The 144,179-nt window shown below is 45.0% G+C and overlaps 4 protein-coding genes across 8 annotated transcripts; all 4 read left to right on the top strand.

Annotated features, from left to right (window-relative positions):
• Positions 1 to 24,399: 24,399 nt before the first annotated feature.
• Positions 24,400 to 39,009, top strand: LOC119465070 (snake venom metalloproteinase lebetase-4-like). Its single transcript, XM_049655464.1, has 10 exons — positions 24,400 to 24,463; positions 27,031 to 27,146; positions 27,324 to 27,395; positions 27,477 to 27,610; positions 28,227 to 28,276; positions 31,003 to 31,111; positions 35,321 to 35,473; positions 36,803 to 36,953; positions 38,313 to 38,426; positions 38,905 to 39,009. Exons 1-10 carry the CDS (start codon positions 24,400 to 24,402, stop codon positions 38,971 to 38,973), a joined length of 1,032 nt encoding a protein of 343 aa, XP_049511421.1. The 3' UTR covers positions 38,974 to 39,009.
• Positions 39,010 to 51,579: 12,570 nt separating this feature from the next.
• LOC119464021 (venom metalloproteinase antarease-like TtrivMP_A) lies at positions 51,580 to 78,662 on the top strand. 2 transcript variants are annotated; one of them, XM_037724840.2, is made up of 14 exons: positions 51,582 to 51,752; positions 52,465 to 52,637; positions 57,233 to 57,322; positions 59,394 to 59,517; positions 60,440 to 60,493; positions 60,572 to 60,687; positions 60,841 to 60,912; positions 61,001 to 61,134; positions 61,219 to 61,268; positions 64,261 to 64,369; positions 68,480 to 68,632; positions 69,708 to 69,858; positions 74,576 to 74,689; positions 78,566 to 78,662. In XM_037724840.2, exons 1-14 carry the CDS (start codon positions 51,656 to 51,658, stop codon positions 78,632 to 78,634), a joined length of 1,506 nt encoding a protein of 501 aa, XP_037580768.1. In that variant the 5' UTR covers positions 51,582 to 51,655; the 3' UTR covers positions 78,635 to 78,662. The 2 variants fall into 2 exon arrangements, with proteins under 2 accessions (XP_049511768.1, XP_037580768.1); XM_049655811.1 differs by lacking the exon at positions 69,708 to 69,858 and having other exon boundaries at positions 51,580 to 51,752.
• Positions 78,663 to 82,104: 3,442 nt separating this feature from the next.
• Positions 82,105 to 82,575, top strand: LOC119464020 (uncharacterized). The gene has a single exon (XM_037724839.1). The coding sequence runs from the start codon at positions 82,105 to 82,107 to the stop codon at positions 82,573 to 82,575; it is 471 nt and encodes a 156-aa protein (XP_037580767.1).
• A 13,855-nt stretch (positions 82,576 to 96,430) lies between these two features.
• On the top strand, positions 96,431 to 143,580 carry LOC119464565 (venom metalloproteinase antarease TserMP_A-like). Of its 4 annotated transcripts, none has more exons than XM_049655754.1 (14): positions 96,431 to 96,584; positions 105,709 to 105,872; positions 105,967 to 106,056; positions 106,872 to 106,998; positions 107,058 to 107,111; positions 107,195 to 107,328; positions 110,843 to 110,914; positions 119,809 to 119,852; positions 123,016 to 123,065; positions 124,758 to 124,866; positions 129,946 to 130,113; positions 133,626 to 133,770; positions 137,962 to 138,084; positions 143,445 to 143,580. In XM_049655754.1, the coding sequence occupies exons 1-14, from the start codon at positions 96,503 to 96,505 to the stop codon at positions 143,505 to 143,507; spliced, it is 1,425 nt and encodes a 474-aa protein (XP_049511711.1). In that variant the 5' UTR covers positions 96,431 to 96,502; the 3' UTR covers positions 143,508 to 143,580. The 4 variants fall into 4 exon arrangements, with proteins under 4 accessions (XP_049511711.1, XP_037581510.1, XP_049511710.1 ...); XM_037725582.2 differs by having other exon boundaries at positions 96,432 to 96,584; positions 119,809 to 119,951; XM_049655755.1 differs by having other exon boundaries at positions 96,570 to 96,638; positions 119,809 to 119,951.
• Positions 143,581 to 144,179: the final 599 nt, after the last annotated feature.

Here is a 144,179-nt window from a genome sequence, read left to right as displayed (position 1 = left end):
ACATTTTCCACAGGTAGGTGGCTCGTCACCAGTCAACAGGTAGGAGTGTGTGCCATATGTGTGGCCTATTCGAAGTCTACAGATCATGACCTCTGTTCGCCGAGTTTTTGATATAGGTGGCCAGTTTCCTAGTTGTGGCTTAATGACATGCAGCTTGTTTGATGTTTCATTGTCCCATGAGCGTTGCCAATAGTTCCTTAGGCTTTTTCTTAGAAAAGGATTTAAGTCTAAGGCAGGGACAGCTACAGAGGAGGAATTCATGTCTTTTGCTGCTATGGACGTGGCTGCTTCGTCAGCGAGCATATTTCCCTCGATGTATCTGTGTCCAGGGACCCAACATATTATTATATGTTGATTACACAAGTATGTTACACACAGGAGTGAGTAAAGGTCATTCAATACAGGATTTTTACTTTTATGAAAGGAACTTAAGTATCTTACAACACTTAGGGAGTCTGTGTATATAACGGCTTTTTGTAGCTTTGTTTTTTTAATATGTTTAACGTCCGACCAAACTGCGTGTGCTTCAGCAGTAAAGATGCTCGTTTCCGTGTGCAGAACATCTGATTCGGAGAAAGAAGGTCCGAGTGCTGCGTAAGACACACCAGCATGTGATCTTGATGCGTCGGTGTAGTACTCCGGGCATGAGTATTTCGCCTGAAGTTCTAGAAAGTGCATCTTAATATGTGCTTCTGGGGCGTGCTTGGTGACCTCAGTAAACGATGTGTCGCATTCTATGGGCTGCCACTGCCACGGCGGTAACAACGTTGCTGGGGGCATGAGACGTTGTTCAAGGAGTTGTACACCTACTTCTTTGCTGAGGCTCCGCACACGCAACGAGAAAGGCTCTCTCGCTGCAGGTCGATTCTGAAAGAGTGTGGTACTAGTCGTGTCATTTATGGTCGAATATGCCGGATGTTCAGAGTTGGCATTTACCTTTAGAAAATATGTGAAGCTGGAGTATGTCCTTTGTAGGTGGAGTGACCACTCATTTGCCTCTACGTAGAGGCTTGCCACAGGACTTGTCCTAAAAGCACCTGTGGCCAAGCGGATGCCCAGATGGTGCACGGGATCCAGCATTTTTAGCGCGCTGGGCGTAGCAGACTGGTAGACTATAGCCCCATAGTCTAATCGTGTATGTATAAGGCTCTTATATAGGTTCATGAGGCATTTCCTATCACTACCCCACGTTGTGTGCGACAAAAGTTTAAGAATGTTCATTGTCTTTAAGCATTTGTTCTTAAGATACTTTATGTGTGGGATGAATGTAAGCTTGGTGTCTAGTATTACGCCTAAAAATTTGTACTCGGTACTTACAGGTATCCGCTGTCCATACAGTTCTACGTCAGGATCAGCGTTCAATCCTCTGTTTCGTGTAAAAAGAACACAACAGGTTTTATTCGGGTTGAGCTTAAAGCCATTTTCATCAGCCCATTTGGAGACTTTGTTGAGACCGAGCTGAACCTGTCGCTCACAGATAGCCAGGTTGCACGACCGAAATCCTATCTGTACGTCATCTACGTATACCGAATAAAACATACTGCGTGGAATGAATGATTGCAAGGAATTCATCTTTACAATGAAAAGCGTACAACTAAGTACTCCACCCTGTGGAACCCCGGTTTCCTGAGTAAAAGGTCTGGACAGAGTACTGCCAATTCTAACTCGAAAAGTACGGTTAGACAGGTAACTTTCTATAACACTAAGCATGCTTCCCCGAATACCCATCTCGGACATATCCCGCAATATTCCAAAGCGCCACGTTGTGTCGTAGGCCCTTTCCATGTCGAGGAATACGGATAAGAAAAACTGCTTATGGACAAAAGCGTTTCGGATATTTGCCTCGATACGTACTAGATGGTCGGTTGTTGACCGGCCTTCTCTAAAGCCACACTGGTATGGATCGAGCAGTTTGTTTGATTCGAGGAAATGCAGGAGACGGCAGTTAATCATTTTTTCAAATAGCTTACACAGGCAACTCGTGAGTGCTATTGGTCGATAGCTTGTCACTAAAGAAGGGTCCTTCCCCTGCTTCAGAACCGGGACGACAATTGCTTCTTTCCATGTAGAAGGAATGTACCCAGCAGCCCATAGTTTATTAAAAAGTGTGAGTAGAGTCATTTGGGTGTCTGTGTGGAGATATTTGACCATATCATAGACGACTTTGTCAGGACCCGGAGCAGAGCTCTGACATTTCTTTAAGGAGGCTCTTAACTCGGCAATGGTAAAAGGGCTATTGTAGGGTTCGATCCGTCTGCACTTGCGATCTAATGGCATGCGTTCTATTTGTTCTTTGTGTTTAAGGAATGACTGCGTATAATTCATTGAGCTAGATACGTACTCGAAGTGCTCCCCGAGAGCGTTAGCCTGGTCTTCCAGGCTATTTCCATAGTCATTTACCAGAGGCAAAGAGTGGGTTGATTGCCCCTTAAGCTTTTTTAGTCCACTCCACACTTTTGTTTCCTGTGTATAGGAATTAATTCCCGAGACAAACTTCTCCCAGCTGGCCCTCTTTGCTTGTCGCCGCGTCCTTCGCCCCTGTGATTTAATCTGTTTAAATTCGATTAGGTTTTCCGCAGTAGGACATTTCCGTAGTTTGCCCCAGGCTTTATTTTGTCTCCTTCGTGCCTGTCTGCAATCGTCATTCCACCAGGGAACCCGTCTTTTGGATGTAGTCCCATTTGTCTGAGGAATGAACTTCTCAGCTGCGTCAATGATAAAAGCGGTAAAATATGATACGGCATCATCTATACTAAAGTTACTTATAAAATCTTGTGATAGGTAGGTGGATTCCTTAAAACATTTCCAATCTGCTGAGGCTAGTTTCCAGCGAGAGACATGTGGAGGGGGGTCACGTTGCGTTACCAAGTTTAGACTTACTGGGAAGTGGTCACTTCCATATGGATTTTTGATGACATGCCATTCTAAATCAGAGAAAAGGGAGGCAGAGCCAATCGATAGGTCTATTGATGAGTATGAATTGTGATGGAGATTATAATAGGTTGGCTCCTTCTTATTGAAGAGGCACGCACTGGAGTTTAAAAGGAAGCTTTCTATGAGTCGACCTCGTGCGTCGCATCGCGAGTCGCCCCACAGCGTGTTGTGGGCATTAAAATCTCCCACGAGCATGTAAGGCTCGGGAAGCTGATCAACAAGGTTATGAAGGTCTGTTTTTTGAAGATGATGGTTCGGGGGTATATAAATGGAACATACCGTGACCAATTTATCAAAAAGGATAGCCCGTACAGACACTGCCTCAAGGGGCGTCCGAAGGGCGACGTGTCGACAAGCTACGGACTTGTCGGCAACTATTGCTACACCGCCAGAGGCGTTGGCCTCGTTACGGTCTTTTCGGAAGATGGTGTAATTCTGAAGAAAGTTCGTGTTTGTAGGCTTCAGAAGTGTCTCTTGAACACACAGCAACTTTGGATTATGTTTGTGTAGGAGTTCTCTTATATCGTCGAGGTTGTGAATAAGTCCTCTAACATTCCATTGTAGTATTTGTGTCTCCATAATGAAGAAAGTGTTTTTGTGCTGTGTGTTCGGAAGATAGACTAGCTCACGGTGCCTTTTCCAGGCGCCGTGACGCGAGGTTTCTCTTTTCTGGAGCGGTCCAGAGATTCCCGCCGCTCCTTCGGCGCTGGAGGCGCCGTCTGGCCGGTTGTTGTGTCCATCGCCTCTTGCGAGGCGCTGGACACGCGCTCTTGCGAGCGGTTGGTTTGACGTGACTGCCTCGTCTCGTGGGACGAGACCCTTGAAGCCACCAGCCCGGAGGTCGATGGCCCCTTGTTCTGAGATGGCGGAGCAGCGCTAGCTGCAGCCGCCGAGGGAGCGGATGGCGTCGCTGGTGGCTCACTGCGTGTGGGCCGGCCAGCCGCCGGAAACCGTTGTGTCGCTGCCCCCTGACGCGCCACATCGGCAAAGGTATTCTTTGGCAGGTATGAAGCCCGCCTACGTGCCTCCTTAAATGATATGTTATCTTTTACTTTGATTGCTACTATTTCTTTTTCTCTTTTCCAGGTTGGGCACGACCGCGAGTATGCGGCGTGCTCTCCATCACAGTTTACGCAGTGTAGGTCATTCTTGCAAGTTTCAGATGCATGTTCATGTGCGCTGCATTTAGCACAGGTCACTCGACCTCGGCAGTTCTGGGAACTATGGCCAAATCTTTGACATTTGAAGCATCTCAGCGGGTTTGGCACGTACGGCCTGACACGGATTTTTATATAGCCTTTTTCGATACTTTCAGGACACATACTTGAGCCGAAGGTTAGAATAAGATGCTTTGTTGGGATTTCTTTACCATCCCGCCTCAACTTGATCCTTTTGACATCGATTACGTTCTGGTCGCTCCAGCCCTCTAGAAGTTCTGTCTCAGTGAGTTCCATCAAGTCATCGTCTGAAACGACACCACGGGTGGTGTTCAATGTGCGGTGCGGGGTAATTGTCAGTGGAATGTCCCCAAACGAGACTAGATTTGGCAGCTTTTCGTGTTGCTTCTTATCACGGAGTTCCAAAAGGAGGTCACCGCTGGCCAATTTCGTGACTTTATAACCTGGGCCAAGAGCATCTGTGAGACATTTCGCCACAAGGAACGGCGAGATGATTCTGACTGTTTTTTCCTGTTTTTCACTATGGATAACATGATAGCGGGGGAAAACTTCTGTTTGGGTACCAAAAAATTTGAACACTTCTTCGGTGCGCCCCCTTTTATGGGGGCGATCAGGGAGTGGTGGAAAGTTCCAAGCCATATGTGAGTGTGTATGCTTTCGGCAGTAACGCCAGCCACCCACCATGGAGCCCAACAAGGGGACGCCGCAAACATGTAAAACAAGCCCTGCAAACGCCAGCTGTACGTTACTGCTATAACCTAATATGATATAACCTAGTTTGGTTACGTCACACATGGTTAACCCTCGCTGCCTAGAAGATAGGAAATAAATAGAAGAGAGGAGAAGACAGGAAAGATTGAAAGTGAGAGAAAAAGACGAAGATTGAAGAGGAGGATAGGAAAAGGCAACTACCGATTTCCCCCGGGTGGGTCAGTCCGGGGGTGCCGTCTATGTGAAGCCGAGGCCAAAGGGGTGTGTTGCCTCTGCCGGGGGGCCATAAAGGTCCGAACACCCGGCATCGGCTCAACCCCCAGGATCCCCCTTTCCCCAGACACGGCTCAGCCGTGCACGGGTACACGCGGTTGGGTCCAACCCTCATGTGCTCGGGTCCGTGGTGGCGCAACTCACCAAACGCCTGCTTGCGCAGACGCCCCTGCGGGGATCGAGTAATCCTTGGTTGAAGATTATGGTCATTACTGATTATTATTTTACCATGCATTGAGAAAGCCCATCTCAACAATACACAGAAATTTTTCTCAAATGACCCTTCATATTTCACATTTGAAAATTATTGTTTATGCACGGAAATTATCCAGCATCACCCAAGGAGCGTTCCACAGCGAGATTTTTAGAACCAGGTTAAGGAGTAACTGAGGAAAAATCAAGTGAAGCGACATATAATGCGTCCACCGAAGCATCCCCCGGCAAATGCCGTCTCTCTTTGTCTCGACGAGCACATTTAATCGTCATTCAACTGAGCCTATCTGGGTGTTTCTCTCCAAATAATTTCACCCCCATAACTGTCACCTTCATTCTCTTGCACGCTTTCCTTTATTATTTCTCGGCAAATTTCCAGAAATGGTTCTACGCACTCTGCGCGTTTCACGTAAAATGTTGAGTTTTTCACGCTGTTCCAGGCTAAGCGTGCACTGCAGGTACCGTTCCTGGGAAGCATAAGCGCCATTTTATGCGGCGTCGTGTCCTTCGCGACGTCAATGGCTTCTTAGAGAAGAGCGCGCACGGATTTCATCGGCTTTTCCGCTGTTTGTACGGTGCGCATGGGTTAAATACTTTGCAGACGCAATCGCCACCGCTTGATTTACATAGGCCTTTGGGTGGTAACTTCTGAAGAACGCGAAGGAATCGCAGAAGAGTATATTTTTTATAGCGATAGCATCGCCGTGATGGTCCGCATCAAGTCCAAGCGCGATGCGAGTAAAAGCGTGTGTATGGCAGTCGAGCACGGTGGCTTGATCTCGCGTGCGCAAGGGTGGAAGGCAAGGAGGAAGCGTGCTGTCTTTCACCACGCGCAAGGAACCGCGAGGAGGGAAAGATGTTCTGCTGCGGCGGTAGCTGAGAGCGTCCGCGCGAGCCCCTATCTTTAAGGTGGCGGCTATTCTACTTGGGATATGAAGTTGTCGTATAAACCATAAAAACCTTAATTCTGGTAGATTCCAACTGTATATAATATAAAGAAATTGATTGATGAGATTTAGAAATAAATGTGCAAGGACAAGCATGAGATACGCGGTTTTTGCGAACTGTGTCTCACTTGTGACCATATTTAGAAGAAACTACCGCACTTGCTGCATTGCGGCTTGCTCTGTAGCTTTAGGACATATTTTTCTAGTTCCTAGACGTAGAAACATAATTTTGAATTTTTAGTTTTTGGATAATCTGCTTTTGAAAATTGCCAAATATCGCAATCTTCTGTTGTAAACAGCCCGGCAACTACATGCTCAAGGAAGTTAATTTTGGATAAAGTAGAGCTCAAGAAATTTACATTTAGGACGCAAAATTTCATTCATGTAACTTTATTAGTTTTGCAAATAATGCGGCCGAAATTAGGCAATATTTAGAATTCTGCTTTTATTTTTGCCCATTTTTGCAGGAAGGTACTTAAGCTACGAAGCTGCGGTTTAAAACTAATAAAGGTACATGAATGAAATTTTACGTCCTAAATGGAAATTCCTTGAACTCTACTTTATCCAAAATTTTGCTTCTTTGAGCATGTAGTTGCCGGGCTGTTTACAACAGAAGATTGCGATATTTGGCAATACTCAAATGCAAGTTATCCAAAAAGTACAAAAAAGTAAAAATTCAAAATTATTTTGCTACGCCTAGGAACTAGATAAATATGTCCTAAAGCTACAGAGCAAGCCGCAATGCAGTATGTGCGGTAGTTTATTCTAAATATGGCCACAATTGAGACACAGTTCGCAAAAACCATGTATCTCATGCTTGTTCTTGAACATTTATTTCAAAATCACATTAATCAATTTCTTTAGATTATATATAGTTGGAATCTACCAGAATTAAGGTTTTTATGGTATATACGACAACTTCATATCTTAAGTAGAAAAGCCGCCACGATTGCTCCAAAAGTACGGAAAACGGGGGGCTCGTGCCGCCGGCGTGAGACCGCCACCTTAAAGCGATCTGCGATGTTAAAGCGATCTGCGAGTTCACGCCGACGGCCGATAGCTTCGTGGGCGCTGTTTCGAGCCGCTTAGTTCGCATTGAAGCGCGAGGCAGCAATAAGGTCAATTCGCTCGGTGTTGCCATCGCGCTTACTCACTCCAGCGTTTTGACAGCGAGTGTCCGCGAACATCGAGTGAGAAGTGATTATGTTTGCCCGTGCGCGCGTGAAACCATGCTTGCTAATTTTGTTAGCGAGCGAATGTTGACAAGTGTTAACGGCTGATAAAACTACTCTCGTTATTTCGTATAGCTGTCTACTAATTTGAACTCACACTCGATGCTTCGCCTTTTGGGGGAAACTGCGACTTTTTTCTTGATTTCCCTTGAAGTGGCGCATTTGCTACTTTGTGATGAATATTTCTCATTTTAGACGGTTATTTTTGGTCATCGTTTTCGACACACTTTTATGCAGTGTGATTAGGAATCTTCAGTGCGATTAGCAATGTTAATGTAGTTCAAGCACTTTCTGCTGTCTGTGTAACCTTTTCCATGTGCGACAGCACGCTTGGGCTGGATGACCCAACGCTGGTCACCAACTTCGCGGCAAGTTAGCGTCCGTAAGGGATGGCGAACAAGTCTCGGAGCTTTTGCTTAAGTGTATCTCAACTGGTGAGCTCATCTTCGTGGGTCCGAAGCCAAACTCGAGGTTTGCCACCGAGGTAAAAGACTACATTGGCGAGCACGATAGTAGGGTCTCACCGGTTATTTGTGCTAACGCGTTCGTGCAGGCTGATCCAGTCCTCGACGTATTCCCCATCTTTTCCCGAGAATACGCCAGGATCACGGGGAGCGGGGAGAGCGATGTAGGTCGTCGAAGTGGCAGCAGGTGTCGGTGCCGCCTGAGTCGAGCTGTCGTCGCCGGGAGCCATGACAGAAGGCTCGACGTACCGTCCACTGCGAAGCTCGGTGACGAGGCACAGGGAACGTCCGCCTCCACCATATATGTTACTTAGGAAGACGCAGAGGAGAAGCTATGTACGAGTATATTTACAAACAAATACGGCCGCACTTGTCCGAGAGGCAACAGCCCGCGCTAGCCTCTCATTGTCGTTGTCGTCTTCACACTTTTGGCCTCTTCGTCATGGTAAATACTGATACGTAGCAATATGATCCACCGCCTGTTCGTAGCGAGTCGTTCTGCTCTCAGGCGACGTGCCGGCGCCGGTGGGGCCGTCATTCTGTATGCTGACAGTTTAACGGAATCGCAAAAATGAGGCGGTTTGCTTGTTTATGAGGTCACAACTTCCTTTCAGTGTCTATATATGTCGACATGAATGTATCACATGATGTTAATCACAAGGCATGACTTGTATGTCATGAGTCATGGCATAAACTGACACGAAAAAGACATAACGTGCATTGTGATAAATGCATGGTATGACATGAATGACATGAAATGGTGCGCATGACATGCATGTAACAAATAATGTCGTCACATTTTTTGACATGTAGAACAATAGTATAAGGTTCATGCACTCCATCACATGAATGGCACGCATGAACGATACGCATGATATGACATGAATTTTAGAGAAACTGAAGGAATGTTTTAATGGCGTTAGCGTGCTAAGAATACTTCTCGTACTTTCCGGATCTTCAATGAACCTCTCATGCGAACTTGGGTAACTAGGTATGTGCCACTGCGAATGTGCCAATCTACAATGATGGATGAATGGATGGAAGGATGGATGGATGTAAAACTTTAATAAACGTCCTGAGGTACGCGACTCATCGCGCAGCGGGCCGCTCCCACGTTGGGACAGTGAGGCCATGCCCGACCGCCGCATCGTGGGCCCTCTGGACAGCCCATTGTTGCGCCCCGGCATCGGGGCTCTTCATAGCAGAGAGCCACTTGTGCTCATTTGTTTGTTCCGTGCCTCGTAACGAGGGGCAACGCCAGATCATATGGTCTAAGCTAGCGAAGTCATTGCAGTGCCTGCAAGATCTACTTGCATAAGTGTCGGGATAAAGCTTGTGTAATAAAGCCGGGCTGGGATACGAGCCTGTGTGCAATAATCTGAGGGTCAATGCCTGCGCTCTATTTCACTTCTTGTGAGGAACGGGAAAGTCTCTCCTGCCGAGATAAAAGTGATGAGTAATTTCATTGTGTATTGTCGGTTGATCTCTGTTCTCCACCACTCCTGGCCGGCCGGGGAGTTCTCCATGGTCGCGGAAAGCGAGACCTCGCGCCTTGGAGTGGGCCAGCTCATTGAGATTTGTGGGGCCTCCCATGATGGATCCCATGTGAGCGGGGAACCACGTGAGTGTGCGTGGCAATACTTTTGCCGTCGAGGATGCGACAGGCTTCTTTACACACGGCGCCAACGCTGAAGGCGCGGATGGCTGCCCTGGAGTCGCTGAAGATGTTGGCATGTTTCTCGTCCAGGAGGGCCAAGGCAATGGACACTTGCTCGGCCGCACATGACGACGTGCTTCGAACCAAAGCTGCGTTAAGGGTCGAACCCTTGTGGTTGATGCACACTACTGCGAAATTTTTGCTGTTGCCATATTGGGCTGCGTCAAGTCAACGAAGCAGCTGCCGCCAGGGAGTTCTGTCGCCCGGCGTAGGAGCGCCACGGCCCTGGCCTTCCTTCTTTCCACGTTGCGCTGGGGATGCATATTGGGCGGGGCGGGGGATATGATGATGTGGTCTTTCTGCTCTTTCGGAAGGCCCTGGTAGGAGTCTTTGACTTTAGCCGGGGGGACGCCCATCTCTGTTAGGAGTCGTCTGCCCACCGTGGTGCCGGAGAGTCTGAGAATCTGTGCCCTTTCTTGTGCTTCTGCAATTTCTTCCCGTGTATTATGAATGCCCAACTGCAGAAGTCGGGCGGTGCATGTGTAGTTTGGTAGTCCGAGCGCGCTCCTGATCTCCCTCCTTATCATAGCATTTAGCTTGTCTCGCTCGTCCCTCTTCCAGACGTGCATGGCCGCTACGTACGTGAAATGGCATAACAAGAAAGCGTGGACTAGCCTTATCAGATTCTCTTCACTCAGGCCTCTTCTTCTGTTAGCTACCCACTTGATTAGACCGATGACGCTATCCGTCTTCTTTGCTAGTTTGTGAATGGTGATGCTATTTGTGCCCGCCCCTTCGAGTGTCATACAGTGATGATCATAAAATATATCTATTGAGGGATGGCTCGAAGGCCTATTATGTAGACTAGGAAGGGTCGACACTGTACAATAAAGAAAAGGATTCTTGAAATTTCTCCAAAGCAGGGTGGTACCTAACCTACGTCACAAGGGTTCCTCAAGGATAGCAACTCGACCCTTTAGCGAGCTGCGGAATAAATGCTTTGGGCATGTGCCGCTGCTCAATAAAACTATGACCGACTTAGTTTACTGAGTATGTGCGACTGGTGTGCGGCAAGTGAGGGAAAGCTTCTGAGCGTTTGCTTCTGAACGTTTCTGAATTCTGAATGCTTCTCGTATTAGCGGTTCGTGCGTGAGCGTCTCGGCAGTGCCACTTAAATGCCACAGCCTGTCCAGGAAGAAACGCGAGGAAGGAGCTCGGTTGCCGCTTGACGCGTTTCTCAGCGTTCTCGCCATGCCTTTTGGAGGCCCGGTACCGGTTACGCAGCGACCCCGCCAGATAACCCCGAGTGTTTTTAGGGAAGCGCGAAAGTGGATTCCCGCTGTAGTACATGCCTCATACATAAATGGTTTCTACGGTGGTCGTACGCTGTGTCGCTATGTTGATTTCATGGCAAACGCATTACCGTCAACAGTCATCGTGAGATAGGTATTACCGAACGTCGTCAAGACGGAGGTTCTCATTGCGAACCCCGCCAGATTTCGGGACCGTGGGTGTGGCGGCCTGGCTGCTCTCTTGCTGAATAGGACACCAAGTCACAGTGCAGTACGCGCGCACCGCGCGCCCCTGGTTTCCTTGCGCCACCACCAACCAGATGGCGCTCGCGTCTTCGCATCCGCGGCGGCACCGGCCGTGCGGGGGACCAAAAAATAAAGAACCAAGAAGCCTGCCTTCGCGCATCCACAGCTGCACGGCAATTGTCCAGGAACACGCTACATGGTCAGTGTCTCAGGTGACACCACGGATATCACGGTTATCAGGGCGGTCGAAGACTAACTGCGCGCATTTCAACAACACTACGTAGTCAGTTTGAAAATATATGATAATCATAATCTTCATCAGCCTATGTTTGTGTCAGCTGCAGGACGAAGACCTCTCCCTGCGATCATCAATTACCCCGGTCTTGCGCTAGCTGATTCCAAATTGCGCTAGTGGTCGCGATTAGTCGCTGGCGTCGGTAACTCCGCGGCCGCCGCGGCGTGCCGCCGCGAATCCACTGGCTAAGCGCACTGCGGCTCTCTGAGGACCACCGCGTTTGGCTTACGTTTAGCGCGGCGTAAGCACCAAAATCGGAAACTTGAACTGCGCGCCACGGTGACGTTTTGAAGGTGGAGCGTTGTGGCCCCACCCCACTCCGCCGTGGCCTTCGCAGCGCAAGGCAATAAACGAGCAAGGGGGAGCACAGCTTAGGCTGTGTTTGATTGCCAATAAGTCCGCTTCTGCTGAACGCATTGAAGTACTTTTTGCGGTAAAGTATTTCTGAAATAGCCCATTTTCAGCTCAAATGTCTTTCTTCATTTCGGTAAAAAGTGGTTCAGGGCCCCTTTACTCTAAGCTTCTGAAAAAATATACTGCATTGCAACAGTGACAATCGCGGTTATATTGTGCATTCGCAGCTGTTTACATTGTTGTATGTAACTGTAATGCCTAAATGGCGCTGTGAGTATGAAAGTAAGTAAATAAATAAATAAATAAATAAATAAATAAATAAAAGCTTACTAACGAAAACAACATGGCGGCCACATTTTCCTACTGTCTATGACTGCACGCTGGGGTTTTACAGTGCATGTGCGCACTGAAATGTCCAGTACCTAACGCACTCACAAGCCTGGAAAGGTGAAAACGGGAAAGGTGAAAACATAAAAACAGGGTAATAAGTTTTTCTCAGCAAGACGTGAAGGATCACAAAACTTTTGACACCGTCAATCAAGAGACGCATTCATCATATATAGCTGTTCACCGTTTTGACGCTGCAAGCAGAGTTGTTTATGCGTCACCCAATAAAAAGGACAACTTGTGCCATGCCCTTACAACACGCATGGTTCTTTTTTTTCTTCTTTCAAGCATAGTGTGCCCAAAGAAGGCCACTCATAGCGGCGCCGGGTGTCACCATTCTGACTTTAGGCAGTCCCGATGACCACACTGCTACTTCAACCGTAACATTTTCTACTGTGGTTGCATCTTGGCTCTATCCAGAGCTCATTTTATCACAACGTGCGGTTGGTCTAGTTAACGTGATGTAGTGCTGTTTTACAGCGCAAGACGAGGTAACAGCAGCCGTCAACAAGGCTCTGCTTTGTCTTGTCTGCCTTGCAGTGTCGTCTTCAGTCATTTGCAGTGTCGTCTGCACTCATTTTGCCACTATAACAGCAGGTCATTGCAGTGACCATAAAAGCAACGTTGGAGGCACTCCACAGTACGCTTAGTATTTACGACATGTTCTCGACTGCTTTGTTTTGAACTGCTTTGTTTTGAACTGATTTGTTCTGAGCTGCTTTGTTCTGAGCTGCTTTGTTCTGGACTGCTCTGCTCTGAGTCTTCTGAACGGCTGAAGCACGATTCGGGAGTCGGTTTGATCTGATGCGCAGTTTTACTGTCGTGGAATGTAACCCACAAGTTGTAGAAATGAGGGAAGCGAAGTGTGGTCTACGACTTTACCGTGCACCTACTGATATCTTGCATTTTGACTAGAATATCACTTTCACCATGAATATTTTCATGCCCCCTCAAAATTAAAGAGGGTATAAACATCGCCGTACCTGAGCAGACAAAATGTGTTATGGCAATTGAAGTTTTCGACTGACGCACAAGGGGGTTGGTATCGTTACGCAAACCAGCAAATTAGTTTTAGTGTGCTCTTTATTTTCCTAAACGATTGCAAATGAGGCTTGCGTATCGTGATTTACCTGCCATCATTGGTATTCTGCAAGAAAGTGCGTACGCTAAATATACGAATTGTAGGCACCTAAGCAGCTAATGTGGTTGACATAATGCTTGTACGGTATACTACGTACTTTGACATGCGCTTTTATTTAATAGCGCTAAGAGAACATTTATTGTCTGCTCTTATTTGTAGCCAATCGCGTATCTCATGATGATATCATTTTTGTTACTACCGGCTTGTTGCTAACTTGGTGGCTGCCAGCTAAAACCATTTCACTTTTGACACGTAGGATGTGGTAAGCTAACACGTGGCTATGGAGATTCTTTTGTTGTGTTGTTACTTAAATGTAGATAAAAGTCAAAATAATTCATGTATTTCCGTTACTGGGGTCACATAAGGCGCAATTGAAGTGGAAGAAGCGATTAAAAAAGCTATAGCGTAATGATATTCCGGCGTTGTGAGGAACGGCCTCAATAAGAACTATAAGTCATAACCAACAAAAACCAATGGAAGCTTTTCGCGTTTACAACGCTTTTCTAAATGTTCGTTTGTCCTTCTCCAGCTGGACGGTGAATTACTAGAAGGAAATCTTTACCATGAAACTGGTTCTTTCTCCTCTCTAATGGTGTCACAGGAAAACGGACTGCAAGTGGTGAGGCTTTCTCCTGCCATTAGTGTGTAATTACGCCGGAGCAGAATATATTGACATGACGCTCTGTATCCAACATTGTCTGGTATCTCGTCTTGCGGAAACCAATGCATTCTTTAGAAGCTCCGCATAACATTGAACACAATTATTTGCCGAATTCGAACAAACGGCAAACACCACCAGGACCGAAACACTAAAGTGAGAGGACGTGAACCTGGTATGCATTTCGTGTCGACGTCCGCCCTATCAATTTGTGTTTCCGGGCTGTTCGTGTTGCGCCGCTTGTTCAACTTCGACATCAACAAAGAGCTAAGTGAAAACCAGGTTCCGCTACCCTGTGTATACACGTGTAAACACAGGGTGTTTCACGTAATTTGGTCCAAACTTTAAAGATATGCAAATGGCCACGTAGCTGAACCGAACCAAGGTAATGTTGTTTGCCGTCACTTGGAGATGCTCATATTATTTTTTAATTCCACCTAATGAAATAATTATACTTCATTAACAACCCACTTCTTCATTATTAACAGTCACACGGCAGTTTTGCATGTATTCGCGGGCTTCTTTCACGATCGGAAAAGCACTTGAATGAAGCACGTATTGAGCAACGGAAAGCTGTATTGGGAACTTTTCATGTTTCTCTGCAATTTTCCCATTGACACTTTTAATCCAATGATACTATTTGGGAAGTCGAATAATTCATTAGGACAAATTATCTAATTAGGCGGAACGCGAAAGTAATCTGACTATATCCAAGCGACACCAAACAAGATTACCTTGGTTCTGTCCAGCTACGTAGCATTTGCATATTTTTAAAGGTTAGCGCAAGTTAAGTGAAACACACTGTATATAGATACAAGCTTAACAAATATGAAAGAAGGCAAAGTTGCACCTTGACTATTTAAATCCATTTATAAAATTTATCGATGCTCATATTTCGTAGTAAACTCATTAAAATGGCTACATGACGGAGAGATGGAGTTAATAAATTTTATTTGGTCTATGTCTGGAGTATGGGTCCTCAGTCCCGGAATGAAGCGGCCTTCTCCATGGAAGGAGAGACATTATTCCCTTAAGCGAAACGTACAGTGCATTGCATGATTATTCTTAATTCGAATTTATGAAAATATGTTAGTAGAAAAAAAAACTTCACCGACTAGTATGTTACCGTGTAAGGCAAACACAAATATGATGCTATCCAGGAAATTATAGGCAATTGAGTTGAGAGTCAAATGTATTGTCTTTTTTCTGGCTGAAGTTTCTCGACATTTTTCCCTACAGATCTGCGAAAGTGACCCTTTCTTGTGCTGGCAAATTTAAAAAAAGATGCTGATTATGCAATTGAGGCGTACAAGTTCGTTCCAGATAATTAAAATGAAGACAAAGAAAAATAAACTTCAGCTACACTGACTTCCGTTCCTCATTTCGAACAGCAGCCATAAATTGCAATGAGTACAAATGCTATAGAGGCAATGTTAGTGGGATATACAGATATATCCTATTTTTCCTATGTCTGCAATAAAATCATCCAATATCCAAGAAAAGACAAAGAACGGAGAAATTTAGTCAGTTTCCTATTCTTGTTCGCATGAAGGGGTAAAGCCGGTAATAGCATTGACGATAGGTGCTTCGCTACTTCCCAGTTAAGTACCGAGTTTGACAATTTTAACGGAAGCATTGTGAGAGCTACTCGGGCAAATAATTATTCTGTAAATGTTGCGTGGCCTATTATCTGGAGGCCGCAATATTCTCAAGGACGCCAAGTCCTGGCAGCTTGTTATATACATTGCTGTGAACAAGTAGAACTTGGAAAAAATTCCCAATATCTGACGAATAAGAAGGATGAATGAGCACTAATGGAGCTAAAGTGTTAGTTTGAAATGTTAGTTGTGAATCGAAGGTTAGTTTTGATTTCATCAAGCTTCCGTATTTGGGAGTAAAGTTGACAGTTCAGGCTGAATATGCTCATCACTGGGCTATCAGCAATGGTGCCAATCTGTGGTGACAATACAAGCCTAAGAACCCTCGTTTAATACGGGCAGAAAGAAGATGGTTAGTATTGTATATCACATTGAAATGGAAAATCTTAAGCAACCCGAGTGTTTCACGAAGGTTCGATTGAAACCCCTACGGATTTCTCAGGAGCGAAGCTTCGTAGTAGAGGAACCTGGACTGAAATTCTTTCCTCAACTGCGAAGCTGTCTTTTTGAGGCGCCCGCCGGGGGTTGTTTTGTGGCTTCGTGGTACATTCGGGTGACTGACAAAAATGTTTCGCTTTCATGGCCTTTCCTCCACCTGAAACGAGAAAACGTCTGGTGGGTTTGCTGTTATAAGCAGTGAGCACGCGCCTACATCACCGGAGATATTATTTGTAGTGGCGCACAGCAAGAACGTCCGGTGACATTGTAAGGGATATGTGTTGCCCTTGTGTCTCTTTTATGCTAGTTTCACTTTTGTGTAAAGGAAAGAGGAAGATCACATTGATTTTGCAAGGAGAATATTCAAACGCCTGAACGGATTCGCTTTCTGTGCACACCGTCTGGAACCATTACAAGTGTAGAAAGTAACAAGTGAAGAGGCATCCAAGGTAATGTAAAAAAGGGCGGATTTTGAGGTTTTCCATATTTTCATCCTTGTTGGAGCGGAGCGAATTCCAGGCATTCAAAGGATCGTCCTCCACCAAAAGAGTGAAAAAAATTAAACGTTTCAATAATAGTGATACTTCATTAAAATTATCAAATGGCCTGTGTTAGATGTCACTTAAGAAACGATTATTTTGCAACGAGAAATGTTAAAAGTGCAGACGACATTGGCATATGTGCCATTGTTTGTAAAGTTTTGATTTATCAGCGAAGTTTCGTAAAAGCTTCTGTACAACTGCATCAAAATAAATTTGGAACCAAATGAATTTGATCATGTCGTTTAAAGAAACGGAAATTATTTGATCGCAGGACTTGTGAAGGAGAATACACGAGCTTTCTATGAGCTCTCACTAGGTGAAGTAAATATTTTGAGCATGGGAAACACTGCACCGAATCCTCTCTATTTTCAGGAAGGCGTTTTAGGGCCGAAGTTAAGAATAAAGCCATTGGTGGATGAGGCAAAAACAGCCAAAGGAGTCATTGCTCATATTCTTTATGAAATTGCTGCCAATACAGAAAGTGGAAATGGTGAGCAAACAATCCAAACGATGCAACGGTATTGCGATGTACCGGTAAGCTGCGAAAGTATTGAAACTTGCAAAGAAACAATATGATCGAGTTGGTGAGAAGCAGCTGTTTTGCTATAGAACAATTATAGCTCATATAAGACACAATTTGCTTCACATCTTGTAAGTGCATTTCACCTTTTCACATTATAAGCCATGCTCTAAAAGCGCAGTGTCTAAGGCAGAGTGGTCTGCACGTTACATTATACTGTTTTGTGCTGCGATTGTACAACATAGAGCGCCTGTGGGACGAATTGGCAGGCAAGTTTACAGATTCTTTGGTGGCAAGCACTCTCGAATTAGAGGAAATGGTGCCGCAGGTAAGCTTTCATGAAATAGACTTCGCCCTGCCGCTGCTGCCATGTGCTGCATGGCTGGGGCACCGACTGATAAAGAGGTCGTGGTTCAGCGTCCGAGTGTTCAGAGTGGGGGAATAGACGACACTGGCATGTGCTTACGACGCCTACTCAGGCGGACATGTTATGAAAGAAAAAAATTAGGTAGCTTGTACTAGTGGCGCAAGGCTGAAGACACAGCGGAGCTGATCGGTTCCTAGCTGGTCCTGGCTATACGAAGTGATGCTAAGTTACACGAAGTAATGCCAAGTGATGCTAACTTATACGAAGTGTAGAAGCATTGGCTCGTGGTCGGTGGCATCGGGGAACGCCTGGCAAAGCTCTTGCAGTCCGAGCACACCTAGGGGAAGTGGGGCGAAAGATATGCATAGTGTACGAGCAGCGCGCAGCAGACGACACGCCGGGATGGCGTCACGGCGCATGCGCAGTAGCGCGCAGCTGGTGCGATCTCGGCCGAGCCGCCGCCAGAGGCGCCTGCTGTATACTCACGGACACCGCGAACGTTCAGCGCTAATGCGGGGAAACGGGGAAGCGCGGATCGCGTCGACAGCACCTCTGCGCGGTGGCTCATTGGTGCTGCTAGAATTTGTTTCTCGCTCTTGCTCCATTTTCTTTCTGTCTCTCGAGCATAGCGCGCGACGCTCCGCGAGGTGGTTGCTAAGCAACGCAGTGGCACGCGGCCCACAAAACGGCCGGCTTAAACAGCTTCGCTGTTAAAATAGAAGAACGAAGGCCACTAGATTAGCCGGTGCCAGTCACTAACCGCGTTTGCTTCTGGTAGCAGTCAGCACACTTTAGGCAAGTTACAAGTACAAAACTGCCGCGATTCACTGCTCTAAACACTGGCATCGTAGAAGCGCTGAAATAGGCTTCAGACCATAGCCCAGTCCGTCTTCGAGAGCAACTGTGGGTACGGTACAACGGGGACCAATATTATCCAGATTGAGGGAGAAGCATCTAAGAACGAAATACCGGGAAACGACACGGACGTAGAGGCGGAAGATTACAACACATTCTTCTCGGTGGTAACCCCACCAAGTGAGAGCCCACTGCCTAAGGACTGGTGCCCGGTCACAAGCATATGTTTCAGAATTTGCTGACACGGGTGAGTTGGAAGGAACTGCTCCAGTCAAGCGAGCGAGCGGCGCCTATGTTCTACCTGGTCGGGCCAGTCTCAACGCTTCTTATCCAAATTCTGGATTGAAAAGCCGTATAACTACAGTCTGTATAAGCGTAAACTAAGATTTCGTGCGCAAGCTGCACGAACTCTTCGGGAAGGCCGGAACGAAGGTCGGAAGAAGGTACACGGAATAAAGGCATTCGGCCCGGTAAATACTTTCAACATCCTGCAGCCCAAGAAGCCTACCGTGGTCAAGGAAGAGATGACGAAGTGAACCGCTGCAAAAAAAGCGTCATCAAATTGCATCAGGTCATCGTGCAAGAAACATGTGACCAGGATACCCTCGGTTGCATGATGAAGCACTGCGGCGATGAAATGGACATCACTTTATGTATTCTTGATTCAATATCCGCGTAACTTCGCGAATGCTGGGAAAGAAGCTCATTTCGCACCTAATTGGCCGACAGCTGCTTTTATTATTTCGCAACGCCGTCTTGTCCAAGAATGCACCATGAACGTATGTAAACATATACTGCTAGTCGTCACTGACCGAGAGTGTCAGCGAAGGCTATGAGGAAAGTGGAGAGGAAGAAAGGGCGTGGGTGTATCGAACATGTAGAAGTGAAAACACTGGCGAAAGAAATATGCGTGCGCAGCGGTTAGATGTTGAGGACGAACATCGACCAAATTTGAAAGATGGTTACGGACGTGGTTGTTAAGCATAGTGTCTAAGACAAAGCGGTCGCCATGCTACATTGAAATTGAACCTTTGAGTCTCAGTAACTATTCCAGTACACAGCTAATTATCTTGGTATATCCGCAAAGACCAACATATTGAACTTCTAATTGCGTTCTCTAGGAAATATAACAAAAAATCGATTAGCCACGAATGAGGCAATGCGCTGTGCGACGTTCAACGGCAGCCATAGGAATAATGAGCAAGATGCGTTGTAGGGCTAGTTGGTGGGTAGAAATAATTTTTCTGGCGCTGCTTTCCATCATATCAAAGAAATGTTGCTGTTTCATAATTTTGCACGTCTTGAAGGCATATTTTTGAATTTTTGATGTGTTAAATATACAGAGACAACAAAAAGCTAAACATTTTTGTTGTTTGCACGCTTCGACATTGTTTGGTTAAATTTGGGATTTTATTGACCTGTTGCATGTGGAAGTTTTTTTTTACTAAATGAGGAACTGCCGCTTTACTACGCTGTATTTGTAATTTTGGGGCAGTAATAAATAAATTATTTATATATCCGCGGCAGTTCCTCAGGAATGACCATTTAGAATGTTTGTCCAATAATTTGAATATTGTGCTATGCTAAATCAAAGCATTGCAATCAAATGCAAATCCATGCATGCTGTCAGAAAAATTATTTTTAAATGTATAACAAAAATATGTGATCCTAAATCTACTCGTGGATTAAGGGGGTATATACCGTGTGCTTTTGCCAAGACTGCCAAATCGTAAAAGTAAAGCACTCAGGATAAAAATACGATTTCAGTAAGGCCAAGTATTTGGAACCGCGTACATCTGGAAACGGGTCAAATGATGTAATTGAGTAAATATTTAAATTTATTAAGTCATCTAATTAGCTAGCGCCGTTAAGCGGCAGCTCACAATGTTAACTTTTTACTGACGAGGTGATCTAATATGAGCTTTGAAATCCCAGAAGAAGTCCTTCCCCTAGGCACTGAACGAGGAGAAAGTGTCTCATTTTATCGCTGGGAAACTCAAACTGAGTGCTAGACGAGCGGAGGGAGCTACGTGTACAAGAAACGTCACCTGCAGGTGCCTTGTGACGTCTCCCGGTCTGAGGCATGCCAGAGGAACCATCTCTCTTAGTTCGACGTGTTGATTACCACTCATGGCGCGCCCTTTGCTTTCCTCGGCAGTGCAGAACTTTGGCCATCGCATATCACTCGCAAGTATATGTAAACCGACACGCTCTCAAATGGCGCAATTATCAATTCATAGATCAGGAGGCAGGGGAAAAGAAAGAGCAGACAAATAGAAGATATCCTACTTTAGCAACCAAAACAAACAAAGAAGTTCACCGATGAATACGATACTCCCAAATGCCAAATGAGAGCGCAGCTGTATACGATGTTTTCAGCTCGCATGGACAATCTCTCGTGCGGAACGTTGCAAACTGAGCAAAGTGTGGCGCGAAAGTTTCGCTTTTTTTTCCTCTCCCCATGCGCTCCGCGCAAGGCCTTGCTCCGCATTTGCTCTCATCTTTCGCTGGGCTCATTCGCTTTGTTACGAGGTAGGACGCCGACGGATGCCGCGGGAACGGACGCGTAAGAGCTTCGCTGTAAAAGTTAGTGACGTTTCGCTTTGTGAACGCGGGTGACACGCTAGCGTATGAGTGCTATAGCGCACACGAAGCCATCTGCCCACGTTGCGCATCACACATCTTTTTCAAGGTAGGGCTCCCGCGGTCGCGCGCGGCGATGCCCCACTCAGCAGCCGCCTGAGTAGAACCACCCTTCTCTCTCCTCCCCCCGTGCCTTGCATGAGACGGAAGACGGCGCTTCCTCCCCGCTTTCTTCCCTTGCGCGCGCAAGATTGAGGCGTCATCGTCGGCAAACCGTCTCACACTTTCACTCGCACAAGCAGCATACGGCACGCGGGGATGATGTCATCACGCTATGAACCCGGTACGTCCAAAGCGCACACAGAACCCGTAGCAACTGCCAGCGGAAGTCAAACCAGCGAGCCTCCGACTACCCTACTCTTCCGCGACGCTTCGCCACCTTTCTCCTTCCCTGCTTCGCTCAACGACACCTAGACTTTCCCTTTCCTCTAGGTAGCGTTGCGTTGCACCTCCATACTTTCCCCGGTTCGTGATTCTCCTCTCCATCTCTAGGCACTCTCCTACTCCTACGCTCGCTTCCCTCGCGGCGACAAACATAATTTCGCCTATTTTACAGACGGGGCAAGGTCTAAGCAAGCGTTGCCCAGTATTTTATGTGACACCATCCGTTTGGTGTATCGATCACGTGGAAATGGAACTGCCCGCCTTGAACTGGAAGCACCACGTTGAAATAAAAAAGATGGTTTGTCTCACGTGACACCGACCGGGACACGTCAGAAGAGGTAAACAGACGTGAACTTGTCTTGGTGCAGGGCCTAGGAGAAGGGATTCCTGAAATCTGATAGGAAATGACCTCGATAGTACATACAAATTTTACATAGCAACCACGTAACTGCGATAAAAATTTGAGCATTCTGTGTCTTCAACTAATTAGCGAGAAAATTAGAAACCTCATTCTGTTTTCGGATGCCCACGGTTCCCGATAACCTGTGTTCGAAATTAACGTTTTAATCTTGAGTGCTCTCTTTGTAGAAATTCTTGGCAGCCTTCGCAACAACACCACGTACTGATACTTTCTTCTGCAACCGTAGCCCTTAGCTTGCCATAAAAAATGTACTGTACATACATATTGACATTAATTAACATTTCAGAAGGCATTTTGATGACTACACCATTGAATGCTTCTGAACGAGAAGAAGAACAAGGTACGTTTTTGGTGTGATAAGTAAGGAATGAACTGTATTCTTATACTGTAATATAAAATCATGAAGGGGGCTAACAGATTGAGAAGCACACGGTGGTATGAAGGTTATAAACAGGGATAATGTGCCTTGGAAAGGCTGGCCAACGTTTCGATAGATGGACCCATCTTCGTCAAAGGTGGCCTTGTCATCCTCAGCAGGTTAGTTTTATCATGTTAGTAGAGTGACGTCACGTGCAGTCGTTGTTGGTGGCTGCTGGCTCTAAATGGAGAGACTGAAAAGCAAGTGAGTGCTGTCGCTTGATGTCTCTACGCGTGGTTTCTAAGACGAGGGGACAAGAGAGACAGTGGGAAGGCGGTAGAAAGAAATAAGAAACAAAGAGAAAAAAAAATAAGACATAGAACGGTGTTGAAGGATCGTGACCTTAGGGAGCCTTTAGAGAACTGAACAGAAGCCGTAGATGTCGTATGTGGCGTGCGTGCGTGGTTTTAGAAGGGCCAGTCAGTGCGTGAATAACGAAAAAAACAAGAATTGAAAGAATGACTTGAGTAGCGTAGCACCAATGCGCCGGGTAATTTTGAATGTTTTAAGGTGGCGACGTGAAGTCTGGGGGCAATGGATGGAGTAGTTGGAAGGTCTTTCAAGGAACGTTAGCCTCAGTAGTTCGACGTAGGCGTCGTGACGGAGGTATACAGAAGTGCCGCGACTCTGGTGTCGAGGACCATAAAAGGTATTCTAGCGTGTGGGACTCTGAAATTTATCGGTGAGGGTCTGTGAAAAAAGGTAAAAAAGAAAGAAAAAGAATGAAAGAAAAGAAAAAAGCAGAAGAACAAATAGGAGGGTGACAACAGAAAAGGCGGTAGTGTACATGTGGACATGGGAAAAGAGTCGCAGGGTTTATATGTGTAAAAGCATGCAAGAAAATAATAAATTGAGTGGTAGGGGAGAGGCCGGGAAGAGCTGAAGACGAAGAAATATGCGAGATTAAGAATCGAGGTTAGGTGTTGGCACAATATATAATTGCGATCGGAATTATATGGACATGACAGCCCTGTACATCAACATTCTAATTCCTGATGGTTTAACTTCAATAAAAGAAACGTTGTCCAAACACAATGCACCACACTCTATTGAAGTCAACTTGCCTCTTGAAATATTTCCAACATATAACTACTCCGAATTTGAGGACAATTTCTACCCACAAAAAACATGGGACAAGTACGGGTACACCTATTGCACCAACCTACGCGCACATATTTACAGGGACTCTGTAAACAAATTTGCTATCTCGCTACATAGACAAGCCCCACAAATACCTACGATACATAGACGGCATACTTATCATGTGAGACAGGGTCAGGACAGTCTAGATAAATTTGTAACATTCCTAAATTCATTACACCCCACAATAAAATTCACACCGAGGTCACCAAGTGAGCACATAAAGATTCTGGACACAACGATGTACACGTATATTGAGAATGGGACAACGCTGTATAGGAAACCGTTTTACAAACAACAGTACCTAGAATGTACAAGCCACTATCCCAGACATTGAAAACAAGGTATTTTTAAATGTCAAGCCACACGACTACATCGCATTTGCGTTGAAAGCAAAGACTACATAGGTAGACTCAATCACCTTAAAGTTTATCAGACAGGACCACCAGAAAACTGCCCCTAAAAAGCCTACACCAATACAAACAAACTTAGCGAGTCAAGGACCTCAAAACCCGCCCTAAGATCACTCGAACAACCACGATTTTTCTCGCTACTAAATTCTCCAACGCCCTACATAACGTGAACAACATACTGAATAATTCTTCCAAGTTCTTAGCAGCAATCATAAACTTAATAGACTCTGTGATGGTATTCGGTGCAGGATCACTCCAGAAAGAAATAGAAGCAGCACGCAGAAGCACAAACACACATCAGACTTGTATTGGACACACGTTATACATTGAAACAGCACATACGCGACAGTTCCCCAAAATACGTTCTAGAAGATATGCAGCTAATATAGGTTAGTCAAATGTAGTCGGCCGACAGTTCATGTAGAAGTAGGTGTCGCCATGTCAGAGACGTCGGGGAACCGGTGTTGGACAGCAGTGTCAGACAGCAGTGTCGGACAACAGGGTCAGACAGCAGGGTTGGACAGCAGGGTCGAACTGCAGGGTCGGATCGCCTCGTGGAGCACAGGTGGCCCTGCGCCACAGTCGATATACCGGAGCCTCCGCGTGCCCGGTTACCCGATGGCGGGGTTTGCGCCCCGGAAAGCACTGCGGCAGCCCACAGCAGCAGACCACAGCTGGCGAGGTAGCCCTGTGGTGGCTCAACCGAACGCTTGATCAGCCAGGCTCAGGACTGCCAGCCCTCCTGGACCAGTTGCCCAGCGGAAAAAATGGACGAGGTAGCCCCTCAGCTGGTGACAGCTTTGATTGGGGTGCAGACGTAGTGACGCGGGCGGCGATAGCTCCTATGGGCCGGATGCCCAGCCAGGACGCTCTGCCGTCGAACGCTGAACCTCGCGTACTGCTCACGCCACGGGCTACGCTCTCTCGAGTCACGCTCCAATCGGTGTCGATGATGATGATGATGATGATGATGATGACCTTAAAGTACATACCCACTCATGGGTATTGGCCAAGACTCGGTGTCCTCTTCGCCACCGCGTGGCACACTGTCTTCATATGTTTATGTTTGCGTGCAATATATTATCACAGACTCTTTCCCTGCGCGCACAGAGCAGCCTACAGACGAGACAGGAACTTCAAGGACATTCTTTTACATGCCAAACTAAGGACAAAGACGAAGCCAACATATGGTCCCTGTGGCAGCCCCCAGGTACTCTACATTCAAACATACAATCCACTACTAGAATAAAAAGTACAGCGTCGGATTACCTTCACAAGATAACTTCGAGTTTCATCTGCACATCAAGCAACGTGGTCTACGCTCTAGATTGTGCTGCTTGTAACAAACAATGCATAGGTGAGACTGGACAACAAATTCATACTAGACTGAACGGACATCGCGAAGATGCAAACCACAATATACATTAAACAGTTGCCATCCACATCAATGGTTGCAAGTCACATTATCGAATATGTAGTCATCAATTCGATAATGCAACGTTCACCTCGAGAGAGGAGATATACGGAGTCATGCCTAAATACACAAATTTAAACGGGGGAATTTCTAATCGCTAAAAGCTGTAACTTAAACCTGAAATTCTCATATCGTTAACAAAGACACAATTTGCTATCGATTGGCATAGCAAATTAGTAGACAGCTATACGAAGTAAGTTTCATTGGCCATATAAACTTGCAAACATTCGCTTACTAACTCAATTAACAAGCATGGTGACACGCGTGCTCAGGTATAAATGAACACATCTCGCTCGATGACCGCGGAAACTCGCTGTCAAAACGCTGGAGTGAGGAAGCGCTTCAGCAGTAGCGAACGAATTGACCTTTGTCTGTCTCTCGTGTCAACGCAAACTAAACGTCGAAAGCACAGCGCGTACGCAGCTACCGGCACTGGGCTACTTTGTCCACATCGCATATCGCTTTGAAGATGAGGCCCGCTCGGCCACGCGCTTTGTCAACGTCGCAGATCACTGTCAAGATACGGCGCCCGCGTGGCCGCGCTGTAAGCAGCAACCGCCGGGGTAGAACGCCCCCCCCCCCCTCCTCTCTCGCCTCCTCCCCGTGCCTCGCACGCGACAGATGACGGCGCGCTTCCGCCCCGCCTTTCTCTCTCGCGCGCGCGAGAGTGAGCCGCGATCCTCGGCAGACCTTCGCAAGCTTTCACTCGTACATACAGCGCACGGCGCGCGGCGACGTTGTTATCGTGTTTGAACTTTGTGCAGAACATCACGGCAACGACGACGGCAGGAGTGAGCTTGGAGTGTCCATGTAATTGCTATCACAGTAATATATTGTGCGACCAGCTAACCTCGATTCCTTATCTCGAATATTTCTCCGTTCCTAACTCATGCCTGCCTCTTCCCTACCACTAAATTTAATATTCTCTTTCGCGCTTTTACCCATATATCAACCGTACGAGCCATTTTCCCATGTACACCTACCCCCTGCCGCTGTTTGTGTTGTCACCCTCCTGTTTGTCCTTCCGTTTTTTTCCTTTTTATTGTTGTTATTTTTGAAAACCCTCACAAACAAATTCCAAATTCACAGACAGAAAAATACCCATTTCGATGCCATGACCACACAGGATCGCCCCACTTCTGTATGCCGCCGTGACGATGCCTACACCGCACTACTGAGGCTAACCTCTCTTGGTGGGCCTTTCACCTACCCTACCATTAGCCCCCGTCGCCATCTTAGCACCTCCGAAAGTACCCGACGCATTCTTGCTACGCTACTCAAGTCATTCTTTCAATTTATGTCTTTTTGTTACTCACGCACTGAACCGCGGTATGTCTCTTGTAAAACCCCGAACTCAAACCACCTAAACACACCTACGGCTTCTGTTCAGTTCTCTAAAGACTCCCTAAGGTCTCGATCCCTAACACCCTCCTAAATCTTTATTTTTCGTTTTTTTTTTACTTTTTGATTCTGCAGCTATTTCACTCTGCCGCTCTTTTCCCCTCTTCTTAAAAAGCACCCCTAGGCCCGTCCAGCGCCAACGCTCATTTTCTTGTCAGTCGCTCCCTTTACAGCCAGCCGCCACCGACTACGACCGCCCGTGACGTGACTCTACTAACCTATTAAATCTAACCTATCGAGAATGACCAGGCCGCCTTTGACGAAGATAGGTCCTCCTATTTAAATGTTGGCCAGCATTTCTGAGGCACATTATCCTTATACCACAGTGTTCATATAAGGTAGGTAATCTCACACGGATGTCCGTTTGTTTCAAGGTGACGCAAGAGACGTGGTTCATCCTGAGGTCCTGATTGCTGTGGACAGCGCATTTATGGGCCAGTTTAAGGATCACTTGACACTCCTGAGGTACCTCGTCGTTTCCATGAACTCGGTAAGCAGCGCGTCTTAAGCTTTGTCATTTGGTGCATGTGTGTTGCTTGTGTGATTTACACTTCGATAAAACAGAGTATCTCGCAAATCTCACTAGATTATTACAGAACACATTTGTTTCTGATAGCATGCTTACACCTTCTTTCAATTTTTGTTTCTATAAAATCTCTCTGGGCAGGTGAACGTTAGGTACTTGACCATCAGAAATCCCGGAGTGCAACTGAAGCTTTGTGCGGTAGAAGTCTTCAATGTAAGTGTTATGTTACCTTGATAAAACAGTTAACTGTTCGTCATGTTCAAACTGATATATCGTTTTTCTTTCTCCTTCTAGGAATACTACGAAAGTTTCTTATATAAAGTGGACAATTATGTCGCGGGACGCATGTCACTGAATCGACTAATAGACTATGTGCAACAGTATTACTCCAAATATGCTGAATATGATGCTGTATATTTCATCACAGGGTAAGTAAGCTCCTGAAGCATGCAGACATGTAAACAGTTTTCTTACAATATTACTACCGCGACAACATGTAGCCGTGGCCATCATTCGATTTCTTCCGGTGGTCCGCTGAAAGAGAACGTCTTAAGTGATTTCTTCGAAGGCGGATTCATTAATGCGAAAGCATAACATAGCTCGTGATGCGGAAAACGTGACGGCGTGGCCGGACATGCCAAAAAAAGATCCGATAGACGAACAAGTCATGTGGACTCAGAGGCAGAGCGCACCGGTGGTTAGTCGATATATAGCCGCGGGCGTTGCGACGCAGTCGGTGCGGTGATTTCGGTGAGTTCTGTCGTGCGCTCCGAAGGACGAACCTTCGACTTCGACTTCTCAGTTAGTATAGCTGCGCCCGGATCATTTGCACGTCCACGCGTGTACGCGAACAAGGCCGTCACAATGATTTCGCATTCTTCAACGCAGGGATACCTAAGGGTCCTTCATTTTTTTTCTTTGCAGATCACTCTAGGGAGAATATTTTTGAATTCCGTACGTTAAAAGAAACGCGGAAGAATTACCATGCCCCTTTATCGTTACCGTTCGCCGAATTACTGTTCGCCTCTTCTATCTTGTTTCCAGCCTTGATATCGCGCGCTTCACGGGATACTATTGGGATGCTACTCAGCAGGGTAAGTGCTTTTCACTACGTTGCTCTAATGTTCCGACCGATTTAAGAAATAATTGTTTATTGATTTCTGGGCATTCATTGTCTTCGAATACATGTTGTCAAGGTTAATTTTAACAAAGGCATAGAATGTTGACGCTGGACTATAGGTGGATGGGATTATTGGAGGTCGTTAGACATATTGTGGAGCAATTCAGACAATCACTCTGCTAGAGCACTTAAAAGCTTAAATCTAGGTTTCAGTTCCCTGCCCATCCCTTCCGTCACACCGACGACAACGGAACCTCATCCTATATCGTCGTCGTTATCTTGTCATCTGCTGACTTCCTCAGGCTCAGTTTTACGCTCTCCACAGGGAGAAGAAAAATGTTTTGCAGCAATTGCCATAATGATCACTGCAATGCTCTCGCTGCACACAATTATTTATTTGTACACATTGCACTTACGTTTAACCTTTTCCACCCCCCCCCCCCCCCTCTAGTAACTTAGGGTACTCAAATAAATAAAATAAAATAAAGAAAAATTCAAGTTCACAGGCTTTCGCTATGACGCGGGAAAAGTATTGCGTCGTAGGTAGGAAGTTAAATAGCACTGAATGCCTAATTTACAAGAATGTTCCACATTTCTTGTATTGGCATTCTTAGGGTACTTCACGCAGTTACCGGATGCTGTGTTTCTATCAATGTATTTAACCGTTTCCCCGTCGACCTGGATGACTGGGTAGTGCGCGATTGAATAGGAAGCACATCGGACTGCTACGCTGATGTAGCAGGGTTCCAAACCAACGATGGGACCAACTTTGGTTACTGAGTACGTGGCAATGTGTGTAAACGTGCCTCTCTTCAACGAACCTCTTTCACGCCGACATGGAGCACTGGGTACGTGCAACTCACTCTGGGCTGGTCTTCAAGTGCCAGCTTGTGAAGAGTGGCTGGTCTTCAAGTGCCAGTGTGGCATATAGTGAAGTGCCAGCTTCACTATATGTCACACTTATCTTTGCCATAATGAGCCACAAGTAACATTCTCAGTACATGTCACTCTGAGGCAGATGATGTTGCGAACTGGGCATAGAACTACAACTCTGTGATTTCTATGAATCAGAGTGAGGAGTCCCAATATTTCGCGAATGAACCCATTTTATGTAACCTTAACAAGACTTCGGGTTCTTCATTTTCGAACTCAAATACGGCCGAGCAGTTGGAATTCGCGCAAATATACGTGTCTATTTCATACAATAGATGGCACACCTGCAGCCGCGGTAAAGGGCTTTACACATGCCTCTACAATAGATGTGTCGTATTTGTGTACTAGCATTGACAAGATTTGCTAGCTCTTTGCTTATCTGACATTACCAGCACGGCCATTTGTGTGCGCATCGGACACATATCAAGAGACATCACCTGCTCAAAATTTCCGCGCTTCATCTAGTTGAACAAGGTCGCATGTAGGCCACTAGTGGTATCAGTACCTTGCAGCTCACGATAACAGGAAAAAGTAAGGCACCCCCCCACATGCACATGCAGCGCTGACTTTAACTCGATGTCTAGGCAAATATTGGCTTTTTATGCAGTATTATGGGCATGATTACTATAAAAATATTGCGTAAGGACCCTATTTCTTTTCCCGAAGAGATTTTTACACAAATAATACTGCACTGTTTCATTTCAAACGTTTTTATACCTTCCTGCATTTTTTACCGTATGCTTGGGTACAAATGTAGATAATTAAGGACAGAAAGAGTGGCAATCACGCTCGTCGCAAAGAAGATGAACACTACCGGATATAGCAGTTTTGACAATATGGCGGCTGAAATTATTACGCGTACTTAGTCTAACATTCACTTATTTACCTGACTGTCGACGAATATCTGTTCTTAATCATGAACCAACCCGCCGGACAAGTCCAATCATGTGAACAAGCGGTGTGCCCTAACGTGCAGATGAGCAGCCTTGCATTCAACTCTGTCACGAAAGCGGTGGCCGACTTCCCTGTGGTGATATGTCTGCTCTAGCTGATTCCCTCACGCTATTAAGGATTTACTTGCATCCACTGAAAGTTCCCCTCAAAATGCTAGGTATCGTTAAGGAAGCGTGCATACAACCAAGTAGCGGTGCCCTATGGTAAGCCCCGCCTGTGCGCTTGTCGCATGACAGCGGCCCACGGCAACCTCTACCTCTAGTGATAACAATTTTCTATCACTAAGCTGCTGTGTAGCCTGCGGCAGCAATTTACGATACTACTAATCTCCCCCCTGCAGTTAGTATGTGCTGATTACGATGCTCATTGAATACGTTTCTTGATTGATATACTCGCTCGTGTACCTTTTGGTGATCTAGCGGGGAACACCCACATTGGCACAATAGCTGCTAAAGCACCCAGAACACTTGGGCTCTTCAGACGTCACTTACATCAAGCTTACCGAGACACTAAGCTTATGGTGCACACCTATGTGGCCTGTGCTAATATAGAGTATGCGTCAATAACTTCGAACCCACTTGAAAATAAATTTTTTTTATTGGTTTGCAATTGTTGTCCCCAAGGTTTATGTGCACCGCGCTATCACTGCTGTTATACTCGAACTTTTCCCTGTATAAAAACTAGATGCGGAAAATTGAGACGCGTAGATATAAGTCCTTCGTTCCACATGGAGTCTTGGCGTACAATTGGACGCCATTTAAAATGTTCGCATATTTTTGAGATAAAAAGACCTAACTTTCATCTTTTTACCAGGTATGGCTTATGTAGGAGGCGCTTGCACTGCTCGAAAGGTTGCTCTTGGTGAAGACAAAGCCATGACATACAAGGGCGTTCGGATATCCTCCCATGAATTTGGACACCTGTAAGAGTTATTCCGTCTTCTAGATACACGTGCGAGACACGCACAGCCTTAGACATACCCTTACATAATACGTCGAAGCGAAAAGAAATCTGTAGAGTATACCATTACTAAAAGCGATCCACGCAGCCCTCCCTACGGTACTCTCTACGTGCATGCGGAAACAACCATCCGGCGATTTCTAAGATCAGCTGAAGCAGTCTGCAGAATAACCAGTATCTAACCTGATACAGTGTTATTTTCAGAACTCGCGAAATCCGAAATGAAAGTCTTAGTTTAACGGAGGTTCACGCGAACTATCTACATATCGTTGCGAAAAAACCCCTGACGCTATCCCTTCTCGAGCGTTCAGCTGTCACGTTTTCCTGAAAGCAGACTTCACATCAACTCGAAAATGTATCTGCCTCTACCACAATCAGAAGAGACCAACACTGCCCTCTGCCTAACAGAACTTTCCTAAAACTCAAAGTTCCGAAGTATCCTCAGAGAAATGAATTGTAATGACTGCAACTTGCGAAACGTGCCTCAACAGAAAAACACTACTGTCAGTTATTCCCATAGAATGAAAAGAAATGTTGGCGTTTTATAGGAAACAGTAGCCACTCATAACTAAAAACTTGTGAATTCATGTGGTCACTGTTTCCTGCTGTGTTAACGGATGTGTCTATACCTCTGTTGCTCACATATTCTAGCCAAATTTAACTGCACAGAAGACTTTGCGATAAAGTTAGGTTTCGTTGATTTCGAGCAGAATGTCTTGCCCTACTAATGTTTTCGATCTCCCAACTGATTTATATTTTATTATGGTTTTATAACATCATACGTAAGCGTGCAACTGGCAATTGTCTCATTATGGAAAACCTCACTTTTCAGAATATTTCTTTACGCTCGGCTATTCCAATAGTCCCACAGTTCGCAGTGTCCACCAGGGCTCCTTGAAATCGAAGGTCAAAATAATTTAGAATAGGAAGCCTATCCTGCAAAATATTGCACATGGATGTCTAACACTATTTTTATAGTCACTTCCGTGCTCAGCATATCCCGCGGTTTAGCTTTCATAAATGCCTGTGGTCATTTGGAACAATTTACATGATAAGCTGTAAAACGTTGCAATGGGGCAGATAATTTGTTTAAAAAAAGATTAGTGCAAACTTAAGTGTCGCCCGATAATCTGTCATTCATATGTCAACAAAAATGACGTTAGCATGAGGTAGCTTGCACAATAAAATGCATATAGCATTCAATACTTTTCAATAATAAGATAGAACGGATAACTTGATGCATTCACCCCCGAAGTAAAGTCCGATACTTGCGGAGGTGGCTCAGATTCTTGCCTTCAGTGTTCATGACAATAAACACGTAATTTGGTTTCGAGTATTCTGTCATCGCATATGACGAAAACACACATGAACTGTGTTTCGATTATGGCGAGTTGACACGAAAAATTGAGAATGCAGCAGCAACATGTCATCATACCACACATGCCGACAACTTCGCCTCCGTGTTTAGGTAAATAATCTTTACGAGAAAATGAGAAGAAATGTCTACTTTCCGCAAGCACTTGAGAATGACCGCTTTACTTGGAAATGCTACCTTTAGCACAGAACCTTGAAATTTATTGTTGATATTTGGCATTCATACCACATAATTTCGGAACGTGTGCCTACAGAAAACGCGAACATGTGCGTCACTGTTTTCAGCTCTGGAATATATAGTCTGCGTACACTTGAGTCACCGCAAAACTGTGAATAAATTATGCCCCGAATTACTCTGAATAAATAAAGTTTGTACGTTGAGGTGGAAGAAGTAGATTAAGCGAATTCGCCCAAGGCAGAAAACTTGCTTCTTGTTTGCTGAATATTTTTTTCCCAAAAAATCGCATCTTTAGGCTCTAACAGCTTCCACGAAGTGAAATGCACTCTGCTTCTCAAAGCTGAAATTCTAGGTCCAAAAGTTATTCTCAAATGACACACCTATCTTTTCGTACTTTATCGTAACTGCATGACGGATGCTGCCTCGTAAAAAGGTCAGATTTGTTTCTATAACTCTCCTCCTTCTCCCTAATTTCGTCTTTGACTAATTGGCTATACGCTGCACTGCTGTAGACGAGGTAACTCGAACATTATCTCACTATGTGCATTTAATACTACGGAGCATGGTACAATGTCAAGGCTGCGTTGTCAGTCTTCGAGTGAGAAGCTTCCATTATAGCTTCCAGTTGTAATTTCTCTCATACCTGCCAGCAAACATGGTTTGAGATCAACGTACTTGTCTTCCTGTGGTCCAGCGGCCACGCGTGAAACAGCGAGTGGTCGGCAATGATGGACATCTGCTACACAGAAGTGCAGTTGAGTAACTTGAATATGTAGATTCCAGCCCAACGGGGTTAATATTCTCGTCACCACGTGGCTTACTAGGAAGAGACACCCGGACGAAGTCCCATAATTGAGCTTGAATGAGGGCTCGGCATGCACTGTGGTAGCCACGGGCTTACACAAAAGAATATGCGAGCAAAAAATTACGTAATCCATCATAACTTCTTTTTTTTGTCAACAAAACACTGCGTTTGAACATTTATTATTGCTGTTTACCTCATTTTCCATCCTGAACGCAAATCAGGAAGAAAGCGGAGACGTGTATGATAAGTACGAACTGCATTTGGATTATGGACATTCAAAGCTTGCCGTACAAGCGTTATTCACAGCTGGCAGGTTTTTCGTCGCGCCGAGCAATAGTTGAGTACAGGAAATAAAATTAATGACTCATTAGGGTTTGGGTGCGAGCTAGTTGGTACGGATCATTCACATTTAAAACAGCGCCTAAAGACATGGACGATAGAGAACACAGGACGAGCGCTGACTGCCAATAACACCTTTATTGAAGCCTGCGCAAATATATAGAATTCGCAACGGGCAGAAAGGAAAAAAAAGGGGGAAAGGGAAGCCGAGTCATCGTCAGTCAACTCCTGCTGCGAATGCGTCAAAAACACTAAAAAATACAAATTTACCAATACGCATGGTGGACACAGGCCAAACTGAATAACTCCGGAGGACCTTAAGTTCCTTATCGCAAAGAGCTATAGATGGGGCACCTACACAGGTGGCTCCTAACTGACACATTGAAAAGGCCTCAAAAATTTCTCTGGCCATCTCATTGCTGTACCTTCTTAACACACGTGTGTTATCTAGGAGTGGTGAACATCCACACCTTGCACAATGAACAGCCAGATTACTGCCAGTCTTAATCTTGACGCAGTACGCATGCTCACGCAAACGATCATTAATACAACGTCCCGTTCGCCCTATGTAAGTGCAGCCACAAGAGGTGGGAATTGAATACACTACATTGGTATTGCAATCTACAGGCTTGGCGACATGCCGCTTATTGCTACAGTCCAGGTGTTCTCCGGCTCTCGTTGACTTTTTTGCACAGCCTTCCTAACTTGTTAGGCGCGGTAAACATCACGTTTACACCAGCCCGGCCTGCGGCTTTCTTGATGCGATGGGACACACCATGTATATACGGGATCGCAACAGTCTTGGTTAGGTCCTCAACCACTGCGCGCTGTTTCATGGGGGAACGAACCTCTTGCAATAAAGCTTCCGTCAAGGATGACAGCAGTTGTGCAGGGTAGCCACTTGCCTTAAGCCGCTGGACTTGATTGGAGAAGCTGCTGGACATCAAGTGAGGGCAAGAGCGAACGACAGCATTTCTAAGGGCCCCTAGGGCGATGGAGCGCTTCACCACTTTTGAATGGTTGGATGTGTAGGGGAGGAGGTGCTTTTTTGAACGCGGGGCATACATCCAACAAATATGCCCCTCTTGGAGGTGTAGTGCAACGTCAAGGAAGCGGATTTTGCCGTTTTCAGGCAAAAGTCAGGCAGACTGACGATGACTCGCCTTCCCTTTCCCCTATTTTTTCTCTTTCTGCCCGTTGCGAATTATATATATTTGCGCAGGCTTCAATTAAGGTGTTGTTGGCAGTCAGCGCTCGTCCTGTGCTCGCTCTTGTGCGTGTTTTTCAGGCGCTGTTTTAAATATAAATAAAATTACTATTCTCGTTTTCATTATTTCATTATTAGTAGACAATGTGAATGTCGAAAATGAACATATTGTACGCTTACTGAAAGAAAACACCAAGAAAGCATAAAGTCAACAAGCTAATACAGAGGAACTGGTGACAGGTACGTGGAAACTGCTTTGATGTGTTAGGTTCGGCTGCCCCCACGATGGCCAGAAGTACATGGGCTACAACTCGGAGCGGTGCCCCTGGAATGATGGCTTCATCATGTCCTACGTCGAGAATGACAGCAGAAGCAGTAAGTTCTCGCCCTGCTGCAACGACATGATACGCCGATGCGTCAAGTAAGTGCGGGCCTCTTGAGATAGCCGTACGAGTGTTTTCTTTTCTAGTGTGGTGCAACATCTTACCTAATTTAGTCTGGCGAATTTCACTGATTAGTTTGAACGGGCCGCATAGCTCGTAATCGCGTTGTGGCCTTGCTGCGGGATGAGAGAGACGCGATGGCGCACTGAGATTTGTCCCAGTGTGTGCTTTTAGACAGTGCGTTAGGCGCTTTGTCAGCAGCCTGTGGTAGCACATGGGACAAATTCATGCCGTCGTCTATTTCATGTTCCTCTCCGTAATCATTTACAGCCCTTCAGATGCTAGCCGTGCTGAAAAGCTAAGGTAGGGGGAGCAAGCATTTTATTTTCCTTTCAAGTAATCACCCTGCCTGTAGCTTTATGATAATAGGCACTCTTGAAATGAGCGCTTCCCTTTCTTTTAGACGATGAATTAGATAGTAAGTCATTGGTTTGGTGTTATTTTTTAGACGCCTCAGAATCGTAAAAGCACACTAAAGTCAGAACATAAGTCAAGCTAAAGTGCTACAAGAATGTTCGAAAATGTTTAATTCATGAATAGTATCGAAAACAGAGCTTGGTAAGCGAGAAATGTAGGTAATATTAACTAACACTTGAGACAATAGCCGGGAATACTGGTACCATCAGATCGCCCTGTTATATTTCTGTCACAAGTACTCAAGCTATTAGAATAGAGGTCAATAGATCGGAAAGAAATCCTACTTGCCCACTTCTATTCGATTCTTAGAGAAATTAACTTATTGACGTTAGTGTTCACAACAGCGTGTGTTGTCAAAAGGTTTCATTGTCATGCGACAACGCACCGCCAGCTCTCTCATGTTTTCTCACTTTCGCAGTATAGCTAGAGTGCCTAGAATCAACTTACTAGTAAGTATATTCTAGGCACTGCAGTATTGCGCAGTGCTGCAATGATTTTTCTGGCTCGCAAAACTCATACTAGCTCTAAGTAGGAGAAAAGGTCTCGTCTATCTCATGTCTTGGGATGCTGTCGGCTCTGTGTTGGCTCGGTTTCTTGCGGTGCTTGTGCATTTTATGCAAGATAAAAAAAAATAAACGTAGCGTAAAACTCAGGCGCCGTTTTACCGACTGCAGCCAAGGGCGGTCACGCCATGTGCACTGTCACACCGCTTCTCCCGTGGCGGGTGATTTGATTCGCGCTTGGAGAATGCGGCCCCTTCTGGCGTGATATGTTCTGTACAACTAAGTCTCTTTGCGGGCAAAAAATAACCCCTGAGAGGTTTCTTGATTGACATTTTATCAGTCAGCGTTGACTTAATATGTGCCTTTAACGTGAGCTCCTTTATTCAGTTCTGTAGAAGGGAGATGTTTGCGCACAAGAAACGCAAGGAGGAAAATTAAAAAATCTAACTTCACGAAGGATCTTCCTGGAGACGATGTGGGGAGAGACCAGTTCTGCCAGCTTTCCTTCCCCGAGGTTCAGAATACGTACGTGTTACCAGTGAGTAGAACAATATTTGCAATATATGAGTGTTTTCTTTCACACTTAAAAATCTCTAATAATCTCATGGCCACAATTCGTTTTTTTTTTCCGGAAAGGAAGTCTGCGTAATAGGCTTTTTTTTTGTAGGCACGAAAATTACCTGGAATTCGGTTTTCAATGATCGAAGCTGTAATAACCATCTCGAAGCATAATATATACTTTATTCGTCAGCAATATATTAGTTAACAAATTCGCAGCTTCGCCCGAAAGGTGAAGCAACGATTGCAATAGCAAATTATTGGACAGCTCTACGAAGTAAGGATATTACTTTTATTGTCCGTATAAACCAGTGAACGTTCGCTTACTAACTAAATTAACAAGCACGGTGTCACGCGCGCATAGGTAAACATGAACACATCTCGCTCGATGACCGCGGAAACTCGCTGTGAGAACGCCGGAGTGAGAAAGCGCGGTGCAGCAGCAAGCAAATTGACATTCGTGCTGTCTCTCGCTTCAACGCGAACATCGGAAGCCTACGAAGCTACCGCATACGAAGCTATATACTGGCACTCGGCGGGGCTTACGCTGTCCACGCCTCAGATCGCTTTCAAGGTACGGCACCCGCGCGGCAGCGCCGTAAGCATCAGCCGTAGCAGCAGAAGAACCCCTCCTCTCTCGCCTCCTCCCCCCACCACCCGGTGCCCCGTGGCCGTCCCGTTAGGTCCAACCGGTTCTGATCGCTTATTCGCTCGGACCAGGAACTCCAGCCTTCAACGTCAGTGTTGGCAGTACTACAGGAGGTTCCCAGTGCTAGCGCTTGGTTACATAGGTGAGTCTGCTGCACCGTAGGCGGACAGTCGGCGTGTGCACCGTGAGTGATCGTGGTATGGTCAACGCGGCGTCCGGTCCGGAGCTCCGTTTTTGATTTCATCGCACCTTCACCAAATACATGCCTAATATCGAATTTAAAAGAACTTAATTTAAAAGTACACCTTTGATGTCGAATTTATTGCAGAGCCCCCGCTCCGGCATCTCTCGCAAGCCGTGCGCTCCTTTAGGACGCTAAATATTATAATTATACTTTTTTCTAATATAATTTTACATTTTGTATTGTGACAAACTTTAAGAGGTATCCTATGTATAACATATAAGACAAGTTCACCGTGTAAAAAAATTAATAGTCTAGGCCTGCAATGTCCGGTTGTTGTTCATATGGATTGAAGCAAGTGTATCGATTCTTACATTATGCCAATCTGTAACTGGAATGCTGGCACTGTGGTGTCATGATATATTTGGAGTGTGAATATATTCTATGACGTATCAGCCTATTCAGAGGAAGAAACGATCAGCATTGGACCCAGTTAACGCTTTCCACAGGATAACGGTATAGGAAGGTGCCACGTCCGGTGCTTCATGCCTGATGACATTACGAGCGTTGGATATAAGAAAGTCTTCCTCCCAGACAACTCTCCGTGCAACGAAAGCGGCGGTGTACGTATAAGTATCCTTGCGCTTGTTTTATGTCATAATATGCTAAATCAGGCACAAACGAGGTAAACAGATGTAGTGCGCCTAACTACTAAAGCGCTTCATGAAGCCTTTAAAGCAATTGGCATTATCACAAAGCCAGTCAGAATTTGCTGTAAACTAGTGACTTAGGGCATTGATATATTTCTTCTGTGCAAAAAGTCAGATAACATTGCTGCTCATTAGCAACAATTAGCGTTCCTTTATTGTGAACGGTAGTCTGCTTTAACCACCCTGTTTTGTTCGTCACTGTGAATGGCTCTAACAACAGGATTTTTGTCTGCTCGAATGTTCATCATACATTCTGTTAATAATGTTTTGAAATGCAGCGAAAAATTCCTGAAAACATTTTTTTGTTATTTTCAGCCTGCTTCCTGTCATACTGAATTTTGCTTCCTGTCATACTGTATGCACTGTAATGGTTACGTATGTTTCCTTTCAGAGTGTCTGCATAAACGGCGACTGCGTAAACAAGAAGCCTAAATATGTATTTTATCAGCCAACAAAATAATCGTGTAAATAAAATATGAAGTTGCAAGAAAAGCCACCTATAAATCATGGTCATCAATATGTACTGAGATCAGCTTTATTACAAAGCTAGCAATTTTTTAATAGATAAACCTCCATTGTGAAAATAAAGTTTTTCATTCATTCATTCTATAAGGCAGTTTTCATCAAGCCAGAGTTACCGCGGTTTGTTAACATCATTAGTAGTGCGGCTCACGCATTCATAACTCAATCATTCAAGAGGTTCCAGCGTGTCCAATCCCCCTACGGAGTACGAGCCATGTTCTGAGGCGACAACAATGAGCCGGATCTAGCGTTGGGAATGGTTGCACCAAGCTAGATTATTCCATGACTGCCTGAACTATGCTGGTGGAAGATGTGACAGCCAGTATGCATAACAGCACGCACTGAAATACTGAACGAAAATGAATGACCTCATGACAGAAGGGCTTTCAAGTGAAATGTGTGTAACCCACGCTGCCTGTGCGGCCTACGTTGCTTTTCGTATACGACGTTCTTGGTGTCTTGTGAGAGCTGTTCAACACAGGTTGCTAGTAGCTAAGGGGAAATGTAAATTCTAGAACCATGGATTAGTGGCTTCCCACAAAATGAAACATACATTTTCATTTTTCTTACGAAGAATCAAAATTTGATAACAATATGTCAAGCATGATGTTTCGAACTCTGCAACTCAGTACATGTACTAGTAAAGGTATTGCGCTTCTGTAAACTGCCATGAATCCTGACATCTAGCGCAGACAAATCTGATGTATTGTACACCGCTCTCACAGACACCACTAATTTGTGGCTAGCACAATTTGCAAAACATTCGTAACAATTGTGGTATTATCACACCAGCTGTTAAGTAATAGATCAGATTTGTCTGCTTCAGGTGCTCTAACGATGCAGTTTAAAGAATTGTGAAATCTCCTTTTAGTGTCCAGTTGAAAACTTGTCAAATTTGTGATTCATTTTTCTTGAACAACCATTTCAGGCTATTTCGGTAAAATATTGAACGTCCTAAGGCATCATGCACTTGCTAAATTTTGGCGTGCTTCCTTTAAACGCACGTGTAATTCAAACGGGTTAAGTGGTTGTCTAATAACACCATTTCGGTGTTTACACGTGCTTGTATAAAGAAATCGGAGTTGAGCATGATGCAAAGGTTGCTCTTAACCATGAAATACCAAACGCATAATAACTGCTACTGTGATTTGATAGCTGAACGTTCCGGCATTACACTTTATTACCCAATGTATCATATATACTACGGTGAGTTAGATGCCCCATAGTGCTGATTGACGCACGGGAAACATAACCTATTATGACCCATGATAAAACTGTCCATGCGATTTTCATAAATTTTTGCAAATAGTGAAAGGATAACACAATTATCACATCTTCAAAAAAATGTCGACAAACATTTATTGGTTAACAAGTTACAATGTTGTATTACAACTAGTACGCTGAGCGCATTGCGTTTCAATGGCCAATGCACTTTTCATTGCGCTGCAATCTGCTTGTGTGAAATTCTTTGCTGCATCATTTTTTAGGCCCAAAGTGGACGGGCACTTCTTACATCTCAATGATGTTCGGGTGGGACAAAATCGGCATCGCAGATGCTCTCCGACTTCTTAGGGGTAGCGACCATGACCATCCGCCATGATCGCCGAAACACACACATTGTGACACCCAGCAAGCAGGGCAAGGGCAACGCCGACAACGCGAGTGCGGCTGAGGTGTCCGCATTAATGATAGCGCAATGAAACCATTTTGGGGGAAAGTTGTTTCAGGCTTTGCTAAGCTATGCTAACCATAGACGTTATTCACGGTGAAGGTCTATTGTAGCATCCTTGGTAAGGTGTAGTGCGTTATCTGTGGCGGACACCTCTGCAAACCATTTATTATCAAAATAATTACTACAATATACGGTTTAAACGAAAACAAATGTTCGCTTTTTTTGCAGAAATGTGCGCTACTTGGCGAGAAGTAAAGGTGAAAAACTCCTTCTAAGTTTTCTTGCAGTGGAACTGTGTTAGGGATCGAGGGGCGCAGCCCATGGGTACCTGGTGCACTGGCTATCGATAGTGGCGCATGCGCGCTGAGACATGCATCCACATAAAAGGCGAAGCCTGCGCGTTTCAGGAGTTGTTGTCTCGCCGGTTGCGTGGCACTCGAGTTGTGAAAGTGAACGCTCTTGTTCGAATTGACGACTCGCGTCTGTCTTTCCGCACGGCTGCGGTCGGGCACAGCAAGCGAAACCTACGGGATTTACGTAGTTAATTTGAGTGACGCCTTCTAGTGTCTCAAGTCCATCGTCAGTGTTGTCCTAAGATTCACGGAAGACTGAAATAACTCTTGGATGTTGCAGCATGACGTACGCAACTGACACTGGAGGTGTCATTGTGATGGTATGCCTTGCCGGGGTGTTTTTGAACACATCGGGCAATAGTGTAGAATTCGGGAGTGCAATGCTTGCGGCCTGAAGCTTAATCACGGCTCCGAGTCAACGCCCATGTAGTCAAAATGGCTTCCTCTCGGCTCACGGCTTTGAAGGGAAGTCCGGCGCATGAACACAAAACACTTGCGCTAGACGCGACGTGGAAGCGGCGGATATACAAACTAAACCAATCACCGGGTAAGGGAACTAAAGAGGTAACTCTTTACAAGAACGAACTTTGTGTCCTGAAAGCAAAGTAAAGCATTAGAGAACACAATCGTAGAAACAACTATCAGTGGTCTTTGAATTTAATCTTACAACCTGAATGTGTTGGATTGTTACACGTGCAAAATTATGCGTTTGCAAAATACTTGGTTTTTCAAGAAAAGCAAACAGCAACAATATACTACTTCGAAGCATGGACATTGGCGCACTTGAGCACTTGGATGATGTTTTGATCAACCCTGTAGAGGGGTGGCGATTGCGCTAGTATACACATCTGTTAGCTTGAGGAAGGGAGAAACGTGGTTGATGGAAATGTTTACTCTACAACGTCTTTACGTCTGATAAAGAACTATCAGAATTTGTTTCGTTCTCAGCACCGCATTGACGTTTGTGCCGCGCATGCTCAGACCTCGAATTCTCATTTTAATATTTCACCTTTTCTTGAAAGGCGTCAATTGACAGTGAGCACTTATGATGTTCAGCCTTGCCAGTGTCCTTCTCGCGCTCTTGTAATCTTAGTTTATAGCATATGAACCAACTAGCCCAGCAGCAAGCCTTTCTAGGCTCTCAATGATGATCTCAGCGTTGCCAACATCGGCCGCTAGGGACGCGAATAAGGTTAGACGATTTTAAAAAACAAGGACCCACCTGTAAAGGTTCGTCTGAGTGCTGCGCACAAAGATTTGCTGAGCTTTATAAAGGCCGCGGATATTTATGCTTCTGATCTCGATTGCAAACATAACCAGTTGTATGCAGAACATACGCACTCGGAGATTTTCATATCTGCGACACTCGCGGCTCGTGATAAGCGATGGTAAATGTAGCAGCGGACGTTTATCGCATCCCTCCCATTTTGCTTCAACCGTTCGCTAGTCTGTGATTACACGCTTTTGTTGTCAACTGTGCAAAAAATCCGCGCAAGGTGCTTGTAATACGTGTAAATACACCTTCGCTTGACTATGTCTGCCCCGTGGCAGTATGTTTGTCCGTGTACGTTAGTTGTTTTGCTGCATAAGGAACCTGATACAACTAACGCAGTTATCTGGTGTACAACATCGGAACTTTCTCTTCCTTGGAAAAATAAAATTATTCTTCTTAGCAGTGCCTTTGTAGCACCGCACCTATTTCTTACGGGCCGAAACTTCCGTCTAATCGCTCGCAATGTATGCTTTCAGTTACTGCGAAGAAAAACATCGTTTTTTTCAAAACTTACACAAAGTCGGAAAGGTGATAACACTAAGGTGGTGAGAATAAACGGAGATCTGACGCTCAAACACGAGATAAATCCCTATTTTAAGCAAGAACTTCTTGCTTAGGACTTACGAAGATAACATTATGCAACACAGCTGTATAAGCTTATGAACGTTAATCTGTTCTAACAGATAATCGAGCTCATAAATGACGTTACGTTTCAATTCCCTAAAAAGCAAAACTGGATCAGTGGCGAAAAATAATTAGGCAGATGAAACGTCCTTATTGGAATCTTTGTGGAGCGAAGCTTCTATGAAGGCGTGAAATATTTTGCCTACGACAGATAATATTCAGCGCAGTGCTTTGCAGCATAAGTATTAGGTGCCCGCCAGGCAAGACAGCGCGACTCCAAGACCTCCACTACGTTACCCAAATGACTGTGCATGACGCTATCCGCGATTGGCCAATTTTAATATCACTATAGACCCACCAATTAAAGTAGAGCAATCCTGGAGATTGTGCAACAGTAAATCGGGTTATCTAGAGGGCCGGGCCACCTTATTAGGCCAGAAGGCGACAAAGCAGACGTGCTAATTCCCGGTAGAGAAACCACGAAAAAGTCAACATTATTAAAAGAATTTTGCGCTGAGGATTTGGTAGAGCTTGTGGTTTTTTGGCATGGTTTCGTAGAGAACAGAACTGCTCAACTAGTATATCTGAATGGGTAGAATTTCAGCCCATCCGTTTGTGAGTACTCCTGTGTTTGCGAGCTATTCGACTAGAAAGCAGGCCCACCAGTTGTCTTAAGCTCGCGCTCCTGTGCGATCAACCCCTTTTATTTAGGTCGGACGCAGCGGACGCAACGCCAAGACAGCGCGCCTTCAAATGTAGAAGCCGAGGCATCATACGGCTGTCCAGTTCAGCGAGCATGGGTTTCCGGGAACCCCTTCCAAAGGCACAGTGCTTCACCGTAAACGAGTCAGGAGGAAGCTGCATTAATGACCTCATCGACGCCATTGAAGAAGCCGTCGAACCGGGAGGTCATGAGACCCACGAGCATCAGTGAAATGGAACTATATTTTGGAACAATATTATGGGGTCGGAAGCTTTATATTTCGCGGCTCTTCGTCGTACCATTGTTGTGACAGTGAGTGTTCCCCGCGATCGAGTCAGTTGCGTTCATGTTTGATCTGGTTTGTGTTTGCGTATACTTGTAATTTAATTACTAAATAAAGGTTGACTGTAATTTCTACGTCCGAAAAAACTACGCGACTTACTTAATTAGTTGTCTACTTAGACTCTAATACATTGCTATCGCTAATTATGCTTTGTTACTTGGGCGAAACTGAGGCTTTTTGTGATGTCTGATCCTTTCGCTTAGGTTTTCCATTTTGTAGCGTTAGCTACACTGGCCTAGCAAAGCCCGTTTCACGCAGCACATCAAGAGCCGTGCTGCGCTTGCGCAAGGATCAGTGATGTCACACGGCTTGCGCACCGGAGCCACCGGAGCCGGCACCTCTCGCGCACTCCGCCGCCGCCGCGCGCGACTCACCGCCGCCGGTCTGCGCATTCCAGAGGAGTGACGTCGTAGCCGTGGTAGACGCACTGGCGCCGGCGCGCGCTCGCTGTGCAGTCGCCGTCTGACACTGCGCTGGAGCCGCTGCGCTTCTGACTGGCGTTTGCAAGTGTGGTATAGCCATGGAGAAGGTGAGCGCAAATGCTGCTCAACAGCGCAGAAGAACGGAGAAGCTTGACTCATCGGATCCCGAAGTAGTTAACTGGCAATTAGCGGTTGAGTGTAGGAGGAATGAACAGAAGAAGGCTATATACATGTGCCACATAATACGTATACCGCATGTGTGTCATTGGAGCAGCAGTAAGCATGACAATCAAGCTAATCCTTGACAATCTAGACAACCAGGAAAGCTAAGAATAATCAGCTGAACCTTTGCTAACGCTACGTATATCCTGGCATAGCCGAGCTAAGCCACTGCAACTTTTTTTCCAATGTTCGTCGCTGGACAGTCGGCACAGTTGATCTTGTAAATGACGCCTTGAGCCATGTGTCTTGGCAGACGGTTTTTCGGCTTCGTAAGGAGGCAATTCCGTGGGTTTGTTGGCTTGTGCGCGACGTTGCGGTCCTCTTTGTTCAATATTTGGATGACAGCATCACTAGAACCGTCAACTCATGGGAAGAGATACTCGTTTCTGAACCCAGAGGCAAGACTAATGATCAAGTTTCGCCAGTTTGGTGCTTACTTCCAACATGATTTGAATTCGCAAGTTCAGGTAGCGGGCTGTATGGTTTGGTTTACCGTAGACCAAAATTTTTAGTCTTCTGATCGGTGTACATCTACATCGTAGAATGGGGAGATCCATCTTTTTCACGATTATATATATGCAAACTCTATGTCAGCTATTATGGAGTTTGGGTAGTTGAGAGTTTTTTAAACTTGTGGCGTACTTAAAATGCAGAAGCAGCCATCCACATAGCTGAGCAAAACATTTTCTTTAGCTTCAAACGTGTAGAAGGATTTACCTCGATATTTACCATCGTAATGTTCGCTATCGTTACTGAAATCGAGGCCCCCATGGCTGCTCCCTTTACCTGCTTGTCGTACTCACCTCTGAAGAAAATATATATTTGATAACCAGAGTTTGAGGAGGCGACAGATCTCGTCTACACTCGGGGGGTTCTCTCGATAAGCGTACCGGTGCGTTTAAGCGTTTCACGAATAACGGCCAACGCCACATGCACGCGTACTTAATTACACAGGGGGGCTACTACACCAAAGGAGACCAGGCATTCATTGTCTTCTAGTCATGCCCTCGAAGTCAGCTCTATGAAGTCCTCGGAGTCGCGCACGTGAGGCTTTGTCTTTCCGGTGAGTGGTGAAGTAATCCAGTTAGGTACATGAACACTAATTGCAATAAAATATTTCGCACCCAACCAATTTTCAAAACCTTCACCAGAAATTCATACGCCGAAGCCGATCGGCGCCGACCTGATGCGGCCTTTCAAAAATCCGTGAATCCGGAGTTCCCTTACGTCCGATTGTGGACTTCTGCTGCTGTCCATTGTAATCAGTGCTCACATTTGTACTCCGTATTAGACATGGAACAACGAGTATTCTGACTCTTCACCCCATGCCCACAAACTAGGTCAGCGGCCTCAAGAATTCCAGCAGTACATGGACAAGACTAAACCCGGACGACTTCACCCCTACTCGCACTCACCAGCCCGTCGACGATTCATTTCGCCGGACCGCTGTTCGTCCAATGCAGCCACCCGTGGGAGATCCTCATGTACTCGTAGGGGAAACTGAGAGCGGCAGCCCTGGCAAGTGAGGTTGGTGAACATATTTCGGAGCTTCTCCCAAACCATGTTTCGGACGGTTTTGCGGAGGTTCTCGGACATTGTTGCGGCCGCGTCCATCGCTAAAGACTGCATTGGGCACTCGTACTGGCTGGTCCGCATGACCGGGGCCTTCTGGATCGTTGATGCTTTGGAACAAAGCCGGCAACTATGGTTGCAGAATTGTGGAGTGGCTAAAAATGATTTTTTTGGCGCCCGTCACTAGGAAGTCGCACCATCTTTTCTTGAAGCATGTTGAGGTCTGAGCGACCGAATAGCACCTTCATCGCTTCAGAAAAATTAAACCCACTACCGTTTGGTTGCGCTCTTCGCGATTCCCACATTAGCTCTGCTCGTGTCTTGCGTTCCGACGTTTATGAAATTACGGAGAGCTGTGGTCTTGACTGTGTCCTATGTAGTAAATCACGGCTCGCGGTTCTTACACCATGTGGTGCCCAAACCCTCCAGTGATGCGAAGACGTGACGTGGCCTGGCAGCGGTGTCCCATAGTCAGCTACTTGCTGGAATTTTTCAAGCCAGTCGTCCACACCTTCATACGGCGTTATATGAAAGCGTTGATGAATGCTCACGCGGCTGCTGCAAGATGACCGCAGTCGCGTTCGGAGCAGCAGCCATTTTGTTACTACGTAGTCGTAGTAAAGAGGCCGTACTCGAGGTAGTCCTTGTTGGCGTCGACTCCAGCGCTGAACTGGCATTAACTCCATGGGTTTTCTCGTGGTGGGCTGCTACAGTGGTATCCTCGGCGTGTCTTTTACATAGGCGCTGTGTCAGGACCTCTATGATATGTCACGCGTAGCGCGACGATACTTTAACGGTGGCAGCAATTCCGCATCCATCAAAAGAAGGTTTATTAGGGTGAGCTTGTACGCTGTAAGGAAACTGCAAAGCAATTTTATAAAGGTGCACGTGGGTGCACGTTCGTGATTACGAGTATGTGCTTGCGTTGTAGTGCACGTTAAAAAACCCAGGTGGTCAAAATTAATCCGGAGACTTCCACTACGGCGTGCCTCATAATCAGAACTGGTGTGGCACGCAAAACCACAGAAAGAAGAAGAAGCCGAGTATGTTGCGCTGAGTGTTACAAAAAAAAAAAAAGATCCCGAAGAAGGCAAGACGGACACGCACGGACGAAGCACAAACTACCAAATCTTTATTTTTGTTAGAGAACACGCTAATATACAAAGTGGGAAAAATGGAGGGAGGGGGGAAGGATACTAATAATTCATGTGACAATGCGACAGCCAGAATCACATAGGAACCGTTCCGTCCAGCGAACTCGATTTTGGCTTCTGTAAGCGTGATAGCGCGAGTGCTTACGCACCGATCTCTTTGTTTTTGAATCTGCGAAAGCTTCCCATATTTGTATTTCCGCTGTTGTTTTCGCTCTTCCGATAACCGAAACGACCTCGTTTATCGGAAAAGCGCCATAATAAAGAAATAGTGCGCTTAACGGTGACATATATTTGTTGCAGTGGTTATATTAGGCAACCTTTGTTCCTTTATTGCGTAATTACGTAGCGAACACAGCCGTCAAGCAGCACACTGTTAGCGGTAGCATAGGTGGACAGTACGTGCGTTTCGGAACGCTATGAACGTTGATGTTTGCCAACACAGGTGCCTCACACTGTCAGCGCACACCCTTTGCATCAGCCTCTGTGTTACAGCCTCCTATCACCAACCACCGATCATAAAAACAAGAGAAAGAGTCCATGAAAGCTACACGCTTTCAAAAATATTGGTCTTTAGCTGCGCGGGGACGCATCTGGAAGCGTTGGTACGGCTTGCGGCCGTCACAGATGATCGGTGGGACAACGTCATTGTTGCCCTTTTCCGCAGAACTTTATCTGTTCTAGTCGGAAAAGGTGGTCCCGTGTCTCTCGCGCATGAACTTATGTGTGAAGCTGCAGGTCGCCTGACGCTGGTCTGCAGGGTCTTCTCTACGCTGCTCGAACGGCAGATAAGGCTTCGACTTTTTTTCGTAAACTGTAGTGAGAGCACTTGAACTTAACGTGACAGATCAAAACGTGTCATGTCCGACGACAGGCAATTGGAATCGTTATAGATAGAGCAAATGTTATTGCTGCTATGTGCTTCCACGTTCTCTGACAAGAACAATTATGACCCATCAGCCTCGTGGCCTATACATTTAAACTGGTGAATGTAACGCCATGACAGTCCTTCAGTGGTCAATGTAGTTTTTCGTTTACAGTTTTCTATTTTGATACTAGTGGATGAGAAATGGCTACTTCGATTGATCTATGTGACGAGGTTATCTGCTATACTAAAATTTTAGTGCCACGATCGCTCCGGCAAGGCATTATTGAAGTGTTTACTTCACGTACCTAGTATAAAACTTCTGGAGTCACTGTCCCTGCAGCCACCTATGAGAGCGCGCAAACCCGTGGCGGCCGTATTGCTAGACGCAAAACGGTGCGTCCCGAGCAGAGGCGGCCGCGGAGTACGCGAGGCATTAGGTTGCATTTGTCGTTCCACGATGTGATTGGTAATGAACCTCTACAAGTGTACCAGAGAGCTTTCCGTGAAAGCGCGCGTTCCTCGCCTGCTTTCACGGGGAGCGAACGCACTGTAGAGAGCAAACGCGACTTCTTCCGTCGCGCGAAAGGCCGTGGGGGGTCGGGATAGAGGGAGGTAGGAGAGGCGACGTTTAGCGGTGGCACAAAATGCGTATCTTGCGATCGGACACGAGGGGGGCTGGCGACTTAATCTCCAACGCGAAAGGCGGACAGCGCGAAGGAAGCGCGGGAGGGAGGGGCTGCGGCTTCTGCTCGGCGAGCAACTTGTATTTTGCCCGGCGTCGGGCGGTCGCGCGCACCGTATCTTGAAAGCGATCTGCAGCACGGCTCCTACCTTTGTATGCGCTGTGCTTTCGTCGGTCGGTCAGCTTCGATTGAAGCGATAGACCGCGTGAACCTTCGCTTGCTGCAGATAGCACGTTTGCTCACGCCAGCGTTTTGACCGCGGTTGTGTGCGGTCATCAAGTGTGATCACTTGATGGTAGGTACCAAAATTGGCATAGTATGACAAGAGTGTATGACGAACATAAATTTTGTTTCAAACTTTTAATATTTCAGTCAGAGAAGATTTAACATAAAAGGCATGCGCTGCCGGTGTTTTGTTTCATGACATTTGTTTATAGGCTGTCATTCTCAAAGTTCTGGGGAGCAGTATAACCTTGGACATGTAACAGCACCAGCACCGCGCAGAACTGTTGTCGACGGCGGCGGCATTTTGCCCACGTTCGCACCGAACGCGCGCGGCGTTGGTGACGTATTTATGAAGAACGTGCCAACCTTTGCCGTACACCCTAAGGCAGTAGTGTGCGTAGCGACCATAAATTCATAGTCCCTGTTGTCACTAAATAAATGAAAACCACGGATAACATATATTCCTCATCCTTCATTAGTTCAAGTAATCAATTACACCATCACATCTTAATAGTCATAGTTCAAAATAGATAATTGCCGCCCTATTGCAGCTTCGCTGGTCTTCCATATCCACCCCAGTTTCAGGGCTGACATTTTTTTAACTCGTGAATGAGAAACGGCCTACACAGCCTCACAACTTACGACGCCTAATATGTGCTTTTTAATTATTGTGACTGGTGCTGCCTGTCAAAGCGGTAATGGACAATCTTTTGGTGCTGCCCACGAAGCGACCTATTGTCCACGGATCCTGACGAATCCCGGCGCTGACTATCGACGGCTCAGCAAAGTAACTGTCACTTAAATCAAGTTGTTTCTCTCTCTCTCTCTCTTCGAGGTGACAGCAAGCACCGCATTCTGTGGAAGCAGTAACGACCGTCAAGGTCCCGGCTTTTCACATTGCTAGAAACTCACCGTCATGGAGAGCCCACAATTTGATACAAGGGTCCAACGTGGACAACTTTCATGGGCAAACATCGTTCATATCCGGCTAACATCATGCAAACATTGTTATGAGACAAGTGGCACCGTCAACGCCCACAATTAAAGCACGCAACTTGACTTACGACAAATATTTAATTCATCATGAACAAACCTCGTTTCCAACAGTTTTGTACACTTGGTGCTGTGGACACAAATGTAATTATCACTACGAAAAACAAGGGCTGGCACTCTCAACGATGGTGGGAGTTAAGACGAATGCACGAAGTCTTACTCCACATCTGCCTTCTGCAGTTTGACCAGCAGCATAGAGCTATTATTGCTCAGAAAAGTCAAAGAATCTCACTGACACAAGTTACCTTCCATCTTTTCTCAAGCTTCTGGTTTCAGCGTACGAAATCCGGGATAAGTGCAGATAAAGTAGTGCTATGCAGTCGCGCTGCAGCGTGCATTTTTTGGTCTTCCGAGTCAGTGAACATGCGTGCGCAAATCGCACAATAAGTTATTAGAGACAAGTACACTTATTACCGTAGTCATGTATGGCATTTCTTAACACGATCTGTTAGAGGGAGGCCCGCTTTCCATCCACATGAGAAAAGGGACTGGTAACTCCGATCAGAACAGACCCGTAATACACACAACTAAATAAGGCACGTAAGGAGGTTTATAGCTTTTAAATTTTTTTTCGGAAACACCTAAAAGTATGGGTGTGCGAATATTCGAAACTATCGAATAAAGAATCGAATGGTGTTCTATTTGATTCCACCTTCGAATCGAACAGTCACTATTCGTTAATGTGTATATTTTTCCAATACGTTTCGAATATTTCAAAATGTCAAGTGCACCTAAGTGACTACTAGATTTCAGCAAAAGCACGGTGAATTTTCACCCCCGCGGGCATCGAACGGACATAAAGCATGAGCACTTGCATACTGGATCAAGATACGTCCTTTAAGTAGCCATACTTTTCAGGCTGTGCAGCGATCATTCGCGCTCTTTGAAAAGCCCTGTGCACGCAAAGATACTACTTATTTACCCCTAATGCTTCATTTGTGCTTTTATTAAGCAACGTTTTATATCATACGATTTATTGACTGAAACTTGCTAATTTTAATACTGGGATGTGACCATCGTTTTATAACAATTGTGATAAAGGCTATTTATTCATAACTAAAAAAATATTCGAAAAGGCATTCGATTCGATGCGCTTCTGGTACTATTTGATTCGTATTTGATTTCGTCTCAATATCGCTATTCGCACATCCCTACCTAAGAGCCACCGACTTTCAAGTCCAGCAGTAAGTCCTTTCCCTCGCCCTGGGTCGCAGGCAGTGATATGCCCTATACGGTTCATGACGTACGTGCGCAGGCCTATTTCACCTGCAGCAATGGTTCAAAACTTACTAAACGTAAGAAAAGGTGCAGTTCAGCACCATTTAAAGGGCAGGATGTATGTATACTAAGAAACATTTGGATGATCTTAAGACATAATGAAATTGCCTCTACCGCTCAATGACCAGCTGGCTTCAAGCTCACTTCACAACTGCAACGCTCTGGTAGGCCTCACATAATGCTCATATTTATATCTATACTACGCAGCACGACGACTGTATTACAAATATTACTTTGCATTTCCTTGCATTCCTATGAAACTGAATGTGCCACACGTGAGTAGATATTACAAGCTTTGCGTGAAACCTACCACTTTGCCATCTTACCTACTGAAAATAAATATTGAGGGTTTGAAGCGTTTGCTACAGTAGCGACTAATTTGCGTGGTTTCGAGTACCGAGGAATGGACCACTCATAACAATCGGACTAGTTTTTTGCAGTATGGATCCCATTATCCCAAAGTCAGTAATGACTGAAATGGTTTTGCTGTTTTTGCATATTTTCATGTGAGATCACAACCGTAGTTGAAAATGTGTAATTTAGAGCTTGCGCCAGCTCTTGTATACTAATGTATTTAACCTATATACTTACACATATTTGCACTTGATACCAAAATCAAAATCTTCCATCAATATGTAATTATTACCTAAATATTGGGCATAAATACGTAAATATTTTGCATGAATTTGGGGATGTTTTATGTAGCAGCACTTTTCTCACTGTCGTTATTTTCGCATGGTTCGATTCAGGGGAAGAACAGTTAAAATACCTGATACCCTTATTTCATCGCAGTTGACAGAAGCACTGAGTTTATAATATTTCTAATCCTCATACGATATTCGTATCATACAAATTATCCAAGTCACATATTTTCTTATGCAGTGAGTCGCATCTATATACCTATAGATTTTTCCAGATTTCATGTTTGAAGCACATGTTTTTAAAAAAGCTAGGGTGCCACGTTACCTTTCTCTATTCTTTTTTCAGTTACTGGGCAACAAAACATCGTGTTTCCAAAGCTTTTGGATAGCCGGAGCATCAATGGCGCTAAGGTGCTCCAAATTAACCAAGATCTTACATTGAACCTCGAGAAGAGCTCTGTTTTAAGCAAGAACTTTCTCCTCAGGACTTACGAGGATAACATCATGAAGCATACTTATGTAAGTTGGGCAAGGATTTATTTTCTACCGGTTTCCTTCGACTAGTCATTTTTCAAGTTTTCATAGGCTCTATTGAGCAGTTACGGAATTAAAACCAGATCAGGAACACGTCCTAGAGCGTAATGATTAAGGTATCCACAAACGGCGGCGCGTGCAGGCGTAGTGAAAGCACGAGGGGCGCATCCTTTTGTTTTGCGTCCCCTTTAGTTACCTTCCATCCTCGGTGATCAAGTGTTTACCAGGGCCTCCCATACTGGTTGCTATCTCCATTTCATTAAAGGCCATTTCGTTCTTGGCCAAGGCTTAACGCTTCCTTTCTATGCATAGCCTACTGAGAAAGGCGGAAATGGACAGGCTCGTAGAATATTTCGCGCCGGCACGCTCATTGTTATCATGGACAAAGGGTCGTTTGTCACTGTGCCCCAGATGGCAGCTATCAAACGCGCAGAGAACGGGCTTACACTGCGAATGCTTGGCCTGCGTTGGGACGGGGATTTCCCCGTATACGGTAACTGTCACATTAGCTCCTTTGAACTAGCCGGTAACATTCACATTCGCAGAAATACATAGCAGCAACATTCGACCAAGAATAAGACTGCCTATGCACACTGTCATTATTGCATGAGGAAGCCCAAGTCAGTCGAACATACGCTTACTCGTGAAATGCAACGATGCGTTGGCACGGGGACTACTGGAAGTTTAGAGTATAAAAAAAACATAACAAGACATTTGATTTACCGATGCCTGTGTGGTCATGTAGGGAAGTGAACGTCACTGCGTCGATATTGTGTCGGAATAAGCAGTTGTCTGGTCAGTTTTATAAATTTATCGCTCTTTATCGGTACCGAAATGCAATGGCGAGAACTTGTGCCTTGAAACAAGCTGTGAACTATCCGCTCTGAATAAACTTGTTTGCGAGTGGCACGCTGTCATCTTCTGTCGTTTCTTCATATCGCTTCGCGCCTTGTACAAACTAACAAAGTTTGAGCAAACTATGCTCCCTTCGGTACTTAGCAGGCAGTGTTCCCGAAGCTGTGCAAATATTATGGTAACAGATATGCATTACTCCGCGCGTGATATAGCGAAGTGGCCTTTTGTCTGCAACATCTTTTACAGAATACTTCCATGATATGTTAGAACTCTAAGGCGTGGTTTTAAAGTTTTGTGAAGTGATATATTGATGGTGCGTGTTGCATTTCCTGTACCTAATGCTCCACTTTTTGTGTACAGGCGGTGTCCTGTGGAAGTTGTGCAAGGAGTGTGATTGGTCCAACGTGTAACTCCTTTCGTAAACCCGCGCTGACTGTCATACTATTAGGGTGATATTTGCTTCGGGTGTAGTAACTGTAACAGTGAATTGAACGTATTGCCAAATTGCTTAGGACTTTATTATTTCTTGCTGTTAGGTGCAAAACAATACTTTATGATCGAGAAGACATGAATTGCTCTTGAGTCAAAACAGTAAATAGGTACGAATTTCACCCGCCACGGTGACTTAGTGGCTCTGGTGCTGCACTGCTAAGAATGAGATCGCGGGATCATATTCCTGCCGCGGCGGCCGCATTTTGATGGCGGTGAAATGCGACAACGCACGTTAAAAGAACCTCAGGCGGTCATGATTAATGCGGAGCCCGCCACCACTGCGTGCCCTATAATATTTAAATTAAATTCTGGGGTTAAATAATTTTCTTAGGTAGACATTACGCAAACGAGTCGAGAATTTACATTCGTGGTTGCTCGAGGCGTGCATAAAGCGGGCGATACCTAGCAAGACACAACGAAGCAACGAAACAGACCCGGCAGCTGACTGAGCATGACGTGGCTGCTTTGTAGAGAATGCTAGGTTTAAATCAGTTAGCAGACTCCTCACTTATGCTTCTCAAAACGTAGAAAACCTACACTTGGGCAAAAGTGACTGGCGATAAGTTGGGAGCGAAACATCGAAATAAAAAACATAAATAAACTTTTTTTAAGCATGCCTAATTCACATCATAAAGTTTACCTGGATGTTTGTTGTATTATTTGACATGTTTGCCCGCTTTTCTTTGCTTTCTTTTTTCAGCCGAGTGATGTTGACATACGCCATAATAAAACTTATAGGATTCAGCTACACGTCACTACAGTGCGAATTGTCAGAGCATTTGTAGCGTGACCGTTAGCACATATATAACTGTATATTTTCTTTTATAACTTTATCAATAGCCATGCTACCTTCAGCCCTAAGGACCAATAACGGTGTCAACCGAGTCCACTCGAGTCTTAGCTATGCCTGGGTTAAAAGTATGCTCTTGCCTTCAATTTAAGGGAACGTGCAATTTTCTATTTTATGATTTTATGAGTTTAGTTTTATGAATACAGTAGACAATTAAGATTCGCTAGGCCTAACTGCAACACAAGTTCCACCAATACTTTTATCAAATTGAGTAAGGAGTTTGCATTCGAGGTGGCCAACCCCTTTACGCGAAGGCGTTCAGAAAGTTTCTAGCTTGACAACTGCTTGAGCAGCAAATGTAAGCTAGTTGATGCTAAAATGAGTGCGACGAGTACGCTATGCGAATAGTGTGTATGAAGGATTTGATCGGCTTTCGTTTCCATGATACACTAACCGAAGTAACTATGTTTTCTTGTGCGTGGCCCTAATAATGGTGCCGAAGTGATTAGTCATAGTTCCCTACGAATCCTGAGACCTTATATTTGCTACTTTTTCATGTCATCAAAACATTTCCTTGCATATCACAAAAAATCTTAAGCCCGCCTCTAAACCAAGAAATTTTATAAAATGACGAAGTAAATTTATGCTCGACAATTGCTTCCAATATAAACTCAGCAGATAATAGAGCCAAGGAAAGTGTATGGTAAACTGCGTACAGTCATTAATGAAATGTAAAAATATAAAGGAAAGCGGAGCGAAAGTGAACGAAAATATCGTTCGTCGCTGGTGGGAGCCAAGCCCAAAATTTCAGCCATTATCTTGAATAGCGCTGGCTAACACTTTCACGGCGAAAAGCAGTACGCACAAAATTCAGCAATGTAGCTTTCAAGATGGCCGCCACCTCAGCTCAACTGAAATAGCATCGCACGTGTAACGCAAAAGTTGTGGTTTGCGCTCTCACTAGTACCTAGTTATCTTTCCATGCACTTTAAGTTCTCTTATTTTTAATTGTTAACCTCATATGTATCTCAAAAACAAATCTTCAAGATCCTGGGCCCCCCTTCTTCTTAATGTTTCCAATTACATTCATTGGCCCGTGTGAGCAATATTTAGTAACATATTTCTTAACATAATAAAACTCCTGTGCTTCTTCTGATTGCGCCTCTATCCATTTAACCATTTCAGGGCGGTTAAACAACCGCAGAAGAAAGGCACACGAAAAATACCAATAGGAGGGCTGACTAACAACACATTGTTTATACAGAAATGATTAATTATTTATCCGTAATAACTAGCGCTTCACTAGCGCCTGTGCAGAAATGTATTCAGCAAACACTTTAGTGTTTTATCGATAAAAGCAGAAAAACACTCGGCTCCAATAGAACTGCGCATAATCAAGGTATAAATAATGATGTGTGTTGTGAAAATTCTGATGTGACTTGTTTCTACCGTGTTCCTTCCTCATACTTTTTCCATAGGACGCATGCCTTAATCGAAAGTGGCCTCGAAAATGAAGAAGGATTGCGTGTGTTTTTAAAAGAAACCTGCAAAAATTCTCACGAATGCCACTATTTATTTTTTAATATCATTCTATCTATTCAAATTTCATCAGGACTGTGCGCCAAATGTAATGATAGCAATGAAATGTTTACGAATGTTAAATTATACTATGCCTTGTTTATTTTATATTTTTGTCAAACTATATGATTCTGCAAGCGTTGCTAAGTTTCATGCGAAACATGTGATTATTCTGTCTGTATTCTTGTAGGACTCAGTCTTGTATTCCAAGATCCAAATACCTGAAGCAACATTAAGATGGGCAAAATAAAACAAACGAGCCTACATGGGGAACGTAAACAATTATTGTGAAAATATGTGCTTTAGCAATGCATATCATGATTATCTGACTGACAAAGCCGAAACTCTGCCTTATAGTACTATATTATTGCTGTATGCATCACTCATTTTTTTACACGTTCAGAAATTTCTTTGAAAAAGATGTCTTGTTTCCTCTTCCATCTTCTGTATATGGATGTATTTTTTTGTTATTGTGCTATATAGGATTTTTGGCTGTTCCTTTCACTAACTATAATTGCAGGCACGTGCAAAGAACTACTGAAAGCTCCGAAAAATATTAGAGCTTTTGGCTCCTTGGTTTATTAATGTGTGGGGTATTTCAATGCCTCTTAAGCTATACATCTAAAGCGGCGGCTGGTTTTTGTTCTCGCCCCAGTGCTTCCTTGTATACAGAAATAGCAATGCCGACACTTCGTTGGTGGGTCACATCCGTAGTCTATGCAAGATACGGACTTTTAGTCTTTGAATAAATGGCCCAATGCGCTACTGATTGCAAACATTTAATGATGTTTTTGTAGCAATGAACCATCGCATTGTTGAGCTGTTTGATTGCAAATTATGTTTATTTTATCGTTTTTCCTTACAGCGTGATGGTGAAGTACTAGAAGAAGGCCTTTATCATGACGCTCGTACTTTCTCTTCTGTTATGCTATCGGAAGACAATGGCCTCCAAGTGGTGTGGTATTCCTTCACCTTGTTCGGTTGTTATTGTGGCGCATTTAGAACACCGATTCGATAGCCTGTTTTTTATTTTCTAACTTCAAATATTTTGATTTGGTGACATCTTTTCGCTAGATAACAGGACCAACGACCCGAACTTCGATAGATGAATACAGCTAACTTATTGCTCAGAGACCTGACACAAGAACGAGAAATAAGCGATCACTTCATGTATTTCAGAGACTGATTTCGTAATACTTAAAATATTCAGGCAGGTGGCAAAGCTACTGGTGAGGTTGGATGGGTTTTTGTACCCAGGTTCATTAATACAGGGACGGGTACGGAGACCCCTTAAAAGCGCAAGTAGTATAAGCAAAATTGCCACCAGGATTCTAAAGAATAAATCGGGCATTCCTGTTTTCTATCCTAGCGCCGTACAGTTCTCTCATAAAGAGCACAGAACCAAGAAAATGCACAATGTTATATTTTTAATCAGCCCATAGGTATTATCGCGCTCAGTACGAGTTCAATAGTGGCGCCAATTGGAGCCGTGATTCCGACATTAGGGGTGAGGGTCCTGGTGTTCTTGTTTCGAAGGTCAGCCCTTCTTGCCTGATTTAGCCCTCTCCCCCACTTTAGTGTGTAAGGTGTTGCTCGCACCAAAACGTTAAGCAGAGATAGTTACTGTGTTTTGTGCCACCTATGCATCATTCATTGTTCTATGGGCTTCAACCCGCGAAATATCGCAGATTAGAGTCAGTGAGTTTGCAAGGTTTTTTTCACGGATATTACGATTCTACGCAGAAAGAGAGAAAGGGCAGACGCAGGCACTGAGCGGTAATGCAGAAACATATGTGAAGACCGCATCAAGAGGCAATAATGTAAGCTTAAATGCTGAGGTGACGGTAGTTTTCAATTACAGACGCATGAACGATACTTATCTAGTACAAAATGTGGCCACCGGTATGTCGAGATAATTTTTTGAGCATTAGATTTCGTATTTAAGAATGGGAGAGAGAGTGACAGCAGGCATCAAGGGGCGATTTTCCAAATAAAAGCGGAATCCCTTTCTCCTTATGAAACGGTGGAAATCTGTACCACTATGTACCCTAGGAGAGAGTCGGGCCACACGCTCGCATGTTCTAGCTCATACTTTGTGCGATAGCGCATTGTCTTCTCATAGGCTAAAGAAAATGTGAGAAGAGTTTAGGCATTCAGGTCAGCAAAGAACAACAACCGCATTTCGCAAACAAATGCTTCTCGCCCGATGGTTTCGCCGCACTATGATGTAACGAGCTGAATTCATAGAGAGCTTACTTTGTTCCTAGAAATAAAACATGATAACAGTTTTTCTATTTTAAATATATTTGTGTGTGTTATTGTGCACACCTTAATCAGTTATATATATGCAAGTACAATTATTGGTGAAAATTCCCAAATTGTAAAGGGCTTCGCGTGAACAGAAATTCACATCTGAGTTTAAGTCGCGCTTTAGAAAGATGTAGGTTTGCGTGTGCAATGAAAAAAGTGCGTCATGCATATACAGCGTGTGGAACGGCTGTATGTCCGTACGCACATGAGTGCAAAAGAAAACGCAAGAACAGGGAGATTGAGCAAACGGCAATTCCATCTGTCTAGAAACACTCCTGTGTGTAAAAAGCGCTGTGCATTTGCGTTCGGGAAGTGTTCCTTTACGTTATTTATGTGAGAGATAACAAAAAGTTGGTAATATCTTGCTTAAAATTTTCTACAACAGCATATGTAATATCCTACAGCGCTTTGATGCACCTTTAGAAAAAAATTACCAATTACAGCATTATTTATCACATGTCACGACATTCATTGTTTGCTGCTCGTTACGCAACATTGACCTTGTATTAATGAATGGCCTAATAACTGACACTGCATTAATAATGTTCCGCAGACGATAGAAGTTCAGGGGCACACCATATCTCTTGCTTAGCATGCTTCGCGTAGTGCTTCAACTAAGGTTGCTATGAACACTGCCTGAGTAATGCTGTTGCGACAATTATTTATGCCGTCGCTTCAACGTGTATCACAAATTCGAATATTTTAATGATATACAGGAAGGTGTGCTGGGGCCGAAGCTGCGAATAAAACCACTGATGGGAGAAATAAAAGTTGCAGAAGGAAGTGTGGCCCATGTTCTGTATGAAGTTACCGAAGATAAAATAAATAACGGTGTAAACGGTAAGATGGTGGCTTGTCCACAATATCAAAACAATATTTTAACCTGTGCCCCACTGTAACGCACCCACTTTTTTTTCTGGGAATACATTCTCTGCGCATAATCATGAGTTGCCCGAACCACAGCGATCACATGACCAGCTTCGGCGATTGGCTATAAGAGACAGCAATGCAAACATTGCGTCATTCAGAGTGATTGTATGGTAAAAGCGTTCCTTTTAAGGGAGGAATGATGTACAAATGCCAATGTAAAGAGAAAGGGCATTTATTAATTAAGTCTCAGTGTTGATTACTAACTCTCATTATTTCCTCGCTCGGCAACCGACTCGTCATTGCTTAGGCTGAGATTGTGACGTGACATGCCCCGGCTTCTGATCAGCGGAAGCCAAATTCAAGACTGACAGATTGGTACTTTCATGTGGCTGCTCAGTCAGGCAATCAGCGAAGTTAGTTTCTGGAAATAACTTTTGGAAGAACAGGTATTCCGGCACGCGGGTCAACAAGCACGTGGGAATATTTATTTCACGCACTGTGCGCGAAATAAAAAGCGATTGTACAGCAAATAGCACAATAAAAATGACTCACTAGGTTTGTTAGGATGCAGAACAACTTCTTGGCGGAAGTCATACTTTTTGTTCGGAAAATAAAAGAAAGTTGTATAATAATTCTTAGTCATTTTGGTCAATGGTCAGCCAGTTTTATTGGTACGGAATATTATTCTGGTGGTGGAAATAGACTAGACCAAACACCATATGTTATATAGTCATGCACAGTACCTACTGTTATGAGAGCTTCAATAACGTTAGATAAGACACTCTGCGTATTTTCATGAGTGCGACGAGATGCCTATTAACGCTTCTACTCTAAAATGAAGTAGAGTAAGAAATCAGATTGCGTTCTCCAAAATTTATAAATTTCTGTTTAGATGGCGTTCGATGGGAGAGGTCGCTGAATGTTTCCGAACGAGACGACACACGCGGTAAGTTGCTTTCACGTGCTAAGTAACGCTTCGTTGATGCTCTTATTTTGACGTGTTTCTTTTCATCTTCACACGTAGATGATACGAATGATGTCGTACTTGTCGAGTTACTTGTGGCCGTGGACAGCACATTTCGAAGCCAATTCAGAAGCGTTACTACACTGCTCAGGTACCTCACCATTACCATGAATTCGGTAAGACCATAATCTGGCCGAAGCATGTTCTCAGAAGTGAAATTCGATATTTTATTAAGCAATAGAAGCAGCGCGAGCAATCGCCCTTGCTTTCGTATTCTATAATGTTCCGTATTCACGTTTTGGCTTAACTAACTATATATATTTTTGGAGGCTAATTTAAGGTACACGACAGTGAAAAATCCCAGCGTAAAAATCAAGTTCCACGCACTCGAAATACTTACTGTAAGTACGCTCGTTCTATTTCTGCTTCAATAATGCCTGTCTTCGAGCGCATTATGTTTCAATTTAATTTTGTTGTTGTTGTCGTCAGGAATACATGGAAACCTTCTTGTATCGTGTGGACCACTACGTTGCCTCGTATCGGAGCCTGGAATCCTTCAGAGATTACGTGGAGCAACACCCCTCGAAATATAGCGCGTACGATGCTGTATATTTGTTTACCGGGTAAGCATGATGGTGCTCCACGTGGGAATACACGTGTTTGACCAATGTCTGCTTTTCGCTATGGCCCTTCTGTGTTTTGTGCAGGCTTGACATGGCAAAGTACAACGGATACGGATGGGATATGCAACTCCAGGGTGAGTATCACCGTATGTTTATGCATTTTGAACAATTCCATAAATTAGGAAGACAGGTGGAAACTACGAATTAGCATAACATTTACAAGTCTTTTAATGTATTGAAAAACAGATTGAGCTACATGCAGATGCTGGCAGCTCGCAACCTTCATGAAAGTTTTGTCTAAACTGGCTCAACCATCATGAAAAGGTTTCTCTTTGCTGGGTCGTAAAGTCTGGCTGCCGGCCCCTTGTTTACTATGTGCCGAATATCAGCGATGTTTGCATTTCCCTGGTGGGCCCACCTGTAACCTTGGTGCTCTCTTCGCAGCATAGTTTGTGAGCTTAGGCCATCCACAGTATCGTGCGGTCTGCTAAGTAAGATGCGTCCAAAGCAGAAACTAAAAGCCGTCGTAATTCAGGGTTTCACTACAAGTGGAATGTCAAAACGATTCCGGTAAAACCCAACTCAGAATGAATGCTACCGTTATTGCGAATAGCATAGAAGCCATGTTGCGACACACTTTGATGCCGCCGCAGATATACGTTATGTACGAGGCGTGTACGCAGCAGGTCTCCTTTCTCGCGTTTCTTTCCGGGCATTGCTGCCTCCATCCAGCGGCGGCCGCCGTGAATTGCGCACGTGGCGCCTGTGTAAATATATAGTGACACAAGGTCGACTGAATATATATGACGTGGGTTCAATTCTGCCTTGCACACGATATATTTTTAATTAATTTCTTTTGTGATTGAACAGCTGTACACACCAAGTGGAACCTACCCAGTGACCCAAGTCTTCGTCAAAAACGCTTATTGAAGAGTAGCACATAGTATGTGTCACACACACTGCAGCCCAAGTTAGTACGAAAATGTTCGATGAAGAGAGGCACATATCCCTGCCACAATGCCCATTGACCCATGTTGGTGGGACGGTTGGTATCGAACCCGGCTTTCTTCCTATGGCAGCCCAATGCTCTGCCTCCTACACCATCGGCTACTCAGTGACCAATGTTAGCTGAAAAACAGTTAGACAGACCGGTAACTAGACACCGGAATGTACGCGAACTCTCCTAGTAATAATAATCACGTTAATCAAAAGCGCAGAAAAGGTGCATCAGTACGGAAGCACTCAGTGAACATTTGTTAGCCCTTGGTTTTCTTTTATAAGGCACATCTTCATTTTCAGGTTAGCTTAAGATACACATATGCCAAACCTAAGAACTCGCTATAGTACTTCTATTTTCGTAAACGTTTTTTGCGAGTCCGAACTGTTCCACATTTCCTCAGATTTAAATACAGAAAGCTTTTTTTCCCAATCCCATGGAGGCTGGTACAAAGCTTTACCTATTCTAGATCGTTTGTATTTAGAAGTGCAAATTGTAATTAGTAATATTAACTCTATGTTCATCAATTACTTGTCTTGTGCAAGACCTTTCAGCACATGTCACTGTTCATCATTTTGTCGTTGTTCCTTTTTGTCAAATTAACGGTAGTATCTTGTCGTCACTCGGCGCATGCCGCGCCCTGGAACTTGGAATTGGTTTTCACGAATTCTACAGCCTATAGAAATCATCTCTCATCTCATTGCGCGTGCGTTGCTTATTGTGTTTTATACGTTCATGAACGTACTCACTACAATCGCAATGCCTGTCTCATTGCACAGTCTTGAATGTAGAGTGAGACTTGTGTAAATAGTGCACGTATTTGACCGGTGAGAATAAATTCGATGACCAACGGCAATGCTCGCAACTCTCGTTGCGATTACAGTGTGCTGATTGTCCCTTTTACACAAGTTCGTCCATTGTAAAACTGGTAATTTTACCAGTGCTCGTTTATTCGCTGGGGCGGTAACGTGAGAATAATTGGGCAGACATCGGTTCACTGCTTCACATGATTACAATCCTGCAACTGTTTTATTTGGGTCGCTGCGCAGCACCCTTATAGTTACGTATGCCCGACGATAAGCTGTCACTGGTTATCGGTGACATTGCAGAGCTGCTTGAATTCGTTGTTGCTGTTATTTGCTGTTTTTATTTTCCTGCACTAGGAGCCTTCCGCATGTCTTTTAGTCATAGCTTGGTTGGCGTGGGTTTATAGAGGTTAGAAAGAAATGGAAGGTGAAAGTGAACAATATGCAAACTCGTGATGAATCTTCGTGCGGCTGAATGTGCTGATTTATTGTTGAAAATGAGGCTGATTGCCCTCAATGGTAAGCTCTAAACCCATGTTGACGTTAACCGGTGAATGTACCCAGTTCGACCTAGAGTATCAATAACAGTATCAATACCGACGTAAGATTCACTGCATCCTAGTCTTTCCCAGGGATAACGATTAAGATGGGAAAGGACGTGAAGTTGGCTCGGCGTTTGGCAGCTGCTTCAGCGGGACAGATTCATGGTTTCACTTAGTGATTGTCGTTTTAGTCGCGGGATTATGATACGACACAAGAAGACATTCAGGATAACGCCGAACATATCAGTGTAAGCCAGTAGCTTGCCATTGATTCTTTCTGTAGTGGATGTTTCGGATGTGGTTACTTGGTTAACCGAGCGCCTGCCCTTCTTCGCTGAATACCTGCTCTTTAGGTGTGTTCTGGTTACGTGATGGAAGAAACACTTTTTCACCCCTTCACACAAACCTACTGCGCCTAACGTTCAAGAGTGATGGCATTGCCTTCGCCCTCGTGCGAACAGCTTCTAAGGAGTTAACGATTCATACTGCCTCGATCGACCTAACTACCCACTTTGTATTCGTAGGTGTCTCGATAACAAGGAGTGCACACGGTATATATTGTGTGTTCTATTGGCAAAGTTTTGTTAGAAAGCACAGTTCCGGTGTCTTAAATTACATGCGAGCCTCGAATCAACAGCTGCCCTGATTACAATATTATCTCTATCAGATTCATTAGTGAACCCTACCGGTTGTCATAGTGCGTAAAGATTTGACAATAAATATTTTCCAGAATGAATGCTAGCTAATATGTAGAACTATAGAATATCTGTTTCTTTTCAAGGCATCGCATATGTTGGAGGCACATGCACCAATCGAAAGGTTGGCATCGGGGAAGACAAAGTTGGAACTTTCTTCGGAGTGCGAATATTCGCCCACGAACTTGGACATCTGTAAGCACCACTCTAGTTCCCGTGTACAGATATATATATATATATATATATATATATATATATATATATATATATATGATGTTTTTCCTACGAGCTTCTATGTTTTTGAACTATATATATATATATATATATATATATATATATATATGGGAAAATCAGAAGCACAACTTCGCGGTTATCTTAGGTTTATTATTTTCCCAACAGTTTCGGTCGGTGGACCGACCTTTCTGATTTGCCTAAATACGCTTGGCCCATTTAAAAATCCAGTTACTACTATATATATATATATATATATATATATCAATCTGTACACATTTTACCAAAATACAGCGCAACGCGAAATTTGAAATGCAAATTGTGTACCATTCAGGACAGCAAGCTAGATTATCTTTATTGTAAATCTTTTTGCAGCTTATGCAACGATAGCTCGAGATCTACTAGCCTAAGTTAGCCAAAAACCTAATGTTGCAAAAAACATCACTTTGTCTCACACTGCAGCTGTGTAAAAGACACCCGTTACATTTACCGGGCAGTATTATATAGCAAGGTAGATACTACAGCGCTAGATTATGAGCACTGAGAAGTCAGAGCAGTCATTAATGTTGATCTCTTCACTATACCGTATGCTTATTGTTGTTGTGTCATCTATCTTTTATTTGTTTTATTATTTCTTTATTTCATTTATTGGATTTTTTTAAAGTTTTCAACCTTAGTATAGCAATATTTATTTCTAAATGCAAACACGCAGATAACCGACCAGAATGCGAGTCTCACACACGGAGGTTTAAATAAAATGCAATTTTTTAAAACCTCTCTGGTCTCACAGCAGGCTGCTTGCGAGCTGCGCGTTAACGCATTCTGCGCGTTAACGTCTACAGCAAATACAAAATTCAACTTCTGCTTCAAGTCAGCTGCCCTCAATTGTAGAATCCAGTAACATTGGCCAATGAACGAACGTATAATGTATAGTTAGGCTTCCGGTTCTAAGTTATAATGGGCTGTAGTGGTATACTCAAATTCCAAACTCACACAATAAACAGCATTTCTATAGTTTGATCGCAGCGGCTGTTTTATGCTGACATATACATTATTATTATTTACAACGAACTGGACAGGGAAATTAGTGAAGCAGAAGTAAGGACAGCCTCGCAAGAACTTAATACTAAATCAGCACCCAGACCAGACGGAATCACAAATAAGATACTCAGGAACTTAGATGATGAGTCTATGACACAATTGACAGAATATATCAATGAATGCTAGAAAACCGGCAAAATACCAGAACAATGGAAGACGGCACACGTTATCTTAATACCTAAACCAGGCAGGCGCTTACAGCTGGAGAATCTGAGACCTATATCTCTGACATCTTGCGTTGGAAAGCTGATGGAGCATGCAGTCCTAGCGAGACTAACTATCTCGAGGACAGGGACCTATTTCCCTCCACGATGCTGGGTTTCAGAAGGAATCTTTCCACGCAGGATGCTATGCTCCAGCTTAAACACCAAATCATAGACAACCCAGGCAGATTCACTAGAGCCATCCTCGGCTTAGATTTAAAGAAAGCATTTGACAGTGCAACACATCAGACAATACTCAGCAGCCTTGAAGAGCTAGGATTAGGAAGGAGAATATACAATTATGTTCGTGACTTCCTAACAGGCAGAAGGGCAAAGATCACCGTGGGAGACCTCGTCTCGGAGGAGATTGAGATTGGTAGCGCCGGTACACCACAGGGGTCAGTGATATCACCGTTGCTGTTTAATTTGGCATTATTCGGATTACCAGCGAAACTAGAAGAAATTCAGGGCCTTAACCACACTATATATGCCGATGACATTACCTTATGGGTAAAGGAGGGTAATAATGGGCAGATAGAACAGACACTCCAAAGTGCGATTGAAACAGTCGAACAATACCTAGAGGGAACTGGATTGGTTTGCTCGGCGGAAAAATCGGAATTATTATTGTACAGGCCAACTCGCCGCGGCCGTAAACCAAACAGCTACAGGGGGGCAGACAATCTAGAAACGGACATAGAAATGAAGACTGCCGATGATAAACCCATATCTAAGGTTGATAAAATCAGAGTTTTGGGACTCCTCATTGAAGCAAAAGGCAACAATGGAGAAACCATTAGGAAGTTGGAAGGGGCAGTATCTCAAGTTATGAGGTTGATCAAAAGGATAGCCAATAGACACAGTGGAATGAAATAAGGAAACATGATCAGACTGGTACAGGCGTTCGTTATCAGCAGGATCGTATACGTCGTACCCTACCTTAGATTGTACGCTGCAGAAAAGATTAAATTAGAATGCCTCATAAGGAAAATTTATAAACAAGCCGTAGTACTACCAATCAGCACTAGTACCGACAGGGTATTAGAATTAGGCCTGCACAACACAATAGATGAGCTCATAGAGGCGCAGCGGATAGCGCAGTACGAACGCCTTTCCAAGACAAAGACAGGAAGACACATACTAGAAAAACTAGGTATTGGGTACCATACTCAAAACGGAACCAAAGTGGACATCCCGAATTGTGTCAGGGATACGATAACCGTTCCCCCATTACCAAAGAACATGCATCCCGTGCACCATAAAGGCAGAAGAGAAAGCAGAGCAATGGTCATACAAAAGAAATTTGGGAATAGTAAAGACGCAGTATTTGTAGACGCTGCTAGATACAAGCACAGGTGCGGCTTTACAGCCGTAGTAATTGATCATGAAAAGAAGTGCAAAACATGCGTTACGGCAAGCACAGTAAACATCGAGACTGCGGAGGAGATAGTTATTGCGCTAGCACTATCACAGACCGAAGCGGACGTAATAGTCAGAGACTCTCAGGCGGCAGTACGAAATTTTGCTAATGGCCGAATCTCTCCTGAAGCACTACGAATCCTAATGGCAGGTACCAAAAATCAAGAAAATATGTTTATTTAGTATGGACATCCGCTTACACCTCCACCTCGCCAGGAGACAGCAATAATAATAAGACGGCGCATGACGTGTCTCGAGGGCTTACGGACCGAGTCACGGCCGATAATATGGCCGGCACCTTAGCGTCTCCTGAGAGCGAGGATGGAGAGGAATCGGAATGGAAGGACCATATGACCAGATTTAATGACATCACACAGCACTACAAATTGCAAAGGTGCATTTTCCCACCACCTCACCAAAAGCTCAGCAAAAAGCAGTGAGTCGAATGGCGGCAAATACAGACCAGAACTTATCCGAACCCGGCGATCTCACATCTCATTTACCCAGACATGCGCAAGACAGATAAATGCAAAAACTGTGGTTCTAGAGCCAATCTGGAACATATGCTATGGGAATGTCGAGGCATAACAAACAATAATGGGGGTGCAGCCTCTCGCGATCGCCTCCGCGTGCACTGGGAGACTGTGTTGCTGAGCTCTGCCTTTGACGATCAACTTTGGGCTGTCCAGCGGGCCGAGGAAGCCGCCAGGGCTCAAGAGCTCCTGGCCGTCAGCTAGGCGGGACCATTTGCCCGTCCCACAAACTCGCAGGGCCTTTAAATAAAGTTATTTGACTGACTGACTGAGGAGAAAATGACCTAAATTTATGCCTTGTGTCTAATTACCTGTGGATGACAGAGTCACGAGAATGCTGCAAGATCCTTTTACATTTGTGGAGTTCTGGCAGGCACCACTCCCTGCACCACTGAGAACGCTGGCAGATACGCTGTCGCGCAGTGTTATTGCAGGAACGCGAAGAAGTACTATCATAGACCTGTCGAATACAAAAATACGCTAACATGATAAAATGAGTGTTCTCATCCAAGCAAATTGTATTGCTTAATTCTGACTGCAATTGCATAGTTACATACATGACATCGTACATCATCAGAGTTGCAGCCGTATTCTCACAACTGCTGTCTTAATCATCAGGGAATGGTCATAGCTTCAGCAAGGCCATCTGAGCTGGCGAAGCGCCGAAGAATGCAGGGGTGCATGCCTTCGTTTTAAGACTGTACTCTGGCCTGCTTGTGTACTTTTTTTTCTGTAAAAGCAATAGCTCGTTGGAGGATTGACCCAATGCAATGTTAAAGGATCATTCTGACATAATCTTGCACTTATACAACGAATAGGTTAGGATGCCCCCACGATGGCGAGGCTTATGGCATATATTCATCCGTTAATTGCCCCTGGCATGATGGCTATATTATGAGCTACAAGGTAGAGGACAGCAGGAGCATGCAGTTCTCTTCATGCTGCAATAACATGATCAGGCTACATGTAAGGTGGGTACCACTGTTTTTTTTTCTGAAATTGAGACAAGTATATGTCACGTATGATAATATGCCAAGAACCGTTTGGTAATTGTATGAAGAAATAAATAAATAAATTGCCGGACTTTTGTTTCTGCTTAACACAACCTGAACGCAAAGTAGGCTTTGAAATATATCCGAATGAACGTGTATTCAAATTCGTCTTTCTGGGGATTCTGAGGCTTATACAAAGGAGTATTAAAAAGCAAATTGAGGTTGCATATGTTTAGCCTTTCAAGGAAATTTAAATTTGGCGCGAAAACCGTGAAATAACTATTCAACATCGGCGGTTTGTCATAGTTAGCGCTGTTATTTGTTAGAGTTTCGCCCATTATTTTTGTTCCTGTATCTGTAAAATACTGTTTATTTCACTGTTTATTTCAGCAGTAATAAACTGTTTAAACAGTTTATTACTGTTTATTTCAGCGCAGCACTGAAAATAATATTTTCAGTGCTGCGCTCCATTTTTAATGAAATGCGTCTAATTTTTATATATATATATGTGGCTGAATTCTCACTCTATGTAATATTACCTTCACGGAAAAAAATGGATGTTTTCTGCCTCTACGACAGGCTGATAAAGCGCATCTATAATATGACGTGCTGTCAGCTATACGTCTAACGTCGTTAAAATGCAGTGTTTTTAAAAATGCAGGGTCAGGATTCTAATTCTGTGGATGCAACAGAAATGTAAATTAAGCTGAACTATTATCATTTTGCCTCTCCAAATTACGTAACCGCAAGAATTACCACCTACTCTTCATTAAAGTAAAACGAATGTCACATGATGTTGTCCCTAGATATTGTTCATTTAGAAGAAGGAAAAAAATGGGTCAGTTTTGCCTGAACGTGAATATTAAACTACAATGAGCAAAACTTGTGTTGAGCACATTTTCGAAGAATTGCATGTTAACGCCGTAGTGATTTGCTGCTGTAAATTCGCATTGCATGTGTTTACCTTTTTGTAGTAGGAGTCATACGTGGAATAATCGTCGCCCAGCACGTAGTAACTTATTTCCAAACGTAAATTACATTCTCTTCTATCCAGGTCGCATCAAGGTAGTTGCTTGTTGAAAAAAGGCACAAAGCGCAGCATAAAAAAGACAAACTTCACAAAAGGGCTGCCCGGTGAATATTTAAAGAGAGATGGCCTGTGCAAGTGCGCCTTTCCCGAGGTTCGGGAGACGTATCTTATGGAGGTGAGAGGAGTAGTAATTATTCAACCCCCCCGCCCCCTCCACCAGACATTACCTCCGTTTTAATACTGCCTCCTAACAATTCCTGTTGTTGGCATGGCGTAACGCACGAGGCAACTGCCACTGAGCAACGTAAACAGATCCCTGGCAGATATCAGGTGCAAAGACACCAGGTGCTTCATGATGCAAAGATACCAGGTATCTCACAGCACTGCCGGGATGAGAAATGCCAGCAGTGTCGTTGCCGGCGTTGTACCTCAAAGATGCCGGAGATAAGACCGACTTACAATGGTCGACGTTTTCAGGTACCAATGAAACATTTAAATCGGCTTCGCCTAATGATTACTCTCCGGTCTGGTCACGTCAGTGTATGCACCACTGTGCAATATGCACGCAGCTGGTCATGCGGACCACACCTAATGGCAGTCGAGGAAAAAAACCAGGAGGCGGTGTCATGCGTCAATCTTCAAGTCATAAAAAATGTTGCAGTTTGCCCAAAAGGCGAAGCATTGATTGCGATAGCAAATGCGTAGATAGCTATACGAAGTAATGATATCAGTTTAATCAGCAGTTTAAACTTTGAAGCATTCGCTTACTTACTAAATTAACAAGCATGTTGTCAGGCACGGACAGGTAAATATGAGCACATCTGGCTAAATGACCGCGAAAACTTGCTGTAAAAACGCTGGAGTGAGGAAGTGCGGCAGCAGCAGCGAGCGAATTAACGAAGAGACAGATACCTGTCTCTTCCTTCCACTCGAACTAAACACCGAAAACACAGCGCATATGAAGGTACCGGCACTCGGCGTACTTGGTTCACATTGCAGATTGCTTTGAAGATGAGGCCAGCTCGGGCGCGCATTTTGTCCACGTTGCAGATCGCTTTCAAAATACGGCGGACGCGCTGTAAGCAGAAGCCGTCGCAGTAGACCTCCCCCCGCCATTCACTCGCCTCCCCGCCGTGCGGCGCGCATGACAGAAGATGGCGCGCTTCCGCCCCACCTTCCTCCCTCAGCGTACAGCGCGCGGCGATAATGTTATCGTGCTTGGACTTTATACGGAACATCACGGCGATGGTGATGGCACAAATACGCTTGGAGTGTCCATATAGTTGCAATTGCACGACTGACGTTTGTTTGAGATCTGTTTAGACGTTTGAGATCTGTTTACAGAACTGACGCTTTTTATTGCGATAGCAATTATATGGACACTTCAACCGGATTTCTGCCGTCGGCGTCGCCGTCGCCGTGAGGTTCCGTATAGATAAAATCTTCGCCGCGCGCCGTATGCCCCAGAGGCAGCGTGCGGGGACGCGCGCTATCACGGAGAGCGAACGCACTCAATCTCCCACGCGCAAGCAAGGAAGCGGAAAGCCAGCGCCGGCACTCCTCTGCCAACAACCGCGCTCGTCGCTCGTCCACACAGTCTCTTATCTCTCCCACGCGCAAGCAAGGAAGCGGGAAGCCAGCGCCGGAAGGAGCGGGGGGGGGGGGGGGGCGCACTTCTACGCTGCCAACAACCGCGCTCGTCGTTCATTCGACCGCACCGTCTCTTATCTCCACACGGCTCTGACCTTTATGCGCATTCGCCGCTCAGTTTCCGTTGAAGCGATAGACCGCACGTACCTTCGCCCGCTCCTGCGGCGTATATATCCGCTCGCTGCCAGCGTTTTGACGGTCGTTGTCTGCAGTCATTCAGTGTGATCTATTCATGTTTGTTTGTGCGCGCTCACACCACGCTTCTTCAATCAGTTAGTAATAGTCGGGCCACATTTTCCAACGCACGCTACACATGCAATGCTGCCCGGGTCGGCAGTGCAGCGCTACAGGTGTGTCCCTTCGCACGCGCTGCCCACGGGAAGCGCTTCTCATCAACACCACCGTTTCACACGCGCCTTCTCGTGGTCATCGAGTCTCTCTTCATGTCGGTCTACTTACGCCGCAGCACACCTGCTTACTTAATCAGCTCATGTTTACTACAATTCATATTGCTACCAAAGCCGCTCACCTTACTTCGTATGACATTGCTGTGTTGCTATCGCATTCATCGCTTCGCCCTTAGGGCGAAACTGTGACATTTTTTTTTTCAGTCATTCTTACCACGGACATCCGAAGAGTGGAATCACCTTCCTTCGGATGTAATCTCCATCAGAAATTACCACCTATTCAAGAACGCCCTAGCTAACATTGTATAATTAGAATTTTATGTGTTTGCTCATTCTTTGTTATGTATATATGTATATTCTTTCGCATGTAACCCACTCCCCTCTCTAATGCCTTTGGCCCTGAGGGTATGTTAAATAAATAAATAAATAAATAAATAAATAAATAAATAAATAAATAAATAAATAAATAAATTGCATTAATAAACAGCAGCAATCATTGTGAACGCATTCGAGCAGGGCAAGTATGGCAAGTGGTGTTTTCTAGTCACTCAGCGTGGTTTGTCCTTTGCTCTCGGCTGCGCAACTCGGAAGTTGCAATAAGTGAATAATTTTGCCCAGGCTCCAGAGTTTCGGTATCTGTTTCAACGAAAACAATGCTTCCAGCTAGCTAGGCTATGTCGAAGAACTATGTTCTATTATATAGGCTCTTTTTACCGAAACAAAAAAGAAGCTGTCCGCCTCATTGCTCCTAATAAATAGCTTGTTCTTACTAAAATTAAACGAACTCTAGTTATCGGCGTTATTCCTAATAAGTCATACGACGCACACACAGACCAGCTTCATCAATCGCTTCAAGTTGGCCTGACGCACAATAAGTATGCTGAAATAGTATTGAAACACTATTGCACATTGCAGTGGGAAAACTACAATCACTTTGAACAGCCGTCTAACCTACCAAAAAGTTCACCGATGATTACTATACTGCCTAATGCGAAATTTTAGCGCCGATATATACTGTTTTCATTTCGCCATATAATGGCTGGCACGGACAATCTGCCTCATGAGGCACGTTGACGCGTGGGCACGATTGACAGCAGCCGCCGCCAACAAATCTACCAGACGACGAGCGCTATGCTGGTACCATCTCCTAGTCTTCGTCACCGCACTACACTTATCGTCTGACGCTTTTGCCATACTCTGCTCCGTTTCCGCCTGATGATTCTGCTGTACTAGAGCACTGCACGGGCTCGGGCTTACCCGAAAGCCCGTGCCCGGCCCGGCCCGTGTATGTCAGTTTTTTTCACGGGCTCGGGCCGGGATCGGGCACGGCATGGGCTTTTTGACCCGGGCGCGGGCCGGGCTCGGATATTTTGACGCGGGCCCGGGCCGGGCTCGGACTTTCTGGTGGTGTGCATGTAACGCGCAGCGAGTTATGCTCGCGCGTCTCGACCCTGAATACCTGTTGCCCCGGCGCAACTGGAAGCTAACACTGCTACTCCTGTGTACTTCCCTTTTCTTCTTCCGTCGTATTTTGCGCTGTTTGAGCAGAATGTAAAAGTCCAGAAATACCGAACCCACCTAAATCCAAAGGATGCCATTGTATTCCTTACCTAAATCAATGTAATTAATGCTTTCAGCGCGGTAAGCGCGTTCGCGACTTGCTGATTCTTCAAAGGCGAATTGGTAAAACGATGACTGGTAAGATAAGATAATTCGCCACGTGGCTGAAATATGGCACTGCGTCCATCCATGATTGCACGCATATTCTCAACCGGCCGCCTAGCAGCAGCGCGTTACGCTGCACCATGGATGAACGAGAAGCTTTCTTTGTCCATTTACTCCATCCATGGGCTGCAGCGCTCATGACCGGTCGTGGCTGCTCTTCGGCTATAGTGTTATAGAATACGGTTGAGTGGGACGATCGGCTGGGGCGGCGCATGCTTTGCAGTGAGGCGCCCGGCGTGGAAAAATACTCATGGAAAATGGCTCGGGCGGGCAGCCCAACGTAAAAACGGGCCCGGGCTGAAAAAATCGGCCCGTGCAGTGCTCTAAGCTGTACCCTCCTCTTCACTGTCCTCCTCACGCCTTTTTTCGCCCGCGGCGGTCCGCATTCGCTTTTATCTTTCGTTGCGCTCGTTCGCTCGGTTACGCCGCCGACGCTCGCCGTAGGAACGGGAGCATAACGGCTGCGCTCTAAAATGTTTCAGCGTGGGACACGAGGCACAATGCAGACTGGTATACTGCTCGTGTGCGAATCAAATTACGGGTTTTAACTCTTGCGCTACGTACTGCCAGCAATAATAAATCATTACCAATAACAGAGTCATGCTACCAGTAAGAACGCAAAGAGAACATGAACACAAAATTTGCTGATTTTCATACTGATCATTTACATACATTCGTTCATTTAGGACACATTTGCATACGCCGCAACCTTCTTACTCAAATTTACTGTCTCTCCCTCTTTCTACTACGGGTTGATTTGAAAAGCAAACTTCCCTTATTGGCTTTGCTTAGTGTCAGTCCTGCCGCTTCTTTTTACACTACCAATTATGCGCTGCTGTGGGGAGATTCTGTGTCATGCATTTTGTGCTAAATGAGTTCCAGGTGATATGCACGGTTCTGTTACAAACTGCATTGTTTTTTCTTGCCCGGGTATTATTTGCATGTGGCAAATGGTCATCTGATTATGATATAAGTCATGACATTACGACATAAGTTAAAGCTATTAACAGGTTTCTTTTGTTTGCTTTGTAAATACTGCTCTCAATTTGTCGTTCACATTATGACCTAGTAAGATTCAATGAACGGTCCTCGATGCTGTATTCTGCGCAGGGGGAAGACAAGAGCCAATGCCGCGGGCGTTGTTTTATGCCAGAACACGTTTATCGTGTCGGATTCAGGACCACGATTTTTCCGGACAACTTCCCGTGCAGCGCCAATGACGGTGTATGTTCCACATCATTTTTCACTAGGAGGCACAGCGAACGAAGCTAAGTGTGTTTAATAGGTGCGCGTGCATGGATGTGTTACCTCGGGATAAGCAAGATTGAGTTGACAAAGAAAATTGCATAACTATGCTTGCTGCTTTTTTTGTATAGCTGGACATCTAGATACCTTTCAATTCAAAATAGGGCATCTTCTTACAAAGTATACTTTCTGTGCAGCAACTATGTAGGGTGTTTAAGGGGCGACAGCCTTTATTAATAAATGTAGAGGTTCGGAACATATAGCTAATTATTGCTGGCCGCAATGCTGACAAAAGAAACCTACGGCGTGGATCATATAGCAGTCTATCTGTGACTTCTTAATTATCTTCTGAGTACGTATGTTAGATGGTCAACGTGAAATAGATGTCTGTTGACGCTGACGGCTAGCTTGTAACAGATCAACCTTAATTGCAACTGTTGCGGTTACACAGTCATTGCATGGCTTTGCGCTATTGCATACTAGGTTACAAGTGCAATACTGGCCTTGTCGGTGGCATTCAGGGTGGGGGAGGGGGATGCTAAAACGCTCGTGTAATATTCTTGGGGTGCAACTTGAAAAACCATAAAACATAGGCGGGCAAAATTAATCTGCAGTCCTCCAATAACGTATGCGTCATAATTTAATGTTCGTTCTTGCACAGAAATCCACAAATTATAACATTTATTAGCGTTTGAGACTAATAAAAAGCGCTTATTTAGCGCACCCTCGCACGAAGAGTTCCGCCACACCAAGCACGCGAGACCGAAAGCGCGTCCGCGTGATCAAGCTTTAAGGCCAAACAACGCGTAGGCTTGCCGGCGCGCGAAAAATCACGGCCACGCGCTCTAGCATGCGCAGATTGTGCTGGACAGATCGTGCCTGTTGAAGCGCGGCGATGTGCCTGAGATATCTTCTTCAGAAAAAACTGTCCGTATATCTGATGCTTGCTTCACCGCAAATGACGTCGAAAGACGATAGTGTTCTGCCGCCCCTGATACGCAACACCCTCTCTTCTCCCCCCTCCAACCACTCACGCTATTCCCCTCCCCTATCACTCCTCCCATAATGGATGCAATGAAGGTTTCGCTTAAATAAATTCAAATTTGCCGCGTTCGCCCTGCTCTCGCACCATCTGTTGGGACCTTTTATTACTGTTGGCTTAAAGCCGGCTACAGAGCCGTGGCATCAGTCGGCTTGTTTTTAACGCGTAGCGTCTCTTCGACACCATTTCTAACGCACTGATTTTTCATTTACTAACGCATAAAGTAGTCCCATGTGTATTCTTAACTATAAATGAGTGCTTCGAATCTCAATTATGTACATATATTTTTGCCTCAAATAGGCCTGAGGTTTGCTTTGCGCTGCTGCAGTGGCTAGCGCTGCGTCTCATCGACACCATTTCTAGCGCATTGATTTTTCACGTAAAAACCAGTCCAATGTGTACTCTTAATTAAATTAACGCTTCGGATCATGGTTATGTGCGTATATTTTGCCTCAAACAGGCCTGATGTTTTCTTTGAGCTCTGTAATGTTGACGTGGCTGACCCCGCGCCACCAGAGCGAGTAGCTTGATTGGTCTTGGCCGGGTGGTGGAATCGAGTGACAGACAGACAACGTTTTTCGCGTTAGGTAGCTGAAGAAAGACTATTGTCTTTAAAATATCGGGTGCTTTGGCTGCCTCTGCAAAAAATTATGTAACCGTAATGTTTAACGGGAAACGCTGGCGGTGAACGCTATGCACGAAGGTAGGCTTTCTGGTAGAAACGCGGCCTCTTTCATGGGCCAGCCTTCTTTTATTGTTTGCACCTTCATCATTTCAGTCTGAGAAGATTTAGCATAAAAGGCACGCGCTGTCATTGTTTTCTTTCATGACAATTGTTTGTAGGCTGTCACTCTTATAATTCCGAGGAATAACTTTGTAAAGCATGCAAGACAGATTGTGGGCAACTTTAGTGGTAAAATATATTTGGAGGGCCTGCGTGGTTGGGGATGGCTTTCTCGGCCGCGGGCAGCAATGCTGACGCCGACGCTGAATTTTCTGCGACACGGGGCCTTAAACGCTATCGCTTTAATATGGAACGATGTCTACCAAGGCGAAAATAGTGATCCAGGTGAGCACGTGCTGCCGCGCGTCTTGTAGTTCAAAACGAAATTCCTCGCGTGGCGCGGCAAAACACCAAGGCACACGGGCGGAGCTTTCGCGCGCCGGCAAACATACCGTGTAGGTTAGCCTTTAACGTTAAGTCACACGCAACAGAGTCTACCTGCTGCGACAACCACGGACCTCCTGTTCCCGTTGCCTCCCCACCTCCGAGCTCTCCATAGTTTCTTGGAGTTTGAGGAGTTGAACGGGATCACCACCCATCGCTAAGCGCTCGCCCCCAGCAGGCCATTGCCTTCATCACCGGCTTCCTCCACGATCAGATGAGACTCCTGCTGCTTCTCCTTCTCTTCCTTTCTACTCATCTTTATCTCCCACTTCCCCTTTCCCTGACGCTGCGCCGTGCTCCCTATTGGGCAGCAGAAATAAGCGTAATTTTCTTCAATAAACTACTAATACTACTTCGTGACGTGTGGGACATGTTACATCCGTTTGTGCGCACGCTGATTGCTCACATACGTCTTGTCGGGACTTGTGCGACTCGTGAGATTTCGTGACGCGGCATGGAGGGAGAAAAAAGTTAGGACAGAGCATGACGTCACGCAGCCAAGCGTGCCAAGCGAACGCTACATGACGCCAGCCCTTTGCTCAGTGCCGGCCCAACAGCTAGGTGACCTCTTGGGTCGATATCACGGAGCAAGAATCGAAATTTGCCGAGACGTTAAGTGCCCGGTGGTTTTTGCCCGTTTTTAGCGCCCGTTTAGTGTCCGGTGGCCCCGCAGATGCGTTGCACGCAGATCACGTGGTTGCACGTGGGTACACATAGAGAGGGCATGTTTTTCACTTAAACTGCATCAACTTCCCGCAAAGGTTCCTTTTCTTTCGCGGCAGGGCTTTTGCCACCTAACGTTTCATACGTGGGTTCACGCGCTCCTCATTGAGGCGGTATTGGTTTCGCGCGCAAGGTGAAGCCGAACTCTGCGCCCCCCCCCCCCCCCCCTTCTTGCTATCGTGCTGTAAATATAGACTTTTGATCCTACCCCTCTACATATAACTCTACGCCTGCTTGCACCGATAGTGACGTCACCACCGTAGTCCGACGTTCCTCGCAGCTGACAATATAGGCGTTCTTCTTGGAGTCTTGAGCGTTCTTGACCTTGTCACTTGCTATTCCTTCTTTATTCTTACTGGTATCGTTACCAGCCCCAACGTCCCCTTCGCGATGAGCACCATTGTACAGACTAAACTAATACTCGTTGTAACTTCAGCAGGACTGGCTTTAATTCTAATTATTTGTGGCCACTGGCACTCGCGAGCGCCATATGCGCTAACGATCGCTAATTGTTATACTAAAATTCGTTTCCGTTGTCGGTCATGGATTCTTTAGAAACTAGAGGCGTTGCAGGGAGAAATTATTTGAGGGCATCTCAAAATGGATGGTGGAGGTGGTGTAGCCTCAGGCAAACATCTAGAAATGACGAAAGTTATACCTGCGAGAACACGAAATTATTAGTCTTGCATTTCTTCGGCCATATATGACGCACTTGCAAAATTCCCTCAAGGAAAAATGGCTTGCGGTACACAGCCCAATATAGGCTAGACTCAATTACGAACGCTTATTTTATTAAGAGTAAGAGAGTTTCTTAGCCAGAGAAGTAAAGGTTCCAGTACATCGCCCGAAGCCTGATGATGTGTTTACTACATTGGCTAGATATAATTTCTGTTGTGTGACATACCTTTTTGTTTCCTTTCAGAGGGTTTGTATAAACGGGAACTGCGTGCCGAAAAAGCCGAGGTATGCAACCTATCAACCATCAAAATGATTGAAAAAATAAACTTTTTCAATTCAAATATCGTCTATACAATATTTACCTCCTCAACATTCTAAAACAAACTTCTAATCAATAGTGCGGATTTTATACAGGTTGTTTCAACTTACTTTAGCCAGAGTTTAAAATTATGCCGAGGCTCTCTATGACGACGCGACCAAATGCATGGGTAAAAAAAGACGAATAAACGGGCGCAGGCGGGCACTGCGAAGAGAAGAAGAAGAAGTTGGAACAATGAGAAGCTCTCTGTCTGGTTTCTTCCCGTCTCGTTAGTTTCCTACATTTTGGTGCTAAAAACCTCCGTGCGTACTCGTTACCTTCATCGCACGTCTTTAAGGACCTTCTACTCTACCGCTTCGCACTGCGGGCGGCGAGGACTGACTGGATAACGTATCGTTCTTGATCGCGGTGTGGTGACCAGACCTGTATCAAGAGCTAGTCGGATGGAGCTACTCAAGACCAAGCGATCGGCTAGACGAGCACAGAATACGTAGATTCTGCAGGAAGCTCGGTTGCTGCTTACAGATGCTACCGTGGACAAGCCCAAGCTTTCAGGTATTTTTGACCGTCTATCTGCTAGCAACAACGAACTCTCGAAACTTAACGATGCACTCGAAGAGCACATTGCCGACGATGAGCTGGAAGCAGAATACGTAACTGCTGAAGAATATAACGATCAAGCTATCAGCATGCTTGTCGAGATTCGTTGCAAGGTCGACGCTTTGGAACGCGCGGACAGTACAGCGGAGACTACTTCTCAGAATCCAAGCCCGACAGTTCCACACGCTATGCCCATAATTGGCCAAAGGCTACCGAATCTTGATATGCTAACACGTAAAGGCGACATTCACAAATGGGCAGCTTTCTGGGAGCAGTTCGAGCCGACTGTACATATCAACAACGCTATATCGACGACGAAGTTTTTTCTATTTACGGCATTATCTTGCCGGGGAAGCGACAGCGGCCAGTGCCGGTTTACCGACTTATGAAGCTTGCTACGCAGATGCCGTAGAACTTCTCAAAGAACGTTTTGGCGATCGTAAAAGGATAGTGCAGCACCACCTGACAGCGCTTCGCCATCTACCTCATGTAGAATCCGGAAGCGACGTACGCGGCCTCAGGCAGCTGTATGATGCCGTGTAACTAAGTATCCGCTGTCTGACTACACTAAACGTACCCGCTCTCAGTTTCTGTGCAATCCTGATTGATATTTTACAGAAGGCATTGCCTTACGAGATCGTTTACGAAAGCAGCTTCAGACTTTAAGAAAACATGAGTCTGATACGAACGTCTCGGAGCCAGCACTAGCATCTGCAACATCGGAAGCGGAGTTAAAAGAGCTGCTCACGTTCACGCGTGTTGAGTTGGAAAGCCGAGAGCAGTGCAACACATCGTCACAACGATCTGTCGATGACCGTGCTGAGAGAACTCGAGGCAGCAGCACTGCATCCATACTGCACAGTGTGTCATAAAGTTGAAGCGAGTGTTTCTTCGGTCGATCCAAGAAGCACGGTACACGCGCCTGCGACGCCAACCCCTCTGTTGCTTCCAAAAAGGAGAAGCTAGCTAAGCATAACCGCTGTTATAGATGTACATCACGAGGTCACCAGGCGCGGTGTTGTCGCGTCAAACTAACGTGCTTAGCCTGCCACGGAAGGCGTGCCACGAGTATGCGTGACCCTAACTACAGAAAGAAAGACAGTACAACGGAAATTTCAGGTAGCACATCAGGGATAGTCTTGTCGCAATCAGTAATGCTATGCGACAGAGATTCCGAAAACGTTGGCGCAAAGACGGACAAAGAAGTGTATCTGCAGACTTTTCGAGCCCTTGTCGTTAAAAATAACAGGTTCAGATACATCAGAGGTATCCTCGATGGAGGCAGTCAGAGATCATTTATCACAGAAGATCTCGCTGTAAAACTGCAATTGCAGGTATTGGGAAAAACCCGAATTGGGGGCATTCAACACGTTTGGCAAGGCATCCGCAAGCTCTTCTGAAATACGCAAAGTTGTTGAAGTACCACTGCGTAGTCAACAGTGTTCCGATATCCATATTGTTGAAGCAATTATAGTTACCGTTATCTGTCACGACATTGCTGCGCCGACAGCTGATAACAACTTCATTCAGAAGCTGCGACTTGAGGGCAAATTTCTTGCTGACGACAAGAATTTTCTTGAAGCGGAGACTGACAACGGCCTCAACTTGTTGATTGGAGCTGACCATTTTTGGAAAATCATGACGGGAGAAGTTGCCAGGAGCAAAGAAGTTCAAGGGTTGGTCGCAATCAACACGGCACTCGGTTGGACACTGCAAGGGCCGAGTCGCCAAAAAGCCTTGTTTGACTGTGACGCTAACGTTATGGTCTGCGTTATGCGAGTGGAAACGATTAGAGACAACGAAACAGCGCTACCTGGGAAAGAAGATCAGAAACAGCTACTTGGAAGCAACCGGAATACCGCGCTCACACGTCTACAAAAGCTGGCAAAGAGGCTATCGATGAAGAAAGGATTATTGGAGCGATACAACACAGTCACTCGCAATACCTGGAGCTAGGGCACGCTGAAGTGGTACTTAAGGATGTTCCCATTGATCGGGCCACCTATTATATGCCACATCGGGAACTTATACGAGACGAATCGCTGACCACCAAGATACGGGTTGCGTTTGACGCATCGTCACACGCTCAAGGCTTCCCATCACTGAACGACTGCCTGGATAAAGAAAGGGGTGAACCACAGTCCAGAGCTACTACAAGTACTACTTCGCTTTCGGTGGTTTCCGGTCGCCATCAACTCGGATATCGAGAAGGCATTCTTACAAATTGAGATACAGGAGACCAACGGAGATGCATTCCGGTTTCTCTGGTTTGATGTCATTCCCGTCAGCCAAAACAGTAACATTGTCGAATGGCACATGACCCGAGTACCATTTAGATTATACATCAAGCCCTTTCTGGCTCATGGTCACTATTCATTACCACTTGGACAACGCTTGTGTGGAAAAAGCGCTTGCTTCTATTTGAAGAAGTCCTTTTATGTAGACGATTTACTGGTGGGTGCGGAGACATTCGAAGATGGTCTGAGCATCTATGAGCAATCGAAGGCAATTACGCGAGATGCAGGCATGAATCTCAGAAAATGGAAGACCTATAACCAGCAACTACAGATAATTTTCGAGAACCAGGAGGAGCAAGTGGAAGGTGCATCAAGGAAATCAACTGCAGTTTTGGCAATGTAATGGGATACCGAAACTGATTACTTCAAGTTGTCTTCCAAACCTATAGCGCAATATTTAGCCTCATCTCAGCCGGATCCAAAACGTACGCTTCTCAAGACTGCTTCCCGAATTTTTGACCCTCTTGGTATTCTATCGCCTTTCACCATCACTGCAAAGCTTTTGTTTCAACGCCTGTGGGTTTCAGGCCAGTCTTGGGATGACCAGTTACAAGAGGACAAGACGCCATGGACAGCATGGTGCGCAGACGTGATCCAGCTTGCTTCATCAAGATTCCGCGCTGCGTGAGAGATGGGCTATATGGAGCGGTCGAGAAGGCAGAGCTGCATATATTCATCGATGCCAGCCCGAATGCTTATGGAGCATGTGCCTATTTGAGAACAGTCGATGACGGCGGAAATACAGCTACATCACTAATAGTAGCCAAGTCTCGAGTAGCACCTACCGAGATTTTAACACTGCCGAAGCTCGAGCTTATGGCCACGGTAGCAGGAGCAAGACTATTAAAATACATCCGCTCATCGTGGGATTCAACGCATTTTCCCTGCATCATGTGGACAGACACAACGAGCACACTGAGCTGCATCCGGGGTGACTACGACAAGTTGGGTCAGTTTGTAAAGCATAGAGTGGCGGAAATTGTCGAAGCTGCTGACCCACTGCTATGGCGTTACTGCCCAGGAGAAGACAAGCCGTGAGATTTATTGACTAGGGGCGTATCGGTAAAATGGTTATCTCAGCCAAGATCAACCTGGCCTACAGAATCAGACATGAGCACACAGATAAATGAAAAGTCAGAGTGTGACACGCAACATGTACTTCTTCAAGCACTGGAAAGAGTGGACACCCTGATTGACGTAAGGAAGTTTAGCAAGCTGCAGAAGCTCCTGCCCGTCACCGCCTGAGTATTTCGGTTTGCGGATCGAAGCCGTCGTACTCAAACGTCACTCGGAGGAACTATTTCGACAGAGTAGCTAAACTTGGCTGAAATGTTCTGGATCTGTCGTGTCCAGCTCGAAGTATTCGTGTATGATATTGAACACCTTCGGCTTAGAGACACTGTCCGGAAACACTCCGTACTGCGCGATCTCCACCCTTACCTGGATCAAAGCGGCAGCTTCGACTTAGTAACCGACTTGAATATATATACATACGCTAGAAAGCCGTTTCCAATATGACCTGTGCATTTTCTTGTTGTCGGGCATTCACTTTCTGCCTCCCCAGAGCCAACCAACAGCGATTACGAAGCTCTAAGAGTTCAGGCTACGCGACGTGACCTCATCGAGGAGCCTATGTTCTCTACAAGTATTTGGCCACTGGGACGAGTCGTGGATGTCTTCCCTGAACAAGATGGAATAACCAGAGCCTGCCGTGTGAAAGCTCAAGATGGGAAGTTTATAAGGAGACCAGTGCAGAATTCGTTCAAGCGTGAATTGGACAACGCTACTGGGGGGCGGGAGTATGTAGAAAAAGACAAGAAACGGGTGCAGGCGGGCACTGCGAAGAGAAGAAGAAGTTGGAGCAATGAGAAGCTCTCTGTCTGGTTTCTTCGCGTCTCTTTACTTTTCTACAGCATGTTGCTAACTTTTGTATTTAATGTTTCACGCTATTTTTTGTATTTTGCTTAACTAAACAATTAGTCAAGATTAATTAACCAACTTCTGAAGCAACGAAGCTAGGAAAAAATTCCAATTAGAAAGTTGCAGAGCGCTTCGCAAAATGTACGAATAAACAGTTTCTGTCTTTCAATCTATTAAGTATTATACCCGTATTCACAAACGGAACTTACCCTTAACTTATGACTTAAGTAGCCGGTCGATGCTTAACGCGTTTCATAGACAAATCTCGTACTTAAGGTAAACTTTAACCAACATTTGAGTACCGGAAAGTAAAGTACAGCCATTGGCAACCTTAGTGCGACTTTCGCTACTGTCGCCTAGCAAGCAAGATGGCCGACTGCTACGGCAGCCTCGCCGACTTTGCTGATTTCGCCGGACATGTGCACGATATTACGGAGGGTGAGACATACCGATACGCGCCGCCACTACGGCCACGGCTTATAGGGATCGACAGAATCTCATGGAAGTATACAATGACGCGGAATTTCTCGTGGCGGTACCGCTTTTCCAAGCAAGCGGTGCTATGGCTGTTGGAAATGCTGCCACAGGCCCCAAAAGACAACGAACGCGGTCGCCCCGTGCCGCCGCGGCTCCAGATTCTGATCGCGCTGCGATTCTACGGCGCCGGAACCTGTCAGGTTGTCACCGGGGACCTCGTTAATGTTTAATTGATTTAAATAAAAATGTTAATTTAGTTAATGCGAGAAACGAGCTCCAAGAACACGGGGCGTTGTTCTTAGGTAAAGTTTTTCGTTTATTTTTCCATCGTTCGCGCGGGTTGAAAACACACAACACACACACGCACTCTACGCACAAACACCGCACGTTTTCAGCAGCACAAAAAAAAAAATCTTGACGGTGACACACACAACCGCAGTGGAAGCGAGAACCAAAGTGAACTTGTGGCCAGATGAGTTTCAGTAAAGCGCTAAAATTAAATAATTCTCTGTATTTTACTCAGCAGAATGCGCGGCCAAGCACAGCAATATTTATATCCGCAATACTCGGCTGCAAATTTTTTTTTTACGACTGAACCGATCCTACACGTAAATTATTTACGTATCCTCGAGACACCAGACGACATACTTGACCCGAAAAGTGTTACATTCAAAAGTGATACTTAAGTGTAGTTTTTCAAGTACTCTCCTAAAACTTTCCTAACACTCGTACTTTTCCTGCACCTAATGACGCCCTACTTAAGTTTCACTTGTGAATACAGGCCGTAGTGTTTTTCAGCTTACTGCGGATGCCCGCGAAAAAAAAAAAACACGTGACATGCTCGCTTGCGCGCCGTCATTGCAGTGCTTACCAAGCGTTCCGTGTACAAGCAATCAAAGGTGCGCTTCCGCTCAAAAAGCGACAGAGCAGCGACGCAAGCGTTGGCTGTTTGGTTTAAGCTAGCAACCGTTATCGCTTGCGCGCGTAGAGCGAATAACGGAGGGGTGGGGGTGGTAGTTCCAGACAGCGACAAACAGACCATCGTGCATCGGCTGTTAAAGTGCCAGCAATTTTGTGATGCCTATTCCCTACGAGGAAAAAGCAGACATGATCCTTGCCCTAGGAGCTGCAGGCGGACAGACATGGCAGGCTGCAAGAATATTTCGACGCTGGCACGCGACCGAGCCCGATGACAATACACAATACCTACGAATCGCTGAAGCAAACCGGTAGCCTCACAAGAAAAAGGCAGATAGCTTCAGTCATAAATGATGAGGTTCGCTCCAACGTTTAATAATTCGTGGCGGCTAATCCACATACTAGCACACGTAGCGTGAGCGCAGAGCTCGGTGTGTCCAACTAAACTACCTGGAAGATTTTGAACACGGCTGGGCTGCACCCCTATCATCTGCAGATGCATTCATTCCTGGAGTCATCATCATCATCATCAGCCTATATTTTATGTTCACTGCAGGACGACGGCCTCTCCCTGCGATCCCCAATTACCCCTGTCTTCGTATTCCAACTTGCGCCTGCAAATTTCCTAACTTCATCATCCCATCTGGTTTTCTGCCGACCTCGACTGCGCTTCCCTTCTCTTGGTATCCATTCTGTAACCCTAATGGTCCACCGGTTACCCATCCTACGCATTACATGGCCTGCCCAGCTTCATTTCTTCCGCTTAATGCCAACTAGAATATCGGCTATCACCGTTTGTTTTCTGATCTACACCGCCCTCTTCCTGTCTCTTAACGTTAGTCCTAAGAATTTTTGTTCCATCGCTCTTTGTGCCCAGTGGCGGCGGCGCATCTGACCAAGCGGTGGTCAGGCCTGCTATGTGGCAGAGGGTGCTAAGAATCGCTGGGTCCGGACAGGCCGCCAATGGAAACTGAACCTGGCAACGTTCAACACGCGCACCCTCTCGATGAGTCTAGCTTAGCAGGACAATTTGAAGAATTGTCAGGCATGGCCTGGGATAATATTGGCCTTAGTGAGGTTAAAAGAACTGGTGAGGCTTACACAGTGCTGACTAATGGCCACGTCCTCTGCTACAGAGGTCGTCCAGATAAGAGAATCCGGGGTAGGATTTCTAGTCCATAACAACACAGCGGGCAACATTGATGAATTCTACAGCATTAATGAGAGCGTAGCAGTCGTCGTAATAAAGCTGAATAGGAGCTACAAAATGAAGGTAGTACAAGCCTACGCCCCAACCTCTAGCCACGATGATGAAGAAATAGAAGAGTTTTATGAAGATGTTGAATTAGCAATGAGAAAGGTGCAAACTCAGTATACTGTGGTCATGGGCGACTTCAATGCAAAAGTGCGGAAAAATCAGGTTGGTGAGCAAGCAATTAGCAACTACGGCATCGATTATAGGAATGCAAGAGGAGAGATGTTAGTAGAATTCGCGGAAAGGAATAGGCTCCGAATAATGAATACCTTCTTCAGGAAACGCAGCAACAGGAAGTGGACCTGGAAGAGCCCTAATGGAGAAACAAGGAATGAAATAGATTTCATACTCTCTGCCGATCCGAGCATAGTGAAGGATGTAGAAGTGTTAGGTAAGGTTAAGTGCAGTGACCATAGGTTAGTGAGGTCTAGGATTTCTCTCAATTTGAAAAGCGAAAGAGTGAAATTAGTCAAGAGGAAACAGGCCAACCTAGAGACAGTAAGGGTAAAAGCAGATCAATTCAGCCTGGTGCTCGCAAACAAATATGCAGCTTTAGAAATGGAAGATAAACACAACATAGAGGTAATGAATGACACCGTAGCTAGGCTGATCTCAGAAGCAGCAATTGAAGTGGGAGGTAAGGCACCAAGGCAACCAGTAGGTAAGCTCTCCTAAGAAACAAAGGACCTAATAAAGAAATGACAAAACATGAAAATGTCCAACTCAAGAGATCAGATAGAATTCGCTGAACTGTCAAAACTGATAAACAAGAATAAAGTAAGGTAAATTCGAAATTATAATGTGGGAAAGATAGAGGAAGCCGTAAAATATGGACGCAGCAATAAATCAGTAAGAAGAAAGCTTGGCATAGGACAAGGCAGGATGTATGCACTGAAAGATAAACAAGGTAATATCATCAACAATTTCGATGACATAGTAAAAGCAGCGGAAGAATTCTATACTGACCTGTATAGTGCCCAAAACTGCCAAGCTACTTTCATTCGAAATAGTGAACCGGATACAGAGGCTCCTTCTATAACTAGCGATGAAGTTAGAAGGGCCTTGAAAGGCATGACCAGGGGAAAAGCTGCTGGAGAAGATGGAATAAGAGTAGATATAATCAAAGATGGAGCAGATATCATGCTTGAAAAGCTTGCGGTCCGTTATACGCAATGCCTCACAACTTCAAGTGCACCAGAGAGCTGGAAGAACGCCAACATTATACTAATACATAAGAAGGCAGACGTTAAAGAATTGAAGCATTATAAACCCCTTAGCTTGCTTTCAGTATTGTAAAAAATATTTACCAAGATAATTTCCAATAGAATCAGGGCAACACTTTACTTCAGCCAACGAAGAGAACAGGCTGGCTTCAGGAAGAGATATTCTACGATGGATCATATCCATGTCATCAATCAGGTCATCGAGAAATCTGCGGAGTACAATGAATCTCTCTATATGGCTTTCATAGATTATGAAAAGGCATTTGATTTAGTAGAGATACCAGCAGTCATAGAGGCATGGCGTAATCAAGGAATGCAGGAGGCATACGTAAATATTTTAGCAAACATCTACAAGGATTCCACAGCTGCATTGGTTCTCCGCAAGAAAAGTAGAAAGTTACCTATCAAGAAAGGGGCCAGGCAAGGAGACACAATATCTCCAATGCTATTCACTGCTTGCTTAGAAGTATTCAAACTCTTAGACTGGGAAGGCTTAGGAGTGAGGGTCAACGGCGAATATCTCAGCAACCTTTGGTTTGCAGATGACATTGTCCTACTCAGAATCAATGGAGGCGATTTACCGAAAATAACTCAGGACATTAATCGAGAAAGTGTAAGAATTGGGTTGAAGATGAATATGCAGAAGACAAAGATAATGGCAAAATAGCTTGGCAAGGGAACAAGGATTCATGATCGCGCGTTAGTATCTGGAGTCTGTAAAGGAGTACGTTTATCTAGGTCAATTACTTACAGGGGACCCTGATCATGAGAAATAAATTTACAGAAGAATAAAATTGGGCTGGAGTGCATACAGCAGGCATTAGCAGATCCTGACTGGGAGCTTACCGCTGTCGTTGAAGAGAAAAGAGTACAATCATTGCATTTTACCGGTGCTAACACGTGGGGCAGAAACTTGGAGGTTAACAAAGAAGCTCGAGAACAAGTTAAGGCCTGGAGTCAAGGGACCTCCAAAAGAGACTCGACTTTGCGAATTGGATTTTCATGCATGAGGACAGGATTCTGACTTTCTCACTAAGGTACTCTGGACTGACTAGGTGAACTTTTTCCGAAATTGCCAAGTGAATATCCACAATGCGCACTATTATAGTGAGCAATATCGCCACAGGGTAGGAAGATCCCGCCACCAATATCATAGTGGTCCTTTAGCGTTTGATGCGGAATGTATGACAGCACAATCATTGGCCCAGTGTTTTTTTAAGAACAATCTGACCGGCGAGAGGTACGTAAGTGACATTCTCAAAGGGCCGGTTGAAGACTTATGTTGCAACATGCCACTTGACGCAATGTGGTATCAGCCCACAGCTGCAGTCAAGCGCGAGCATGGCTTAATGTTACCTTCCCAGGGCAATGGATATTGAGAAACGGGCCTGTGCTGTGGCCGGCAAGGTCACCCAACCTCACCCCTCATGACTTTTAACAGCGAAGCTGTTTAAGCTAGCCGTGAAAAGTATGGTGTTCTACAGAAAGCCAGTCGCGCCATAGCCGACGGCAATCAGCGACGGCGCAGCTGCTAGAACACCTAGCGCAACCAACCGCCTGTGTACTGCGCATGCGCCGACAGCGATAAACGGCGATGGAAGTCGGTGCGCAGCTGCTCTCCATCAGATGCAGCCATGGGACGTACAAAGATAGCACGTACTCCCGAAGAAGAACCGGCGACTTGAGAAGCGAGGCTTGCCGCCGTACGAGAGCAGCAACCGGAGTGACAAGCAGATCCAGAATACGCGGCCAGGGAAACGGAGAGTAGAGACAGCGGCGACAAGATCCCGAGTATATAGCTGCAGCCTCGCGAGCCAACCTTGCTACAGCCAAGAAAACGCCATCAAATCGGCCAGCTTCGCTGTGTCTTAAGCCTTGCGTGGCCGAGTGCAAGCTTTCGCCTTTTTTTTTTTTTCTTGTGGGGCTATACGTGTTAAGCATTACGTATAGACGACGGAAACGACAACTCCAGAAGCCTTCCAGGAGAAGATAGCTGAAGTATGCGCAGCATTTCACCGACGGTGCTCAAGGCAGCGACAGCGAGCCTTCTCAGAAGATCCGAGTGTTGTGTCGCTGCAGAAAGCGCAAGAAATAAACCTAAATTCAGTGAAAGACTACGTCTGGCCATTTAGGATGCTCTTACTCTACCATTTTCAGCCTTCTGAAAACTGAGATTCTTTATTGAGGGATGTTTCATTTGCCTAAAGCTATCGCGAAATGACGGACCTGTTGCTTCCGGCAGCACGAGTGATAACCGCTACGACTGCTTATCGCTATAATAAACTGTCCCGGAGTGAGCGTATCGCTTGCGTAAATGGCACAGCCAACGCCCGCGTCGCTGCGCTGGCACTTTTTAAGCGGCAGCGCCCCTGTGGTTGTTTCTCCACGAAATGTTTGGGACCAGTGCAATCACAACGCGCAATCGGGCATATCACATGGTGTTTTTTTTTTCATTTCGCGGGCATCATCAGTAAGCTGAAAAACATTAATACCTAATAGATAGAAACACAGAAACCGTTTATTCGGACGTTTTGCAAGCCACTCTGCAGCTTTCTAATTTGAATTTTTTTCTAGCTTCATTGCTTCAGAAGTTGGTTTATTAATCTTGACTAATTATCTAATTAAGCAAAAAACAAAAATAGCGTGACGCACTACATACAAAAGTTAGAAACATGCAGTTGGTCGCGTCGTCTTAGAGTTCATCGGCAAATTTTAAAACTCTGACTAAAATTTGCTGAAACACCCTGTATATGAAACCCTTGTGTGCGAACATGGGCCGATGTTGACCACACCAATTCATAAATGTGCTTCTCTATTCTAAGAAGGTACACGCATTCTAATCAAATGAAGTTCTGAATGATCAACACGAAGGGAGTGCACTGATACAGTGGCATGAGAAATGTTGTTCACAGTAGAACCTAGTAACTCAAGTGTCGGTTATCGTGCAGTTGCCGAAAAAATCATACTTTTGTTAGGGTTCAGGGCGACGCTTTATCTTTACTGAAATATCTAGAGTCCAGTTCTTGAGAAGCTCATTTATGTTGATTTAAGCGCAACATTGAACCACAGTTTTATTTTTTTTTCTTGGCACGTTTCGGTTAAACCATGTAACAACGCATACACGAGTCTATGCACGGTGCGTTTCATACAGGTTTGCTGTGCTCAAATGCCAATAAGCTTTCAGGTCTAGCGTTCCAAGCAAGAAAAAAAAAAGAACATGTAGCCACGTTGATGTTGTATGCGAAATGTGCACCTTATGCGTTTGAATGCGATAGGCGAAAGCTCCAGACAGCAGGTACAGTGGTCCTGCTGCGAACTTGGAACAATGCGTTCAGCTAAAATATCGGTACTTTGAATTAGGCGCAGATGTACAAAGATAGCTAACCATGCGAGGTAGAACCTAACCTTGATAGAAGCGCACCGGAAATAACACGAAAAGACTATGACGGGACAAGCTCTCATCGACACGTAAAATTTTATTGGGAAAGAAACGTTACATATATCCTACGAATAACAAAGAAAAAATTAGCGCAGCTTGCACTAAGTTGTGCAAGGCTGGAGAAAAAGCGGAGCTGGTGATCACCTAGCTTGTTCCAGTTTTACTAGGCTCAGCTAAGTTTTGCAAGGCTCGGCTAAGTTTTGCTAGACTAGGCTAGTATTGCTAGGTTTGGCTAAGTTTTTTTGCTAGGCATGGCTAAGTTTTGCTATGAAATGCTAAGTACTACTAGGCTCGACTATATTTTCTTGTTCCGGTCGGTTCCCCACAATACTCAGCGGTTTTTGGGTTACGGTAAGCTACTGGAAGAAGCTAGGTGATCACCAGCTCCGCTGTTTCCCCAGCCTTGCACAACTTAGCGCAAGCTGCACTAATTTTTTTGGACTTCTCTCGATCGATCGACCTTCACTCTCCAAGCGAGGTCAAACCTTTCCAGGTCAAACCTAGCAAAGGACGAAGATTCGCCAGACCAAAGCAAAGACATCATTAAACTATTTACAGTGCTTTATTTGTACAGTGTCTATTGCCAGTACCAATCCTCGTTGTCTCTGTCTTCCTCGGCGTCCGAGCAAAGCAAAGCAAGAATTGCGGCGTGAAGCAATTCCATGGCTGGGCGAAGCTGGGTAAGTCATTGCTAGGCTACCGCATTGATGGAGCGGGTCTGCTGGAACGCGGTGTCGGTATTGGAACGCGATGTCGGTCTTGCAATCTACGCTATGCAACGTGCAGTGACGTCATCGCTGGCGCGGTGGCGTAGGAGCGTTGCCGGAGCTAGGAGAAGCGATGGGCAGGTGTGGCAGGTGGTTGCGAGGCGGCGCGCGGTGCCGTCTTCGCTAGACAAGTTTTTTTCGAACGCTACGCGAGGAAAAGAAACGCTTGAATAGCTCTGCTGTTAAAAATGGCTTAGCTCAGCTAACCCTGGATATGCATTTAGCCTCGTTAAGTCTTGGTTTCACTCGGTTAACATTTGATTGAGCTGTAATTATTATACTTAGGCATACACTCATCGTTGAGCCAGGTATGACGGCTTCGCGCGCTTGGCATTTGGACCCTATCCAGTGAAGCAGCTCGCCGGGCGATATCCGCGGGGTGGTCAGACGCCGCTTGCGAACGACAGCTCAAAGCCTCCCGCTCCTGTGCAACGCTCAGAGCAGACGGCCCGGCCTAGTTGTCATCCATGGCCAAGATCACACTGGGCCTCTTCGATTATCCGTCTCTGACAGTCCCGGACTACCCGAGACGGTGCTTTCAGCCAATGAGCGTTGCGTATGCAGTCTTTCGGACAGTCCGGGACTGTCAGGAACGGATAATCGAAGAGGCCCACTGACTAGGCCCGCGCGGCGCTCCTCTTAACCAGGCGCGCGGCGAGTCACGTAATCAGGTGGCGACCTAGCTGTGGAGAGCGCATGCGCCAAGCCGGCGGCGGCAGCGGCTAGCGCACACGGCAGCGGCGGAGCTCGGTGCGGCGAATCACGTGATGCGTTGCCAAGGCTACGGCTCCGCTGACGTCAAATGAAGGTCAAATTGGTGGCGATGGCAAAACTCGGCACGACTAGGCTAGAAAAGCTTTCGCTTTGAAACAACGAAAAGGAGAAAACGACAGTGACACCAACAGTGAGGAAGAGTTAAATTCCTAAATAAAGAGTGCATGAAAAGAGCAGTCAAAGAATGCAATTTCTTCCTTTGTAAGAGCAATAAAAAGCTCTTAACACACGTGGTGTCCTGTGCACATATTCGGAAAGCTTTATTAATTTTCCGCGTGCAGTGGTGCTTGAAAATTATGGCGGTGCGACTTAAAATAGTTTGTTAGATAATATTTAAGGACGACATTACATTCCTTGACCAATGTTATATAATCTCTACTGTATATATTAGCTTACCTGTCCCGCAGTTGTGACACTATTGGCGTGTTTCCTTTTTAATGGTTCATAGTATATATATATATATATATATATATGTGTGTATGTGTGTGTGTGTGTGTGTGTGTGTGTGTTTTTCGAAGTAGTTTCAGTTGTAAGACGGCGTTTCTCCGCAAGTGTCTTTCATTGTTGCTCCTGGGCCCTTCCACCACGAAATTCGGGAACGCAGATGTGGTACACACTGGCGGTCCAATTCTGCTACTGGATTCGAACTAATGAGCCTTCTGCTATCGGCTATATCATGCGGAAGGCATATCCTTTTCTATTAGTCAGAAACTACGATGGCAGCAAAAATTTGGAACCAATTAGCTAGAAAGAGGCAACAATGTCATCCCTGTGCAGCACACAAAAACGTGGACAGGAAGTGAAGGAATAACAGGATGAGCGCTGGTCGTCCCCTACTTTCCTCGCTTCCTCTCTGCGTTTTTTTCCAGCTGTGAAGCTATAAGATCGATTCATGCAAACACACCCAAGCTTTCGCGATTTTCTGATTAGAAAGGCCACGGAGGGCCTGGACACAGCAGAAGTTCTGCTCTGAAAGATATACGAGTACGCATAAGCGGTAACTGCGCAGTACTACTTTACACACTTGAAACCTAGTCGGAAGATTTTTTTTTGCCGTCTCTCGAGACACTTTTATTTTGCTGCGGTGAAATGTAGCAGTGTGAAATCTCCCGGTAACATGTCGCTACAGCCGTCAACACTTCGTGCAATGAAACGTAATGTAAGTATTTATTGCGCGCTAACTCGTCGGTTTCTTGACGTACTTCTTCATTTTGAGATTTTTCCAGTGGCCTTATGAAAGCTAACAAGAGAGCCCGGAGAAAGCACAGGACTCCTAAAATATATGTCTGCGTGGTTTCAGCCAAGATTTTATTTATGTGCAACCCATTATTCAAAACAATATTATAACGGTTGGCTTTTACCAAAAGTGGCCTTTAGGGTCTAGTTTAGTGTCTTGAGATACGAAACATATATTTAGACACACAATACGGGAAAATCTGCGATTCCTTTGCTAAAGATCAGAGAGGCCTATTAATGTTTTCAGCGAAATATACACCCGTTGCATTGGAAAGAAATGGCGCGACTTAAAGAACTGTGTGGTGCTATTGAGAACCTTTGCTGATGAAGCTGTTCGAAAGACGTAATTTTATACTGCATTATTGTTCCTGACGAACGCACCCTCCAGATGCGTCTTTCTAAGTTACCTTGAATGTCGCTTGGGCACAAGAAGCTGAATGTACAAGTTTGCGAGGCACTTTGTAAAAAGGCATAGCTTATTTCACCGTTTACAACAGGTTCATAAAGAAATTTTTTCAGCAAAGCACATGAAAAAAGGAACAATAAAAAAGCGAGCATGCAAGTGTTACACGTTTGTAGACACAGCATATCCACGGGGTGAATGATGATGAGTGGGCGAAGCTCCGGAGGGAATCATCGGATCTCCCGCTTAAGGGGACGCTAGCACAAACGCGTTAGAAACGTGCAGTACTCTCTAGTAAGGGGGAGCGGCCTCAGCGTCTTACGCAGCCATTTACACATGCCGGAACGTGCACCGCGTTTGCCGACGCCATCACATGACTGCTGAGAGAGTATACCCCCCATATTCATAAACGCTCCTCGACTTGAACTTGACTTGCCACCGCCTTGGGCAGCGCGTTCGAAACGCGTTGAAGGTAAGGCGGAGAGGCCACAGCGTCTTACACCAGCTTCTTACACGGGCCGTAACGCGCTAGCACAAACGCGTTAGAAACGCGCTAGAAACGCGGCCTTTCGTTATTGTTGGGTATTTATTGCCATCGTGGTGCGTGTGTCTATGTGCGCTTCGTGGCGTAGTAGGCTAACGCCGCGCGCTCGGAAGCGAGGGGTCCCTGGTTCGATTCCGCGCTACGGACGCAACTTCGGAATTTTTTTTCTCATTTTTCTCAGACTGGTTACACACTACTACTACTACGACGGGGACGGAACGGGTGCCGCTATAAGGAGCTTCGCTCCTAATATTCCGAAGTTGTGTCCGTAGCGCGGAGTCGAACCAGGGACCCCTCGCTTCCGAGCGCGCGGCGTTAGCCCACTACGCCGCGAAGCGGACATGGACACACGCACCACGATGGCAATAAATACCCAACAATAACGAAAGGCCGCGTTTCTAGCGCGTTTCTAACGCGTTTGTGCTAGCGCGTTACGGCCCGTGTAACAAGCTGATGTAAGACGCTGTGGCCTCTCCGCCTTACCTTCAACGCGTTTCGAACGCGCTGCCCAAGGCGGCGGCAAGTCAAGTTCAAGTCGAGGAGCGTTTATGAATACGGGGGGTATACTCTCTCAGCAGTCATGTGATGGCGTCGGCAAACGTGGTGCACGTTCCGGCATGCGTAAATGGCTGCGTAAGACGCAGTGGCCGCTCCCCCTTACTAGAGAGTACTGCACGTTTCTAACGCGTTTGTGCTAGCGTCCCCTTAAGCGGGAGATCCGATGATTCCCTCCGGAGCTTCGCCCACTCATCATCATTCACCCCGTGGATATGCTGTGATTTTTTTTTTTCTCATTTTTCTGACTGGTTACACACTACTACTACGACGACGGGGACGAACGGGTGCCGCTATAAGGAGCTTAGCCCCTAAAAAGCGAGCATGCAAGTGTTACACGTTTGTAAAACGTGAAGGCGAATGCCTGCCAGCTGTGGAAGGAGACGATAGACGCGTGAGCAGTGGCACGAGCGCGAGAGGCAGGCAGTGTGGGAAAGCTGGCATGATCAGCGGCATCGCAGCCAGCTCTGGAAGAAGAAGACGAACGCGCGAGCAGTGGAACGAGCTCGTCTCTGTGATCATGTGACGTGTGGAACCCGGCAGGCACTAGGCGCAACTTTAGTAAGCCTTAACGATGGAGCAGCCGTGGCTTCAGGAAGTGTACTCGTCTCGCACTGCGCAGGTCCTGGTTCGATTCCAACGCAGATCGAAATTTACCAAATTTTCCTACCAAGGTACACAAAAGATTGGAGCTCGGCATTGGTGCCATCGTTCCAGCCTCTCGTTACAAATGATGTAACGAGAGGCTGGAAACCAGAACGACTGCTTGCAGCTTCATCATGCAAATTCGGTAATTCCGAAATGACTTGTTTTTGGGCAAGTTTCTGTTTAGGCTTAATATACATGTGTTAGTGCAAAATACAGAGCACCAAGTACCGTTACAGAAAAGCGCTTTTCTTTATCTTACCAGTTTTCTTACTTCATGTTCCGTACTTTGCCCCAAGAGTAAAATGTATAGTAAAGAGTAATTCTTCGCGCATATTTCACCAGCACTCCTTGGTGGTTTTCTGGCAAATGCTGCATCCGTTTCACGTTCTCGAGTCCGTTACGTTGTACATACCACGTTACCACCTCAACCATTCCCCATACACGCAGCTTGGACGATGTACGGCGAAAGTACGTCAGTTTTATTAAACCTCGTATTTCATGCCTTTTAGGCTGAAATATCGGGGCACCGCATGGACTTTCGAATAGGTTTCCGCCTCCCCTGCTCCTGCAGCTGTCAAAATGTCACACCTTCTTATTGACCCGGATTGCTCCTGTCCTTTGGACGGTAGGAAAATGCTACGGATCGAGTGAGGTCCGATTTCAACAAGTGTTAGGCGTTAGAAACTGAAAAGAAAAAAGAAACTGTCGTGACATAGGGCAGTAAAAGCTCCTAGTCAAGCCGCCAACTTGTATAGCAGTGTTAGAGAAGAGAGTGCCACACTCTTTCCCGTATATTTTGCAACAGAATGCACATACAAGCCGGCGACCACACCTACCGCTTGATTGCCTTACTTCACATTTTAACAGCAGTCTTCACGCAAGAGAACGGTATGCAAACACTTCAACAGTAATACTTTTTGCACATTTCTCCGGCATGTTCTGGTAGGTTTTCGGGCAAGTACGGCTAATATTTCATACTGTCTGCCGTTCGCAGCGTAGTACAGGATGGAGAAGTGTTAGGTAGGGAAAAGGGAAATGATCATAAGCTAGTGAGGTCTAAGATTGTCCTCAATTTGAAGAGAGAAAGAGCAAGATTACTCAGGAAAAAAACAGGCCAACCTAGATGCAGCACGGGTGAAAACGGACGAATTCAGGCTGGTGCTCGCAAACAAGCATGTAGCTTTAGAACACGAGGATGAGAATAGCATAAATATAACGAATAAAGCTGTAACTGGGCTGATTTCAGAAGCAGCAACAGAAGTGGGAGGTAAGGCACCGAGGCAAATGGTAGGTAAGCTCTGCCAAGTAACAAAGGAACTAATAAAGAAACGACAAACCATGAGTGTCCTTGACTCAAGCTATCACATAGAATTCACTGAACTGTGAAAGCTGATAAACAAAATGAACATAAGCGATTTTCAAAGTTATCACGTCGGAAACATTAGGAAAGCGGCAAAAAAGTGACCGCAGCATGAAAGCGATAAGAAGAAAACTTGGCATACCTCAGAAGAAGTCTACAGTGGAAATAAAGCCGGGTAGTGTCATCAGCGATTTCGCTGACATAGTAAAAGCAGTGGAACAATCCTGTACTGACCTGTACAGTCCGCAGAGCTGCCGCGCTTTCTTCAATGAAGTATTGATGAACATTACACGGAAGCTCTTTCTACACCTAACAATGAATTTAGAAAGGTCCTGCAGGATAAGTTCAAGCAGCAGGAGACAATGGAATAACAATCGTTTTAATCAAATATGGGTGAAATACTATGTTTGAAATGCTTGCGGCCCTTTATAGGCAACGCCTCATGACTTCAAATGTACCACAGAGCTGGAAGATTGCCAGTAATATACTAATCCAGCAGAAGGTAAAACTTTACGATTGAAGAAATATAGGCCCAATTGCTTTCTAGGGTAGTGTATAAAATATTGACAAGGAATATTTCCATTTGAATCATGGCTCCAGTTTACTTCAACCAACCAAGAGAACAGGCAGGCTTGAGGAAGGGATATTCTGTAATAGATTATGCCCATGTCATCAATCAGTTAATTAAGAAATCTGCGGAGTGCAATCAACCTCTTTATAAGGATTTCAGAGGTTATGAAAACGCATTTCACTTAGCAGAGATACCAGCCGACAGGGAGGAATTGCATAGCCAAGGAGTTCATTAGACATACATGAATATCTTGGGAAATATCTGCAAAGATTCCACAGCTACTTGCTTCCGAACAAGAAATGCATAAAGTTACCTATCAAGAAAGAGGTCAGGCAAGGTGGCAGAACCTCTCCAATGCTATTCACTGCGTGCTTAGAAGAAGTATTCAAGTTATCAGGCTGGAAAGGCTTAGAATCAGGATGAACGGCGGATATCTCAGTAACCTTCGGTTTGTAGATCACATTGTCCTTGTCTGCAACACTGAAGATGAATAGCGACGAATGACTGAGGACCTTAACCGATAATGTGCAATAGTGGGGCTGAAGATTAATATGCAGAAGACATGCATAATGTTAAATAGCCTGGCAAGGAAGCAAGAATAATGATTGCAGCCGGCCTCGAGAGTCTCTACATGAGTACGATTATCTAGGTCAATTACTCATAGACGACTTTGACCACGAGAAGGAAATTTACAGAAGTAACATGGGTTGGAGTGCATATGGCAAACATTACCAAATCATGACTGGGAGCTTAGCATTGTCGTTAATGTGCGGGGCAGGTAACCTGTGAACCATTAGAGTAACTAAATCTGTGCCGATGGAAGGGAAAAGCAGTCAAGGCAGCAGAAACTTACGTGGGGTTAATGAAATTAGAAAATTTGTAGGCGCAAGTAGGAATCAGCTGGCGTGAGACAGGGGCAATAAGATATTGCTGAGAGAGGCGTCTGTCGTGCAGTGTAAATAAAAATAAAAAATAATAACATCACCTGATGATGATGATCATGATGATGTAAGCAAATGTTTAATTCAATAAATATGCAAACAATGAATCAGGCAGTCGCACTGACATTATGCAACCTTGGAGGGCTGGGTGCACCACATTGCAAATAACGGCCATTCATGACAAACTTAGGCAATAGTGCAAGGGAAGCGTAAAAACAGACAGCTACTCGATGGAAGTCCATCATCTAGGCGATCACACGATCAATTTTTCTTCGAGACGTTTTACAGAAAAGCGAAACATATGGAACTGTCACGCTGATGTAAATTGACGTAAACTGACGCCACGTCTGTTGTAGGTTTCTTTTCCCCACGGGTAGCCTGCGTTGCTGCATTAGAATGTCGAACCAACTAGCCCATCTAATCTTGCTCAGCAATTTATTTCGTTTATTTACAGAATTCCTGCATCGCCATAGTACCATTACGGCAAGGGGGCGGGGGGGGGGTGCGTATGCAAAGGTAACGTAGTTTGTCTATATTGTTGGGCAAAATGTCTCACTGGCGCCACGCCCGTGGTGCGTGAACTTTCTTAAGTTAAACTTCGTCTGAGAGTTAGCTACTCCACCATCAAAGATGGTGCACGTGGGTCGCACACCTTTTACTTTTTCGAAAAGAGTCGTCAGTCGTACTACTGTCTTTTCGGTGGGATGACGCATCTGCCGCTTCTTGTGCAGTAGTGCGTCGAATCGGCTCATGCAGGTTGCGACGAATGTCTGGGACGTAGGAGTTTCCTTGTAGTCTAGCTTAGTCTTACGTGTTTTCTCTTCATTCTCTCCTCCAAGGTCTTTGGGGTATTGGGCAGTAGGACAAGATGAGTCCTAATGCGTCTTACAGAAGTAGCGCCTGTTTCAACCCAATATGTCCTGGGTTGTGCGGCCCGCCGGTGAACGGTGCCATCGTCGATCTAGACTTCCGTCGACTATTCAGACTTCCATATAGTCCTGTAAGTATTGTATAGTGCGTGCCTGTGGCGACCATCATACTGTGTCTTTTGATTCTAATGGTACTCATCTTCAACACTTCAAGTCACGCAAGGGTCTCCTATATTCTTCAGAGACTGCTAAAGTATCTCCACACCAGCTTCTGCTGAAGTGCTGCCTTCTGGGTACTTGAGCGTCGTTGTCACGTGCTGGAAATTGTAGTCACGGACGAATCTTTCAAAAACGGAGCCTGGAGCTTTCGAGAATTGTCGGCCATTATCGGTGACCATGACATCTGGTATCCCTTGTCTCGCGCTGACAGATTTGCAGTGGGAAATCACCGCTGCTGCTGTGAGAGTACCAAGTTGGGCCATCTCAGGAAATCTCGAATAATAGTCAGCGATGATGAGCCACTAGCATCTGTCAATGAGAACAGGTCTGTTGCCACTCTCCTCCTTGGCCGCGGAGGAAATAATGTGGAAGCCAGAGGCCTCTTTTTGTTTGTCTCACTTTGTAGGCACATACAAGAAGCGTTGATATGCTTGTCTAGGTCGGCGTCAATCGTTGGCCATCAGACCGAGTCTTTGGCTCTTCCTCTGCACTTGTCAAAACCTAAGTGCCCCTCAAGTAGCAGACAAAACATTAGGCTTTGTAATTTGGTAGGTACTATGCTGCGCGAGCCGTATATCAAGACGCTATAAGCTTCTTCTATGCTGTCCTTTTGAGGCCAGTGCTCTTTGAATCTAGGAATGAGGTCGCGGTTTGATAGCCAACCAGGGGGGGGGGGGGGCTATTCTGTAAGAGTCCATCTAGTGGACTGTCCATTTCGGCTGGCTCTTTTTCGGAGATTGGCTCCACGTGCACGAGTGAGACGAAGGCAGCCAGTCTACTTCGCACTCGGGCAGCTGTAGCCAATCGCTTACATCTGAAATGGACAGTCCACTAGGTGGCCTCTTACAGAATACACCCCCCCCCTCCCAGAACTAACAAGTCTCTCTATTTGGTAACAGGTGGTGTCGGACTCTTGTTTTTTTAGCTATGCGAGTTAAGAACTTTAAACAGGAATTTCGAAGACCACGTGTGTAACGCAGCCTTCGATCTCTCCTTCCAAATCGGACGCTTTCTAGTCTTTTAAAGGTGACCTTGACAGAGCATTGGCTACAGTGAGGTGTTTGCCCGGCACGTAGATGATGTTGTAGGTGTAGCGCATCAGTCGCACGCGCATTCGCGGCAGTCATGAAGTGGAGTCTCCGAATGACTTGGCTATAAAGACAGATGAGAGGGTTGTGTTCCGTCTCTAGTGGAAAAGATCGAAAAGTCTAGATTGAAAAAAGTGGTGAAACGTTTTGAAAGCCCAGACAAGAGCAAAGCCTTCTTTTTATATCTGGGCGGAGTGCCACTCTGTCCACCCTGGAAGCGTAGGCGACCGCTGAGAAGGTGTCGTTGGGCTCTCTCTGCTGTAGCACAGCGCCTAATCTGAAGGAAGAGGCATGTCTCCTTGTTTGGCGAGTAAAATGATAAGACAGGAACCCATAGGAGGGTCCTTTGCTGTCGACAAAGCCTTGTTCTTGCGGTATATCCCAAACAAAATCGTGCTTTCTCGACAACATATTTGTTAGAGGGTGCAGGAGTTTGGCCATATGCGGCAAAGATCGTCCCAAGTAGTTGGCAATACCCATGAGCCGCCATAGCTCTGTCTTCAAAGTCGGTCTGGTCTTCCACTTCATTGCTTCTAGCTCGCTTTCATCAGGGTAGACCTTGTTATTCAGGGTGGACCTCCAAACTTGCACTTGCCTTTGTGGAGTGTGACCCCCACTTTTCTAACGCGTTCGAGAATAGGCCAAAGCCGTTGGTCGTGCTGTTGTCTGGTGGAGGCCCATATGAAGATTTCGTCCATGTGGCAGACAACTCCATTAAGGCTTTGTAAGATGTCGGCCATGCGTCTTCGGAAGTGTTCTGGTGCTGAGCTGATTCCCAACGGTGGCCGGTTGAAGCAGACCCTACCTAACTGCGTTGTGAACATGGTCAGGATTTTTCTTCGTTGACTGAGCGGAATTTGCCAGAATGCTAAGTTCGTGTCGATCTTCGAAAACCAGAATGCGCATCGTAGCATGTCTAGCGCGTGTTCCACTGCTGGGATAGGGGGCCATTCTATAAGGAAGGGTTTGCTGAGTTCAGAGAAGTCGATGCATATCCGGAGTTCTCCGAGGGCTTTCGTACGACTATACAATCGGACCACACCACCTCTTTCGCCGTGTGAATGGCGTGATGACGCCAATGTTCTCCATGCGCTGTAGCTCCATCTTTGTCTTGCCAAAGAGAGGCAGTGGCACACTGTGAAGCAACGTCAGAGCAGCGGTGGTTGCGTGCAGCTGCAACTTTATATCGTACTCGCTCTGAAGCTTTCCGAGACCCTGGAATACATCGAAGTCGTGCTCGACGTTGAACATACCAGTCATTGAACCTAGGTTAGAGAATAAGCCAAGGTGCTTGCCCGCTGGTTTGCCGAGATCTGAGGGTAAATTGGTTAAGACGTAAACGTTCTCGAGGCTTTGACGACCGTACTTGCCTGGAGCCACGGCTGCACTTTTTTCTTTATTATTATGAAGCCACGGCTGTTCCACGGTTCTGGTTTACTAAAGGTGTGCCTAGTGCGTGCATGATTGCACACGTCACGTGGCAGCTATCTCGCTGACTATAGGTTTGGCCCAGTGCGTGCGTCATTGCGCACGCCGGTAGATGAATTTGCACATCGACGGTGGACATGTATATAGAGCCTCCTACTTTCGCCGCCAGTTGCTTGAAACGCAACTGTGTGATGCGAACGTCTATAGAGTAGCGCGCTATGTCTGATGCTATGCTAGGGCCTAGTGCAACCTTTGGTCGGCTTAGGAAATATGCAATGTCAGAGGAAGCTACAGAAGCACAGAATGCAGCTCGACGAGCGAAGGCGCGAGAACGAGGTGTGGAGCCACGGGTTCCGACGTCGCCGACTGGCTGAAGTGAGCAGCAAGTCGAATGGAAAGGGAGAATCTGGAAATATCATCAGAAACAAAAAAAAACAATGTCAAGAAAGGGAACGTTAAAAAGAGAATGTGGATCAAAGTACGTCATCTGTCCGTCTCTAATGCATCGGCATTCGGGCTTTCGCCTTCAAATCGTCTCAGGAATAACATAAGAGACCCTGTGAATTTTTGAACTTCAACTTCTTCTGGAAGTTAGCTACCTGGACAAATTACCTGTGGGGAAATAAAATTATGGAATACAATGTTGAATGGTGCAATCGATATAGAATCAATGCGAAATACAAATGCAATATCACGTGGCACAACCAACACAAATTATACGTACACATGAAATAGACTGTCATAAGTAGCAACATTTGTGACAGTTCTACATGTATCGCTTATCCGTCAAATGTTTCAAAGAAGAAAATTTTGCGACTGTTCGTGTCGATGATGTAGGTCCATCGAGTAGCTGAATGAAAATTACGTGAAGTTGTACTGTACAGGAACTGCGCAGACGAGAAACTCTGGTGAGAAACTATTCACAGTGAGTGCTACGAGGGGGCGATCTGTCCATAATGAACGGCGACAATTTGAAAGCAGGACAATCTTATGGTTTCTGACATTTTAAGGCAGGTTGAAACCTCTACATTTATTACGATTCTAATTCGATCTCCGATACAGGATGTTGACCATTTCTGCGCCTTTCCGAGGAAAGCTTCGTTGAGAAAAGGACGTTAAAAAAGCAAAGTTTGTGATAGAGCCCTCATTGCCTGTACAGGTGCCTTGTACGATGGCCTAAGTAAACTTTTTGGAGATAGCAGCTAAACCATTAGAGAGTGGCGTAAAACTGTCAACCTATACAAAGGTATTGCTGCCATGGTGCTATGTCACACCATGGTGGCATGTCATTCTTTAATATCTCATAAAGTTTACGTTCCCAGATTTCACAAAAGACTAAGTTGAATGCGGGGTTGTACGAACTCCCAATTCAGGGGCCCATAATCAAGCACGATGCATCTTACTCGTACGTCTTTAGCAAAAAATCGCAGCAAATGCTTCACGCTTGTGGCAATCATCGTTAAGGGAGGTATGAAATGCTCATTATAACGTTTCAGGTTATTTCTATGCAAAAAGACACATGAAGCGCCTATCACACAAGACAGTCACCGTGCACGTCGCCGTAACATGGCTCGCCCTCGCTCTCGTCCTCTCTTTCGCCCTCACACTCACATCTACCACTTCAAGTGCAACTCTCGGTGCACTGGCCATGCATGCGACGTCAATGCTGGGGCATCACGGCGGCGACAGTGGCAGAGATGGCATAAGCGTGCCTCTAGTGTTCATTTATTTCCTATTAGAGTGCATTAGATAAGCTGAGTGGGTCCAGCATGGGCTCTCCGCTGAGACGTTCTTTACTGAAATATTAGCGGCAAGACCTTACCTAAATGAGCGGCCCCACGCGCAAGCGAGATGCTTGTCACGTTGGAGACGCTACCGCAGCTGCATGGAGGTTTGACAGGCGTTTCACTCTGATGCATCTAGTTTTTATACTCGGTGGCGCAAACAGTTATATTATTCCCCACTGACGTGTTGCAAAGAAAATGTAGAAAGGGTGACGGAAACAATGCGAGCGATGCAGCAACGACGCTGCGTGGAGCAGACGGTAGCTACTCTGCCCATCAGCTCGCCTCTGCCAAGGGGCGCAGCCAAAACACCTGGAGCGTCAGGATAAGGCGATTGCAACGCCAGCCCAGTTTCAGGTTTTTTACATCACCGTCGGCAGTTTCCACGGCAGTCAGCCTGACCCACTCCTTCATTTTAGTACACTATAATTCGTATGCAATAAAATCTGGTGGCCTCGCAGCGTTTTACACCAGCATGTCACCACATATATGGTGATATCAACAATGGCAATTGTTTAAGCTTTTACTCCAGCAGCAGTCAACTTCCACTAATTCTGGACGTTACCTTTGATTTTCTTTTTATGTGAATAAATCAGAGAAGCTGATTTTTTTAGTGTAGTGAGGAGAAACAGATATGCAATGGGACACGCAGTAGCATATTACAGTTCTTGCAACTAAGTCTAGCCGAGACTCCCTCAAGTGCACCATCATTACAGGCAATCTAAGCGCATGAAGGAGAGTTCAGTATCCCAGAATGCAAGCACATCATACTTCCCACACGGTCGGTATTGCCTAAAGTGTTGTGGCTTTGATTGAGGCTTGCCTCTTTAATGCAATGCTTATACGTTATTGCTTTGTTATTGGACATTATTCTAACAAATGCAACAGTCAAGCTCGCCGCTCATTAGATTACTTCAAAAAACACGCCCTCTCAATACCTTCGTACCCAGCAGCCCACGTTACACATATGGTTATGTCTAAATTACAATAATTCTCTCTACGAAAAGGCAGTCGCAATACCTACATCTTGAAATAAGCGCTTGTGACCCTTAAGGGTAGATTGATGCAGAACGTGCCATTCTAATTCAACTGATGAAAAATTTAGAAGCTATAGAGAACAATATAGTATCTTAAATTTCATTCCTTATAAACGACGTTTCACCAATTGTTGTTGATATTGCTGTATTCGATTTGTACTACTAAAACCGATGCACACTGAAGGATAATGTTTTGTCCTATGTATCTATCGTATATAAAACATATATTCAGGTAACCCTTTGTGTTTATGTGGCGCTAAGAAGAAATACATTTGTTAAAACTCATAAAGTATCTTTGAAAACTTTAATTTCGTTAATTTGAAAATAGTGTACATGTTTCATTTGATGAATTTCGCATTGGAACCCCAGCGCCTGTTCGTCAGTGTCACACCAGGAACTTTTAAGTGTATTATGTGATTCAGGGCCATCTTGTCTCAGTATAAGGCCATAAAACTTGTGAAGTTCAATTCTTATCTCTCTTTGTTATATAAAGTTCATCCATACCGGTTAACATTTAAATAAGCCCAAGTAGCCACCCCTCAAAATCCATGATGTTACAGCGTACTGGCGCGGGAAGTTAGAGGCGGGGTCTCAACCGGCTTTTGGTGTCGCAGAAGAGTAATTTGCTAATAGAGCTCATATTTTTTTTTCTGAGCGTCCCTTCAATAAAATATTTATAAATGGCACTCACACTCCATTGCCTTTGTTCACGCAGGTGGCCACATTGTGTACCCGGAGCTGTTTCGGAGCCGAGACGCGGATGGTCGTCGCTTGCTGAAGATTACAGACGACATTCTACTTAAACTTAAAAAGAGTTCAGTTCTTGAACGAGAGTTCCTCGTGCGGACATACACCGATGGCATACCTATGCATACCTATGTAAGTAAGTAACGCTTACACCTTTCGAGACAAGACGTGTGTTTACCTAACGCGAAGCATAGCGAAAGCCTTTCGTTCACTTTAATTTTTACAGATGAGCGGACCTTATCTTGAGGATGACCTCTACCACGACGAAGCATCAATGGCGTCTGTTACTGTCTCCTACGACAGTGGCCTTAGAGTGGTTCGGAGCCTATTCTAACCCCCGTTCACTCACATGAATGAGATCATCTTTAGCAAATGAAGCGAAAAACAGAATGGAATCTGTTTTCGCAACGAATTCATGATGCGTGTACACTATTTATTGACACGTGATACGGTTTTTTATTTCCAAGGTTTCTTCTAAATGTAAATATTCATCTTACGTTGTTTAACAAGAAACATGTGAATTTCTTTCTTTCATGGGCGTTCGGCCTGGAATTCTGCAGTAATTCAATTTTCATTTGTGTTTAGAGTTGCTAGTGCGCAACCTATTTCATCCCAGACGTCTGAAGGAAGAAGCAAAGAATGCGTGATTGTTCTGAATTATTGTCACGCTACCTAGGAAACACTGCATCTGCGAAGATGCAGTGTCAAAACTATCGTATCATGGTATCCTGAATTATAACAACTGATGCTAAAGTCAGGTGGATATCAAGTCTTTGCCCTTAGGAAAAAAAATTACTTCATGTGGCCTCACAAGTTATACCTGTGTTTACTCCATAGAGCGCTTTCTCCATATGACCAGCAGCGTAGTACGGGGGTATTGCTACCAAATGTCAACATAATACTGAATTCTCGCACTTACACTTTTCAGTGAGCACTTGCAGTTTGCACTTGAGACACTTCATGGTATCTTGCGTTTGCATTTTATCTTTCTCGCGTACCCTAAAGTTGTACCCTCTGAGAAAACATGGATCTACGACTAATGTTTGTTTCCATATCTAAGAAGCTAAGTAATGGTCATACAGAAACTCAGTATACTGCGCGTACACTAATTCCACTTTTCTTTACCTGCAGGAAGGTATCGTCAACCCACGAATGCGTATCGCACCGCTCTTGACAGAGGAACGAAATGCCAAAGGCCGTATTGCGCACCAATTGATAGAGATTCAAGATGAACTTACTAGTGCTGATGAAGATTATGGTATGATCCAGTCATCATTATTAGGCTTTAAATACTAAAAGGTAATTTATCTCTTACAGAAGTGTCTGCATATAAAGCCATGCGGGCTTTCAATGGTGCCGAGATACGTATACGTAAGCCCTGTATGACACAACCAGTACTATACCAGTATTATTCGCTGCTCGCTCCAAATCTTGGGCCTATATTTTCGTTTCAGAAAGTATCCAGGTTTCAGAAAGATCATCTGATATTATTCGTCCCGAGCTTTTCGTTGTGGTGGATTCCCTGTTCGCAAAGGTTTTCAGCAGTACGGCCAACATCATTAAATATGTCGCCATAACAGTAAATGCTGTGAGTACATATACTAGTAAGAAAACGCTTGGCGGCGAGTAAGATGTGCACACCACTGATTTCTTTTTTTTCTTTTTGAATTTTCACGGTCCCGTTTCTTTGCATAAATTGTAGTTAAGCAGGTGCTTAATAAATGCATTTTTTCTATGCCAGAGAAACCATTTGCATGAAGAATCGTGGCCTAAATATATGTAATCAGTGACCTTCTCAAGCAAATACTGCTGTCACAAAGCAAGTCAACTTGTACACACACTGACGATTGAAGCAGGCGCGCATCTCTTAGTTACTGCGGTATACAAGCAAAAATAGAAATGCTTATAATGCCTGTAGTCGTTCTGTCAATCAGAGACATGTCTTGTCCTACTGCAGTTTCACTGACACCAAAATGCCGAAGAGTGGAAGAACCGTGTTTCTCTTTCAGTGTGGTATGGACGCTTGAAACACGAAAGATTGGCTACATGCAGTCGTATTCTAAAACACGAAGTTGCCAGGCGCCACACTTAGAATGAAGGTATTATTTATAAATCTGTGTGTTGTACGCTATGCGGGAGAGTAATTCAGTGAAATAGCGTAATGACCGGAGCGTGTCATGGCAGCGAGTTATTGCGTGTGCTGCTAGTAGAGCTTGAACGCGGCGTTGAATGCGCTGTAGCGCAATGCACGAGAGCGAAAATCGTATTTTACTTTTAGTGCAGTCATATTGCTCATGTAATTACAATAAACCTCGAAGACTCGCCTCAAGCGATGCCAGTGAATGAGCCGTTCTTATATAGTTCGTAATGCGGTGGCGCCCAATTTAAACATTATAAGATTACTCAGTTCTTCGTTGAATCCACTTATCAGAAGAAACGTGAGCTCGCATCGGCTCTAGCCATTTTATCTCGCTCGCTTTCAAACTTGAGCAATATTACGTTAATACGTCATGGCGTGGCATTCTCTACATCAGCAGAGGTTGCATTACACTTGGACAGGAACACAAAAATGCTTGCGTGCCAAGAATTCGGAGCACAATAAAGAGGCCGCCTTGGGAAAAATGAGAAGGCTGAGGAACCTAGCGGTGTTCCCAGCCGGAAATGGTCTAAAACTAACGACAAAGAGAACGATAACACCACGCTGAAACGCCTACTGAACTCTATGTGTACGCTTTCTGATTTGGAAACACCGTCTGATAAGTCCGCTGCGCAGGTGCTTGGTCCACTGGAGTCAATTATTGCAGCTTGTCCGTAATTACTTGCGAAGCTAGCATTGTGGGTGCCTTTCGCACACTGGCTTCTTTTATTGTTTTGATGCGTGTCTACGCTTGGCAGGTCCCTTATAGAGCCTTCCCTTTCGTCACTGGTCACTTGCCAAGATATCCAAAAATTTTACAGTGAAGCTGTATATGCCTAGGCGAAAACCCTCGTGATCCAAACACAGAAACCCTCTGGCGGAAGTAAACCTGTCGGAAGCTTACCGAAAAATCGTATCTTGTTCACTCGGTATATACCAAAATTGACATGGAAGGGTATGAATGACTAACAAGACTGATAGGTCATCACATCGATAACATCACATGCTCGTCACTTACGGCTCGATTAACGATAATAAAATCATGTGTGGCGCATACCCACATTGGATATGCGTGTATGAGCCGGGGAAAAGAAAGAAATATAAAGCAAGAAAAGAAAAACATGCACTGCTCATACCCGCATTGAATATGTGGGTATGATCCGCAGAGAGCAGACGCGGGAGAAATCTCGTCGGCGTCTAGCCAGCGCCTCGGATGAAGATCGGGCCCACGGTGCGAAATGCTAGCGGCAATGTCGGCCCGATCCGGCGGCTTGTGCGGCCTAGCTAGACAAAGACATAACCAATATTGAGAAAGACTCTATTAATGAACAGTTGGGATTAATTCAGTGATAAACACCAGGGCCGCACATTTCAGCTTCGCGGGTTTACCATGTGTAAGGGGTGCATGATGGAGTGCTTTTTTATTGAATGACATTCTAGAAGACTTCCAGAACATCCCTAAATTTCAGGACATCACTGCGTACCACTAGCTGTTCTGCAAGATCGTGCCTTTAGCATCTCTCTCATCATGAGTCTTGACACGTAAAACATCAGATTCCTTTTAAATTTTTAGTCATTATCACTTATTACTTTCTCACCTTGTTGTCTTACCGCTGTACAGAATAGCAGGCTAACGAACACCACTTCAGGCCGACCTGTCGGCTTTTCCTTCAATAATTTATATTCCTAGGTGTCTAAATACGCTATCTCGCATAATGCTTTGTTATTTTTAATATAAATCCTCAGATAAATCAGTCAATGCACTGCGGTGCTTTTTCGATGTATAAGCACCCATTCGGTATACTTATCTAAACGGAAATTTTCACAATTCCCTAATGGTTGCAATCGCCGACAGGAACCACTTTCAAACGTGTTGACAAGTGCAGGAATTCCGAAATGTTATTGCGCAATAAATTAAAACCGCTTTGAGTATATTAGTTATTTTCATTAAGACAGCGAGATTACTATTCATTGTCTGCTTTAATTTCTTCCCAATTCAACTAGCATACAGTAAAGAGTAATAACAGCAGATTTTTACAAGAAACACGATTGAACACTCTTTCATATAGTACAACTTCTATACGTTTTGTGTCATCGTCGTCGTACGTTTCGAGCATGTAAATTCATTTTTTTTTAAATTGTACACGGTTGGATTGACAATTTTTATCACGTGGTAGTGACGATCGACAACGCAGTAGCAAAACTGTGCATGACGAACCTAGCTCTCTTTTGGGCGATCCTGCGTCCAGGAAAAGTGGCTAAACTCAAAGCACAACGACAGCGGCGAACGCAATCGGCGATCGTCGAAATCTGATCTGCGGGTCAACCCGCCACGGTGGCTCAGTCAGTTAAGGTGTTGCGCTGCTGAGCACGAGGTCGCGGGATCGAATCGCGGCCGCGGCGGCCGCATTTCGATTGAAGCGAAATGTAAAAACGCCCGTGTGATTGCGTTGTAGTGCACGTTAAATAAGCTCAGGTGGACAAAATTAAACCGGAGCCCTTCACTATGGCTTGCCTCATAATCAAAACTGGTTTTGGCCCGCAAAACCCCAGAAAAAAATATGAAAAAGGATATGTTGGTCGAGCGCGTCGGCTTTTATACATGAGTCATCGAAGGCTCCAGAATAATCGCTGGTGCCCGCGTGTGTTCTAGAAAGTACTACACAATTTGCGTCGCGCATACATGCAGTTACATTATACAAGGTTTGGTGCCAACACACAGCGGATAGAACCCTCGATAACATTCGAGAAACTTCCGATGCATGCAGGCTCGTCCTGCGCGGAGCGATAACATTTGTTAGGCGGTGAAACGTGGTCACTCGAGAAACTCGAAACCCCATCATGGACACAATAAAGTTTTATCTCTCTCGAGAAAGATAAACGCGTACACGTGTCATTATGCTGCTTTACATATTCGCCTCTTCGATATTTGGTTGATAAAGAAATAAACGTCTCTTTTTTCCAGATAAATCTCAGGTACTTGGGAGTTACTGATCCTAAAGTAAAGCACACACTCGTCGGACTGGAGGTTACTACGGTAAGTGTTTCTGTTTAGAAATCCAGAAGCTTTACGGCATTTCTCCAAAAGTGGTATGGAAGGGAAACGTTGACAGTACTCCTAAATTGCAATCTTAATTTATGATTAAGATGCACGTGTTCACGTAAATATTTTTACGATATAATATCTATAGTGGCTGATTTGGGCCAATAATCATGTCGAACTTATTGATAGTGAAGGCGTCCGGGCAATGGAAAACAGCGTTGATGAACAAATGGTTTATAATTTCGACCCCAGTTCACTATTTTCTGTTAGAATGAGCGAAGCGGTGGTATTACTACGTGGCCATGTTCAACTTGATATCAAATTATCCTGATGATTGTCTTGTATAGCTGGCGTAGAGTTTCGTGAGATATCTTCATAGATATTTTACAGCGAATGCTTTGTGTAACTTAAACCAGATCACGCCATAAGACTGCTTCACGGCTGCTGTAATTGGTAGCCTTCTGTACGGCCAAAATTCGCGGCGAGCGCCGACCATGCAAAATCTTTGTCCCGCTCACTCAGATCACACTAAGGTACAGTTTGTTAAAAATGGTAAGCTGAAAAAGAATTGCGGAAGAACCCATCTCACAAGAACTGTCGACGGTTATACATTAGCATAGAATCAATATAGTGACACAATGTATTCTTACAGCGGAAACGAGTTATGTATTAGGTGTGCAGCAGCGGGACTCCTCTTTCGCGTTTCCGTAAGAACACTCGGTGCCATCTAGTACCACTGACGCGAAGCCTTGGTTTGACCTCCGAAATCCATGGCGCATCGGTGCGTGGGAAAGCTGAGAAACGAGTCGTGCAGTTACCGGGTTCCACTCTCGCGCTTTCGCTTTCGGCACAATGCGCCATCTAATGACACTGCTGCGAAGTCCGCACGTAGCCTCCGAGACGAGAAGCATGCCGGGCCGGTACCCACGAACGCTGTACAATTGTTCCATCGCTTGCCGCGCACTCAGTGGCACATACACTGTGACCCAAGTTGGCGAAAGGATCATTAAAGAGTGAAACATACCCAGTGCATTCATGCCGCAGCTCACTAAATAAAGCATTGTCACGAAAGGCGTTCATTGCGACCGGCACATAACCAGTGCCTTTGTGGCGCAGCCTGCCAACGCGTAGGGTCTGGAGATCTACTGGCATATACATACCCAGTGACTCACGCTGTCATCAAAGAGGTTAACTGAAAACTAGCCCGGACCTATACCGACCCATAGCGAGTGATACAAGTCGACGTCAAAGAGTTTATTTGAACAGCGGTATCTGGACATTCTTGCTTCTACAGTGACACGTGTCGGCATGAAAGGGGTTCATTGAAAAGCGGCATGTATGTATGCATTGCCACATACTCAGTTACCCAAGTTAGTCCGATGGATGTTTTCTGTTCTCTCAGCACTGCAGCCCGACGCGCTACCGTACGCTACCCATTCAAACACGGAATACGCAGTGACCCAAGTAGACGGGAAACCGTTAGATACACTTATAGATAGATGGATGAATAGATAGATAGGGTACCCCCGGAAGTGCGTGAAGTACTACTTAGGTACAAGGGCGCTGGCGATTAAAAATGAGCTACCTAATTCAGCAGTGCGCGTTAGCGAAATTGGAATAAAAAGAGCTGTGATAGCGTCAGTTGTGCAATGGTTTACCTCTACGTGCTATTTCCTTGCTGCCTCAGTAACGTTTTGTAGCTCTCCGCCGTGTTTTCAGTGTTCTTGGGCACGTGCTTCCGGATAGACAGATGGATAAACTTTATTACAAAGATAGAGTTTTGTCTTGCCCCGAAGGGGCATCGCTAATGGTCGGGGCCCCTAGTCCAGGGCTCCGCTGGCTCTTGCCATCTTCTCTGCTCTCTGGATCAGCTTGAGCTGGTCGTCGAGGGCCGAGCTCGACAGCAGTGCCTCCCATTGCTCCCTCGTGGTGTTCGTGTCATGGTGTTCTATGTTGTGTAGCGTTTCGTGCTTGTAGAACTGTTAGACAAAGTTAAATTCCTTCCAATGTCAGTATATCGCACCGTGTAGCGTACTAATGTAGCTTGTCCTAATACTAAGCGCGAATACTTCTGATGTCGTACGATATAGCTGAGCATCGACCCAACTTCCTGACAGCAGCCATTACCAATGGTGAATCGCACCATCTTTAGACGCGAATTAATGAATGCTTTTATGGCTCAAGTAAGCTAGACAAGGTACTCAAGACATAAAAGTACAAATAAGCAGCTTGAGGACATCAGGGGTCCTGAAAAAACCTACAAACAAACATAGTACGAGGGTGGCGCGCAGGCAGCCTTTATGTATGCATGCGAACATGCAAGCAAATTGCTTATAATAAAGGAGTATTATTGGTTACTTCAAAGAAATTGTAGGCTAAAGAAATCAGGACACAGTATAAATATGATGAGAGGCATTCTGCGTATTTACTGTTGCAGGCAATATGTATTGTTGGCTCTGTTCACTGTAATTCGTCCTTGAAAAGTATTTCCAGTGAAAAATGCTTATGTAGATCCCGAGCAGTGCGGGAATATATGGTAATGAAATAAACGCAGTATCGGACAGCTGGAGCTCTGCTCAATGTACGAGCGTAATTAGCCACGACCACTACTCCTGTACTTCACTGTGTTCCTCTCTTATAATTTTTCCCAGCGTGGTGTAGCCGGCCAGCAGCATGTTCCTTAGGTGCACTTCTCCCGCTTTTCTTTCAATAAATTGTTTTTCTCGCTATATCGATCTTGTTGGAACTTTTTAGTCGCAGAATAGGTGTGAAAAAGCCTAGTGTGAAAAAAAAGACGTTTTAGCGCTTACTGTTCAGTACACTTGTGTACAGCCCATATTGTTACTTGTGTCGATGTTTGTCCTTTTGTGGCATAATGGGACTGTCGAAACACTACAACGCAGTGCCACGCATTCGTTTTAAGCGATGCTTGAAATGCGAGCACGTCAAATGCTAACGCATAGGACACGCGTTGGCGTGACTGACAACACTTAAAGGTGATCTTGAAGGTGAATGCGCGCTCGGAACAATGTTTTCTGGAGGCCTCACATTTTCGCCTGTCCTTTCAACTAAAGGTTTCACTCAATGGCATTTTTTGCAGCCATGAAAGCATGTATTCTCCTCATCTCGTCCTAAGTGAAAGCTTTAGCTCGGTACACCTCCGAGGTCTCTATTCAAATTCTTGTAAAACACGGAAATCATTTCATAAGATAACCACCGCCGCGATATGAATGAATTATGTTTCACGTAAACGCGAAAGTTAAATTGTAAAGACCGTAGGAAAAAAGTTTTTAGTGAGGGCTTAGAATTTTCCGCAAAATACTTCCAAATGTTGGTAAGTTAAAAGAAATTGAAACATGCAGTTTTAAGATTACCTACCTCTGGGTCAAAAGTATATATCGCAGTTTTGTAAACTGCGCCGCCTAGAGCATATAAAGCAAGTAAATTTTATATGTAAATTTGCACTTTACGCGAATTCGGAACAATGTTTACATGGTTTTTACAAACGTCCTTCTCACAGATTTGTAATATAGTTCAGACGGATCTAAAATCCATCATTTGTCCGCTTTGAATGTGGTGTAGTTTGTGGATAACAGAATGGTGCTAGTTTTCTTCATTGTTGAGTTACGCACTTGTAAATATTTTATTACTGTTCACGATTATTAGCTTGCATAAAACAATCGACGTCTTAAATGAAAATTAAATTTGCTTCCAGCAGTGACTAGAGTATTAATCTTCTTTTATGTGAAACAAACCTCATAAAAATTACTGAAGTGGTTGCTGTGAAAAACAAGTTCTTCTTTCAAATGTATACAAATAGAAGCCGTAAGGGTAAAGCTTACTCTTCATTCTAACACCCGTTTTCGTTCCGGTTCACTTTAATAACAGTGCGACAGTACAATACGGCCAAACGGCAGCACTAACGCGATTCAACTTTTTCCGCAACTTGTACTGGCTTAGCGTGCATTAGTTGCAGACTAATGCATAATTTCTGAGCGCCCGGTGTACCTGTATTAGAAAGTCTGATGCCATATGCAGTGGAATGCACAACGCATCAGTATGCCGAAAGGAGGAAACATTCCCTCAACGCCGCAAGGCTGCTGAAGGGCGCAGATGCTATATGATAGGACGGAATGGACGACAACGTGATGCATCCCGGGGAGTGATTCTATATATTATTCGCACTAAGGAAAGCGTATGGGACAAAGGACGGTATACTAAAACACGTCGTTGAAGGCCAGCTTAAACCAGATAGGTGATGTTCATTTGCGCTCTAGTTGTAAACTAAATAACTGACAGGTACATGTTTGTTTTTATGTTACTGTACAACTGCCAAAGTTGCATAAGCATGTGCTCTGTGAGCAGGAAGCGTGGCTCCAAATTGAGTATTCGTATGGCAGCGTAGTACTACTACTGAAAATTCTCCGCTTTCTTTAGCGGCAGTATTAAGGATAAGCAGGTAATTTGCGCAAGCATGGCCAGTTATGTCGAGCAGAATTAGGTGGTGTATGCATGCGTGCAGCTCTAAAAACAACTAATCAGGAGATTACACAGAACACATCATTCACAAATGTGGCGATGCGAACTCGTCGCGAAGGACACAAGCTTTAAGCAATTTATGTCTGCTCAAGTAGAAGAAAATTAAGAAAGGCAGGTATACCGGATTCCGCACTTTCAGTCAAATACCATGACTGAGATGCCCTACACGCATACAACGTCATAACGCAAGCAGTATCTAAATATATAGACAGCCCTAAAGGGCAGCTCACCAAGCTCCATTGGAAATTTTTCCTATATGAATACTGAAAGTTGTGAGGCGCCGTCTAGGAAAAGTTTGACCGGGTTGGGGAGTGGGCGATCCGAGCGGCCACTAAGCTCCCATGGTTGGTGCCCTGCCAGGTTCCGGGACAAAGAGAGGTTCAAAGTGACGCGCAAGTGATAAAAAACAGTACGTACAAATTTACACGATGATGATTTACAAGAACGGCTCCATGATTCTCGGAGCACACTGCATGTGAAAGTCCTTACATCTCTGAGCACGCCCCCCCCCCCCCCCCCTAGACGCTCAAGCTTCGCTTTTTAAGCAGTTCAGTTCTCCCTTTCGCTCGACGAGGGAATTTAATGTCTTTTTTTCGGCCACTTGTAACTGTCGCACAGTCCCCAAATCCCACTCATGGTGTCACACCACCTAGTCGGACTCCGCCTCTGGTGTGCCAACTTCGACCCGCCCTCGATGCAATGAAAAGGTAATGGCATGGAAAACATGGGTCGACGCTGTTCCCCAAAGAATTCGTCGGCGTTGGCTCTCTGCAGCAATTAGTGGGCTGCAGAGAGCCAACAATAGCAACGATAAGTAAGGGCAAGCTTGTAGCGATTTTCGTCTTGACTATCGCCACCACTTCCAAGGAATGCAGCGGTTGTGGTCACATTGAAGGGAGGTTCTGTGCATCTCTTTCAATAGTCGGCGCCGGGCCAAGACCTAGTGTGGGCAGGCGCTGGTGCTTCACGGGGAGCACACAAAGAACGACGGTGGCGTTTAGAGACGCATATGGCCAATGACCCATTACAGTTTGAGGTCCCAGAACTCGTCTCGTTCGTCAGCTCTGACTCGTAGAACAAACGACTTACGACTCCTAATCGCTTGTCAATCGGCTTAAGGTGACGCTGGTTTCGTCGCCAGCTCTTTGGCGTGGAGGGCATTCTATAGCTGCAAGCTAGTTGGTGAAGCATATTTTGTCCAGAAGGACCGCCAGGCACAACAAACGGAATAATTTCCTTTTTTCTTGGTTCATTATTAAAAATGATGTGAGCAAATCAACTATCGCGTTTCCGTGACTCCAAGAGATCAGCTTCACTGCCAGCACAGACACTCTTACCTCTTTGCCTCAACTAGAGCCCGTAATCGGCATTCGTCCTCATCAGCCTATTTGTTACGTCCACTCCAGGACGAAGGCAATCTCCAATTATCCCTGTCGCGTTTAGTGATTGCTATTTCCGCCTGCAAATTTCCTACCTTTATCACCCCACCTTGTTTTCTGCCGTCCTCGACTGCGCTTCCCTTCTCTTGGCACCCATTCTGTAACTGTAATGGTCAGCCGGTCATCTACCTTACGTATTTCTTGGCCTGCCCAGCTCCATTTCTTTCTCATAATGTCAACTAAAATATCCGTTTTCCCGTTTGCTCTACGGCCAACACCGCTCTCGTCCCGTCTCTTAAGATTATGCGTAACAATTTTCGTTCCATCGCTCATTGTGCGGTCCTTAACTAGGTCTCAAGCTTTGTTTTTAGCCACCAAGTTTCTGCCTCATATGTTAGCACCGGTAGAATGCAATTATTGTACACTTTTTTTTAGCGACAGTGCTCCTAGATGAACGTACTCCGGCACAGACTCTAGAGGCTGGTTGGCGATCCTGAATTCCTGTTTTCTTGCCACGATGTTGGACATCATCTTTCTCTTCTGCATAATAATTAACCCCACTGTTACATTTTCTCGGTTAAGGTCCTCAATCATTTCTTGTAATTCCACCTCAGTGTTGCTGAACAGGACAATGTCATCTGCAAGCCGAAGCTTGCTGAGATATTCGCCGTTGATCCTCACTCCTGAGCCTTCCCATTCTAATGGCTTGAATACTTCTTCTAAGCCTGCAGTGAAGAACATTGCAGAGATTGCGTCTCCTTGCCTGAACCCTTTCTCGATAGGTAACATTGCACTTTTCTTGCGGAGAACCAACGTAGCTGTAGACATTCGACATTCATTCCCTGCCTACTCGCATACCAGAGCCGAGGGTCATGTTTTCGTTTTGTCAACGACGCCGACATTCGAGATACGCAGCGTCTTCCTGACCCGAGTGCGCATGCGTGAGGTGCGAGAGAAAAATATGGGGACTGCGCCTAGGTACTGCAGTGGTGGAGACGCTTAGGCCCGTTTGTCCCTAGCGGAGCTGCACAACGCAACCACGGATAAACAATTTACGCAGAAAGTGTTCTGCGTGTGGTCTAGGTATGCGTAAGCACAGTGCCACTTGATCATCTCCACGCAGCCCGGTGTCACTAGCAATGTTATGAAACTTGATCCAGCCAGTACAACCCAGAGCGCTTCGACGACACGAACTGCTGTGCACGGCGACGCAAGGTGGCTTGGTGAAACAAGCAAAGTATTGCACGTGGCGGCGCCAGGGGCGCTAATTATGAACTGTGACCAACCGTACTGTGGCGGCGCCTGCGTATGGCATGGCTGCGCGGACCGTATCTAGAAAGCAAGCTGCGATGAGGAGCGAGTGCCGACTGCTGATACAGCTTCGCTAGCTGTGTTATCGCCACTTTCTTCGTGTTGAAGGGAGACGAGCACGCCGCTATCTCGAAAGCGATCTGCGAAAGGGGCAGGGTGAACTCGTGTGCTGAGAGCTTTGTACGCGTTCAAGCTACTGGCAGAAGCAACGTGAATTCGCTCGCTGCTGCGGGCTGTCTCTTGAAAGCGACCGTCTTACATGACGGACGGACGGATGGTTTTAAATGCGACGCATTTCTTGCCGGCAGCTCTGTCTGTTGTCCCGCGTCCCACACCCCCACAGCGCATGCGCGTCCCCTCCCCCTCTCTCCTCTCCTACGCTCCCCCCTTTTCTCTCGTCTAGGAATCCTGTACGGAGCGGCGCCCGCGTGCCACACCCCCACATCGCATGCGCGTCCCCTCCCCCTCTCTCCCCTCTCCATGCTCCCCCCTTTCTCTCCTTTAGGACTCCGGAGCGGCGCGCTTGACAGGTGGTGCGACAGCTGCATACTCCGCTGGGGGCGCCACGGTAGTTCCGCGGTGTGAAAATGACGGAGCGTGCGCCTCATTCTCTCTCCTGTGCAGCGCCGCGATGAGCGCTCGGGCCGCTGCCGCGAAACCATCTTCCGCTCAAGCTAACCATCTCCCCGCTGCTTCGCATCTAGACATGGTTCCCTTTAGCGGGAGATGGAATAATTTTTTTTCTCGTTCGGTAAGCATAGAAATGCTTACGCATTTATTACTCCAGAGCAATCTCTCACTGCATCACGAAGGCATTCATTGTAAACATACTTCGCACAGCATTGTAATAATTTGCTATCGCAATCAATGCTTCGCCTTTCGGGCGAAACTGCGACTTTTTTGCCAGTTCGCAATGCCAAGTTCATCACCTTCCTTGAGTGTTAAAAGTAATGCGATAGCTTTGCTGGTCAAAAATAGTTTTCACCAGCTTTCTCTAGAACTGCTATACTCAGATTGAGGTCTTATTTCAGCAAAGCAAAAGCGCATGAACACCTCGAGAAAATATTTGTGCGTTCGTAAACAGCACATGCTTAGAATCAAGACACTACCACGTGAAAGGTTGAGAGATCTTTCTCCCGGGAGACGAAACATGCGCAGGTAACAAATTAGAATTAGGCGGTTATAAATAATTACGTTAAAGGGGCTTGCTGGTTCGTACATTTTTTATTCATGTTGCCTGTGGAATATAATCGGGACGCAAACAGAAAATGCCAGGAATCATTGCAGGCTAGCGTGTCTTTTAGTTAAGTTGGTGTTTATGCATTGCTCTGGTAACATGAAACAACAATGTAGGCGTCAGTGTGCATAGCAACTTTAAAGTATTACGAGCGCATTCTTGAGCTATTTGGGAATAAAAAAAGGATGATAAAGTTGGCAGTGATTTGCGTGCTTTAATATTCTCCTCGTTGCTCTTATTGGAACAATGATTTAGGTTCTCGCCTACTCGTCTATAAACCAGCCTTTTCAATATTTTTAAATTAAATCATTCAAACAGAAATGGTCATTTCTTCTGTTGGAGTGTAATGTCTCTCGTTTCAGGTAACTAAAATGTCACTTATTGCCCTGCCCCACACATAACCTTACTGTTACTATTTCCAGGTTGAGAAAGAATGGTTTTTACGAAGAGTAACTCGTGATCCAAGGTATGTTCACGCACAAGGGACCCTTGCATCTTTCCACACATACGTGACACAGAATCGTGAGCTCTACGATAACGCTGACATTGTCTTCCTTTTAACAGGGTAAGTTCTAGCACATGTTATTTCATAATATATGGAAAGAACATGTTTCAAGAGGATCATGGTTCAAATGCATTTGCACATATATGTCTGCCATCAAAGTTATCTTATCGCTGCAGAGTCTGTTTCAAGGGCAGAATAGTATCGCCAACAGGCGCGCGTGCTTTGCCACCAGCTAAACAGTGAGGTAGGCAGTTCAGCGATTTTAATAGAAGTACCTCCGCATAACTGCCTGCTCACAATGGCCAAACGTGTGTACTTTCAGCTTTCCTGAACAGATACACAACTGCGCCATGCTATGGGATAACGATCACAGCGGGAGAAATTAAGCTACGTGGGAAAAACTTTGTACTTGCCCTTGTCCTAGATAAAGGGCTTAAAATTTTCAATATACTCTATTGCATAATCACAGTCGCACCTTATTCAGTAACAAATATGCCCCATAACTCGCATATTCAATACTAGATGTAAACCTTGGTAATGTAGAATTATAGGTAGAGGAGTTATGTAGCATATGGGATTTTGTTGACGGTAGGTGTGCTTGTTTATCATATCAAGGCACGAAACGATATAAATTTCACATGACTGGGTGAGGATTTGGCATAGAAAATATATACATTTATAATTGAAATCTCCGCAATCGGACATTGTTACAGGGAGTTAAAGTTTCGTACTTTTTGTGCTTTTTGGGCAACTGCCATGATACCGGAAACTAATGTTCCCCAGGCGCTTATTATATGAGCTAGAACACGTCAACACGGTATGCATCTAGTATTTCCCCACTATTCAAGATGTACAACTACGTGAAGCACGTAAGATTAAGAGAGAAGAGTCAATGAAACGAACTAGCGCCTAGCACCACGAAATATTGCGCAGCCCCTCGCGTGGGCTTCTTTAGAACAACGCTGAGTCCCACTATTCAAATACCGAAAAGTATAAAAGTTGGGAATCACGACCCAAATACGCAAGCATGTGTTAAGGCAAGCACAGCAGGTAGGAGCAATGTAATTGTTATGCAGGCTTGAATCGGCAATAAAATCTTTAGTCTCCAGAAACTCGAAAACATGAACACTATGCCTGACCACGGGTTACCGACACCACCTTAAGTTTATTGTTAATATTATCTCATTCTGCAAAATAGAAGTCCGGGTAGTGGCAGAGTCTTATAAATATAAAGCTTCTCCACCAGGAATGTTACAAAATTTGAGTTTGATCTCGCGGAGAAGTGCGGAACTAATGCACTAATATAAGAGCTTCCATGACAAGATGCGTAATTTAATGTCTTTTGTGCTTGCGTGTGATGGTCTTGGTTTGCCTTTATTTAGCTTAAAAGCTGAGGTAGCTGTGCATGTTATACGCCCAGTTGCAGTTCTGTTCTTCTTTTAAAATTTTATATAGCCTCTTGTTCTTGGCCACTATACTCTCATTCTTTGTTATGCCTCTATATAATCCTAACTGTGTATTATAATCCGTTGCCTATCAGTGTTGAGGGGGCATTCTCCTCGTCAAGCTACTGCATGTGGTAGAGTTTCGTGAATGCTCCTTGCTTTCATGTAAAGAAGAATAAAGGGAATTGAATAGAAATCTACAGGAATAACCCTTCCGATCTCTTGCGCGTGGCGTTGAAGGCATCTCAGAATGCGGACATGAAGATTAGTGCTGCCGGCGTCGTTGGAGGCGCCGCACCTCGATGGTGTTTGAGATGAGACCGAGGGAAAACTGTCGGCGTTTGTCGACGCCGACAGCAACAATTTGATAGAGGTAGCGTGAAATTTACCATCCGTTTCGCTAAGCACGCACAACGGTGACGTATGCGCGCAGATTCTCTGCAGGAACGCTTGTTTGTGCGCACAACGCGCGTGCCAGCAGCGGTAGGCCGAATACTGCCTTGGCTCCGGTAGAGTCGATTGTGTCGAGCGTAACGGTGCGTTAACTTTGCCGTTTTACAGCGAAGCTCTACACCTCAACCTCCCTCCCCCTTCCCCAAATGCATTTGTCGTGACAGTGGGCAAATACTGAACAAATCAGCCGGAGACCCGCGCAGCGTGCGCCGCTGGGTTCGTTGAAGCACCTCCAGATGGCGCTCGCCTCGGCGCATCCACGCACCTGCATGGGGATGCCGGGTTCGCACGATGGCGCCGGTTCTAACCGAAACAGCGACGTCTTTTCAGCTGACTAAGTTTCCAATTTGATGATAAATATCTCGGAACAGAAGCGCATCAGGAGAGTCGCCTAAAGGGAGCAGGCCTTCAAATACGACTGCCTTAACATTTCGAAAACAAATACACCGTGCACGTGATAGAAAGAAAGTTAATTATGGATTTTGTTCACTATGCGTTCGAGGCCTCGACTTGCTCGATAAAATTGTATCCGCTAAAGCAGATAAACCGCCAGAACAAGCACGTTATGTGTAGCTAGCAAGACTTTTTCTATTAAAAGCTGTTACTTTAGCACTGAATACCCTGTATATATTCTCTACAGCACCCCCAAGCACTACAACATTGAGGTTTTTTTGGACATGTTCTTCGCAGAAGAAACTTCAACAAAACGAAGATTGCTTCTTGAAAGCATCCAAGTTCAGACTATGGCACTGTTTTAGACCGCGTTCACTTCAAAAGCACTAAGAAAAATCATTTCACCAAACATTCACACAACGCCCCTGATCACTCTCTTTCAAATTTACCCACCCATAATTATAGACTAATCTAATGAACATGCTGCATTGCAGTGGCCTAGCGCAAATGTTTCTTTCGATTTTCATTGTCATGTGTAACGGCAGGCGTTGAAGTAGTTGTATTGCTAAGCGGTATTACGGTTTGCATTCGAGATGTTTTAATGGTATGGTCACTCACTTTTTATATTCCTGCATTTCAAAGAATAGTATTCTACAGGTAAAGGCTATTGAATAGGTCTTTTTATTCTCGTTTTCCGACTTCGAATTTTTATTCGGCCGACACCTTCAACGAGGAAAAACGAAAGCTTATGGCCTAACTTTATTATTTGTGTAACATTAAGAATGAAATAATACATTATTTCCTTTACACGTTTTCTTTTCGTAATATTTCAGACAAGACTTGGCCACAATCAAGAATTATCAAGTAAACAATGGCAGTGGCGGTAAGATCCCTCTAGGTTATCGCAGCTAGATAGCGTGTATGGGGACGGCTATGGATAGGAAAATGTACATTTTTCGCTAATCGCTTTTAAAATGCACAAGCATAAAATGCGATTAGACGTATTTAGGTGAATAAAAACTATAGTCCCCACACATGTTCGAATGAGTGCGAAGAAAAGCTTTAGTCAAGTGGTGAGTTAAATTCCTTGCAGCTAAATAAGAAGCGTACAATTCTTTTTATTTTAAGCATACGCAGCATGTACTCTCATGCAGTGTTATTTTAAGCACAGCACATCACAGCTTTAATCTCGTACAAGGTTCATGTTTGTGTACGGCACAGTTTGCAAGCTGAGCCGGAATTCAGACACAGAATCACTCGCATGCGCAATGCGAGACGTCGACGCAGCGATGTGACGAGGTCGAAGGCTATATAATCCACCACTCTTCAAAAGCATCGTGATGAGTGGTGCATGGATGGAGACGTAGGACACACACAAATACATATTTTGGAATTCTGTACCCCTTGTCTTCTAGTGACACAGATCCATTATGGAGGGTTGCCCAACATAAGCGTGCATATCTAGTGCCACATATACAACGACCAATGAATGTTGCAGCACACAAAAAAAGAACATTGGAATGTTACAGTAGCCGCTGAATATCATGCGCTATCCTATAATTATGCGTATGAGCTGTTGATATACCTCTGAGCTCGCAATATACATACAGACTTTACCTAGGGATCTTTTGTTTTATGGCATGTACAGAAGAGAGCTGTGCTCATTGGTAATTGCATCTTCTGTAAAAATAATGTGCTTATGTAAGTGGGAGCGCTAAGAGGCACATACCCAGTGGTCCAATAATTGGGTAGCCAAAGTAGAGCAAACCGAAATAGCCATTCATTATCATGCACTATTTCATTAGGAGGTGTTTGTTCTTCAGGTACAGTGCATGAGTCGATAATACTGTACAGGTTTATTTTTTATATAGTTTGATTACTCAAAATTGTGGGGCGCTGAATGGCACAGAGGAGAAGTTCCACATTCATTCCAATGATATATAAGCCAGTGAGGTCGAGCTTATTCAGCCTATTTGTGTATATCCACGTATATATTTGACCACACACCGGCCAAGAAGCAGCAACAGCCACGTTATACCACGACGGTGTAGGCAAAGAATGCGGCGCTTTGATATTCGCAATTTTTCTATTGCTAAAACTCGTTCAAGAAGCGTAGAGTGTTTAAGTTTACGACACTATCTAATATAGAATGGTCTTCAATTTCAAAAAAACATAATTACCTTTTTTATTTTCTGACTATTCAAAAATTTATTTTCTCTGTTAGTGATCATGCAAGGTGCTTCCAATTCCCGGCATTTGGTTACAGTTATGTGAAACGATCAACGACTGCTGTTTTAACTATAACTGACGTTCAGCACTTCAATCAAACAACGGCTGTGAAACTATTAAGAGAATTGACAAATTGCGTAGGGAGTACAGCGAAATTATTGGGCAGTGACAATTGCCATATTTTTTTTGTTCCTTTGGTGATACATGTACAGCGGGTGATTTGAAAAACAAAAGAGCAGAAATTTACATCAATAGCAAAATAATAGCAGTATAGTAAAAACCCCACCTAATTATTTTCATAGAAACTGTTGGTAAATTGTCAATACTCTTCCACGTTCTCGTGTAGGATTTGCATATATTAGGACTGTCTGCACTGAATATAAAGTAGGCGTTGGAGAAGACCGACCGCCTACATTCAAGGGTGTTCACGTAATGGCCCACGAAATTGGACATAGGTAAGTGTAAATTTCAGCTATCAGCTGTGAATTGTGCGTTTAACGTTTCTTCAGAAAGCGCTGGTACATTAGCAAACTCCACTATCCGTTCTTTTCTCAAGGCATCACGTGTCTTTCACGTAAATTTTAACAGTACTTTAAATTATTTCTAACTTACAATAAATGTGTCATTCGGAAACAAAATAAAAGCAAGGTACATTTACGCATGTTTTTTTTTCTAGAAGTAACTTCCCTCATATTGTTAGCGCTGCAGGCACCCTAACATAAAAAACACACTTTTTTATCGCAACATCAAAAATGTCGCTTGGTTATTAGACCGTTTCAATTACTAATTTATTGTGTAGAATACACATGCAATTGAAATGTAGCTTTACGTTATATGGAAGCTGTTAGTCGAGCACAAGTTCCCCTATTGCAAACTAATTAAAATATGAGATCTCAACTGTCTTACAATTGTACATATCGAGTTAAATAGTCAGTTGCAACCGCGATCTATCGCGTAACCCGTTCCTGACGACGATGTTGAAAAGGGCAAGGTAAGCTCATTCCCAGTTGGGCGAATGGAGCTTCTGGTGGCTGTATGGGTTGAAGGAGACCTGCTGGCTTCAATGGTAGTGTTTTACATCTTTGGCAATCCCGACAAGTTTTCACGTAGTGTTGCACGCAATTCAAGAGCTTTGGCCAGTAATTTTTCATACGGATGCTCGAGAATGTTCTGCTCACTCCTATGTGTCCTGCTGATGGGTCATAATGGCAGGCATCCAGTATCTTTGGTCGTAAATTTGAAGGAACGACGAGCACAAATGCCTCCACCTTCTTTTCAAGTTTTCATTTGTACAGGACGTTATTTCTGAGAATGAACAACGGGAAGCTGCGGGCAAAAGCTCGTGGAAAGTCGACAGGCTGTCCTAGGTAATCAATGAGCAGGCGTAACTCGGCATGACACTGCTGATGATTTGACATTTGTAATGACGTCATAACTCCTAGGAACGGGAAATCTTTTCAATTTTTCGCAGAAGTAGATTCCGTGGATTCAATCCGTGCACGGGACAAGCAATCAACATCACTCTGCTTGCGACCGGACTTGTTTACTAAAATTTTGTCGTAGTCCTGTAGCTGCACACTCTATCTTGGAAGTCGCCCGGACGGGTCTATGTGATACGCCACCTAGCAGAACGAATGACAGTTGTTGATAACTCGAAACGGTCAACCATATTAATATGGTCGAAACTTTCTGGTGACCAATATCACCGCAAGGCATTCTTTTTCTACCGCAGTGTAGTTCACCACGGCTTTCGAAACAGTGCGACTTGCATGCGCAATGGCTCGTTCCTCTCCATTTTGTCACTGAATAAAGACGGCACCGAGGCCACAATTGTTGCATCTTCGTGGATATCTGTTTGGGCTTCCTCGTCAAAGTGCGCAAGAAGGGGATGGTTCTGATGGCTCTTTTGACAGGACATGACAAGAACTTTATTTGAGTCCTGAGGAACTTAGGTCTAGGCGAGCCGAAGGCTCCCCCAGATTAAGTCGGTGGCTACGCCCACGATGGGGACCGGGAGACCAAGTCCCGTCGCGATGTCGTGAGCCCTCTGGACAGCCTGGAGTTGAACTTGAAGATTGCTGCTCTTGAGGATTCCTCCCATTGCTCTTTCGTGATGGGTGGAAAGACGTTAAGGGCTGGGCACAACCAGAGCATGTGATCAAAAGAGCTTGAGTTATGACCACATTTGCAGCACGACTGTGAATGGTCAGGGTCGATCCTGTTAAGGGATCGGGGAGTGGAGTACGAACGGGTTTGCAGAAGTCTGAGTGTGCTAGCCTGAGGTTTGTTCAATTTGGGGTGGGGGGGGGGGGTGGAAATGTCCTCCTACCGAGACGATAATGGAAACAATTTCGTGGAAAGTACATAATGGATCTTTGTGGATGTTGACCTCGTTCCGAGCCTGGCTACCCCCGACAGTGCGGTACGTGAAATCGCGCGCTTTCCGGTGGGCCGGCTCGTTAGGATTGCATCCAAGCGGGTTAACTGAGGCATCGATATGGGCTGGGAACCACGAGATGTGGTATCCTTCTTCGCTGCTTTTTTCTCCCTCATTTATGGCATTCTACTGTTCACTCAACCAGACGACGAAGGGCCTGTCTTCTTTTGTTACCCACATTAGTGCTTCAGCAATGCCTGAACATGTTGATGAAGCACTAGTGGTGGGCAAAGAGTAAGGGCTAAGAATCACCTAACAACCTTTTTGTCCAGTGGTTTCGAAAAAGTTTCCGCAGCTGCAATCTTCACAGTGTCTGGGTGAGTGCCTTCTGAACTGTTGACAAGGTGGAGGAAAAGGCGTTCCTGAAAGCCGGATTGACATTTCTGTGGCTAGGTTGCCAGGCCTACTGATCTAATAGCTTTCATCCCAATCCGCAGTCGTTCTACATGCTGATCTAATGTAGCAGAAAAAACCCGACATCATGAAGTGAAACGAGGCACAATGGGCATTTCAATCCGGAGACCACAGTGTTCATCATCCGCTGAAACGTGGAAGGTGCGAAAAAAGGCCGAACGGAAATATTTAGAACTCGCGTAGTACGTCTGGTGTCACAAATCCCATCTTTTCGCTACCTGGTTGAGCCCATTCTATCTGGCAGTATCACTTCTAAGGTTCAGGGAGGAAAAAAATTCACTTCTCTTAGTCCACCCAGAATATAATGAATTGTTTAAGAGTGGGTAAACTTGCCGCTTTTTGACGGCCTTCAGCTTCCCTTAATCAATGCAAAATCACAAGGTCTGGTCCTTCTTGTATTGTCCGTTTTGACCACAGGCGATGCCCATGAAGTTGCCAGCGGATGAATTTCGTCGTCTTTAAGCATTTCCTTAACTTGAATTTCGATGGCCTCTGTCTTTTGGTGACACTCGGTAGGGTTGCTGGCAAATAGGCTTCGCCGATTCGTCGACAATTATCTGATGTTTGGTGATACATGCACATCGGACTTTGGGTTACATTGAGAAGCATTCGACGAATTCTCTTACGATGTTTTTTATTTGCTCCTTCTGTGTGGGCAATAGACATAGTTCGATGTCGATGACGGCATAAGGGCAAATTCCACATTTCGAAAATTCGATGTAGCGGCCTTGGGAAGGCTCCGGTCTGTTACGTGGACGAAGTTATGAAGGCTGACAAAGACGGATTCCTTCGCAACAGCTCCCACCTCATTTCCAAAATTAGTCCGAAAAACATTGGCACATCAGCCACGCAGCGAAATAAGGCCTCTTGCCGTGCAGATCCCTATTTCGAGTAGGAGTCCGGTGTGGCTGCTTGCAATCCCTTCGTAGTCATTGCGACAGGTACGCTGGATCTCGGAGCAACCGTCACATGGTGCGCAATGCAGAGGGCATCAAAATTTTCATCGATGTCAAATGTTGAGAAACCCTACCTTGCTGTGAATGAAACAAGTGATTCCGGCAAGTGGATTACATCGCCACTAGCCTGCAAGAATGTCACGCCAATAATCAAAGCTCTTGAGCATTCGGGAAGCAAAATGAACCTAGCGATGAACGTGAAGACTCGTATTCCTACCTTAACAGGGCACTTGCATGTCGGGTTGATTAGGTGTACGCCAGGGCCGCGAACTCGTGGCCCTTCCCTAGAATAGTCAGCGCTTTCTTCAGTTCCTCGGCAACGTCACTACTAATTGCCGAATAACGTGTACCTGTATCCACTAAAGCATTTGCTTAGTTCTCGTCATCACACGTAAATTGGAAGCAACGGCACGGGTTCAGAAACCCGTGTCCCTCATGGTTCGGAATCATCAATGGAAGTTCTTCTGTTTTTGTCTCGGCAACGGTTTTACCTCCCTAGATCAGTGACTCTAGTTTTCCCGGTTAGGGCTATGTGAACGGCTTCTGGGAGAGCTTAATGACGGCACTGCTTCTTGCTTACTTCTTGTCCTTGCTCATGTCTGCATCAGCTAGGCGGAATAGGCGGGATACGTCTTCCGCCCTATATCGCCATGCATTCATTGTGGCGCTGGCGTCTTGCTTGGAGTCAGCTCCAGTCCTCTTCCTGCAGTCTGTACTTGGGGAAGTGGGAAGCAGCTCCTCTGGGAGAGCATCCCACGAAATGAAGGCTGCTTCGTAGTTTTCATATCACGTTCGTGCGTAATCCTCTAAAGCGAAGTAAATGTTTTGAAGTTTCCGCTCTCCGGTCGCACCCGTCAAACTCCGCGATGCGCTCAAAGCGTCCTAGCCAGCCCTTTCTGTCTTCAAATGCGTCACCGTGGAAAGGCTCCGGCTTCATCGGTGCATTCACTACCATGTGAGTTGGCGTGACTTTAGCTGTCATATCGGTAGCGTCTGCGTTGACAGGTGTTGACGCTCCGATAGCATACGGCAAAGGTGAAACTTCGAGGGGCTCACCACGTAGTTGACGACTGCTGGGTTGGTAAAGAATAGTCAGTTTGTTGGGACTTAGTGGCGTGAGTCCGGTCTACGTTTTCCGATTTGAGAAGGGCTTCAATTATTACCCAGCACCTCTACCAGAATTGTAACACACAGTTGTGAGATTTTAATTTAATTAGTTTACAATGGGCGAACTTGTGCGCAACAAGCAGGCAAAGTCCGAATACGGCTGCAGAGTAAAGTCTTTTCCCGAGAGTTCTACACTTCTTCTTCTCTGTCTTGTGTCCCGACCTGATGGCATGTTGGTGCGATTGCACGTGCCTTGCGAGCACACTTCACTGCTTCTCTCTTTCGCACGTAGCCGTACACAAGTGGATGGGCGCAGGAAACGGCTGGCGTGCGTGATTTGAAGGCAGCTTGTGTCAATGCTTAATGCTTTAAATGACAAAATTAACCGAAACACGATTACCGAACCTTATCTAAAGTTTACCACCACGAAGCTTGTCACTCACTCATCGCAAGTGGTGAAGCCATTCCCAATTATAACATTTTGTGCAGTTATTCTTGTAGTCTCTAGCTCTTACTGTTCGATGCCTAGTAGTACTCATTTACCTCGCTCTCTTCTGCTGCCAAGAATCTGTGTCTCTAATTTCTTAACAGATGGAGTAATATTGACTATTTGTTTCTAGTTTAGGTTGTCTGCACGATGGCGAAGATTCACCCTTTGGAAGTCAAGACATTCCTGGCTCACGGGAGTGTCCTTTCCAAGACGGGTACCTGATGAGTTACATACGGAAAGACAGTAACACGTACAAGTTTTCTCCGTGCAGCATCCAACAAATCAGAGAGACAGCAAGGTATGCTTCTTTCATTTCTTCTTTTTTGCACTATTCGTCATAGCAGATGATGAAATGGTAATGTATGAACACATGTGAGCGTCACTATAAAGTGTCTTATGTGTACTCGGCACTTTGGCGTGTTGAGGTATCCCACATCTTACAGTTAGTGCATAATGCATCATCCATGGTATATTGACTAGCATTTAAACTAATATGGGACTAGACAATTTGAAACAGTAAATAATGAGTGAAGTGCACACCGTAATTTCGCATCCAACTAAAACATTCCTTCGCGAATACATGAGAAAATCACCTGTTTAAATAGAAAGGCTCTACGGGGCCGTGATGAAATAAACGCTGGGTTTACGTGATGTATGTGGAATGTATACTATAAAAGTAACCTGAATAGAAACGTTCCAAAGAAATTTGGGCGCAAATGAAAGATAGTAACCCAGGAAATTAGAGTCAACACCTATGCCAGGCAAAATGAGCTGGCAATACACCTTCATACATATTTGATCTTACCAATACACCTTTCGGTAAGCCGCATTGACGCCAAGGCTACCTAGAATGGAGGCCCCACATGCTTGAGCATCTTGATGGGGCAGCGCAAACGACAGAGGCGCAAAGAAGGAACTCTCGACTAACGTTTTTGGATAGCAGCTCGGAAACGTGCAAAAACCCGTTAGGCGTGCCAAAGTAGGAGCGCAACAAGTAATGTACAGTCTGAGAAAAAGTAAAACTTAGCTGTAATTCTATATGCACATAAACTGTCGCACGGGCTCAGGAATGTAGCCGGCTGATTTGGTGTAAGGGTTCTTGTTTCTGCCCCTAACAAGATAAGCAATATCTTTGACAAGATTGAAAGAAAGTTGGCGAGAACAGCTTCCAGTGGTACTAAGAATACGTGCCTTGTTGAATGGGAGTTGTATGTCAGCTTCCTTTTTGCTGCGGTCTGGTTGACGTAGGCGAAACGGGTCGCTGTTTAAATATTAGATTGTCCTAGCACATGAGATCGCTAGAAGGTAGTTCGTACTCGTACTTCACACGGCGTTGTTCAGAACACGGACGCACTCCAATCTTTAAAGATACAATCATTTCAGTAGACGGTAAGCAGGTCACGAGGAACATTATTGAGGCCAACCGTATAAAGGAAATAGAAACGTGATTTGTAAGCGCGCCGTCAATAATTCTGTATGACAGCGAATTTTCATTTTTGTACCACTTCATATATATTATAGGATAAGATTACACGTCTGGACGGCCTTGTTTGCTGTTTGTAAATGCTTTGAAAATGGCGTCGTCGATATCAGAGAACGTGGTTGTAGGTTTTAGTTTTGTTACGTGAGCTTTCCAATGAAGTTAGTTGCGAGTCAGTGCTGTCCTGTATGACAGAAATGGTTTGCAAAGTGATGGGGTATGAACACAGTTTTACAGAAAGAACGCAATCAGACGTGCACACAAGGCTTAGGCCAGTTTTCTTCATAGATGCGCTGCCCAGGGGTGGTCCCGGCAATTTATTGATCTGAATAAAATTTGAAATGAGAGGCATCATCCCTTGGTTGGGAGCAGGAACACAGTGCTAGGAAGAAGTGAGGACGCTTGCCACGTAACTTCGGTTCTTTTGAACGTATGGTCAGAGGAGACTTACTGATGCATGACCTCCGGCTGCAGTGGTTTAAACACACATGATTTAAACCATAGGAAATTTTCACATATGGTTCACACAGGACGAGTGCTTTCTTTAACAATTCCATTGAAGTTTTAGGTGGCTTGAAGTGAAACACAGTACCAGTTTTATGCCTGGTGTTTCCCAAGCATTTCTCAAAATGTTTCCGCAAGATATTTTTTTTTGTTTTCGTTGATTTTGCATACGGTCGATGTTTTTTGCACATTTAGGCAAAAAAGAAACACGTTATCGGTGTGTTTATGTTTGCCGTAACTTTAGGGATATTTCACAGCCAACTACGGCGGCGTTTCCCGTAGCTCCGCGGTTGCGTTGCGGCAATGAAAACTTTCTATCAACCAGACAATCAGCCATAAATATTTTGAACATTGTTCAATTGTTGTTGTAAATTTGTGAGTTATACTTGCATCGTGTATGCCATACCATTATGCAAATAAAATGGACCTTTACTGCTTGAAAAGCGATTAGCGTGGGCTTGCGGAGGTAATCAAATTGCAAGAAACTTCCTTGCGTCTAGTGTACCGTGTCGTGGCATCGCAACGCCACGATCGTGATGGCTGCTACTTCATGCGTTTTCTTAGACGCAACTTGTACAATAACAGTATTTTCTGGGTGGTTCGACAAATTTGAGTTCAACTAGTACAGATGCGGCCTGCGTTTGTAGCGGTAGCATGCCCAAATGGATTGCACTGTCTTTCAACGCAAAGGTTTCGTGACTGTGGATGAACACTGCAAAAGTTAGCATTTACGTAGACGTAACGCTTTCTATTTAATGAAACGATCAGGACGTAAAAATGACGTCCTGAAAGCGGTTCTCAGTGAACGTCATAGCCGCAGATCACCGACTATAGCCAGTGTAAGTCAGCTTAGCATTGAAAACGAAGAAAAAAAAGTAGGTTGAATATATAATAGTCGCCTCATACATAATCAAAATGATTGCTATATTTCTGGTAAATCTTTTGCAAACGTAATGTGTTTTTATATTATTTCGAGGAGCGCTGTCAAGGACTTAGTAAAAAAAAAACTGGAGAAAAACCTCCATCGCGCAGGAAGTCCAGCAAGGCTCTGCACTTACATCTATCTTGACTCCAGTTGTTTCTACTAAAAGTGTTCAAATGTTTACTATCTATTTAGGACACACTAGCCTTTCATGTTTGACATGTTTCTTGCGTGAAGTCCAATCCCATGGTCATCTGCTGCCATCCTTTTTAATGGTAAAAGAAAAAAAATGATGCGTAAATATCTTCTTTGTTTACGGAAAATCGGTTACATGTACAACCATACATCAATTATTTATTGATCTTGTTTTCACTGGTTCTGACACTTATTTACCCGGAGTATCTCTATCATAACGAATGTGGAAAAATGCTTGTGAAGTCTAATAAAACGTCCTTTGCAGGAAAAAAACCTTATTTCCTTAGGCAAAAAACCGAGATTCGCGTCTTAAGAAACTTGAGAGATAATCCCACTGTCTACAGTCCCATGAGGCGCATCTGTTGCAATAACACAGTTGCATTTCTCAAAACCTTTGGCGTCTCGTGTTTTTAAGAACGCGGAAAGCCAATAACAATAGCTCGTAAAATTGCTGTGTCAATGAACTTTTTTAGAGAACCGGAGCCTAAGAATGCTAAAGTGGGCTTCTCTTCTACTGAAAAACACCTATCTGTCCATGAAACCTTATCTTTGTTTAGAACATTTGCGGAAATCACAGTAAGTGCACAAGTGTTTAAAACGTATGTTTAGACTTTTAAGCTTACACAAAAGGTACAAGTGAAGTTAAATGCAGTGTATTTCGCGAAAATTGTGGTGTACTGTATCGCACAACTGCAATTTTCAAATTTAGGTCCCAAGTTGGGTCCTGCCTCTACGTTAAAAACAATAATCGGACGTCAATGAAATACTATTCTTATCTCCCCGGAGAAATGATGACCAGGACTAAGCAGTGTCAGAATGCTTTTCCAACTCTGAGGAATGTAGAGTTCATAGAAGTGAGTACATCAGCACATTATCAACTTACCAATAGCAATTTTTTGCTTTCTAAGGGCAAATACAAAAATGCGCTCAGTGTTGCCGCTAGGTAAGTGAAATACAGCACTGTTCTTCGAGTGTATGAACGTATTTTTCTTTTTTTCTCGAGGGTTTGCGCCAAGGTATGTGAGGAATAAAAGCAAACCCAATAGCTATTTGTAACTCGGCATTGTGTTGGAACTTGTGCAATGTTTCTGCAATTTTAGCGTACAATTCTTTATGTACAAGTTGTCAAGTAAGCAGTGCTGCAACTCATATCTATTGGTACTTAGAAACAACTCACAACTATTGGCACGAGCATTCTAAGTGAACTCTACTTTCATTAACGAACAACATATAAATTTTTCCAACAACTCTATTCATTTGATGTGCCAAAACTGGCACCACCGATTCCGCTTTCTTAGCAATGAATTTCGCAACTACGGCTGGTATAACGTCAAACTATTGCAATCTTTGTTCATGCCAAATCGGCCATTAGCCCTCCGTGATAGGTCTAAAATGCTCCAACTTAGCCCTTATGGGCGGCCGTCACGCCTATATGGGCAGACCTGGAGCGTTTCTGACGAGTCGAGTTCGGTTCGGACTGTGCGGTTACTATAAGGTTACGCTAAACACGATATTTGAGATCAAAAAGGAAACACAACCGAAAGCGGAGGAGCTATTTACCGGGCTGGTAGGTGGAAAATATTTTCCAAAGATAGACCTAAGCAGAGCGTATCAGCAGGTGGAAATAAATTGCGATTCCAAGCATAAATAGCCACAAAGGGTATTTCAGACTTGATGGGCTCTTGCGGTATTTCATACCATTATGTATAATATGCTGAAAGGGTTGAATGCTGTGAGATGTTATCTAAACGACATGCTGATCACTGATACTGGGTGTTTCATCAGCCAGCTGCTAACAACATACAGTAAGTTTCATTCGCATAGAAGGCTTCGTTTCATTTTTAAGACTGGACTATTACATTTGCGGCACCACGTATATTTCGCGTTTGCACATCTTTATATTTGGTGTCGAAGCAGATGTTCTGTTCGATTGTGCATGTTTGTTATAAATAGGAGTCTGCGATATCAATTATCAAATCACAAGAGTGAAAACGTATATAGTGGAAAAGGTACTTGGACAGTTAGAAGAGACTAATGCGAACTATAGAAAAATACAACATATCTCAAATAAAACCGATGAAGTCATTAGGCTGCTAAGGATAATTAGCAATAGACGTAGAGGCCTGGGGGAAGAGAGTGCTTTAAGGCTAGCTCATGCTATTGCTGTCATTTAACTTATGTGGCTGGATTATTTAAAAGGACGCAGGTAGAACTTAACAAACATAACACGATGAGCAGGAAGCTCGTTAAAGCTACCCTAGGGATACCGATTAACACTGCAACCTAGAGATAGATGAGTATAGGGGTGCACCACACAATGGAGGAAATTGCGGAGGCTTAGCAGCTAGCGCATCAGGAAAGATTAACAAATACACGAGCCTGCAGGAATGTACTACAGGCAATAGGGGCATAGCTAAATAGGTCAAGGCGCCCAAATGAAAGATGACGTGGAGTTGAGTGCTGAGATTAGGGATATGATTAGTGCAACCCCCTCCCTAAAAACATGCACCCAGAGCACAATATCAAAAGGAGGAAGGCAAGAGCAAAAGCACTGTTGCGGGAGATAAAACAGCAGATTCAACAGGCGGTTTTCGTAGATGCTGCCTGGTTGAAAGGGAAAGAAGCATATACTGCCGCAGTAGCAAACATTCAAGCCAAGGTACAAGATGCCATCACTGTATTTACCAAAGATTCCATGGTGGCGGAGCAAGTGGCAATTGCTCTAGCCATCAGGAACAATCATTGAACTTTCATTTACAGCGATTCCAAAGCTCCTATAAAAGCTTTCGATAAAGGCTATGTGGACGGGGTTGCACCTAAACTTATTGAAAACACTATGACTATGGCAACTGAAATCCAATGGTTTCCTGTGCATATGGGAGAAGTGGACGAGACCCAGGTTAACGTCAATGAGGTTACTCGTGACCTGGCTCGAGGATTTGCTAGCCGTGACAGTCACAACCGAGCCACCCACCACAAGGCCAGGCAATTTAGAGATCATGTATTAATCTATTATGAGATTACTAAACACTACTATCTAGGAGGCACACAATTTACATCGCCACATTCAAAGCTGAACAGGGCGCAGGCAGTTTCACTGCGACTATTGCACTGCGACGCCGTACCACCTTGATAAAATTTGTCCGGGAAGGGAGGTCAAAAAAGATTGTCATGCGTGGAATCGCATCATTGGGATCAGACACATGCTTGCGGGATGCCCTGCGACTCTCACAACCCTGTAAAAGAATGGCTCCATTGGAAGAAGATGCTACAGAGTTCATCGTTTCAAGATTGGCTACAGGCTGTCCAGAGGGCCCCCGATGTTGCTGAAGGGCTGGGTCTAATCGTGGGTGCAGCCCGCCTTGCCTTGAAAAAGTCGAGCCTCAGGTCTTCTGTAAATAAAAAGTTTCCACACACAGTTCATTATGTGATGCACATTAGGAATGCAATTACGTTAAGTCTCACCTTTTCAGCCTACCTGACTATAATGAGCGGATGAGCGGAGACATTATGAAACCACTGTTGATGGCTGCCCGAATATGCGACAGTTTCACTTAATCATGCAACAGCCCCGCGCGAAATAAGAGTGCACAGACACGACTTAATAAGGAAAGCAAATGCAGGGACAAATACACGTGGCAGATATAGAGAGTAAAGTGCTTGGCTGGGCTCATAGACCTAATTAAAAGCCTATCAACCAGCATTTTGCGCTGTGGGTATTCTAATAAAGATCACCGGTGTACACAACTGTTACATTTGGAAACACAGTCTGCCTGCTTGCTTGCAAAGCGACCATTCACACTAGTCAAAACTTCTCCATTTGAAGTTCGTCTTCTCGATAAGATCTCATATGGTTATATGAATATTTTATGTGCCATTGAAAAGTTTAGCTATCAAGAAAGTTCCGGAAAAGCCCTTCTTATTTTTTCCTTTAGTTTCTGATTCCCCTCTTCCTTATATCATCTAACACCTGCTGCAGAGATCGAAGAAAAAGTCAGCGTTCCCTACTGCAGAAAAAATTTTGTGCGATATTCTAATGCTCTCTTTCCCAGTTTTGCCTCACGTCCCTGAGATTTGTGGTGTCGTAATGTAACGTTTATATAGTCAGGATGATAATCAATCTTGCGCCAGTGAAATATTTTTCAGTATACAGATAAAATATTGATTGCTGAATAACTACAGAAAATAATACATTTTTGTGTCAGAGTGTTGCGAAACTGCTTCTGCTGAGTTGATATTTTTGTGCTATTCTCATAATGGCATCTTTGTATTCCAAAACCATAAAGTAATGGGGTAGTGTGTTCTTTGCTTTAATATAGATAATGGTAACTCAGTACTACTTCGCGAGTATTGCCTCAGTAAAGTTCGTGCTACAGTTTGGGACGCTGGACTTTTCTCTTCGCAAGGTATGATTAAAAATTATATGCAAGCTTAGTATTTGCTCAACAGTGCTACACATAATATCCTGGCAAGAGCACTGCACGGGCCGATTTTTCAGCCCGGGCCCGGCCCAGCCCGTTTTTACGTTGGGCTGCCCGCCGGAGCCCGATCAAAACTTTTATGGCGAGACCCGGGCCCGGCCCGGCCCGCCACCCCTTTACCTTAGGCTCGAGCCCAGCCCGAGCCCGGCTAGAAACCGGCCCGAACCCGGCCCAAGACCAAAAAAATACAAGTTTTTCAGAGTTGAGAAGCCCGAGAATAGCTCGCTGCACGTTGCATGCACACCACCAGAAAGCCGGAGCCCGGCCCGGGCCCGTGTCAAAAAGCACACGCCGTGCCCGAGCCCGGCCCGAGCGCGTGAAAAAACTGCTCTACCCGGCCCGGCCCGGCCCGCGGGCCGCGCAGGCCCCGGGCTTTCGGGTAAGTCCGAGCCCGTGCAGTGCTCTAATCCTGGCCTTGAGTATATGCTTCCCATGTGCCCGATTCCATTGATAGCAAGTGGTAACCTACCAGGAATGAATGATATGAAACGGTGCTTTTAAATACCTTCTCAAAACCAAAATTATTATTACGTTTGTAAAACACAAACTTGTCCTGTTTTTCAGGAAATGGGAGTGAAAGACTGTAGCATTCGCTGTGGAACTACCGGCAAGAAACGGGATACGGAACCCAAACGTCTTCACTTGAGCGATGGAAGTCCCTGTAAAACCAAGAATGGCAGGACATACGTGAGCACTGTCTCCTTCAATATTCCCCTTTTCAAAATGTTTTTGAAACTTTCAAAGTACTTTCTAGGGGCCGTTGGGTTGTAGCACACTGGTTCGCACAGTACCTGTGAAACGATAATTACACTTATTAACAAAATACACGCATAGGTTCGCACTGTCGTGATGCTGGGGAGTTAGAACAGCCTAGGAAAATAAACTTAGCAGCTGCATTGTAAATTCGCCCTAATCTACCTTATTTCACCTTAATCGAACTTATTCCACCTTCATCCTCCCTAGTCCTCCTTAATCCACCTTAATCCTACTTCATCCACCTTAATCTACTTAATCCTCCTTCATACACCTTAATCGACCTTAGTCTACCTTAATCCACCTTAATCCTAGTCGACTTTATTCCACCCTAATGTACCCTAATCCACCTTAATCCATTCTAATCCACCTTAATTGTTGGATTGGTGGGCAGACTGTGACGTAATGGTCATCCATCACTGGTTTTTACACCTATGTTAAGGAACCTACATACATAGGCTACTGTGTAATCAATATGGTCGACGCGACTTTTTTCTACACACCGTATCGACGCACGCACTTTTGCAAGGAACCTAGCCATATACAGCTTCGTTGTAAAACATGTAACACTAATATCACATATCTTTGCAAGCCTAACAGCAAACGCACATTACTTTGCTATAGTTGTGCAGAGAAAAGGTTCCGCTGCTCGATCATACTTGCTTCGATACATGCATGACGCAAATGGAGGTAATGTTAGCATCGCGTGCGGCGCTCCGTAGCTAGGCTGTGCGTTTGTCTATCTGAACGGGAGTGGTCATGTTCGACATAGCTCATTAGGTCATAGTAGGTATAATTTATCTAACTCAAGCTGGTGCTCATCAGGCTTTAGAAGGCGTACAAGTATGTAGTTTTTTTTTTTGCAGAAAACTTGTACTTGATCGACTAGGCGGCTTTGCGTTGGACACGTAAGGTCTACGAATAGCGTGATGAGACTCGGGAAGACAGGGAGAGGAAGGTCAATACTCGCCCAACCGCTTTGACCGCTGTGGGACGTGTCCATCTCGATTGGGAGGGGAAGGGAGAGGAGGCAAGAGTAGCTGTTTGAGGCGAGCGCAGAAGTCCCATCCCTGTGCAGAGGGTTGAGAGGCTCAGGGCAGTTTTGGACTAGAATAGTAATTTCTGTACCCTGTTGCCCAAACACCATCTGCAACAGAAACGGGCCCTCTGCGAATATGGAACGAGCCCGACTGTAAAATTCGGCCGTAACACTCCCGCTTGCGGTGACATAAATTAAACATGTAAGCCTTGTAATATGTAAATAAATGTACGTTGTGTATTCCGTTATGTCATTTCTGTACCCTAGCGCCCATTGACCATCTGCCGCACCAGACGTTTGAGGTACCCCACTGCAGCTGCATCGCTGATACAGTCTACCCACTTCTTTTCATTTATCGCATTCCTCCATGTTACACTGTAGACGTAATGAGACCAGATTTTTCGGACACCAAAGTGAGAGAGGGGTGTGTGTGTGTGGGGGGGGGTGGCTTTAACGTTTGGCACTGTTTCAGTGAATGTAGCTACGGCATGGTTCCATAATCATGACTGAGAGCCCCGTACTTCGGAGTTTGTCGCATAAATTCAAATTGTCAAATTATTTTCTGTCGCGAGATTTGTTTTTGATTTTGTCTTATTGGATTATACTGAAAACGTTGATCATGGGCACAGGCCCATCACCTTTGCCACAATAGCCACTCACACAGAAAGATGTCCTTCTAGTGATTCCTCAGAAAAGGAGAAGTGATTGGTAGCCCTTAGGATACGAATTACGTGTGGAAGTTGGATGCCATGATGGCGCAGATCTAGGACTGGCATCAGTGGCACCACGAGGGTTTGCTCGACAAAATTCCAGTACTATGGTATTTCTGTACCAGTTTATTAAGAGACCGGGCTTGGTAGTGGAGACCTGAAGCTAAACCGTAGAGCCACGGGTTTAGGCCCATGTAGCAGAGTCTTCATATGAATGGGCAGTGTGACGGCCTACTGGTACCGCAGCGGAAAAGAAATGAGTAAGCTGGCGGCATTCGCCGGCATTTTCATCAGCCTCAGACAGTGATGTACTCGCTGTATGAGGTCGGTAATGAAGGATACAGCCAAATATTTTAGGATCATCATCATCATCATCATCATCATCATCATCAGCCTATATTTATGTCCACTGCAGGGCGAAGGCCTTTCCCTGTGATCTCCAAGTACCCCTGTCTTGCGCTTGCTGGTTCCAACTTGCGCCTGCACATTTCCTAACTTCATCACCCCACCTAGTTTTCTGCCGTCTTCGACTGTGCTTCCCGTCTCTTGGTATCCATTCTGTAGTTTTAATGGTCCACCAGTTATCCATCCTACGCATTACATGGCTTGCCCAGCTCCATTTCTTCCGCTCAATGTCAACTAGAATATCGGCTATCTCCGTTTGTTCTCTGATCTACACCGCTCTATTCCTGTCTCTTAACGTCGGGCCTAACATTTTTCGTTCCATCGCTCTTTGTGCGGTCCTTAACTTCTTCTCGAGCTTCTTTGTTAACCTCCAAATTTCTGCCGCATATGTTAGCACCGATGGACTGCAATGATTGTACACTTTTCTTTTCAACGACAGAGGTAAGCCCCAGTCAAGATTTGGCAATGCCTGCCGTATCCACTCCAACCCCATTTTATTCTTCAGTAAATTTTTGTCTCTCTCTTCTGTAAATTTCTTTCTCATGATCAGGGCCCCCTGTGAGTAATTAACTTTAGATAAACGTACTCATTTACAGACTCTAGAGGTTGACTGGCAATCCTGAATTCTTGTTACCTTGCTAGGCTATTGAACATTATCTTTGTCTTCTGCATATTGATCTTCAACCCCCCTCACTTTCTCGGTTAAGGTCCTCAATCATTTGTTGTAATTCGTACCCATTGTTGCTGCATAGGACAATGTCATCTGCAAACCGAAGGTTGCTGAGATACGTGTCGTTCATCCTCACTCCTAAGCCTGCCCGACCTAAGAGCTCGAATACTTCTTCTAAGTATGTAGTGAATAGCATTGGAGAGGTTGTGTCTCCTTGCCTGATCCCCTTCCTGATAGGTATCTTTCTGCTATTCATGTGGACAACCAAAGTGGCTGTGGTATCCTTGTAGATATTTGCCAAGATATTCACGTATGCCTCCTGTACTCCTGGATTACGCAATGCCACTATTAGAATATTCCCACCGAAATATACAACTATATAGTTGTCAGAAGAAAATGTTGTAGTAGCTTAGTATAAGCACATATGAAAAAAGGAAGAGCCTGGTTCTAGTTAGCTTTGTCGCAGGGGAAGCATGTGAGGCGTGCATGAGTCGCGCCTCGGCGGAAGCACAATGTGTAGCAAAATGAAGGTTGTAACGAGGTGTGTTTCTTAGTGTGAGCACATGGTAGCGTTGCCGTTACCGCATAGCCTGTTAAGTTGTTAAGTGATGCACAGCGATTATAATCCACCACTTACCAGCCAGAGGTAATGGAAGCTGTCCGTATCTGTCGATGCCAACGCGCAGGTTCGACTAGGGCAACGAAGGGGCTGTGACAGGTTGGTTTGTCTAGGTTGACATTTTCAGTCTTGGCAATGACAGTATTTCCGACAAAACTTTTACATGTAGTTCCGTATGCCAAAATATTAAGTAGGAGGCACAGTCGAGCGTACATCTCATGAGGCTGGCTTGTATCCACAATGGGTCAACAGGCAAAGCGGTTCATGTGGCAACGTAAAGATGACGAGTAATAGTGACTTGCGACCGTCGCTAAGTTATATAGATGGCCATGAGCAAGAACATAAAGGTCATTGGCATGCTACTACGCATTTTGCCTTTGCTCCTGTTTCTGTTCCTGTAGAGAAAGAAAGAAACAAATAAATGAAGTATACATTACGCAAGGCGAAATGACTCGTTTGTCAGCGTCGAGCACGAGCCGGTTACGGTGTGGATATTGAAATAACATGGCCATAAAAGAAGCCGAGAGGATGTTTTTACCACTCGAAAGTCTTGTCACGGGGAACAGGTAACGTGATTGCAGGTACAAAATGAATTCCTCAAAGGCCCATCTGACAAGCTGATAACAAGCCGAAAGGTCTGTGTCACCGCGACGGACTCTCAGTGCGGCATGTATAGAGTCACCATGTCTAATGAAACGGCAGGAGTGTGAGCACAAGCCGGCGAAGCTTCAAAGTTTCTTGATGATCTTGGCTTTCGAATATTCGGCTACTGCGCAATGCTCAGCTACATCAGGAAGAATACCGTCTCTGTATTGTAGAACATGTCTGAGATGGCAGCGATGCATGCGAAAATAAAAAGAAAATAAAAAAAAATTTACAGCGTCAGAGCGTTAGTTGTGGACCGTCGACCGTTTAAGTGCCCACAAAATATTGCCCATCAAATACTCTGAAGTAGTTGGCGCGTTGCAGGGGCTGAAAGGCATTCCATCAATGTCGTATATTTTATGAGCAGTTATAAATGTAGTTTTAGGTTAGTTAGATGGTGCCATACAAACTTTCCAGTATCCAGAGCGTAACTACAAGGGGAAAAAAGTGCCGCTCACAAAAATTATCAAAGGCATCGTCGCTGCAGAAGGAAGGTCAATGACGTTTTCAATATAACCAGTAAAATTGTCGACGATCTTTTGAGATTGAATGGACAAACGTTACTCTGCATGAAACTCCCACTGAACGACCAGAAAGTTGGGAAAGCTGCTCCTAAAACCGGTTCATGTGGTATGGTTGGCTTCATTGTAACAAAACCATACGTTTGAAATGTTCCATAAGTAAAAAAAATCACATTCTTAAACTTGGCGCCACTGTCCTAACAGTCATAGGCACTATCTCCCTCGTAGGAAGACATTCGATAGCAGGCTGACATTTGTGTGCCATCTGTGTGCCCTTTGTGTGCGGATGTCTCGCTTACGCAAGGCACCAATTATCCAAGGGTGTGCGATAACATCGGAAGAGTATGAGTCGAGAGTATGAGTTGAGAAAGTGAAGAGATCCATGATTTACCAGGACCACTACGTCCACCAAACGCAATTAGATTCGTTAAGATGAAACAAGGGCAAACAGGAGGCGGTATCATGTGTGCCCCAAAACAGCCACCATACGCTGTAGTGTTGCGGTGGACATTCTGATTTGATAGTTTCCTCACAACCATAGGCTTTGAATTAGCAAAAACAAAGGTCTATTGAAGCTTGTATGTCACTGCCTGCCTACCACTGCGTTTTCTTGAAAATTCGTTCATCTAAACTTTATTCAGATTGGTTGGCCGCTTTGTAAGCATTTATTTTGGCTTTTTTGCAGAACTGCATCAATGGCTTATGCTTGAAGAAGAAAAAGTCATATGGACGCAAAGCGGTGCCATGAGGCTCTGGGAAACTGGGGAATGCGCGAAAATTTGCAAATTAAAGGGCAGTACCCGTGTTCTCCATGTGAACCAGTAGCATCTCTGTTCATTGCTTCATCAAAGGGTACACAGCGTGGTCAAAAACCTGTCAGTACCAGGAAAACCTAATCTCGATGAGCGTCACATTTTTTCCTCTACAAATGGCAAATGGCAGTCACAATTTTCAAGCACAGCAGTCGCCAATGCTACAAAATGCTACTTTTTAAACTTTTTTTTTGCAAAACGACGCTCAATTATCAGCCTAATGTTTGTACTGAAATATATAAAGATGTGTCGTGACATTTGCGGATTTTACAAGCCTAAAAGGTATTTTTAAGAGCCACTGCGGATACAGCAGCAGCTGATGGTATGGGATGTAAAGGCGTTCGATAAGTGTAAATAAATATGTTTTTAATTTATTGCTTGCCTCACATGGGGGCTGTTAAAAATTAGTGACATGCTCTGCACATATGATGTTTTAAGTTATAATCGAAGAAAGCGCTTCGGTTAAACCTATCGTGTTGACTTCAGGGGCGATCAGCAGCCCCTTATTACAAAAGTTTCAAAGAACAGACTGGAGGGCTAGTTGGTACAGCATAAGTTGAATTAAAGCTCGCAGGACGACAGATAGTATGTCTTCATATGATCTGTCC

The sequence above is a fragment of the Dermacentor silvarum genome, chromosome 9 (genome assembly GCF_013339745.2).
Source record: "Dermacentor silvarum isolate Dsil-2018 chromosome 9, BIME_Dsil_1.4, whole genome shotgun sequence".
Lineage (NCBI taxonomy): Eukaryota > Metazoa > Arthropoda > Arachnida > Ixodida > Ixodidae > Dermacentor > Dermacentor silvarum.
This window is presented reverse-complemented; position numbering and strand designations above follow the sequence as displayed.

Bases quoted from the DNA above. Each gene is read 5' to 3' on its own strand.
- LOC119465070 (XM_049655464.1), top strand. From the start codon at position 24,400: ATGGCGGGGTTTGCGCCCCGGAAAGCACTGCGGCAGCCCACAGCAGCA. The intron at 27,396-27,476 runs GTAAGTGTTATG...TTCTCCTTCTAG, and splicing joins GTGCGGTAGAAGTCTTCAAT to GAATACTACGAAAGTTTCTT. The intron at 31,112-35,320 runs GTAAGAGTTATT...TTGATGTGTTAG, and splicing joins TCCCATGAATTTGGACACCT to GTTCGGCTGCCCCCACGATG.
- LOC119464021 (XM_037724840.2), top strand. From the start codon at position 51,656: ATGCTCATATTTATATCTATACTACGCAGCACGACGACTGTATTACAA. The intron at 60,913-61,000 runs GTAAGTACGCTC...TGTTGTCGTCAG, and splicing joins ACGCACTCGAAATACTTACT to GAATACATGGAAACCTTCTT. The intron at 74,690-78,565 runs GTATGTTCCACA...GTTTCCTTTCAG, and splicing joins CGTGCAGCGCCAATGACGGT to AGGGTTTGTATAAACGGGAA.
- LOC119464020 (XM_037724839.1), top strand. From the start codon at position 82,105: ATGGACAGCATGGTGCGCAGACGTGATCCAGCTTGCTTCATCAAGATT.
- LOC119464565 (XM_037725582.2), top strand. From the start codon at position 96,503: ATGCACATACAAGCCGGCGACCACACCTACCGCTTGATTGCCTTACTT. The intron at 107,329-110,842 runs GTGAGTACATAT...TCTTTTTTCCAG, and splicing joins TCGCCATAACAGTAAATGCT to ATAAATCTCAGGTACTTGGG. The intron at 130,114-133,625 runs GTATGCTTCTTT...TTTCAAATTTAG, and splicing joins CAAATCAGAGAGACAGCAAG to GTCCCAAGTTGGGTCCTGCC.